The following is a 142,789-nucleotide window of genomic DNA, read 5'->3' as shown; positions in this document are numbered from 1 at the left end:
AGAACTAAGCGTTCTCAAGCCTGGAATAAAATAGTCTAATGAGAGCCTTCACACTTAAGAAAAAAAAAAAAAAAAGATTTATTTGAGTTATTTAAAAGGCCGAGTTGGAGGAGGGAAGGCGAAGGGAAATAAGAGGTTTTTCATGCATTGGTTCAATCCCCAGGTGACTGCAGCTGCTGGGCTTGCTGGGGTTAAGCCAGGCCCAAGCCAGGAGCTGTAACCTTCATCCAGGTCACCCCCTTGGGTGCAGGGGCCCAAGCACCTGGGCCATCATCTAGTGCTTTGCTAGACATATTAGAGGAAGCTGTATCAGAAATGAAACATGGGATGATGGTATTGGGGGTAGTGGCTCTACCTGCAAGTCTTGTCCCACCCCCATTTTTTCTATCATAAAGGGTGAAGAGGAAAAAATCTAAGGTACCTGCCCCCCCCCCCAGAGTTCATTCTTCTTCTCTTCAAATTAATTTATTTTTTTGGACAGAGAAATATACAGAGAAGAGGAGAGACAGAGAAGACCTTCCTTCGTCTGATGATTCACTCCCCAAGTGGCCACAATGGCTGGTGCTGAGCTGACTGAAGCCAGAAACCCAGAGCCTCCTCCAGGTCTCTCATGCAGGTGCAGGGTCCCAAGGCCTTGGGCCATTCTTGACTGCTTTCCCAGGCCACAATAAGGGAGCTGGATGGGAAGTGGGGCGCTGGGACACTAACTGGCTCCCTTATGAGATCCTGGGGGGTGTAAGGTGAGGACTTTAGCTACTAGGCTACTGCCCCAGGCCCTAGAGCTCATTCTTGATGCCTTGGGTGTTTTGGCCTTTATGTCTGAGCTCTGCTCTGGGACATCAGAGGTGGTGCTGTGAGCAAGGGGCCTGCCCAGTGAGTACACTTCTGTGAGCTCTTTGGTGGCCTTCTGGCACACACGGCTGCAATGTATTTGGAATACCGTATTGATGCTGTCCGCTGTCCTAGAACATTCAGCACTTTTTACTTGAAAAGCTGCTCCAGGTAATGTGTGGCTGAAAGGAAGATCCCACTAGGCTCTGGCGGTCATGTGTGCATGCGTCGTTTATTCAGTTTTTGCTGCCGTGTCCCCGCCCCTTTCCTGACCCTGACCTTTCGGCTGAGCTTTGAATTCCTCCCACTGTCCAATCTTGATTTTCTCATGAGGCCGTAACTCTGAAAAGTATTATTTTAATTCTTAAATTGTTATTTTAAAAAATCTTTATTTACTTGAAATTCAGAGTTGTACAGAAAGGAGGAGGAAAAGAGAGAGCTCTTTTATCCAGCGATCCACTTCCTCGATGACTTCAGTGACTGGGACCAGAGCAGGTGGAAGCCAGGAGCTTCTCCCAGGTCTCTCACATAGGTGGAAGGGGCTCAAATACTCGCTTTTCCAGGTCATTAGCTGGGAGTTGGATTGGAAGTAGAGCAGCCTGGACACAGCACAGTGGCCAAGTGAAATGTCAGCTTTGCAAGAAGTAGCTCTACCTGCTATGCCACAGGTCGGCCCCATGTTTTATTCCTTATGTCTTTCCTCAAAATAAGAGACACACCCAGAAAAGTTCTCTATCTGCCTATTTTATACAAAACATTTGTTTGGGCCTGGCGCGGTGGCACAGTGGTTAAGGTCCTCGCCTTGCACGCCCGGGATCCCATATGGGCACCGGTTCTATCCCGGCAGCCCCGCTTCCCCTCCAGCTCCCTGCCTGTGGCCTGGGAAAGCAGTCCAGGACGGCCCAAGGCTTTGGGACCCTGCACCCACTTGGGAGACCCGGAAGAGGCTCCTGGCTTCGGATCGGCATAGCATCGGCCGTTGCACTCACTTGGGGAGTGAATCACTGGATGGAAGATCTTCCTCTCTGTCTTTCCTCTCTGTATATCTGCCTTTCCAATGACAAAATAATAAAAATAAATCTTTAAAAAAAATTGTTTTTTGTTTGCTTGTTTGTTCTTTTTCTTTTTTTGGAAAGCTTATCTTCTGAGTTTAGAATAGAAAGGAAATTTGGCCTTCATCTTCCCCCATTCACTGATTGTAAGTTTCCCTATTTGCAAGGCAACAGGCGTGAAAGCTTGGGTGCATGTGAAAATGTGCAGCGTCCGGGGAGATCTACCGGCTGCTGAAACACGGAATCCAAGGAATGTTCCTGAGTTTGAGCTGCGCCAGGACTTGGGGAAAGCTCTGCTTGGAGGAGGGGAGCACCTGGGGATGTACTCCTGTAAGCATTATTCATGAAAATACGCAGCCGGCCAGGGTTTTCTGTTGTTAATGACATTCACAGCCCTGAATGAGGATTGTCAGTTACTTCCTGCCTGCCTTTAGATGTCTTTTTCCTCTATCTGACACGTTTCTGGGAAGACTAAGGGGAATATTTATTTATGTAAATCCAGCCCAGGCAGCTGTTTACAACATTTGCAGCTTTTTGTGTGAGCAAATTACATTGAAGGGATTAAAGGTGGAGTTAACAGGAGATGCAGTATTCTATTTCCATGTGCATGCCCCAAAGAATCAAATTAGGGACTGAGGTAGACACCCAGCTTCACAGCAGCTCGCTTCCTATGGGAACTAAATATCTGCCAATAGCAGAGTGGGCAACCATGACGTGGCGTGTCTGTACCATGGGATGGTATTCAGTCTGACAAATGAATGAAATTCCGAGACCTGTGATAAGACAGGTGAGCCTCGGTATTATGCTGTGGGAAATAAGCCAGACACTAAAGAGAATTACAGAATTACATGTCAAACTTAAGGGACAGAAATTCTGAAGGTCTTTAGGGCTGCTGGAGCTACAGGGAAGGGGATGGTGTGGAGCTGTTGAATGGTTGTAGGGTTTATATTTGGGATAATAAAAAAATTGTGGGTAAATAAAAAATAGTTGATGACTGTGCACCATAGCAAAGTACCTGATGCTGCGAAGTGTTGAAAATGGTATATTTTATGTAATACACACTTTAAAAAAAAGATGTACTTGGAAAGGCAGATTTAGAGAGAAAGATCTACCGGCTGATTCAATCCCCAAGTGGCTGCAACGGCCTGTGCTGAGCCAATCTGAACCCAGCAGTCAGGAAGTTCCTCCAGGTCTCCCACATGGGTGCAGGGTCCGAAGGTTTTGGGCTGTCCTCTACTGCTTTCCCAGGCCACAAGCAGGGAGCTGGATGGGAAGCAGGACTGCCAGGATTAGAACTGGTGCTCATATGAAATCCTGGTGTGTGTAAGGCGAAATTTATCCACTAAGCCATGTACCGGGCCCTATAATGCACACATTTTTTAAAGAAACAGCATAGCCAAGACAAAGCTACTAGAAGCTGTGTGATGTGCTCTGACCCTACTATGTTCCAAACAGTGGAAGCTTTATGACTTCCCTTATCATTTCCCACCCTCCAGGACACCCTTCTCCAGCCACTCCGGGGAGTCTTCTCCATGGGGCTGCAAAAATTGTGAGGTCATGGTGACGGTGCTTAGGAGAGACGAATTTTGCATTCCTATAATTGTGTGTCATCTGTGCCGTGTATTTCAGGGACTCGAGTTTACTGGTCAAGTATTAATGTGTGGAAATGAGATGGAAAAATGATATAGTTTGGGAGTATTTGGTCTGAAGTCACTGGTAATGGGAAAGACCACATGTCATCAAGTCTAGATTACTCATGATAGAATGATAGACCAAGCTGATGCTATGTCTGGGATAACAGGTGGATTTTTCTGAAAGCACCTGGCAGATGTTTTCTCCTACAACTGCATACTAGCAGGAGATGGGGTGGCATGTAGTCAGAGTCCAGGGAGAATGCTTGAAACGTGATAAACACAAGGCCCGGCGGCATGGCCTAGCAGCTAAAGTCCTCGCCTTGAATGGGCCAGGATCTCACATTGGCACCAGTTCTAATCCCGGCAGTCCCACTTGCCATCCAGCTCCCTGCTTGTGGTCTGGGAAAGCAGTCAAGGACGGCCCAAAGCCTTGGGACCCTGCACCCATGTGGGAGACCTGGAAGAGCTCCTGGCTCCTGGCTTTGGATTGGCTCAGCACCAACTGTTGCGCTCACTTGGGGAGTGAATCATCAGACAGAAGATCTTCCTCTGTCTCTCCTCCTCTCTGTATATCTGAATTTGTAATAAAAATAAATAAATTTAAAATAAATAAATAAGAAATGTGATAAACGCAGACATCATCCTTGACCCCAGAGACCAGACAGTGACACACAGAGCTTTGGGTGTCTGAAAGACTTCGCAGATGGCTCGTATCTCAGGGATGTGAAAGGTAGAGTGAAAGAGAAAGAATTAGAGAGATGTTCCAACCACTGTTCATTCCCCAAATGCCCACAGCCGGAAGGGCCCTAGATATTTGAGGCACCATCTGATGCCATGGTAAGTGAGCATTAGCAGGAAAATGGTAAGAGTGTGACAGGGAGTTGAACCTGGGCTCTTTGATATGAGTTGTTAGGATCCCAGTATTGTCTTAACTACCTTTTGTGAACCAAGTGACAGGTAAGGCTGAGCCAGTCTCACTGTTCAAATGAGGTCTCTTTTCCTGGAAGCACAAGTAATTGAGATGTTGATGTTTTGTACATTTATAAATCAATCAATTGAATTAATTGTATTTGGGAGAGAGAGGTGAAGTGAGGGGGAGAAGAGACTGACTAGCACAGTTTGCTGATTCACCGACCAAATGTGCTGAACTGCTGGGACTGGGTCAGGCCAAGGCCAGGGGCTCAGTCCAGGCTCACCCACAGCCATGTGGACCGCCACCCACCACCTCTCAGGATCTGCTGCGGCAGAAGTTGGAATAGCGAGCAGAGCTGGTATTCTCTGCACTGGATGCAGGTGTATAACCTCCGTCCTTACTGTGGGCTCAGATAGCTGTCCCCACACGCTTTACTTGGATTTGGTACACACTCTCACTGGCTTAGATGCCTCTGTTTACCAAGATTTTGATTTTCAGTAGTGTGATTGTGACAAGCATCCACTTAAGCTTTACTTTGAACTTGGACGTTTCTTAAAAAAAAAAAAAAAAAGAGACTATTTACTTGAAAGACAGAATTACAGAGAGGGGAATAGGAGGTATTTTATATCTGCTGGCTTACTCTCCAAATGGCTATAGTAGCCAGGGCTGGGCTGAGTTGAAGCTGGGAGCCAGGAGTTTCTTCTGGGTCGCTCATGTGGGTATAGGGGCCCAACTACTTGAGGCATCCTCCACCGCTTTCCAAGGCACAGTAGGAGGGAGCTGGATCAAAAGTGGAACAACTGGGACTTGAACCAGTATCTATGTAGGATGCTAGTGTTGCAAGTAGTGGCTTAATCCACTAGGTCACAACATTGGCTCCTTGAATTTGGATCTTCACCCACCCTAGCGATGTATGTCCTGATCCTTTTTTGGTGTGCTGGGCGGTATGTGGAACACAGCTCCTGACCAGCCCTGCCATGGAGAGCAGACAGCTGATACTCCACAGTGTGCTGGGTTAGTGAGCTGCTTTGAGCTCCAGGTTTGGTGGTGTCAATATGTGTTCCACCTGCCATGTTTTCAGCTTACCTTGGGTTATTTGGAACATGATCTGATCTAAGTCAAGGAACATCTGATAAATTAACTACCTTTCATTTCATTTTGAGAGACAGAGAAATAGAAAGGAATCTTCTATCCCCTGGTTTGTTCCCCATGTGCTGCCTACAACAGCCTGGGTCGGGACAGGCTGAAGCCAGAGTCTGGAAACTCAACCAGCATCTCCCATGGAGCTGGCAGGGACCCAAAGACTTGAGCCATCTCTGTTGCCTCCCACCCTAAGCCTTTGCTCAAGCTGCAGTCAGAAGTTACGGTGTGAACCAAGGCACACAGACATGGGATCTGGGCTTCCCTCAGTGCATCAGAACTGTGAGGGCAAATGTGTACTCTTCCTTCAGCTACTTCACTCCCCAAGTGGCTACAATGATCAGAGCTGAGCCCATCCAAAGCCAGGAGCCAGGAGCCTCTCCTCCGTAGGTGCCCAAAGATTTGGGCCATCCTTTGCTGCTTTTCCAGGCCATAAGCAGGAACTGGATGGGAAATGGAGCAGTCAAGACATGAACTGGTGTCCATATGAGATACTGGCACTTGAAGATAGAAGATGAGCCTGTTGAGCCACAGTGCCAGCCCTCAAGTATGATGAATGGTATGATTTTACAGACAGTAGTTTGAACGTTAAAATTTTTTTAAAAAAGATTTTATTATTTATTTTTATTGGAAAGTCAGATATACAGGGAAGAGGACAGATAGAAAAGAAGATCTTCCATGCACTGAATCACTTTCCTGGTGGCCACAATGGCCAGAGACTAGCCGATCTGAAGCCAGGAGCCAGGAGCTTCTCTGCAGGTCTCCTATGCAGGTCCAGGGTCCCAAGGCTTTGGGCGATCCTCTGTTGCTTTCCCAGGCCACAAGTAGGGATCTGGATGGAAAGTGGGGCTGCTGGGATTAGAACCGGCAGCCATATGGGATCCTGGCATGTGCAAGGCAAGGACTTTAGCCAGTAGGCCACCACGCTGAGCCTGAACGTTAATAGATGAAAGATTTTGAATGATCATTTGAATGATGTTTTAGAAGAAAACACATTCAAAAGTTTGAAATGTTAGTTGTTAAAAACAGAAAATTTCCCAGGCTGGTAAAGCTGCCACCTGTGACACCTGTGAAGTGGGCGCTGGTTTGTGTCCTGGCTACGTTATTTCCCAGCTGGCTCTCTGCAGTGGCCTGGCAGTGGAAGGTGGAGGGGCCAAGAACTTGGTCCCCTGGCACCTATGTGGGAGACCCAGCTGAAAATCCTGTCTCCTGGCTTTGGCCTGGCGCAGCCCTAGCTGTCTAGCCCTCTGGGGAGTGAACTAGTGAAGGGAAAATCTCTCCTAGTCCCTTTCTCTTTGCAACTTTGATTTTCAAATAAAGAAATCTTCAGAACGAAGTCCCTCTAGGGGAAGTTGACTTGGTGTGAGGGAGCCCATCACTGTGTTTTTCCCAGGACAGACCTCACGTCTTGTTTCCCAGGCATTACGAGTTGCTGCAGAGCTGTCTCAGTTGTGACAAATAGACGCTGTGAGTAAGCACTTGTTCTTTCCCCGAGCTGGCATTGAGATGTGTATGTAGAGTGGCATGGGGCACTCGGCCTGGGCTCCAGGCCTCAGCAAGAAGCCTGCTGGGTGTTTGAAACAGTGGTCTTCACCGCCTGAAGGGTTTCTTCATTCCCCATTCACAGACTTCATTCTTGGATGCACTTACTACTGGGTTTGATTCTGACTGTCTTAGAATTAAAGATGAGTGGTGGGCAGCACACAAGACTTATGGAGTCCAGGCTCTGAGATCCCAGCTCTGCTAATGACTGCTGTTGAATCTGATGCAAATGACTCAACTTCTCCGTGCCTCATTTTCCTCATCCCTAAAATGAGACAAGAGTTTAAGAGGATTACATATGAAGCATTCATTCGTAGTGCCTTGCGCGTGGCAGATCCCAGTAAACAGCAGCTGATGTCGGCTGGATTGTATTCGACCCCTCAACCAGGTTCCTCGCTTGGAGTCTTAACCCCTGGTACTCAGATTGTGATCTTACTTGGGAATAAGGTCACTGCAGGTGTAGTTAGTGGCAATGAGGGGATCAGGGTGGGCCCCTCTCCAGCAGGACTGATGTCCTTCTAAACAGGGAAATGAGGACAAGCACAGAACAAAGGCAGTGCGCTGAAAACAGGAAGAAGCAGACACCTGCCAGGCCAGGAGAGTGTCCTGGCACAGAGCCTTCCTTACGGTGGCAGAACGACCCACGCTGCCAGCACCACCGTGCCAGGCCTGTAGCCCTCAGCCCAGGGTACACGGCAGACCAGGCCTGGCCAGAGGTGGGTACATCTCTTGGCTGGCATTCTTGTCCTATGCTTTCTTTGTCATGAAGTGGCATTCGGGAAAGTTCCTGGCAAGAACAGGAGCCCCACAAAATGTCCTTACCCTCGTTGTGTCCCTGTTATTCCTCCTGAAAAGCCACAGTCGCCAAGATGTCCTTCTTGGAGCTGGTGTGGCCCCCTTGTAAGGTCCTTCATGAGAGATTGCTCACTCGTGTCCCACAGTCTGGATGACAAAAGGGGGTTATTCTGGGTGGATTCTTTGAGTAAAGGGCAGTGCAGGCAAGTGAAGCCACAGGAAGGATGTGCTCAGGGCCAGAGCTGCATCTTCGCTGCTGCTTTCTGTCTCAGCTGGCTTGGGGTTTGGTGGGTTGGTCAGTCTGTGTTTTGATGCAGGTTGATCCTGGCCTGCATCTCTTCCGCTCTGGAGGCCACTGTGCTCTGGGGGGGCTGTACTCTGGGGGGGCTGTGCTCTGGGGGGCTGTACTCTGGGGGGCTGTACTCTGGGGGGCTGTGTTCTGGGGGGCTGTGCTCTGGGGGGCTGTGCTCTGGGGGGCTGTACTCTGGGGGGCTGTGCTCTGGGGGGGCTGTACTCTGGGGGGGCTGTACTCTGGGGGACTGTACTCTGGGGGGCTGTGCTCTGGGGGGGCTGTGTTCTGGGAGGCTGTGCTCTGGGGGGCTGTACTCTGGGGGGGCTGTACTCTGGGGGACTGTACTCTGGGGGGCTGTACTATGGGGGGGCTGTGCTCTGGGGGGGCTGTGTTCTGGGGGGCTGTGCTCTGAGGGGGCTGTGTTCTGGGGGGCTGTGCTCTGGGAGGGCTGTACTCAGGGGGGCTGTGTTCTGGGGGGGCTGTGCTCTGGGGGGCTGTGCTCTGGGGGGCTGTGCTCTGGGGGGGCTGTGCTCTGAGGGGGCTGTGTTCTGGGGGGCTGTGCTCTGGGGGGCTGTGCTCTGGGAGGGCTGTGCTCTGGGGGGCTGTGTTCTGGGAGGCTGTGCTCTGGGGGGCTGTGTTCTGGGGGGGTTGTGTTCTGGGGGGCTGTGCTCTGAGGGGGCTGTGTTCTGGGGGGCTGTGCTCTGGGGGGCTGTGCTCTGGGAGGGCTGTGCTCTGGGGGGCTGTGTTCTGGGAGGCTGTGCTCTGGGGGGGCTGTACTCTGGGGGGCTGTGTTCTGGGGGGGCTGTGCCCTGGGGGGGCTGTACTCTGGGGGGCTGTACTCTGGGGGGCTGTGTTCTGGGGGCTGTGCTCTGGGGGGGCTGTACTCTGGGGGGCTGTGTTCTGGGGGGGCTGTGCCCTGGGGGGCTGTACTCTGGGGGGGCTGTGTTCTGGGGGCTGTGCTCTGAGGGGGCTGTACTCTGGGGGGCTGTTTTCTGGGGGGCTGTACTCTGGGGGGGCTGTACTCTGGGGGGCTGTGTTCTGGGGGCTGTGCTCTGGGGGGGCTGTACTCTGGGGGGCTGTGCCTTGGGGGGGCTGTGCCTTGGGGGGGCTGTGCCCTGGGGGGGCTGTGCCCTGGGGGGCTGTACTCTGGGGGGGCTGTGTTCTGGGGGCTGTGCTCTGAGGGGGCTGTACTCTGGGGGGCTGTGTTCTGGGGGGGTTGTGCCCTGGGGGGGCTGTGCTCTGGGGGGCTGTACTCTGGGGGGGCTGTACTCTGGGGGGGCTGTGCTCTGGGGGCTGTGTTCTGGGGGGCTGTGCTCTGGGGGGGCTGTACTCTGGGGGGCTGTGTTCTGGGGGGGCTGTGCTCTGGGGGGCTGTGTTCTGGGGGCTGTGCTCTGGGGGGGCTGTACTCTGGGGGGCTGTGTTCTGGGGGGGCTGTGCTCTGGGGGGCTGTGTTCTGGGGGGCTGTGCTCTGGGGGGGGCTGTACTCTGGGGGGCTGTGTTCTGGGGGGGCTGTGCCCTGGGGGGCTGTACTCTGGGGGGCTATGCCCTGGGGGGCTGTACTCTAGGGGGGCTGTGTTCTGGGGGCTGTGCTCTGGGGGGCTGTGCTCTGGGAAGGCTGTGCTCTGGGGGGCTGTACTCTGGGGGGCTGTGTTCTGGGGGGGCTTGCTCTGGGGGGGCTGTGCTCTGGGGGGGCTGTGCTCTGGGGTGGCTGTGCTCTGGGGGGCTGTGTTCTGGGGGGCTGTGCTCTGGGGGGGCTGTACTCTGGGGGGCTGTGTTCTGGGGGGGCTGTGCCCTGGGGGGGCTGTACTCTGGAGGGCTGTACTCTGGGGGGCTGTGTTCTGGGGGCTGTGCTCTGGGGGGGCTGTACTCTGGGGGGGCTGTGTTCTGGGGGGGCTGTGCCCTGGGGGGGCTGTGCCCTGGGGGGCTGTACTCTGGGGGGGCTGTGTTCTGGGGGCTGTGCTCTGAGGGGGCTGTACTCTGGGGGGCTGTGTTCTGGGGGGGCTGTGCCCTGGGTGGGCTGTGCTCTGGGGGGCTGTACTCTGGGGGGGCTGTACTCTGGGGGGGCTGTGCTCTGGGCGGCTGTGTTCTGGGGGGCTGTGTTCTGGGGGCGCTGTGCTCTGGGGGGCTGTGTTCTGGGGGGCTGTGCTCTGGGGGGGCTGTGCTCTGGGGGGCTGTGTTCTGGGGGGGCTGTGCCCTGGGGGGCTGTGCTCTGGGGGGCAGCACTCTGGGGGGGCTGTGCCCTGGGGGGGCTGTGCTCTGGGTGGGCTGTACTCTTGGGGGGGCTGTGTTCTCGGGGGGCTGTGCTCTGGAGGGGGCTGTGCTCTGGGGGGGCTGTGCTCTGGGGGGCTGTACTCTTGGGGGGGCTGTGTTCTCGGGGGGCTGTGCTCTGGAGGGGGCTGTGCTCTGGGGGGCAGCACTCTGGGGGGGCAGCGCAGGACATTTGTTCTGGCTGAGGCCGTCTGCTCTGTTTCTCCGCCCCAGTGGAGCTAGGAATAATAAAGCTGTTATTATTTATGCTGCACGGCGTCTGCCAGTGGCCTTTGTCATTGAGAACCCAGAAGACAGTGGAGGACACGAGGGACGTGGGAGTGTCCGGGTTGGAGAGTTGGGGGCCTAAGGGGCATTTTTCCAGGAGTGTCGCTTTCCCAAACTCTGCGGCACTCCCTGGTCTTTTTGTTTTGCTGTGTCCTACCCTGTCTTTCCGAGTGACTTCTGTGACGTCCGAACTCCCCACTTGCAGCCTCGTTTCCCTCCTACCCCAGCCTCTGTAGCTCCTAGTCCCATTTCCTGGACTCCAGGAAATGTATGAAACCCGTGTTCCCACTGTGAAAACAGGGAGACCAGTGACAGAGAAAGCTCCCGTTTGCTGATTGGTTCTCCAAATGCCCCTCCTGCTGATGGCTGGGCTGGGGCGGGGTCAAGAGCTGCGAATACAGTGTAGGGCTGCCACCAGCGTGGGGAAAGCACAACCATTTATTTATTTATTTAAGATTTATTTTATCTTGGGTCCGGCACCGTGGCCTAGCAGCTGAAGTTCTAGCCTTGAATGCGCCGGGATCCCATATGGGCGCCAGTTCTAATCCTGGCAGCTCTGCTTCCCAACTGAGATTTATTATTCCCAAAAATCTTTATTATTTATTTTTATTACAAATTCAGATATACAGAGAGGAAGAGAGACAGAAAGGAAGATCTTCCGTCCAATGCTTCACTCCCCAAGTGAGCGCAACGGCTGGTGCTGAGCCAATCCAAAGCCAGGAGCCAGGAGCTCTTCTAGGTCTCCCATGTGGGTGCAGGGTCCCAAAGCTTTGGGCCGTCCTTGACTGCTTTCCCAGACCACAAGCAAGGAGCTGGATGGCAAGTGGGACTGCTGGGATTAGAACTGGTGCCCATACAGGATCTTGGTGCATGCAAGGCGAGGACTTTAGCCACTAGGCCATGCCACCGGCCCTGCCGTCTTTTGTCTTAACGAAAAGGTGTCCTCGGGCTCCTGTGTCACACATCCTGTGCTGGTTTTTGAATCTTTGTGAAAGTCTTCCTTCCCCACAGCCTACAAAGACATCCTGCCCACCCTCCATCTTACAAAGTAGTATGCAAGCCTCCCTTCGTATACCCAACCTCAAGCCACTGACAGGCTGCCTGGGAGCCCGGGGGTCTGCATGCACTTGTCTCGTTCCTGTGCAGTGCTAGCCCTTCAGGAGCGTACACACCCCTCCCACCCGAACCTGCTCCCCAGGGTCTCACGACCTCGCAGTGGCCACATCGCCAGCTCCCACGTGTATGCTTCACACTGGTCAATGCCAGCTCTCGGTGTGGGGTCAGCCTTTCCTTTTCCAAAACTGTCCTCTCTCCCCTTCCCTTGGCGGGTGCCCATCTCCCAGACCGTTGTCCTCTTGTCAGGACGCCACTCCTTGGTTCCCCAAGAGAGTTTCATCCTTGACTGTGCCCCGACATCCCGGCACTCCCCAGGGCAGTGTTGGTCTCCTTCTAGGTTGCCCTTGACCATGACATCCTTTTCATCTATGATGGTTTCAGAATCTTATTTAGAGCTGGCTGTGTGCATGGTCACTCAGGTTTCGGGAACACTACACTGACTTTGTTAACTCTCTTGTGAAAAATCCTCCTCTTCTGAGTCTAAATACAAGTTTCGGAGTTATAAGGTCGTGCAGTCTGTCAGGCCTCTACAAGTCCGAGTATGGAGCCCAAGGCAACCACGTGAACTCTGCCGGCTGCTTCATCTGCACCAGCTGTCATGCTTCTAATAATGGGATGTTGTGGTTCATCCTTGTTTTAATTTCTGGCATTATCCATGTGTCTCAGTTGGTTTGGGCTGTTAGAACAAAATACCATAAACCAGGAAGCCTTTAAGCAATAAAAACTCATTTCCCAGTTTTAAAAAAAAGGTAATTTTGGGGGAAATATTGTGGCATAGCAGGTAAAGCCGCCACCCGTGATGGCAGTATCCCGTCTGGGCTTTGGTTCATGTCCTGGCTGTTCTAGTTCCCATCCAGCTTCCTGCTGGCAGCCTGGGAAATAAGTGAAAGATGGCCTGGTTACTTGGGTCCCTGCCATCTGGGAGACCTGAATAAACCTGACTCCTGCTTTCAGCCTGGTCTGATACTGAATCTTTTTTTAAAAAATGAGGACAGTTTTTTTTTTTAAAGATTTATTTATTTTTATTCGAAAGGCGGATATACAGAGAGGAAGATCTTCTGTCCGATGGTTCACTCCCCAAGCGGGCACAACAGCTGGAGCTGAGCCAATCGAAAGCCAGGAGCCAGGAGCTCTTCTGGGTCTCCCACACGGGGCAGGGTCCCAAGGCCTTGGGCCATCCTCGACTGCTTCCCCAGGCCACAAGCAGGGAGCTGGATGGGAAGCAGGGCCATTGGGATTGGAACCGGCGCCCCATCCTGCCGTGTTCAAGCGAGGACTTTAACCGCTGTGGTATCATGCCTGGCCCCAGATACACATTTTTGATGATTTTTTTCATCTGCTTAAAAGAAAAGATGGCTAGGCCAGGCCCAAGCCAGGAGCCCAGATCCCTAAATGTGTCTCCCATGTGGGTGGCCAGGGCACAAGGCCTCGGGCCATCTTCTGTTGCTTCTCTGAAAGCCTTGGTAGTGCCTGGGTCGGAAGTGGAGCTGCCAGGACCTGAAGGCGCGCTCTGACAGTGGATTTGGAGCAAGCTGCAGCCGGCTCCCACCTCTGTCAGTGTTGAGGCTTGGGAAGTCTGAGGTCACGGTGAGGGCAGATTCCATGACTCCCGAGGGTGCATTTCCTGCTTCATGAAGGAATAAATCGCGGTGTCCCCATAGGTGGGAGAAGATCGAGTTCTCCGTTGTGCTGTACCCTGGTGTTGCACTTCAGTGTCTGTGTTACATCGTGTTGGTTCCCAGGTGAGCCACATGGTCGGCCACGATTCGGTTTCCTTGTCCAGCTTCTTCTCTCATGGGACTGTTTGTTCCCTCGCATTTGTAACTGACTCTTGAGCTAAAATGAATTAGTTTTTCTCCCTCCAGATTCTGATGAAGTTTTCAGGATTAAACTTAATTTATTGTTTGTTGTTGAGGCTCTGAAAACAGTGCTCCGATGTATGGCTCTTGGCCTGTAAGACTGAGCTGAGGGAGTGAGGGTGGCCTCGGCTGCTGGGCCTCTCCCTGAGCTCATCTGCTGGCCCTGTATCCCAGCCCTCTGTCTCCCGTCAGGTGGCTGTATGAAGCAGAATCCCAGGTCCCCAGGGCAGTGATGGAAACTAGGACCTCTTGTGCTGAAGCGAGCTGTCAGGCCCAGAAGGACTGCTGTGTCTTCTTCCTGGAGTGCTCTCACTCCTGCTGGGCCCTGCCCCGGGTCTGGGAGGAAGGAACTCTGCAGAGACAGCGGACATGCCGGGCCCACAGGCCTTGCTCCATGTTTCCCCTTGGTTGGTTACCATGACTTCATTTGCTTCCATCCAATCATATTTCTGCACAGCTCTTCTTTTCAGACCCAAATGTGAAAACGGACAGCTTCTCCTGGGGCTCCCGGTCTTCCTGTCTGAGACGTCCCCTGTCACAGAAATCCTCATTTAACTGTGTTGGATAGGTGACTGGGAGCGTCCTGCCTGGAGCTTGCCAGCCTGGCTGCGTGCCTGCCCCTGAGACTTCCACTGTGCCATGCTGGAGTTTCCCCCTTTGGGGCTCTGAGTTCTCAGTTGCTGACTCCATATTGTCCCTCTTGGCTTATCCTCTGGAGGCATGTCCCATTTCTCCAGGATTTCTGCGAGCCAGGTCTACACGTGGCTGGTGTTTGGAGCATTGTGTCCACAGGTGGGAGTTATGGCCTTAATAATGCTGGTGGCACCGCCCCTGCGTTTGTGTTTCTAACGCGTGTGCTCACTGCTGCACGTCACTGTGACGTCAGAGGAGGCCTGCTGACTTCGCTGGGCATCACCATATCAGAGGGGGCGTGTTGACTTTGCTGGGAGTCACCATGACGTTGTCAGAGGGGTCTTCCGGCTCTGCCAGGCATCACCGTGGCGCTGTTTTCTGGGGTCCTTCCATGTCTCAGAGAAGACTCCCCAGTCCTCCCTCTTCCGGGGCCAGCCCTAGCTGCTAGTGCTCTGGACACCAGGGTGGGAGGCACCTGGACTCGAACCGGCACTCATATGGGAGCTGATGTTGCAGGCAGCAGCTGAACACTCCGTGTTATGACCTAATGTTTTTTAAGTTATTTGAAAGGCAGAGGAAGAGATGGGTTTTCCTACTGCTAGTTAGTTCCTTAAGTACCTGCAACAGGTGGAGCTGGGCTGGTTTAAAGCCAGGAGCTAGAGCTCAGTCTGAGTTTTCCTTAGGAGTGGCAGGAACCCAAGTGCGTGAACCATCACCTGCTGCTTCCTAGTGTGCAAAGTAGCGGGAAGCTGGAATTGAAAGCAGAGGATTCTGGTTAGGGATGTCCCCAGAGGCGCTGTAAGCACCGTACCAGATGCTCAGTGTTTGCACATGTGCTATGACGCGTGCAGATATTGCGGTGCAGTGGGTAAGGTTGCCGCTTGGGAAACCTACATTCCATATTAGAGTGCTAGCTGGAGTCCCATCCCTTCTGCTTCTGATCTGGCCTCCTGTGAATGTACCCTGGGAAGCAGCAACTGATGGCTAACGTGCTGGGCCTACCACCCACTTGGGAGGCCCTGTCGGAGCCCCTGGCTCCTGATTTCAGCCTGGCCCAATTCTGGCCATTGCAACCATTTGGGAAGCAAACCACTGGACAGAAGTGCGATCTCTAACATGCACCCCCTCTTTCTCTGCTGCTGCCTTTGAAATCAGTCAATTTTTAAAAAAGTATCACCATTATGGCAATTTAAAAATTTGTTTATGTTTATTGGAAAGGCAGATTTACAGAGAGAAACAGAGACACAGAGAAAAAAACTTCCATCCACTGATTCACTCCCGAAATGGCCTCAGCCATAGCTGAGCTGATCTGATCCAAAGCCAGGAGCTAGGAACTTCTTCTGGTCTTCCACATGTGTGCAAGGTCCGAAGGCTTTAGCAGCTGGGAGTGAGAGGAGGATCAGCCTGTTGAGCCAGCACACCAGGCTCCATAAATCAGCCTTTAAAGGGGCAACAGTGGGCTTCTGCCAGTGGGCTCCTACCTCTGGTTTCCTGGTCGAGCGCCCCCAGTGGTGGTTGTGGCCCCTTTGCTGGTGTGTTTCCCATTCCTCTTCTTCCAGCTCAGCTAAAGTGAACTTTTCTCCAAACCTAATTTTTTGTTTGAATCCAGTATGTCTCTGGATTTTTGAACAGGAGGGAGTCTGGATAGCTTGGCCTCCCGTCCCCGCACCCTTCATCTACCTCCCTCATGGTCGTCTGGCCCAGGAAAACGCTCAGTAGGTGTCAGATGCAGCTTAAGCGAGTGGAGGGCAGGTGAAGGAAGGACTGTGGTTCTCACTTCCTGAAGCAGGGACAAATTACCCGATGCCAGGGGCCCCACTCCCCTCCCCAACATCTGCAGGGGCCCAGGAGGCTGCAGTCGTATCCTCCTCCAGGACTTCTTAACTTGACCGAGTTCCTAACGCAACGGTGGGCAACAGTGGAGAGCAGAGGGATTTGTTTTTCCTTTAAGTGCTGGAATCACGGGAAGGTTTAACCCTTGCTGGGCAGAGTTTTCTTACAGCTGCGGTTGCGGGGGGGGAGGGTTCCGCACAGCATCAGGACCTGTGGAGACATTAAAAGATGGCTGGGAACAGAACCCTGGGCCTGCCGACTTCCCCCTCTCCCCCCTGTTGAAAGAAAAGCCTGCCTTTGATGAGACAGACCCGCAGGCTGTGGTTTTCCATTTTCTGTCAACTCCCTTGTCAGGGGCTGCTTATTGATGCCGGGTCCTGTTTTAATTCACACTTCTGTGCTAATCAATTACAGCGTTTATCCATTAATCAGGTGTTCTGACAGGGTCAATAACTGCTTTTTGGGCTGTGTGTTATCAAGCAAAGACTAGGCTCAGGAGCTTATTTTAAAATGTGGTGTGACTTTCCCAGGCTGTGGGCTTCCTGAGCCATAAACATCTAGAGGGGGGATTTTATATGGGTGGAGATATATATATATATGTATATATATATATGGTCAGTGGCATTTTCTCGCTGAACACTTCATTAGCAGGGCTCAACATTAGTGAAGTGTGGACAGGTGCACCTCTGTTAAAAAAAAAAAAGCCAGCAGACATCAAAAGGCCGTTATTCCCTTCGCTTACCATGGCTGCATTCACCCCAAAGCGGTGTTAAATAGGAGCTTCCTTCATTTGTCTTAAATGTTTGCCAACAGCCTCCTTGGCAGTAGGGCTTGTGAGCAAAGTAAAGGCAAAGCCAAAGTACTTGTGGACCAAGGGGAGGATGCCGTAGTAGCCAGAGCCGAGTTTTCCCTTTGTAAAGTTCCTGAGGAAACCTGGCTTTTCCGCAGAGAGAGAGAGAGAGAGAGAGAGAGAGAGAGAGAGAGAGTGTGTGTGTGTGTGTGTGTGTGTGGTGTGTGTGTGTGGTGTGTGTGTGTGTGTGGTGGGTGTGTGTGTGTGTTCCCATCTGTGCAGACCACGTCTGGGCAGCCCCTTCGAGCCTCTGCAGCTGCTTGCAGCCTTCTCTGAGGTTGCAGTTGGTCCCAGACATGAAATCCTCTTAGCCAAGCAAGCCTAAGGGAGAAGCGAAGGCAGCCACGCTTAGCACTTGAGTTGGAGTTTGGGTACTCCAGTCCCCGTACACTACCGCAGCCGTACATGTTCCGGGGCTTTTTTTTTTAATGACAGATGTACCCACATTTAATTGTTTTTCACTAAGTGTGGAGAAGAAAGACACTTGTGTAGATTTTTCCATTCTGCCGCGTGTCACTTAGCTGCCCTCGCCATTGTGCCGGCTGCTTTCTCTGCGCCTCCTTTCCGTGGCGCGTTGTGTCATTGCCTCACGGTCAGCACTTTTGTTGTCTTTGTTTTTTGCAGCACCTCTGAAGCCCATCCTGGCTTTCATCTCCTTCCCATTCATGCGTGAGGGGACAGTTGTGCCCTGTTTGTGGGGATGTTCCGCTGGCTTTGGAACAGTAGGGCTTCTTTCTCTTCTCCTCTCGGCCGTACAATGGGGCTGAATGTCTGTCGCCCAAGGCACGCACTCATGTGCCAGGTTATTCGGTTTCTAAGAAGTCAATAAAAATACTCTGTTGAAGCCCTGGCCTCGGCTTGCTTGTTCCCTGCCTGCCTGCCTCTCCAGTCTGCGGAGATAAACCGGGCATGTGATCCTCCATGTTAGAACCACGTGTGGCATCAGGAGATACTCAGAGGAACTCGCTCCTGGGTGGCGAGTGGAGCAGGGTCACATGAAGTGGGCGGGCTGCTGCAGCTACTACCCTGCCTTTGGGGCCAGGAAGCGGCCGCCCCAGCTCGCTGCTGGCAGCCACTATGCAGGAAGATGGGAGAAGGAGCGGAGGTCCCGAGTTGGCCTTGGTCAGATTTCCAGGTGTCAGAAGGCAGCACGTGTGTGCATGTCTAGGGTTCCACACAGCAGTTGGATTTGTTGTTGTTGTTGTTGTTGGGGGGTGGGGAAGCAAGATGTGAGGGTGAGCAGAGAAATCTCCAGTGCCAACTACATGCTCCAAGGCCATCTGAGCAGCCAAAGGCCAGAGCCAGAAAAAGCAAGAGATGCCCAAGACATTTTATTCTCATGTTCAGGGACAATCTTCAAAATCCTTCCTAATGAGGTCACAAAGAGAAAAAGTGGAACAAATGCTCCCTGTGTCCCTCACAAGGGCGTGCTGTTTGCCACGAGGGACATTGTTACGGTAGCTGCTGCAGAAGGCAGAGGGTGCTGTTAGCTCTGCACTGTTTGACTCTAGTTGGCTCAGCATGGATTGGGGCACCGAGTCCCACTCCTCCTCGGGGACCTGCTCCCCACATAGGTGTTTCGCACGCTGGGTTGGGAATGGTGTGTGACGCTTACACACTGCAGATGTGAAATCCTGTTGAAAAGTCTGGTTTGGGTTTTAATGGACTGGAATAGCTCCCAGAGAGGTGTTGGGGGATGGGCTGCACCTGCTAATTTCCTGCAAACACTGTGTCAGTCCTTAGGGCAGTTGACTTCCGTCCTGTTAGTACTGCCATTGCACACACGCATAAAGGCAACAGGTGAACACCCTGGACAGAGTCCCTTTTGTAGTGCAAGTGTATATTTTTCATTTGAAATTAGTGGAGTTGGATTTCATTTCATGAATGTATATATCAGACATGATTGCATGAATGAAGTTTCAGAATTAAGTTTAGAGTATGTTTCATAGTAACCACTACTGTCTTGCTGGCAGTTTAATAGTCAATATAATTTCTTAAATTTTTACTTAAAATTAGGAAGATGCTAGATTTCCTTTTTTGGAGGGCGAGGGATAATGTCTCCAGATTAAGAGTTCATTTCTTCATCAAATGTGACTTATTAAACTTCTGCATGCCAGGCTTACAGTATTGCAACACCATTGTTACAAGTATTAATGCTATTGGTTTTCAATTTCTATTTACAATAATTGAACTGAGTAAACCCTTAAGTTTACTGGTTTTCACTAGGGCATTTTAGCTCACCATGGGGATGAATATGGTCTTTCCTTCCTTTTTTGGTTTTTTAAAAGATTTATTCATTTTTATTGGAAAGGCAAATTGAAGGATGAAGAAGACTGGTTCACTCCTACAATGGCCAAAGCTGGACTGATCAGAAGCCAGGAGCCAGGAGCTTCTTTTGGATATCCCATGTGGGTTCAAGGGTTCAAGGACTTGGGCCATCCTCCGAGGCTTTCCCAGGGAGCTGGATGGGAAGTAGAGTAGCCAGGACATGAATCAATGCCCATATGGGGTGCTGGCACTTGCAGGTAGAGGATTAACCAATTGAACCATCATACCTTCTGTTCCCCTCCCCCCAATGTGTTTTCTTTCCTTCTTTTCTTGCTCCTTCCTTCCTTCCTTCTCTACCTCCCTCCTACCCTCCCTCTTTCCTTCCTTTTTAAGGAGATTTATTTATTTTTATTGGAAAGGCAGATTTACAGAGAGGAAGAGAGACAGGTCTTCCACCTGCTGGTTCACTTCCCAAGTGCCTGTAATGGTCAGGGTTGAGGTGATGCAAAGCCAGGAGCCAGGAGCTTCTTCCATGGGCAAAGGGTCCTAAGGCTTAGGGTCATCCTTTACTGCTTTCCTAGATCACAAGCAGAGAACTGGATGGAAAGGGGAAGCACCTGGGATATGAACTGGCACTCATATGGGATCCCAGCGGATGTAAGGCAAAGATTCAGCCACTAGGCTGTTGTCCTGGACCCCACCATTGTGTTCTTTCTAATACAGCATTCTGAACAAGACACAGCTGGCCATGCCCTTGCTTGTGGACTAGCTGAAGTCATGTGATTGCTTGGTTGTTCAAGGTTTAAAACTTGTGTGATCCATGAAGGAAACTGGTGTCATAGTTGAAGGCCCAACTGTCACTTACTCTTTCTTTCCTGGAAAGAGAAGACTCTGCAGAGCTCACTGTGAGAATGAAATAACCATCTGGGGCATGCCCAGCCCTGGCCTGCTCCTTCCGACAGCAGCCAGCATCCCTCCCCGGGCCCCTTTTCCAGAGACGCTGGTCTCCCTAGGGCACCAGGCGTTCTGTGCCAAGTTCTGTCATGCTCTGTTGTGGGTGGGCATTCAGAACCTTGTTCCTGGGGAACACCCCTCCAGGATGCGTGGAGCCTGGGGAGTACCCCTGCCTCTCATGTGTGAGTTGGCAGTTTGCCTGCCTGTATTTTAATATTCACTACCATGGGTTTCCTTGCTCTGCTGGGTGCTGCTTTCCGCCAGCATTAGCCTGGTGGTTGTGGAGCACCAAGAATTGCCAAAACAATCCGTGTGCCTCTGTGGGTCTTCTGTTGGGGCAGGCACGCTCTCCAGTTGTGAACTCGGGGCTGGTGAGGGAAGGTCTTCTCGTGAAATTGGAGGGTCACAGTCCTCTATGCTCCTCCTCCTCTTCTCACCCAAGTACAAAAAGAGGGAGCAGAGCAGACGTGGATCTCCCTGACCTTAGTCAGGTCAGAGGTCACATCCAAGAAGTAGCGAAAGATGGGCAACCTAGCCAAGTGAAGGCCAGAGGAGGGCTGAGCTTTCTAGAGAGCCACGGTCCCTCTTCCGTGCTCAGCAGTCATCATGGCTCCAGGCAGCTGTGCTTTGGTCTCAGGAGGGATCTCATGGGGAGCGTGCGTCTTGGTCCCCTCTGGATGATAGCATTAATATTCCTGACCTTTCCCTCTGGCTTTCATGGGTTTCCTGATGGGTTCTCTCCAAAGCACGTTTTGCGTGTGACGGCTCTCTGGGGCATTTAGGGCGGTGGTTCAAGTACCTCTTGGGAAGCTCACAACCCATGCTGCAGTGTTTGGGTGGGTCCTGGCATTGCTTCTGGTTCTAGCTTCCTGCTGATGTGTACTCTAGGAGGCACTGGGCGATGGCTGTAGTAGTTGGGACCCCTCCACTCATGTGGGAGATCTGGACTGATTTCCAGTGGCTGGCAGAAGCCTTGTCCATGCCAGCTGCTGAAGGCATTGGGGGAGTGAACCAACAAATAGAAAAACAATCTTTTTTTCTCTCTCTCACTTTCAAGTAAATAAAACAAATTAGTTAAAAATTTAAAAATCATCAATTCGGTCATCTCAGTACAAAAACAGGGTTTTTTGAATGCAGGTTCCTTCAGCTTTGGAAGGACTATGACTTCTCTGTGTGTGGCTGTGGTGTGGCGTTGCTCGTGGAGCTGGAGCACACCACACGGTGTATGCTGTCGTGTTGCCTGTTTCCAGTGTGAAGGCTGGTGTGAGGGAAGCAGCACCAAAGACAGTGGTGTGCATATTGGGCAGCGTGAACCCTGAATGGGGCACGGGATGGCCGAGTATGCTGTGTGTGTTTGATACCTTGTTAGGAACCAGTAAATGGACTCAGCCATTTGTATGGAGGTGAAGTGTGTGTCACCTTAGCCAGAGGCCCCCTGCTCCTGGATCCGCTCCTGGGCTGCCCTGCAGCACCCTTTGCGCAGGCTCCTTTCCCAGCCACCTGCATGAGGACCAGTGATGCTGGAGGTGAAGGCATCCCACTAGGGGCGGTGCTTGCAAAGTCTGCAGGACACTCAATCGGCTTGGGGATGAATTTCTTCAAAGCTTGGTGCACTTTAGGGATGTATGCAAGTAGGAGAAGATGAGAAAGGCCAGAGGATGCATCATCCCTTCACCCCTTCCCCCACTGGCACAGGGATAGTGCCCACAGCCTTGGGCCGATTAGAGAGGGACTCAGTGCCATGGAGACCGGTGTGATTATCTTCTGTTGATACAGTTTAGGAAGAAGGGAGAAAGAGGAGCACTGTGTCCTAAGCCACGTTTTTATTGGAAATTCAGATACACAGAGAGGAAGATCTTCCATCCGCCAGTTCATTCCCCAAGCGGCCACAATGGCTGGAGCTCAGCCATTCTGAAGCCAGGAGCCGGGAGCATCTTCTGGGTCTCCCATGTGGATGCAGGATCCCAAGTCTTTGGGCTGTCCTCCACTGCCTTTCTAGGCCTCAAGCAGGTAGCTCAATGGGAAGAGGGGCCACTGGGATTAGAACTAATGCCCATATGGGATCTCAGCGTATTCAAGGCTCAGACTATAGCCACTAGGCTACCACGCTGGGCCCATCACGATCTACTTTCTTTTCTTTTTTTTAATATATTTTTAAAATTTTTATTGCAAAGTCAGATATATTCAGAGAGGAGGAGAGACAGAGAGGAAGATCTTCTGTCCGATGATTCCTCCCCAAGTGACCACAACAGTCAGAGCTGAGCCAATCTGAAACCAGGAGCCAGGAACTTCCTCCAGGTCTCCCACATGGGTGCAGGGTCCCAAGGCTCTGGGCCGTCCTCAACTGCTTTCCCAGGCCACAAGCAGGGAGCTGGATGGGAAGCAGAGCTTCCAGGATTAGAACCAGCGCCTATATGGGATCCCGGCACATTCAAGGCGAGGACTTTAGCTGCTAGGTCACCCCTGCAATGTCTGCTCGCCTACAAGGTGGTGAAGGATGCCTGCAGCCTCCACCCCCTCTCTGCTCTGGGTGGGCTTCCTGCTCAGCCTGCCCGTGGTTGTCACTGCCTGGAGCGCAGCCCTGAATCGGCTACCAGATGTCGTCTCGGCGTAGTGAAGGGAAGAAGGAAATTACAACAGAAGCTTTGAATGGGCTCAACTTTAATTTTGTTCAGTCTTAACTGGAGTGGGGCTCTGGGGTTAAGATATTTCCTCGTTCCATCTGAGTGAGCCGGGAAATCTGCCATCCTTAATCTCCTGGGAGAAAAACTTCTCTCTGTGGTTTCTGGTTCATGTCTTCCACCGCACTCTGCCTGCTTGTAGATAAACACTGTGTGGGCTGCTCTGAGCCCCGCCCCATCTCCCCCGCCATCCCCTGAGATCCCACAAGGCATAGGGAGCCCCCGGAGGACTGAATTTCTGGGTTTGGGGTTGTAAAAGGCAGAAAAAACTGGTCTGTTAGAATTTTATCAAAAACAAACATTGACTTTGGAGACGGGAGAGCAGTGAGAGAAACAGAGATTTCATGAGCAAGTTTGTGGAAAGCGATGCACACGTTCTTACGCTCCTGTGGCCTGACAGCTTTCTGAAGTTCCCGCGTGCAGCATGGGCGCTTGCGGCTCAGACCTTTGGTACTGCACAGAGTCAGCAGGTGCAGCTGTGGCTCCAGGCTTCCCAAGTTACATGGTGGGAACCAGGGACCCTGAGAGTGCTTCTTTTCTTTCTTTCTTTGTTTTTTTAATACTTATTTATTTGAAAGGTAGAGTTATGGGGTGGCTGGTTCTGGCAGGAGACAGAGAGATCTTCCAGCTGCTGATTAATTCCCCAAATGTCCACAGTAGCCAGTGCCAGGAGGCCAAAGCCAGGAGCCAGGATCTCCCTCTAGTTCTTCCACGTGGGTGCAAGGGCCCAAGCATTCGGGCCTTCCCCAGGTGCTTCTTAGAAGTTGGAGCTGGATTGAAATTAGAACAGATGGGACTCTGAAGTGGCACCTGCTTGGGATGCTGGCACAGCAGGCAGAGCCTTTACGCGCTCCATCACAATGCTGGCCTCGCCCTTGCCTTTCGGCTCATCACCATAGTTAGGGTCAGGGCACTTCTCGGGCTGAGTCAGGGGTGGGGTGGGGTCTTCAGGGTGTACCCACAGTTACCTAAGGCTAAGTCCTAAGAGGTATTCTTGACGGGATCGGCAGGCCCAACCCTGCCCTGTTTTCCATCAGCCCGCAGCCTAAGAGTGGCTTGACCAGCTGGGTGATGACACGGTGGGGCGTTTTGACTTTTACCCCTGGGTGTGCACAATGCTGTCCCCACTCCCAGGAACCCGGGAAAGGAACCCCACTCGTCTCATGCCTGGAAAACGTTCCTGAAAGATTGTTCTCAGCTTGGTTTTGAATGTCCTGGTGCCTTTTTCACCCTCCCTCAGTGGAATAATGCTTTCATGGCCCGTGGCAATCTCTCCCTGGACCGGAGTGGAGTGACTGCCAGCCTGGCCCTCTCACACACACATTTGCTGAGCCCTGTTCTAAAGCCACAGGCAGAAATGATTTCAAAGGAGAAAAAGTCATCTCTGTTTTTTTTTTCTGCCTGAATTCTCAACTTCTTTTTTAAGGAATGAAATTGTTCTGGACTGTATGGTTATCAGTTAATATGCTTTGTCTTCTGCTAAACCCCAGAGAACTGATGTCATTTGTGAGGTGTGTCATAATACAAGGGTGCTTCCAGAAAGTGCATAAAAAATGGAACCAGAAACTACGCTTATTTGGTGTAAAAAAAAAAAAATAAATTTATGCATAGTTTCTTGTCCTGATATGCATTTTCTATGGTCTTCTTGAAGGTTCGTGTGTTGTCAGTAGCTTTCTGCTTGAAAATTTGTGATTACGAAGCCATAAACCCATGTTTTCATGTATGAAACTGTCGTTTTCATTTGGGCTGTTTCATGGATGGAGATAATGCAAATAAAGGACTCACTGAAATTTAAAAAGAGACATGAAGAGGAATCTGTGTTTGAAAATTTAGGTTTGTTCTTCTACATTATGAGTGCTGGCACCTTTCATCTTTAGCACTGTTTGTGGCTTGAGAGGCTCAGTTTGGGTTGTAGGTACGTAAACAGTGCTTTTATAAATGTCAGTGAACACAGACATGTAAGCTGCTTGTACTCTGCTCAACACAGTTCTGAATTTAAAGGAAAGATCATCTTAGAGAATCTTTTTAAAGGGAAGTTTTATTTGATGTGGATTATTGCTTCAATCTTGTATATATTTTTTAAAGATTCCTTTATTTTTATTTGAAGAGCAGATATACAGAGAGAGAAGGAGAGACAGCTCTTTCATCTGCTGGTTCACTCTCCAAATGGCTGGGCCAGTCCCATGCCACGAGTCAGGAGCTGCTCTGGCTTGCCCACAGAAGTGCAGGGGCTGAAACTCCCTGGACCATTTTCTGTTACTTTTCCAGGTGCATTAACAAGGAGCTAGATTGGAAGCAGATCAACAGAGTCTCAACTTGGTACCCATATGGGATGCTGGCGATGCAGGCAGCAGCTTAACCCGCTATGCCATAATGCTGGCCCTTCTGTATTTTCCATAGTGTCACCTTCTTAGTCTGGCCGTGGGCTTCCCAGTTCCATTGACACCTGTGTTACTGTCTCTGTCCTGGCCGACAGAACACTGTTCCAGACCTGGAGTCCAACTCATGGGTGCCCAGGGAAGGGGGACCACTTCTCAGTAGAGCCACTGTTATTGATCAGACTTCCTGTGTGGGAGACACCGTCAAGAGCGTTTCCTGTATCCTGTCATTGACTTTCCACAACAGTCCTGTCACCCTGTCAGACTCATAAATCTGAGGCTGAGGGAGTTTTAAATGTGACATTTAAGATGTCCCCAAGCTCAAGTCTGCTGCAGCTCAGAGCTGGTGCCATGGATGGCTAGACTGTCCTTAACCTTCACCTCTCTTTAGGGAGCAGGTACTCCGCTGTCAGGATGCGGAACCGCAGTGGTCCCAGCTAGCCTTGCGGTGGAGCTGGAGGGAGTTCCAGACTCCTGGCTCAATCGTCCCGCCCTGGCAGTTGGGGCCATTTAAGGACTGAACCAGCGGCTGGAAGATCTCTCCGAATAACTGTCTTAAATAAGTCAACCTAGGGGCTCATCCCTCTGTTTCTTCTGGAAGCACAGACTAGAGAGGTCACGTGGGAACGACATCACGGTCATTGTGCCTCTGTCCTCTCTGAGCCCGAGTCCACTCCCACCCTCCAGCAGGACTCGCTCCTGGGTCACCACCACCCGTGTTCCACTGGAACCCTCAGCAGTGGCACCAAGCACAGGCATGAGGGACTGTGTGCACTGAAGGCGACTGGGAGCCAGCCTGCCACCAGCGCACCCCGGCTTCTAGGGCTGCTGGCTCCTGCGGGCTCCAGGGCAACCTGATGCTTCCTGGAGGCTTCTGAGGAATGACATGCGCGTGAAATCCGCTCAGTGCCTGGCGCTGCAAGTTTCAGGCGATGAGAAATGAGCTTCTTGGTAATTGAGAATGAAGTTGGGGGAAGAAAATTTTATTGTTAATCAAGAGCTTAATTGCCTTTGGGACGTTTTAAATAAATGCCGTGTAGTACTTAAGGAGCGATGTTCTGTAAGTGAGATGCAAAAACTCTTTAATTAAACTGTCAAGGGTATTCCCTGATTGAAATATCTGCCTTTATCTTCACAGTGAAACCTTCTTAATTCCTGTAACAACTCTATCAGGGATGGAGTAAATGCAGGGCTGCACGAAGGAAGCTGTCCATTGCATGCAGTTGATGGAGATCATTTCTGGGAGGGTCTTCCTCGTGCTGCTGTTGTATGTGGGCCAGAAGATATTTGGGGAGCTCTCGTCCAAAAGAAGCCGTGTCTCAGCCTGCAGCCCCCACATTTTGTGGCAGTTCCGCAGTAACGTGCACACAGCTGTTAGGAGAGTTCCTCTGAGAGCTGGAATGCCGTTTTCTGAGTTTTTTGGTCATTGAGCAGAGACGTTTTCCCAGCTGATGGTGTGGGCAGGGAGGAAGGGGCTAGGTCAGTCAGCATACCTGAGTGTGGTCACCTGTAGACCCCTGCGTTGGTTGCTGCCAAGCTTGGGCCAGTGTTGAGGAAGTGAAATTGATCCAGAAAATCAGCAGCTTTTGTCCTTCTTTCCCTGGGAATGCAAAAGAACGCAAAGCGTAGGTGTGCTGAAGGTTGGATTCAACGGACCGCACGGTCTGTGAGCAGCACAGCCGCTGGCACCCAGCTAGGTAAATTTGGGTGAACGGAAGGAAAGAACAGAGGAGTGGGCGCAGGCACCAGGGGCTGGGTGGGGTGGGGGGATGACTCGCCAACGCACCTGTCACTGCACTGCGTGCCTTTCTCTGGCTTGTTGGACACTCAGCTGCAAGTCTCACTGTGCCATTAGCTCACGCTGTCAGAGAATTCAGCAAGCACAGAGGCACAGACATCAGTGGCGTTCTAATAGTACCTGTGTAGTTTGCGTTGCTGTTTCCTGTAATTCAGAGGAAGAGAAGACTTGCTGTCGGATTTCAGCACAGAGGGTTAAGTCTGCTTTTTGAACGTGCATTTCGGCTGAATAATAGGTGAACAGCTGAACAGTCACCCAAGTTTTCACTCTCTCCAGCATTCAGTGATGTAAATGATGCAGTGCTCTAGAGGGTCTGGCGTTTTCAAGTGAGCACCCTGAATAAAACATGTGGTATTAAATCACTCTGTGATAGTCAATGCATGTGGGCAAAATCAGGCCAGCGCTATCCCTCCCTGCCCCAAAAGGACAGGGTGTACTGTCTCGGGACCACACTGGCTAGCCTGGCCCCAGGAAGCTCTCCTCCTCAGGTTTCCTACTGGGAGTACCCAGGGATCTTACGAAACCTCAGGTGCAAAATTACGCTCAGTTCTCCAGCCGAGCTGCAGGCCTCAGCAGCCCTGTCAAACCCTGCTGCAGACAGACCCGCAGGACGCACGTGGAGCGCTGGCGCAGCGTCGTCAGTGTTAATTCCCTGCCTTGGGAAGACCTGTGCCCGTGCCTCTGTGGACAGGGATGGGGATATCTGTGTACAGTCCCTGTCAGCATCAGCGTGTCTCTCTGCTTACCCGGAAGAGGTGGCTACACGCCCAAGGGAGCCTCTCTCCTTGCCAGCAGCATCCGCTTGTAATGGTTCTTTGAAGGCCTGCTGTGAGTGTACCTTTGAGAGCCAATGGCGAATATGCAGGGTACAGTTAAGGGGGGTCATGGTTCTTGGGACTAAGTCTCTCCTGCCATTGGCAGAGCAACAGTAACTGCAAGCAGCCCTTAAGCCTCACTGGATGCAAAGGAGAGAGCGCTCCCCACTGATGTCCCGGGGCCAGGCACTAGAATGGAACGTTTCTGTCATTTCTTCTGTGTGCGGGCCTTGCCTCTCGGTTCACTCACCGCAATCAGGAGGTATCCATTGTGTGACGCGATGTCCATGTTCCTGCTGAAGGAGCTGCAAAGTTGGTGCCTGTAGATTCTGCTTCTCTCTAGCTGGGATTTTTTTTTTTTTTTTTTTTTTTGGATTTGTAGACAGGCGCCCCGTAGCTGCTATCCCAGGGACTTTGCCTGCCAGATTGTAATCACGGTAATTAGCACTGAATGTTCAAGTCCTGCTCTCCCTCTTGAGCAGTGCACACAGAGGAGGTGAATTAATGGCAGGAACTTAGGGTCCGGTCTCGGGGTGGCTTTCACCAGTCTATGATGGACACTGTGCCCGGGGAATTCCCAGACATCAGGGGCAGGGAAGTGGTGCAAAACCTGGGGTGGCAGAGGAAAGGAAGACGATATTGATGCAACACCTGCCAAGGGCACGTGTTCAGGAGTGTGCCGGAGATAGATCACTGTGCATGCGTGTGCCCCAAGTTCATGATCATTGAATTTGCTTTTCTCCTTGCTTAGGCCAGTCTTGGGTTTTCCTAAATTGTCTCTTGTGAGAAGTGTTCCCTTTCTCTTCCAAAGAGAAAGTGCCTAGAGGTGACAGCTGGCGAGAAGACTCTGGGTGAGATAGGTGTTTGATGACACAGCTGGGGCAGCAACGTGCTGATGCCCGTTTATGTAATAAATGATGTGGGAAGTTGGGGGATGTTGGAGACACAGGGGTACCCCAGATAAGCCCGGGGGACTTCTCTGTCAGGTACTTGCTCCCCAGTCCCTGGAGCGGGTTCCTCAGCAGACCAGTGAAGGCAGGGCAAGGCTTCAACTTGTCCTATAGCAGGATACATGGCTAAGTGCTTTCCGAGGCATCTAATTGCCAACATAAAACCACTTGAGCAATACAATATCTCTAATGATATAATTAATCGGCTCAAAGAAGAGAGGTAGGTAAATTAAACAAAAAATGTATGTGGAGTTTTTAAAGTTTGATTTTCCTAGAGCTAGAAGCCAAGTGGGACCAGTGGCCCAGCTGACGCCAGTCACCCGAGCCCAGCCGTTGGCCAGGGACTTGCCTGGTGCTTCAGCTTGTGGTATTTGCATTGATTGACTAAACTCATAGAATATGTGTATGGAAAATGAGAATTGTGCCACGTGTGCTTTGCATGTGTGCTGGCACAGTGAGTTCGCTGCGTGTGTTCAGTGAATGCTGGGAACCTCATCTGACACCTGCGTTATGGTCTGCATATTCACATGGAGGTGGGCTTTGTCCACACAGACTTCCCACTGCCACTCATCCGTCCCCGGGGATGCGCTGTCCAGGCTCCAGGGACAAGGGCAGGGCTCCCCGTGGCGCCCGTTTCCAGAAAATACAGCCGCTGCTCCAGGCCCTTTGGGCTGTTTCTGGAAAAGCCGCTTGTTTCCTAACCTTGTTCAGCATACTCTTGGTATTTTTTTTTTCCTGGAAATTCTTTTGTAGACCAACAAAGAATCTTCATTCTCAATTTTATGTTTTTAAAATTTATTTTATTTTTACAGGAAAGTCAGATATACAGAGATGTGGAGAGACAGAGAGGAAGATCTTCCATCTGCTGGTTCACTCCCCAAGTGGCCACAGTAGTTGGTGCTGAGCTGATCCAAAGCCAGGAGCTTCTTCCAGGTCTCCCTTGCAGATGCAGGCTCCCAATGCTTTGGACCATTCTCTACTGCCTTCCGAGGCCACAAGCAGGGAGCTAAATGGGAAGCAGGGCCTCCAGGATTAGAACTGGTGCCCACATGGGATCCTGGTGTGTTCAAGGCAGGGAATTAGCCACTAGGCTACTGTGCTGGGCCCTCAAGTTTATTTTTTAAAAATATGCTAAAATTGACACTTTTTAAAAAGAAGAATTCATGCCTAGGCTTGGCACCCCATCCAGGTTGCCCATTTGGGAGGCAGGGGATCAAGTACTTCAACCATCTGGCACTGCCTTCCCAGGTGTATTAGCAAGGAGCTAGATCAGAAGTAAAGCAGCTAGACCTCAACCCAGTGCTCTGACATGGGATGTTAGCATTGCAGGCAGTGGCTTAACTTCCTGTACCACAATGCTAGCCCCTACTTATGTCATTATTTTGGAAAGATGAAGAGATACAGAAGGAGGGAGAGATCTTCCATCTACTAATTTCTTTCCCCAGATGCTTGCAGCAGCTTGGGCTAGGCAAGGCCAAACCAGGAACTAAAGATTCCATCCGGGTCTCCCACAGAGCCGGCAGGGAGCTGGCAGGGAGCCTGGCACTTGGGCCATTAACTGTCCAGGGTGTGCATTAACAGGCAGCTGGATCCCAAGCACAGTGACCAGGACATCAACCATGCACTCCAGGATGGGTGTGGCCCAGCCTGCTATGCCACCATGCTGGCCCCTGCTTCTTGCTGTTTTGACATTTAGTCTTATATATGTTGAGATTCTCTGCTTCAACTTTATATCATTAAAATATCATTAAAATTTGCTTTAGCCAAACATCAAAATCACAGAATTACACCTGCCCCAACCTCTCGTCAACAATGGCTCTTCGTTATTTTAGGAACTTGGCAGAGGGCTGGCTCCATGGCTCAACAGGCTAATCCTCAGTCTGTAAGCACCAGTATCCAATATGGACACCAGTTCATGTCCTGGCTGCTCCACTTCCCATCCAGCTCCCTGCCTGTGGCCTGGAAAAGCAGTAGAGGATAGCCCAAAGCCTTGGGACCCTGCACCTGCTTGGGAGACCCGAAAGAGGCTCCGGAAACCTGGCCTTGGATCACCTCAGTTCCAACCATCACAACCATTTGAAAAGTGAACCAGTGGATAGAAGATTTTTCTGTTTCTCTCCTCCCTGTGAATCTACCTTTCAAATAAAAATAGATAAATCTTTAAAGAGACAGAAAAGAAAAACACAGCAGAAAAATACTACTAAAATCCAGTTGGCTTCAAGGCCAAATAAGGGACCTGGCATGGTAGCCTAGTGGCTGAAGTCCTTGCTTTGCACGCACCAGGATCTCATATGGGCACCAGTTCTAATCCTGGAGGATCTACTTTCCATCCAGCTCCCTGCTTGTGGCCTGGGAAAGCAGTCAAGGATGGCCCAAAGCCTTGGGACCCTGCGCCTGCATGGGAGACCTGGAAGAGGCTCCTGGCTCCTGGCTTTAGATTGGCTCAGTTCTGGCTGTGATTCCTCAGACGGAAGATCTTCCTCTCTGTCTCTCCTCTGTGTATGTAACTTTCAATTAAAAAAAAAGTAAAAAAAAATTTTTTTAAAGCCAAGAAACCTAACAGCTGCAGCACTTTTCATTTCTTAAAAAAAAAAAAAAAAAGTAATAATAATTTCAGAAGTCACTTTAAAATTGATGCCAAATTTTGTGCAAGTGCTTCTCAGGTCTTGCTTTTGTAAATAAAGCTGTGAATTAGGCACACCAGAAATGACTTCTGTATTTGCTTAAGAAGTTCCGGTTTCTAGAAAGCCTCTGTTTTTATGTCAGTGATCCCAGAGGACTGTTGGAGGTTGGAGAGACCCAGCCCCGGGTGGAGTGTCTTACTTGGTTTCCGGGATCTGCTCTGTCAGGGAGTGGGTGATCTGTTTGCTTATTTCTTTGGTTGCTGGGAGCTGTGGGTGCTTGTCTCTGTGCCCTCTCTTGCTTTCCAATTTGCCCTGGGCTTTTTTTCCCCTTTCTTTTGCCTTGCATTTCTCCCTTTCCAAAGAGAAATTGTTACTGATCAAATTTAAAACTGTTCGGGGTGGAGGAGCCCTGCAGGGCCTTTTTAACTCTTCAGCACCGTAAAGGGCCTCCAGCAATAAGTACCTGAATTGCTTTTAATTACACAGTACAGCTGCATCATTTCACTCCAGATGTTTTTTGATTGATGCTGCCAGGCGATCTCAACCGCAGAGGATGGGATCAAGTGCTGCTTGAAGTGGAAGCAAAAGGAAAGAGAACACTCAGTCCCTTTTTGCTTGAGCTGCCCTTTTTTTCTTTGCTTGCACATAAAGCAATACAATTAACAAACATTATCCCCAGAGGTGAGTTGAAATGTGCATGCAAACAGGAACCTGCTCTTGACTGCAATTAGACATATATGATCCAAGGCATTCTGGCCATTCATTAGTGCTAATTGTTTGAGAAACAAGTCCAAAACAAATGATTAAAATATAGGTGCTGTAACCTGGATTATTGTCTTGTGTGCTAAAATGCAGCTGCCCCACGCGCTGCTTTGGAAGGCAGCTCTGGCTCCGGGAACGGCCTCTTGCTTCAGCTCGGTGGTGAGCGTGTGGTGTTTGTGCAAGACCTGGTGGTGTTTATATCAACAGTTTCTATCTTTCCTTCTTAATGAATGGGAATTACTACGGGAAGGCTGGCGTTCTGTAATTTAATACCTGATGCTTTCCTGTGCCTTTGGGTGGTTCCTGCAGTCAGTCCGGCTTTGGTTAGTGGCCGTCAGGAGACCCTGAAGGCTTCTGTTCACCTCCTAGGCTTCTTACTGGAGAACATCCCTTGCAATTATCCTGCTGTGATTGGTTTTTCTTTTCTTTCTTTTTTTTTTTTTGTGAGAGTTGGTCATCAGATGCATGGGTGGAGAGGGAGAGGAGCATCCTATTGACCCTGCAGTGCTGGAGGCTTGGATCAGACACAGGAACCTGGCAAGGGTGACCTCGTCACACATGAACTTTGGGAAAGCTGGTTACCCCTGTGAACCGGCAGCATTGCCAGGGTGCTCATGGCCGAAGCATCCAGCAGACAGGACCTACACGTGTGGAGCTCACCTAGCCCAAATTTACCAGAGAGCAAGGCAGATGGCGCTCGTGTGCCCAGGAGTACATATGGAGCAACGGGCCAGGCGGGTGGCAGCTGAAGGTCCTTGAAGTGTGTCCCACAGTGGATGTTCAGGCCTCCTGGCTTGTTGCTCTGGGCTCGGCTCCTCTGCCTGTTTCTGCAGTCAGAGTCACAGCAGGGACCGTTTGGAGATCCTCCATTTGGTACCCTATAAACCTGTCACAACTTCTCAGCCTCGATGGGTCTGTCATTGTCACCCACATCATTGCATATCATTAGTAGGCTCTAATGGAGGACAGAAGAGGGACAAGGTTGATCTGGAGGGATGGTGAGATTAAATTCACCTTCAAAATTCCTGAAGCTGTGCTGGCTGTCCAGGCCACTGGGTGAATCAAACCATCTTGCCTGTCACTGTCATGGAAGACTGCAAATTCAGTCATGAGCAGTAACCTGGATTTTTATGAACATGAAACACAATTTGTGGCTTTAATCCCTTTATGTTTATAATAATACTATTTTTAGAATCTGAGCATTCAATGTAGTAAGACTTTAATTGCATATTTTGATAAGAGTGGGATTTTGTTTTAAAGATTTATTTTATTTTATTGATAAGTCAGATATACAGAGAGGAGGAAAGACAGAGAGGAAGATCTTCCATCTGTTAGTTCACTCCCCAAGTGGCCGCAATGGCCGGTACTGAGCCAATCCGAAGCCAGGATGCTTTGGGCTGTCCTCAACTGCTTTCCCAGGCACAAGCAGGGAGCTGGATGGGAAGCAGAGCCTCTAGGATTAGAACCTTTGCCCATATGGGATCCTGGTGCGTGCAAGGACAGGACTTTAGCTAGGCTACCATGCCAGGCCCAAGAGTGGGTTTTGAGAAGAACTGTCGATATAGAGCAAAGAAACTGCACTTTGAGTTGGTTCACTGCTAAGCAATATGTTGAATAAAAAAAAAAAATCCAGTTCTACAATATAAGAAAGTTCTGAGATGTAATGCCTTTTAACAGTGTTTAAAGAGGGCCCCGTGCCAGGATCCCATATGAGCACCAGTTCTAATCCTGGCAGCTCCACTTCCCATCCAGCTCCCTGCTTGTGGCCTGGGAAAGCACTTGAGGACAGTCCAAAGCCTTGGGACCCTGGGAGACCTGGGGAGGTTCCTCCCATGTACCCGCATGGGAGACCTGGAGGAGGTTCCTGGCTCCTGGCTTTGGATCAGCACAGCACTGGCCGTTGCGGTCTCTTGGGGAGTGAGTCATCGGACGGAAGATCTTCCTCTCTGTCTCTCATCCTATCTGTATGTATCTGCCTTTCCAATGAAAATAAATAAATATTTTTTAAAAAAGCAATATTTAAGGAAACTGGTGCTTATAGCACATTAAATATATTTTAGAAAAAATTGTGTCAGAGAAAGCCTTCCTGATCACATCCATATGTTTAGTTTTAATTTTCATCACACTTAGCTCTGAATAATTAAGAAGGAAAAAACAATCTTGGTCGTATCACAAGTTACACCCAATCAAAGCCACACACACGTGGTCTGTGATCACAGCTTGCACTCACAGCTTTCTTGTGTGTGGTATGGGCCTGCCAGTTAGACTTGTGTTTTTCCTAGAAATTATTCAGTGCTAGAGAGAGAGCAATTTTAAACCCTCTCAAGATCCACAAAGCAGGATAATCAGGGGGCAGAGTGTGGTTCCCGAAATGTCAGAATTCTGAGCTCTGTAACATCTCACAACCTCTCATTGGGATTGACAGTTGAAAGGAAATTTTGAGAGAAGCAAAGAAGAAAACAGATCCCACGAACACAGATCATTTTCATGACAGTTACCAAAAAAAAAAGATGTGGGTAGAACTGTTTTCTCAAAATTGCAGAACCATCTTCTGGAGGAAGAAATAGCTGTCCTGTGATTGCTTTCCTATCAGAGAGCGCAGACTGGGAGAGGTGGATTCATCTGAGCTTTTGAAACTCTGCAGAGAAGCCACAGTTACATCTGTTGTTAGGGTCCGGTTTTGTCCGCCCCGCCCCCCCAAACAACAAAGAGTCTTGCTGGTAATGCAAAAACAAGCAGAGTTTATTGTGCCAGCATGCTGGGGTCAGACCGTTCTTGGGGCACGCAGGCCAGCCAAGGAGGGGTCGTACCCCAAACCAGAGAAAGGCCAGTGATTCTATAGGCCTCTCTTGGGCATTACATACATCATAGCCCACTCAAATCCAAACACAGCAAATCAATTTAAAGAGTAACACATTATCCAATCAAAGAACACATCATGGCCGTGGGTTCTGGGTATCAATAGCTCATCCTGCTTCCTGGAACTGGACAAATGCCCTGCCACCCGGGTGGATTGTATAGATCGGGCTCGTGGCACTGGTCACTGTAGATTGGACTTGTGACACTGGTCAGTGGCCCTGACTCATCCTGACGAGGGTGGCATCCCCCAATGGCCCTGGCTTATCCTAACTAAGCAAAGCAGCAGCTTCTTGTCACCAGGGGGCCTGGCAGCCTGGCCTAGCATTCTGCTAGTCTAACACTCTAACATTACACGGACACTCTAACAAAGGTAGTGGTTCTGGTGTGTCCTGCGGGCTGGCCTCAGCAGGCTGCCACCTGCTCTCTGGACGGGCATCTACTTAGCAGGCTGAGTCCCCAGATTTGGGACGCCTCTGCTGGCCTCACTCTTGGAAATCCATCTTTGCTGTCTCCGTAGGGCGGGGGGCCTGAGCAGTTCAGCTGAGCCACACCACCAGTTAACCATTAACCACAGACAGCCTATGACCCCTTTGTGTCTCCCAGAGCGGGCTGGCAACTGCCCGCGAGAGAGATGCTGATCGCTTTGTGCTCTTCAGGGTACTCAGTGAAGGGGTTTCCCTCTTGACCTCTGTGTCACCCAGGAAAAAAGTCCCTCCCGTTGTCTCTTCAGAGAAAATTTGTGCTCCTCCTTCCCTTGTCCAAAATGGAGCAAGGGATTATGGCAAGTGCCCACTCACAGGCCCATGTCCATTGTGGTTCTTGAATACAAAGCCAGGGGCTTGGCTGCAAAGCATAAAGCCTCTCTCTTCCGCCTAACCCTAACCCCCTTCTCTCTGCCTGCCCCTCCCCAACCCCTGGTCCTCTGCTCCACCTCGCCTTCCTTCTCAACACCGTACTGACCCTACGCATCCTTTCTCTTGCATTCGCGTCAGCTGGCCGCAAAAGGCAGCCCTGGAGAGTGGCAGTGGAGCACGGTTGAACAGATGGCTTCTTGTCCACAGTGCTCGCCCAGCAAGGGCCTGTGGTATTCAGTACTTGTCTGAATGAGCGATCAGTGTTGAATCTGATCAATACATTGCTTATGAAATCATGGCATGAGAGTGATGAGGCATACACATTTCGTGATTCTGTGTGTTTTTTTTTTGTTGTTGTTGTTTTTTGTTTGTTTTTTAGCATGCTAAAATATATGCAAGGCTTGTCATTGGAGCTGTTTTTATGTCCTGTGGCACTGAAGGTATCTTCATTAATTTTTTAAAGGATTTATTTATTCTTATTGCAAAGTCAAATATACAGAGAGAAGAAAAGGGAGAGGAAGATCTTCCGTCTGATGATTCACTCCCCAAGTAACCACAGCAATAATTGGAGTTGAGTCAATTTGAAGCCAGGAGCCAGGAGCTTCTTCTGGGTCTCCCACGCGGGTGCAGGGTCCCAAGGCTTTGGGCTGTCCTTGACTGCTTTCCCAGGCCACAAGCAGAGAGCTGGGTGGGAAGCAGGGCTGCCAGGATTAGAACCTGCACCCATATGGGATCCCTGCGTGTGCAAAGCGAGGCCTTTAGCTGCTAGGCTACCGCGCTGGGTCTGATATCCTCATTATTATGCAGCCTCTACCCCCTCCACAAGGCTGTCATCTCGCCCAAACCAGCACCCTGTTCCCATGAAAGGCCTGAACTCACAGCACAGGCCTTGCTGCTTTGTCACCACAAACCTAGCACTGTGTGTAAATGCGACCTGCACGCTGCCTTTCTCCCCACACTGGCTTATTGTGCTGAGCAGATTAGGAAGTTCTAACTTGGAACGTATGCATTTGTCTGCTTTGGGGTTGATGCCACTCGGTTCCCTTGTCAGGACTCACTCTGTCCCTTGATGTGGATGGTTTCTAGAGGCCCTGAACCTGTCTTGCAGATGCTTCCCACAGAGTGACAGGGAGAGGGTGAAAAATGAGGGGCAGTGACACAAGAACAAGGCCTGTGCTTGTCCTCTACCCCGTGGCCAGTGTCCTGTGTGTGGCTGCTTTGGGTTCAAGACCACTTTTTCATTTCGGCGCCAGGTGGAGCGCTTAGTAACTGCCTCCTGAGAAAGTTTGCCTTGACAAGGTCTTCGAGGCTTTCCTGATATCAGCATGCACCTGTCAGTATCTGCAGCACTCGCCAATTTCACAGACAGCCTGTGCCACCGGTGGGAGGGCCAGAGCTGGTCTTTTGCACGCATGTCCTTGGAAAGCTCCCTGAGTCTCTGTGCACTGTTGCCATGGTAACCGCAGCATAGTTCTTCATAGGGAAGGAATCTCGAGGGGAAGTTGGGAACTTAGCAAAGTGAGAACACAAGTAGGCTGCAATTATTACGGATGCTGGTGTAAGTGCCTGGCTATTAATAGTCATCAGCGTGGTTGAAACTGGCAGGTGAATTTTGAAAGGCAGGAAGAATGGGCTCTGCTTGTCAGTTGGTGCTGCAGCTTTTTCTGTATCCATCAGAATTGCCAGACAAGGTTGGAACCGTGGGCCATACAACACAGCACTCAGGTTTTCCTGCTGTAGCTAGTCAAGGAAGAAGCCCTTCTAGCACTGCGATGCTTCCTCAGGAACAACCACACAGCATTAAAGGGCACACCATTGGCAGACTTCTCTGCAAAAAGTTTCTGTTTTCAACCTGTATCAGTTCTTACAGTCAAAATCTCTTAAAGGAGCTTACAGGACCATAGACTTTCTGTGAGCTATCCATTGTGGAAATGTACTAATCTTTTTTTTTTATTAAGATTTCTATATTTTTATTGGAAAAGCAGATTTACATACACTCAGAGAGAAAGAAGGATCTTCTATTCACTGGTTCACTCCCCAAATGGCCACAGTGGCCACTGTTGGGCTGATTTGAAACCGGGAGCCAGGAGCTTCTTCTGGATCTCCCATGCAGGTGCAGGGTCCCAAGGCTGTAGACCATCCTCCACCGCTTTCCCAGGCCACAAGCAGGGAGCTGGATGGGAAGTGGAGCAGCCGGGATGTGAACCAGCACCTATGTGGGAGGTTGACATTTGCAGATAGAAGACTAACCACTTGGACCAACACTCTGGTCCCCTGGTCTGAAATCCTTAAGTTATGTCTCATTTTTGACAACATGGGGACAGATAGAGATCATCCATTCATTTGTTCACTCCTCAAATGGCCACGATAGCGGCTCTGAGTCAGTCCAAAGCTGGAAGCCAAGAGCTCCATCTGGGTCTCCCCTAGGAGTGGCAACTGCTCAAGCCTGTGAGCAACTTCTGCTGTTTTCTCAGGCACATTAGCGGGGAGCTGGCTTGGAAGTAGAGGTGTCAGGACTGAAAGCAGTGCCCAGTCCTCTTCTCCATAATGTCAACCCCTATTTTCTTATGGTTGAAAACAGATGTACTGCAAGTGTTGGCAGCAGGACAAAGACAAGGTGACTCTTGGGTTACTGTGGCTCATACCCCTGGCCAGGGAGCAGCTTGGTCCCCTGGGAGCGTTTGCAATGGCCTCTCCACATCCCAAGCTTCTCATTTGTCATCTCTGCATGGCCATGTTCTCTGCTGCCTTGAGGAGGCCAGCCGCTCCTGCTGGCACCTGACACTGAGCAGTCAGGTCTGAGTCTTGAGGGCGGTCCCTCTTCTCTGTGTATTGCTCTTGGTGCCTGAGCCTGGTGCTGGTGTGAGACCTGAGGCTGGATGCTCTATCAAATGCCACTTGCTGCCAAGTGTATACTAGGCAATTCTCCCTTTCCCAAGTCACCAACATATTTTAAAATCAGATTTTTCAAAAGTAAAATCGCTGTTTTTTTTTTTTTTTAAATACACCTGCTAGGGCCCAGTGCATTTTAGCTTAGTGGCTAAATCCTTACTTTACATCCACTGGGATTCCATACAGGTGTCGGTCAGATTCCTGGCTGCTCCACTTTCCATCCAGCTTCCTGCTTGTGACCTGGGAAAGCAGTAAGGATGACCCAAAACATTGGGGTCTTCCCCCCATGTGGGAGACCCAGAGAAAGCTCCTGGCTCCTGGCTTCAGATCGACTCAGGTGTGACCATTGCAGCCACTTTGGGGGATGAATCAGTGGATGGAAGATCTTTCTGCATATTCTCTCTGTAAACTTGCCTTTCCAATAAAAAAGATAAATCTTTAAAAAAAATAAATACACCTGCTATAGTATAAACATTTCAGCCAAATAAGAGCATGTTGGGTACTAGACCAGTAATGAGTGGGCCCAGCTTTGTTGCTGGAGTCTGTGAGATCTCCAGGGTAGGAGGTGGGAGGGGGTGTTCTCGTGGAGTGTAGTGGCTGGGCTGCTGCTTGCTAACTTGGGGTTCTGTGTGAACTGCCTTCAATTTTGTCCTCGCAAAGACTGAAGAGCTTCCTAATCAGACCCACTTTGTTGACTGCTTTTCTTAAAGGTTTTTTCTTTTTTAAATATTCTTACTTGAAAGGCAGATTTACAAAGAGAAATGGAGAGAGAGAGCCTCTGTCCACTAGTTCATTCCCCAACTGGCCACCATGGCCGGCGTTGGGCTGATCCAAAGCCAAAAGCCTGGAGCTTCCTCCAGGTCTCATGTGGATGTGGCCTCCGGGGACGTAGGCCATCTTTTGCTGCTTTCCCAGGCTCATTAGCAGGGAGCTGGATCAGAAGTAGAGCAGCTAGGGCTTGAACCATTGCCCATAGGATGCCAGCATTGTAGATGGAATCCTAACCTGGTGACTGAATGAGAGGCCAGTGCTGCAGGCACAGCTTTGCCTACTATGCCATGGTGCGGGCCTCTGTTGAGAGCTTTAACCGCAAACATTTTGTCAAATATGTTTTCTGTATCTACTAAGGTGATTCACGTTGGGTTTTGTGAGAGGTATAAATCTGAGGCAAATTGGCTCAGCTAAAAAATATGTGACTATAGAAAATACACGATAAGAACAAGTGGTGGTCCCCAGATGGAGACGGTCTTTTTTGTTTGTTTGTTTGTTTGTTTATTTTGAAAGATTCATTCATTTGAGAGGCAGAGTTACAGAGAGTAGGAAAGAGAGAAGTTTTTCATCTGCTGACTCACTCCCCAAATGACCACAACAACCGGAGCTGGACCAGTCCAAAGCCAAGAGCATATTCCAGGTCTCCCACGAGAGGTGCGAGAGCCCAAGCACTTGGGCCTTCCTGATTCTTTCCCAGGTGTATTGGTAGGGAGCTGGATTGGAAGTGGAGCACCTAACCAGTGATTTTGGTTTCTCATGGATTGAAAGTGTCTCTTTGAGGTGAATTCTTTTGAGTTCCCTCTTGCTGGGTGGCTGTGGCCTAGGAAGAAAGCTGTGTGGTGATGTCTTGGCAGCCGTCCGTCTCTCCGAGACAGCTGCAGGAAAGAGCCACTCCTGCCCCTCGCCCTGGGCTAATTGATTTGGGGTCTGCCCTTTAGGTACAGAAGATGAATGGAGTTTGCCTACAGGGAGAGTGGTCACAGCCATGCGAGCTGGGTGGGGGCTCCACCTGGCTCACCGTGCGACTGGTTGGGCCTGAGACCCACTGATGTCCATCCTCTGACCGCCTCTGATGGGTGCTCTTAGCCATGTACTGTAACCACTCCTTTGCAGAAGGCTCCGTCAGAAACTTCTGAATTTTTCCAAACCTTGTAAAACCAAGAGCATCCTGCTATTGTCCCTTCTGTTCTCTGTAACCACCCTCCTCCACGGCCCCGTGTTGGTGTCGTGCTGCCATGACCTGCTGTTCCAGGGCCAGAAGTGGGAAGTTGGACAACCTTTTCCCATTCTTAGCTCTTCTTGGAAGTTACGTTGCCCACGGTGCACTTCCTGCATGAGGCAAGGACCACACATTGGACTCCCTGGGGCATGGGTCCTGTGCCTTGACTGTGTGTGGAGAGCCAGATGCTCAGACAGAGCTCCCATCCTCAAGGTCACTCCTGTAGTGCTTGCAGCATCTTGGGCTGGAGCCAGGTGCTGGAAACTTGACCTGGATGTCCTGTGGGTGACATGGTCATCACTGTTGCCTTCCACGAATTGCTGCGGTGGGAAGCTGCCGTCTGGAGGTAGAGCCAGGACTCCAAGTCAGATGCTTTGGTGTGTGCTGAAAGTGTCTTAGTCGCTAGGCTAACTATCTGTTCTCTTGCAGAACTTTGACAAGTCCCAGTGCCTCAGTGTAGCTGGACCGATTACCAAAATTGTGTGGGCTTGGCATAGCAAATATGAAACTCTCTCAGGGATTCCAGTGTGCAGCCAAACTGGAGAATTGACAACCCAGGACAGTGCTTCTTGAACTTTTGTGGCTCTTGTTAGCTTGCGAGAGTTGCATGTTGTTTCTCCCTTTTTTATGTTTGTTCGTATGTTTATTTTTTTAAAGATTGTTTTATTTGAAAGGCAGAGTGACAGGGGAAAGAGATTTTCCATCTATTGATTTACTCTTCAAATGGCCACAATGACTGGGGCTAGATAAGGGTAAAGCCAGGAACCATGAGCTCCCTCCAGGTTACTCATGAAGCTGACAGATGCCCATAGACTTGGGTCACCTTCTGCGTTTCCCAGGTGCCATTAGCAGAGAGCTGGATCAGAAGCAGAGCAGTCTGGATTCAAATTGGCTCTCCAGTAGGAGTTGCTGGCAATTGCAGTTGGTGGCTTAGCCTGTTGCGCCCCAACACCAGCCCCCTGATGTTGCATTTCTTGCAAGCTCCCCATCAGAACAGACCCTCCTGGGTGAGATGGGCAGCAACCAGTTGCTTTGTTACAGTGGCCTAGCGATGTTTGGTAGATGCTGGAGCTGGGCCCTGCTCCTAGTGTGGTTCATTTAATTGCACATGGTAGGGCCCAGCCCAGAGTTGACGAGTTTTTTAAAGCTCCCCAGGTGATTGTTTTCTCAAATCCCAGGTTGAGAATCCCTGTCATTAGGGACTAGTTACAACTCGAGTTACAAAAATGGTTAATTAGTAGCATCAGGAGGAGGAAAAGAACAAGACAGAAAGGAGACCAGGAAGCCCTTCCGCCCCCGCCACTTTGGGATTTGGTGTTTAAAAAAAGGTCCCTCTGTAGACAGAACTCACCATAAGGCTACCAGATTTCTTTGTACATCTTAAGCCCATGCTTTGCATATTGTTTGAATACATTTACATGTTGACTATCACAAGGCCCTAACTCCAAATATGTAAGATGAAGTACAATACGTTAGATCCTATCTCCTACTGCAGTTGTATTCATACACAGCAGTCAGCGCTGGACAATGTTGAAGTACGGAACAGATTTGGGAGCAGCTGGGGCTGAGGAGAGGAGAGGGCTCACCAGCGGGCAGGGAGGAGGGCATCTCCAGGCAGCCAGCCCTCCTCCTGAGCAGCCGCGGCTTCTGCACCTGCCTGGGGAGCCCCTCGACAGCCCAGAGTCTGCAGTAGCACTGGAAGGCCCTGTCACCTGCACCTTTCTTCTTTTCATTCTTTGGGTTGCTTTCCACCTCCAGCCTTGTGTGTGTCAGCTCTGCACTGCCTGACCCCATTTCACAGGCTGCTCTCCCTGCTGCTCATGCTGCCTCCCCGCCAAGCGTATCCCAGGACAGCTTGGAGCTGGCCACTGCATACAGTTGTACAAGATCTGCTCTGGGTAGGGGGACTTGTGTCCTATAGTCTGGTCCCAAACCCCCAGGTCATGCCGCAGGGGAAGTTGGGCTACTCTTCATCCACTGCTCTTCCTTGTCCTTTGGTAATCTGCACATTTATGTCAGGTGTGCTAGTGGAGACTGGGCAGGTCTCCCATTGGGTGTTTCCTAAGTGTTCGTGGAATGAATGAATGAATGAACAAATGAGACTTCCGAGTTGTGTAAGGGAAAGCATAATGAAGCCCTAAGCTGGGATGTAACATGTTATGGGAAGGGAGGGATGGACAAAGAAGGGGTGAAAGGTTGGGATTGGGTGAAAGATTCCTGGGTGGGGAGGGGGAAAGAGGGACATGAAGGTGACTTCCTACTGTGGTCGCTGTTGATGACAGTGTCTAATTAAGGGGACCAGGCACAGCATCCCCGGTGCTCGGATATGTTGATTAGCACACACGGTGACATTTTACAAAAATGTGTTTGTATTTATTGACAGAGGCAGAGCTCTTCCACCTTGGATCACTTGCCCAAATACTTAGACAACAGTCAGGGCTGAGCCGGGCTGACACCCAAACCCAGACACCCAATCCAGGTTTCCCGAGGGGGTGGGAGAGATTCAATGTTTGAGCCATCACCTGTTGCCTCCAGGGTGTACATTAGCAGGCAACTGGATGAGAAGCAGAGCTAGGACAAAAACCCAGGCATTGCCAGCAATGTGTCACTACATCCAATGTCTGTACCCAGTAGCTTTCTTACTTTTTTAAATTTTTATTTTGTTTTTACTGGAAAGGCAGATATACAGAGAAGAGGAGAGACAGAGAAGAAGACCTTATGTCTGATTATTCACTTTCCAAGAGCCACAATGGCTGGTGCTGAGCTGACTGAAGCCAGAAAACCAGATGCTCTTCCTGGTCTCTCAGGCAGGTGCAGGATCCCAAGGCCTTGGGCCATCCTTGATTGCTTTCCCAGGCCACAATAAGGGAGCTGGATGGGAAACGAGGCTGCTGGGATTAGAATCAGCGCCCATATGGGATCCTGGTGTGTGCAAAGCAAGGACTTAGCCACTAGGCTACTGCGCTGGGTCCAGCTTTCTTACTGTTTCTGGTGAACTTTGACATGTGTGAGACACGGGCTGTTTGCCTCCTCTCCCTGACTGCCAGTCAAAACAGAGTTCCACCATCTACAATTACCATATTGTAGGTCAAGCCCCAGCAATTTCAGTTCAGGCTAATACTTTTTGCTCTATTATGCTGCCACTTGAGACCTTTTAAGTGCTTTTATTGGTTTGTTTTCAGCAACTTTGAAGGAAATAAAGACTAATGTTCTTTCCAACAAAGAGAAAAATAGGAAAAAAAAAACTCCTTGAGAGCAGAAATGGCTTAATCCCAAATTTTGGAGTACAGAGGCATTCCCAACTACATTGTAATATTTTCCTCTAACAGATTTTCTTTGTGGTTTTTGGATAAGTGGAGATAATGTTGCGCATAATATTGTATATAGCACAGCAAGGGGGAGCCACCAAGTGACATGGCAGCATCCCATGTTGTCTGCTGTTTGCCCCACTGCACACCACTTCCCATCCAGCTCCTTGCTGTTGTGACTGGGAAGGCAGTGGGAGTTGGCCCACCTACCTGAGCTCCTGCCACCTGCCCAGGAAACTCAGAAGGAGTTCCAGACTCGAGATCTTGCATCTTCTGGTTCGTACTTCCCAAGGGGCCGTGATGGCCATGGCTGGGCCAGGCTGAAGCCAGGAGCCTGCAGCTTCCTCCAGGTCTCCCCCATGGGTACTTGAGTCATCCTCTGGTGCTTTCCCAAGCATATGAACAGGGAGCTGTATTGGAACTGGAGCAACTAGAGCTTGAACTGGCATCCGTGTGGGGTGCTGGCATCTTATGTTGGCCCCTAGCATTATATTTACCTTATTGAATTAATTTCTCAACAATTTATTTTTTTATCCTTTTGCATACGGAATTAATTTTATAGTTTCCTGTTTAGATTGTCTTTCTTAGTATATAGAAATGCAACTGATTTATGTTGATTTTGTATCTGCCTCTTTGCTGACATCATTTCTTAGGTGTGATAGGTGTGGGTTTTTGTTGTTTGTTTTGTTCTGGTAGAGTCTTGGGGGTTCCAGCTTATAGGGTAGGTCATCTGTGAATAGAGACAGTTTCACTTCTCCTGTTATAGTTCGAAGGCCTTCTACTTATTTTTTTTTTCTTGCCCAATTGCTGTGGCCAGATCTTCCAGTACTATATTAAATGGAAACAGTGAAAGTAAGTGACTTGGGCCTGGCTTGTCCAGTGGCTAAAGTCCTCACCTTGCACGCACCGAGATCCCATATGGGCAGGAGGCCCTGCTTTCCATCCATCTCCCTGCTTGTGGCCTGGCATAGCGGGAGAGGACAGCTGAAAGCCTTGGAACGATGCATTGTGTGGGAGACCTGGAAGAAGCTCCCGGCTCCTGGCTTTGGATTAGCTCAGCTCTGGCTATTGTGGGCACTTGGGGAATAAACCCGTGGGTGAAGGATCTTTGTCTCTCCTCCTCTCTGTAAATCTACCTTTCCAATAAGAATAGAATAAATCTTTTTTTTTTTTTAAATGGTCTCGAATCCTTGATTTTTCCTACTGTAAAAGCTGTATTTGTAGGGTCAGTACAGTGGTATAGCAAGCCAGTCTTGTGTCTGTGGTTCTGTTATCACATGCCAGCTGGCTCCATGTCCGAGCCAGATCCCTACTTATGACCTACTTATGAGCAGAGGATGACTCAAGTCTTCGGGCTTCTGCACCCACGTGGGAGACCCAGAAAGATGCTCCTGGCTTCAGATCAGCTCCAGCCATTGTGGCCATCTGGGGAGTGAACCAGGAAGTGTAGGATCTCTCTCTATATCTCCTTCTATATAAACTTTACCTTTCAGATAAAAATAAATAAATCTTTAAAATATTTTTTATTTATGGAAAGCTGTGTTGGTAGGAAGGCTCTATACTCATCTTGATATGTTTTGATTGTTTTCCCTTTAATTAACATTCAGTTGTGGATACTACCATTGTTCGGTACTGTTTGGGTATCCACTTTTTGCCCTTTTCCTCTAAGATGCTGTCTGGATAGTGTGCCACACGTGTTTTTTTTTTTTTTTAAGATTTATTTATTTTTTTGTTACAGAGTCAGATATACAGAGAGGAAGAGAGACAGAGAGGAAGATCTTCTGTCCGATGATTCACTCCCCAAGTGAGAGCAACAGCCAGTGCTGTGTAGATCCAGAGCCAGGATCCAGGAACCTCTTCCAGGTCTCCCACATGGGTGCAGGGTCCCAAGGCTTTGGGAAGTCCTCAACTGCTTTCCCAGGCCACAGGCAGGGAGCTGGATGGGAAGCGGAGCTGCTGGGATTAGAACCGGCGCCCATATGGGATCCCAGCGAGTTCAAGGCGAGGACTTTAGCCACTAGGCCACGGCTCTGGGCCCAACAGTGCTATTTTTAAAGAAAAGATTCATTTTATTTATTTGAAAACCATGGTTACAGAGAGATCTTCATTCATTGGCTGAATCCCCAAATGGTTGCATCGGCCGTGGCTAGACCAGACTGAAACCAGAAGCCAGAAGCTTCATCCACATCTCCTGTGTGCGTACATAGGACCTGGGCCATTTTCCTCTGCTTTCCCAGGCACATTAACAAGGAGCTGGATCAGAAGTGGAACAGGCAGGACTTGAATCAGTGCCCCTGTGGGATTTTAGAGCTACAAGCAGCAGTTTAATCCAGGATACTAACAATGCCAGCCTAGTGCTCTCCATTTTTAAAAATCTCAGTCAAAATGATATTTCAGGCCTGGCGTGGTGGCCTAGCCACTGGAGTCCCTCGCCTTGCACACACCGGGATCCCATATGGGGGCCGGTTCTAATTCCAGCACTCCCTGCTTCCCATCCAGCTCCCTGCTTGTGGCCTGGGAAGGCAATTGAGGACAGCCCAAAGTCTTGGGACCCTGCACCTGTGTGGCTGTGTGGAGGACCCAGAAGGGGCTCCTGGTTTCGCATTGGCTCAGCTCCAACCATAGCAGCTGCTTGGGGAGTGAATCATCAGATGGACGGACCTTGCTCTCTGTCTCTTCTCCTCTCTGTATATGACTTTCCAATAAAAATTTTAAAAAATGATATGTTGTTCTTTGGCTGGTTATTTCTGTTAGTGTTTGCCTAGTTTTCCACATGTGAGTGTGCCCTAGCATAACTGAAAAAAGTACCCATGTGTTCTGTTGGGCTTGAAATAAGCTTCTACATAAGTTTGTAGCTAAAAAGATTCTCTTTAGGACCAACCCCAGCTTGTCCTCTTGCAGGAAACCGTCCCCGGCAGTGGGCGTCTCCAGGCTCGGCTACAGCTCCCTGGCCCGTCACAAGTACATTCCACGGAGGGCGGTGCTCTATGTCCCCGGAAACGATGAGAAGAAAATCAAGAAGATTCCATCCCTGAAGGTGGACTGTGCGGTACTCGACTGTGAGGATGGTGTGGCTGCCAACAAGAAGGTGCTGGGTGTGGTTTCCTGGTGGGGGTGGGAGGAAATGGTTTGAAATGTGGTCACTTGTCTTGGTCATTCTTTGGAAAGACTTTGCCATCCTCATCGCTGGCTGATAAGAAACTTTGATGATGTCTTTATTGTTGGTTCTGAATGTGTATATTTGAGAGGCAGCAAGGGTCCTACCATATGATAACTTGAGGTAGAGGTGACCATGTAACTTAGAAAGAGGCAGTTTGGGCCGTGACATTTGCTAGCTTTGGTAAAGGAGTCTGCCATCCTAGTATGTATTGTTGAGATCAATAAAGTGCAATTAGGAATAGGTTTCTTCTTCTGACCTCCTTGCATGGAGTGGGACAAGTGCCAAGAAGAGAAGAGACAGTCTCCTGGGAGTGAATACCATATTCCTTCCTTAATTCAAAGGAAGCTCCGCATGGAACCAAGGGTTATTGGAACTCTGGCAGATCCCATGATCTGAGCAGATGAGTGAGTCTTAGAAAACACCCAACCTATAAAAAGCCTTCTGCTGGGCACTTGCGTAGTGGAGACTTTTTGTTTCATTCTATTTAACTTTGATTTCTAAATATTATTATTTTTTAAAATAATGAACATGCACTTGTTCAACAGTCAGGTGAGATGTATAAACCTTTGCAGTGACGATTTATGTTGATGTAAAACTTCTTTCAGCAAAACACGTTTCCCTTGTCCTAAGCTTCCCAGTCCCTCTGACAGGCAAGGTTGCACTGGGAATGGACAATGAGACTTGGGGACAGGGAGGGACCTTCTCTGGACTTGTCCCTGTCGGGGTGGTCTCTTCCTCGGGTGACCTGAAACACCATGACCGTACAGCATTCTGAGCTAATTGGTTTACTTGGAGCTTCGAGCAGACAAATACTGGCCTTCATTTTAGAGAAAGTTAATTTATTCTAGCATGAAACCAAGGCTTTCTGAAGTGTTTGGAAAAGGATTAGAATAAGGGTGTGTAATCTACCATGTGTCAAGGAAAATACAATTAATCTTCTTTCTCTCAGAGATTAAGGCAAGTAAGGCTTTTTATAAAAAAAAAAAAAAAAACGACATAACGTGATTCCAGTTTGCTCCCCTCCCAACACTCATGTCGAGTACACGCTGAAATTAGATGCTAAATTGTCACTGCAGTTCTGTGTGACCCAAGGCAATTCACTGTACTTCTGTGCCACAATTTCTTATCTGTTCTGTAGGGATGACAATATCTTCTTTTGTCAGGGGCAAGGATTACTATGAGAAGAAAGTTGACAAAGTGCCTGCGAGTAGCTTGATTTCCTTTAGGAAGTAGATTCGATAAGTCCTGTAGTAATCCTGATTAAAGTGGAGTTTATTTAAGAATTGTAGCATGGGGAGGCATCAGGTACCCTGATAAACTTCTAATCACATTTCTTGACAAATCTTAGGGCTGTCCTTCCGCACCGCCCTGAGGACGTTTCTAGCCTCCCAGGGGTGTTGGAAATATGGCCCGTGCCTGTGTAACATTTCCTTGTTTATCTGTTGGAGAAGCCACTGGGTTTAGGTGTGAGGCTTATGTGGGAGAAGGGGCGGGCAGAACCAATGGTGAGTGAGCTGGGCCTGCCGTCTTGTACTGCTTGTGGGCTGTTTTTTCTCTTAAAATATCTGACACCTAATTTCATCTTGTAAATTTCATTTCATAACCCTCTAGCCCGTTGAGATCTTTTTGGGTTTTGATTTCATCATCCGACATTTAGATCCTCTGAGAATTTGACAGGCTCACCGCAGGGAAATTTAACAGATTTTTGATGGGGGAGATAGGAGAGCTTGGAGCCAAGTGTCATACAAACATGTGCCACTAAAAACTCGTGTTTGAGTTTATTCAGCAAACATTCACATAGTGCTGGCGGAGCGGCGGCCACTGAACTTTGGCAACCCAAGGCGGTGTTCTGATACTTGTTCCTTCTCCAAATCATTTGGAGATACGACCATCTGGGGCCTCAAGATACAGAAAGGTCAAGGTTAAGGTTGTAAAAAATGCTGTGTGCATGGTCATTGGGTTGACTGGTTCTTCTCAAATCCAGTCCCTTCATGAGGAGCTAATGACTCTTTTTCAGGATACCTCCAGTGTACCTATCTGGGAATGACTTCTCAGGGCTGGTATTGTGGCATAGCAGGTAAAGCCACCTGGGACTTGGGCATCTGCCTTGGGTGCTGCTTCATGTCCCTACTGCTCGGCCTCCCACCAAGCTCACTGCTAATGGTCAGAGATGGCCTGTCCGTGTGGGTCCCTGCCACCTGCCTGGGCTGTGGTGGAGCGCCTGGCGCTGATTGGGCGCAACCCTGGCTTTTGTGTCCACTCGGAGAGTGACCCCATCCATGGCTTTCCCTCTCTCTGTAACACTGACTTCCAAACAGGCAGATAAATCTTAAAAAAAATAAAAATGAAAAAGAAGGAAATAACTTTTGAGAACTAAAGTAACTTATTGCTAAGAAAAAAAATGCATATTAAAATGTCCATTTCAAATGATGTAGCTGTAGTTTTTTCAGCTCTAAACTGTTACTGCCTAATTCTGCTTTCTTGGAATTATTAAATGTAATGCTTCATATCATTCTAAAATTAAAAAAACCACATTTCATTTACTTGTTCCTATAGAGTGGATTTATAATGAAAACATTTTTCTCCAAGCAGTTTGTAAGTGCATAGCACCTTCCAGGAAGGCTCTAATCCTATCCTGTTAATCCAATTGCTGTTGAAGTGGCTCCTTCAGTGTCAGGGCGTCACAGCCAGCTCATTTCCCCTGGCATGGAAGATGGAAGCCCTCCCGGCCTGTCTTCACCTGCCCTTGGTCATATGCACGGGGAGGTGTGAGCCGTCCAGCCGCAGCGTGATAGAGCACAGTGGGGCGGGGTGAGCCGAGAAGGTAGGGAGAAGTGGCGGAGATGGAGGCAGAATGCCGGCTACCTCACTGCAGTAAACAGTGTTCTTGATGTGTAAGTTTTAAATATGTAAGATTTTAAAAATATTTAGAGTTAAATAAATCCTGAGGGCTTTTTCACCTCAGCACCATGGCAGGCTGGAGAGATACAAAGACGGTTACTGGTCCCCAGTCCAGAATAGTCGTGCACTGGCAGCGAGACAGGCCGGAGGGTGAACGGTGAGATCCAGCAGGAGTGGATCTTTATGTTGTCCTTTGGCTCTAGATATTTCTTAAATGTGATTTTAATTGGTGCTTTGCGTGAACCATGAAAAAAACGAATGCTTCACAAACTATTGTAACGGATCAATTTGATTATTTTTATGTTTGCTTTGCTCCAGTTTTCTTCCTTTCTTTGTTTAAAAAGCTCCACTATATTTTTTTTTAAGATTTATTTATTTTTATTGCAAAGTCAGATATACAGAGAGGAGGAAAGACAGAAAGGTAGATCTTTTGTCTATTGATTCACTCCCAAAGTGGCTGCAATGGCTGGAGCTAAGCCAATCTGAAGCCAGGAGCCTGGCGCCTCTTCGGGGTCTCCCACGCAGGTGCAGGGTCCCAAGGCTTTGGGCCATCCTCCACTGCTGGAGTCCAGCTCCAGCTGAGTTCAGAGCTTGGGAAGGGTGTGGAATCAGCGATAAAGAAAGACACGGACACTGTCACTTGGTGTGCTCTCGCAACAGCTCAAGAAGAAGCTGTCCTTTTTATTTACTCAGACACATTACAAACCTCTACACAAACAACTAATTGTTCTATTTTTACTTCAAGACTAAGAGGGCAGGTACAGACATTTGGTCACTCCGTCTGCACTTCAGGGCTAAGCAGGTGCCCCTAAAGATAATTCTGCAAAATACCGTATTCATATTCTTCAAAGCAAGCCATTATTCATTCTTCAGTAGTAGCCATGGAGCGACAGCCAGGACTGCAAGGCCAAGGCACATGCGATCACCTGCTAATCAGTATTATATTCCTACCACATTTCTATTTCTACAATTCACCCATTATTTGATGGGAAAATAGGTTATAAGGGAAAACACGTAAAATGCAAGACAAAAGTTTCAAATATTAAATTCCCCTACAACTATAGGCTCTACAACCTAATAAACAATAAAACAATCATTAAAAGCATATTTCCTTAATAAAAGCATCCTTAATTCCTCTAGCTAAAAATTATAAAAGCAGCTAAAATAGTTACATTTTCCATGCTCCAAAAAAAAATTGCAAAGATAGGCTAGCCTTTGAGATAACAATAACTATATTGCCATGGCAGTTTCAGCTCTCCCATCACTTGCATTAATATTTAGGATATTTATCATGTCCTCTTCCAGAGGGTGTGCTGTATGTCTGGGCCAGATTCTGAGGCAATGGTTAGCACACAATAAGGTGTCCAGAAATGGCATGGGCTTGATTGTGCTCCTGTGTGTAAATTGTCAAAGGCCCTCTCACCAAGACATTATCAGTGCCATTAACTCTCAAGCTCACATTGGTTGCAAAAGCCATCTCACGGGGCAAACAACACTGCCTCAATAGGTTACAGAATTCCTGGTGGGCTGCTTGAGTGTCCGTGCAAACAGGGGGTTAAACAGCGTCAACGTGGTCAGAGAGAAATCCGCCGGGTCCTGCCAGTCAGGGGAGCTGTTCTCTTCACACTTTTGTGCCATCCACACCTGCTGCACGGACCCCAGCACTCCGCTGCTTTCCCAGTCCACAAGCAGGAAGCTGGATGGGAAGTGGAGATGCCAGGGTTAGAACCGGCGCCCTTCTGGGATCCTAGTGTGTGTAATAGGAGGACTTTAGCCACTAGGCTACAATGCCGGGCCCCAGGGCACTACTTTTTAAGATACAAAAAAAATTAAATTGTTAGAAAAAAATTAAATGATGCTGGGTTGTCAGAACAGTCTCAAATGCTGTAGAAGTCTCTAGACTTAACTCTCCACGGTGCACTCTCTTACATGGCATGGTCAGGTTTTATGGACGAAGAGTGGGCCACAGACCACACTTGGAGTAGCAAAGACTTTGAGCTTCAATTTTGGCATTTTAAAAAAATCCTTTATTTTTTGGCGTGTAGTGCAATAGTGACTAGAAAATGTAGTGTGAATCTCATTCTTTGGAACGCGCTGTACCACTTCATGGGCTTGTGTCTGAGACAGTTGTAAAAATGTTCCATGGACTTAAAGTATGCTTTCTATTTCCTAGCTGCAGCGTTCTGAATACTTTTCCATTTGACTAAGATTGTTAATTATGCTGCTCATGTGTGCAAATTTTTATGAATGTTCATCTGCTTGATGTATCAGCAATTAGGAGGCTAACTGAAATCTACACCTCAGGGGATAATATGCCAGTTTTTTTTCCTCTCTCTTTTTCAAAGATTTATTTATCTATTGGAAAGGCAGAGTTACAGAGAGGAGGAGTGGAGAGAGCAAGAGATATATCTTCCATCTGTTGGTTCACTTCCCAAATGGATGCAGTGGCCAGGCCTGGGTCAGGAGCCAAGAACTTCTTTCAGGTTTCCAGTTTGGGTGCAGGGGCCCAAGCACTTGGTCCATCTCTCTCTCTCTCTCTCATTTTTTTTTTAAGATTTATTTATTTTTATTGGAAAGGTGGATATACAGAGAAGAGGAGAGACGGAGAGGAAGATCTTCCTTCCAATGGTTCACTCCTCAAGTGACTGCAACGGCTTGTACTGTGCTGATCTGAAACCAGGAGCCAGGAGGTCTTCCGGGTCTCCCACACAACTGCAGGGTCCCAAAGCTTTGGGCCATCCTCAACTGCTTTCCCAGGCCGCATGCAGGGAGCTGGATGGGAAGCAGGGCTGCTGGGATTAGAACCGGCGCCCATATGGGATCCCAGCACGTGCAAGGTGAGGATCTTAACCACTACGCTATCACGCTGGACCCTTGGTCCTTCTCTTTATTGACAAGGAGCTGGACCAGAAGTGGGACAGTCAGGACATAGACCCATGAGGGATGCTGGTAGATGGTGACATTGCTTGCCATGTCACAGCAGGTACACTGCTGGTAGTTTGAGCTTGTGTTAATAGATTTAAAATGATTATGTCTTGCTGGTATTATGGAATCAGATCTCTGTTCTCCCAATAAAACTTTTTGCTATGAAGTTTATGTGATTCAGTTTTCATCCATTTGCTTTCAGTTTTTCATATGTTTATGGTTTATATATGCCTCTTACTGTTTTTAATTTAATTTTTAAAATTGTGTTTGAAAGAGTTACAGAGATGTGGAGAGCCACAGAGAGAGCTGGTCTGTTGGTTCACTCCTTAGATGGCTGCAGTGGCCAGGGCTGGACCTTCGACCAGGGTCCAGGAGCTTCTTCTGAGTCTCCTATGTGGGTGGCAGGAGCTTAAGCACTTGCTTTTGTTGGCTTTACCTGTTATGCCAAAGCAGTAGCCCCACTGTTAACATTTTTTAAAATCTTATTTCCATTTATCTGAAGGTCAGGACAACAGAGAGGGAAGAAGAGAGGGGAGAGGGTGGCAGTGAAGGTGAGAGAGAGAGAGAGAGAGAGAGAGCGCTCTTGAGAGAGATTCCATTTGGTTTGATCTTCAAATGCTTGCAAGAGCCACAGCTGTGCTAGGCTGAAGTACAAGCCTGGGTCTCCATGCAGGTGTCCACATGGCTGGCAGAGACCAAGCATGGAGCCATCATGTAGTGCCTCGTGGGGTGCTCCTAGCAGGATGCTAGATCAGAAGCAGAGCAGTTGGGACCCCAGGGTGGGCTGCAGATATCTCAAGTGGTGGCTTATCTCAATGCACCACAATGCCTACGCCTCATTTAAAGTTCTACCTCTGTGAATAATCTTTGTCTTCGAACTGGAACATTCTTTTTATTTATATATTTAAAAAAATTTTTTTTTTATTGGAAAGGCGGATATACAGAGAGGAAGATCTTCCATCCGATGATTCTCTCCCCAAATGAGCGCAACGGCCGATACTATGCCGATCCAAAGCCAGGAGCCAGGAACTTCTTCCAGGTCTCCCACGCGGGTGCAGGGTCCCAAAGCCTTGGGCCGTCCTCGACTGCTTTTCCAGGCCACAGGCAGGGAGCTGGAAGGGAAGCGGGGCCACCAGGATAGAACTGGTGCCGGCCCATGGAACGTTGTTTTTAATGTGATCACTAACAAGTTTAGATTTAATTGTATTATTATGTTTTGTCATTTTTTCCCTTTGTGTGTTTTTTTTTTTTTCATTTTTCTAGCCTCTTAAAATGGGCTTTTTTGGTTTATTTTCTTAGCCCTTGTTTTCCTCTTGGTTTAAAAGTTATGATTGGGCCCGGCGCGGTGGCACAAGTGGTTAAGGTCCTCGCCTTGCACGCCCAGGATCCCATATGGGCACCAGTTCTATCCCTGCAGCCTCGCTTCCCTTCCAGCTCCTTGGCTGTGACCTGGGAGAGCAGTCGAGGACGGCCCAAAGCTTTGGGACCCTGTACTCGCGTGGGAGACCTGGGAGAGGCTCCTGGCTTCGGATCGGCATAGCATCAGCCGTTGCGCTCACTTGGGGAGTGAATCATCGGACGGAAGATCTTCCTCTCTGTCTCTCCTCTCTGTATATCCGCCTTTCCAATAAAAAAAATAATAATAAAAATAAATCTTTAAAAAAATAAATAAAAGTTATGATTATATTTTTCATTTTAAAATAATGCTTGGAAATATTTCTGCAAAGAGACGAGTGCTGTTTTTCTTTCTTCTCTTTTTATTTTTAAAAGTTTATTTGTTTATTTTAAAGGCAGAGTTAGGGAGAGACAAACATCTTTCATCTGCTGAATCACTCCTTAAGTGGCCACAGTGGCTGGAGCTGGGCAGGTGCAAGGCCGAGAGCCAGGAGCTTCTCCCGGGTCTCCATGTGCATGCAGGGGCCAAATTACTTGGGCTGTCCTTTGCTGCTCTCCCAGGCACACTAGCAGGAAGCTGGTCAGAAGTGGAGCATCTGGGATTCAAACCAGGACCCGTATGAGATGCTGATATTACAGACAGTGACTTTTACTGGCTATGTCATAGTACCAGCCCCTATATTTCTAATTTGTATTAGTTATCCCTGAAATATTACGAAGCACACTTAGCAGCCTAAAATTAGTCTGTGTCTTTGTGGACTGCACAAGCGAACTGGAAAAGTTTAAGTCCAAGCATTTCTCATGAGAAGTGAATGGTTTCTGCCTTCTATTTTAGTTATCTGTTTAACACCATCTATTTCACGTTGCTGTGATTAGTTTTCACATGTGCAATACTTATTTTGATTAGCCTACAGGTTTTGCCACTTTCTTTGCCGCCTCTCAGAGTTTTTATCTGGGGTCAGCTTTCTGCTGAGGAGCATGCTGCAGAATTCCCCTGGGGTAACACTGGCTGCTGGTAGACACTCAGTTTTGTTCATTTGAAGATGTCTCCATGGGCCCAGCCTTATGGTGGTACAGGTAAAGGTGCTGCCTGTGACACCAGAGGACCATACGTGTGCTGATTCCTGTCCCAGCTGCTCCACTTCCCATCTGGCTTCTTGCTAATGTGTCTGGGGAAGGTACCCGAGGACAGCCCGCATGTTTGGGCCCCTGCCACACATTTGGAACACCTGATGATGCTCCTGGCTCCTGGCTTTGTTGTGGCCCAGACATGGCCATGGCAGCCACCCAGGGAGTAAGTAGCAAATAGAAGATTCTCTCTTTCTTGCACTCTTTAACTCTGACTTTCAAATAAATAAGCAAATCTTTGAAAATATCTTTATTGTTTGGCTCAGTGCAGAAATATAGATTAACAATTATTTCAAAACTTCAAAGATATTCCTTTGTTTTCTGGTTATTGTTATTGCTATTACAAGCTCCAGTGTCAGTCCAAAAAGTAGGCTTTTTATGTTCTTCGGTTGATTTTAGGATGTTTTTAATCTTTGGTATATTTAATTTTACTAAAATATGACTCGTTACAGAGTTTTTGCTTGGTGTAAGCTCTGTTGGTTGCACTTCTCTGTCTTGTGGAGATTCTGCTCTCTGTCAATCTTTGCTGTTCTCAGCGATCCCTGTTAGCGCCTGTTGGAGAGTATCTCATTCTATCCTCTGTATGTCTTAAACATCTTCTGATTGTTCGCGTCTCCTTGTCTCTCTGTCACATCCTGGGTTAGTTCTTCATCCTTCATTTCTAATTTCCCAGTCTCTCTTCAGTTGCATCTAATCAGTTTTTAATTTCCATGTTTGGAAGCCCTGTTTCTTGTGCCAAATCTTGCTGGTATACTCTAAATCAGATAATCCCAGTATTGGAGATCCAAATAACTTTGTATTGTTACTGCTGATGTTTAAGGATGGCTTCCTGTACTGACTAGAACTCATGCAGGGGGATCCTCGGGGAATAGACGGATTTCCTGGTGTCTGCTCCTGCTGGGTGCCAGGGATATTACTGGTCTGGGAGTTTCTGCTTCTCCTCTCTAACCTTGTAAAGAATCTGAAGGCTAAATATTCTGGTACTAGGTCTGGTTCAAGGCATTTGAGTCTCAGTTTTCTCCTTTTTTTTTCTCATCCCTCACAAATCAGAATTTGACTAGCTATTTTTGCCTTATGTTGGTTTCTGGAAACGTTCCTGACAGTTTTACGAGCCGAGGGATGCATTAAAAAGTACCTCTGTTGAACTGTGTCCACTGTTTGGGGAAATGTGGTCTACCATATTGCCAGGAGCAAAGTACCCATCTTGGAAAAAAAAAACCAACCCAAAAACATTTTGAAAACAAAATTTTAAATAGCCCCAAATTCTTTTTTTTACAAAAGATCAAATCATTATACAATGAAGCAAGCCCCTAGCCATAACTCCCCTCCCCCTCTGTTGCTTCTGGTGTCCTATTGCCTTGGAACACTGCATTTTCTGCAATTTCGGCATCATAGATTGATGCCCTGTAGGGGCAGTGCCTCCCCCCACTCTCCCAGCACGTGTGAGCCTTGCTCCTCCCCTAATTGTTGGCTTGCGTTTGTGTTGTAAGTTTGGTGAGATTAGTAGCTGTGGTGTAAAAGGTGAGGGTGTGGTAATAAACGGATGACTCCCTGTTCTGCCCTTCCCATCGTCTTCTGTGCAGGTGGGAGTCATTAACCAAGTCTTTTCTGGTTAACCACAACTTTACCAACGCCCCTTCTGACCGCACCAGGAGCCCATCGGTTTGTCAGCTCTCTCCCACCGCCCTGGAAACCTTCCCCTGAGGGACGCTCTGCTTTCTGCCTCGGCCGACTTTTCGGTTCTGGGTGTCTGCGTGTTTGGACGCTGCGCCTGTCCAGTTCTGCAGAGGTTTGCAGGACAGGCCCCGCCTGCCAGTTGTGAAGCTGCGAAGCAATTTGTGACCCTAATCCTGTTTCCCTTATCTGGTTTGTAACAAGCAGGGGCGTGTCGGGAGTTTATGGTCTGAGGGCCCCACACAGACCCCTCAGGAAGCCAAGAGCTGGCGCTGAGTTGGCATTCCAGGAAGGCCCCTGGGCTAATGAGGCCTGAGATGTCACCTGTGGGCAATTTAATTGGACACCAGTAACCAGCTCAGTGGAGAGGCTGGGAGGCTTGGCAACAGAAAATGCCATTTAAATTTCCCCCATTTTGACACTATCTAGCCAGGAAACTTAAATCCCATAACCTCGGGAGCCTGTTTCCTTAATCTGTCCCATGAGGTTGGTGATAATGAAACACACACCACCCCCCACAGAGCCAGTTGGGGGGCAAAGCAGAGGTGCACTTTGCAAGCCCTGGAGTGCTGGATAAACAGTGGCACTTTGTTTTTCTGTGTTTTTTCCCTTTCCTTTTTTTTTTTTTTTTTTTAAGCAGCAGTGTCATTTTTAAAGAGATAAGGCTTAGAAAATTCAGGGCAGAAGGGAGAGTTGGCATGTTCCCTAAAGTGTGTTTTAGTGTGAAAGCTCCACCAGAAGGCCAGGCCGACTTGGGAGCCAGGTTCTGACTCACGTCTTGGCCTCGCAGTGTGAACTTCAGCACATTGTTCTCTGCCTCTTTGCCTCAGTTTCCTCAGTTGCCAAATGGGAGTATGAAGGTGCAAACAGTACTGCACCTCCCAGGTTAGGACTGACTGGGTTGCTATGTACAAAGTGCTTGGAATGGGCCTACTCTGAACGCATGCTCAGTGAGTGGTAAACAGGGACACGGCCCCGGTCTTAGCCGTCCTCCAGGCCAAGGCTCCGGCAGCCTTAGCGCAAGTCTCTAGTAACTGCTTCGCGGCCCAAGGTTTACTGGTGGTGATTAATTAATGCCCCATGCCTGACTCCCACATGGTAATGTATTGGGCAGGTCAGTTTTTCCTCTAATACCGTAGCTAGTATGCCAGTTTTGCTACTTTTTAAAAAAGATTGATTTGTTTGACTTAAAAAAGTGACAGACAGACAGAGATCTTCCATTCACTGGTTCATTCCCCAGATGGTCAAAACAACTAGAACTGGGCTGACCTGAAGCTGAGAGCCAGGAGCTTCTTCTGGGTCTCCCACTTGGGTGCAGGGTCCCAAGACCTTGGGCCATCCTCTGCTACTTTTCCAGGCCACAAGCAGGGAGCTGGATGGGAAGGAGTGCGGCTGAAACTGGAACTGGTGCCCATGTGGGATGCTGGTGCTGCAGTCAGAAGACTGACTTGTTATGACACCATGCTAGCTCCCTAGTTTGCCATTTGTAAGAGATCTGTCTCTGTTACATAAAATCTCTGTCTCTTTTGAAATATAAAGCACCTCATGGATTTGCATGTCATCCACGAGCAGGGAACAGGACAATCTTCCCTGAGTTGTCCAGTTTTAGTGTTACCAAACTGAGATAGAGAGAGGGACAGTTTGAGACCTCCCATGTACTGATTCACTGCGCACGTGGTCACCACGGGCAGGGATGGGCCAGGCAAAAGCTAGGACTATGGAACTTCATCCAGTCCTTTCACCCATGAGCCCCAAGCACAGATTCTAGATATAGAGAAGTACTACTTTTCCATTCACTTGCCCTTGCAGATTTTTTTTTGAATAGTTCAAGGATAGAAACAGCTCCTTTAGAAATCAGCCCCCTACCCCCACTGCCACTGGAAACCAGAGAAAATTCTTTTTTTTTTTTTTAAGATTTATTTATTTATTTTGGAAAGTCACATATACAGAGAGGAAGATCTTTCATCCCCAAGCAGCCACAATGGCTGGAGCTGAGCTGATTTGAAGCCAGGAGCGAGGAGCTTCTTCTAGGTTTCCCACAAAGGGTGCAGAGTCCCAAAGCGTTGGGTCATCCTCGGCTACTTTTCCAGGCCACAAGCAGGGAGCTGGATGGGAAGTAGAGCTGCTGGGACATGAACCAGAGCCCATATGGGATCCCAGCACATGCAAGGCAAGGCCTTTAGCCACTAGGCTACCCTGCCAGGCCTGAGAAAATTCTTTATTGAGCTGTTAAGCAATAGAAATTTGCTTTGCATTTCTTTATAGTAAACTTTCTAAAAACTGGAACCAGCATTGTGGCATAGCAAAGTAAGCCTCTGCCTGTGACCCTGGCATCCTGTGTGAGTGTTGCTTCCAGTCTTGGCTGCTCCACTTCCAGTCAGCTCCCTGATAACGTTCCTGGAGAAGCAATCCAAGATGGCCCAAGTAGTTGGGTTCCTGCCACCCAGCTCGGGGACCCAGATGCTCTGGCTCATGGTTAGCTGTTCTTGCCATTTGGAGAGTGGATTGATGAGTGGAAGATGATCTCTTTTTTTGGTCTCTGTCTCCCTGACTTTATCTCTCTTTCTCCCTCTCTGTAATTCTGACTTTCAAATAAATACATCTTTTTGTACCAAAAAACTTCGTTCATTGATTTTTTGTATTTGTCTGTTTGAGAGAAGGGGAGGCAGACATGCACCTCCCTACTGCTTGTTCACTCTTTAGATCAGCCAGAAGCCCAGAAATCGGTTGGAGTCTCCCGTGTGGGTAGCAGCGACCCAAATACTTGAGCCAGCACCTGCTGCCTCCCAGGGTGTGTACACTAGCAGGAAGCTGCACCGAGGCGCCCAGAAGTGGGATGGAGGTGTCCCAAATGCACCCCCTAGCACCGGGCCAAGTGCAGCCCTCCTGTCCCTTCCCTTGAGATTGCACTTCTGGGCCAGGTGCTTGAGCAGCTTTCAGAAGAAAGGGTGTGAACAAAAGGCAACAAAGGCAACAGGGAGGGGCGGGGAGCTCCAGGGCAGCCCAGGACTGGTCTGTGCCCTGAATGAGAAGTGTCCCTCTTGGGGGACACCTGTGGGTGGGAGGAGTTGGGGTGCCAGGAGAGAACAGCAGCCACCCTCCCCGGAGTTGTCCTGGTGAGTGCCCCTCTCAGCCACCTGCCCCCTGTGTCAGAGGGCCCAAGGCTCGCAGGAGAGCTTCAGTGCCAGTTGCCCTCGACCAGGAAAAGCAAGAGGAAGCTGTTTGCCTTCTGAGAACAGTGCAGACATAAGCGGTGCCCTGCCTTTCTCCTGTCTCCCTCCATCCCAGGGATCTGGACCTGGGGAGGCATGAAGAAGGATTGGCAACAGTAGAGGAGACAGAAGTGGAGGGAGGACTGTGCCACTCTATGTCTATGGACGACCCATTCCTGGGTGCCTCCTTCCCTGGCGACAGCCCCTCTCTTGGCTCCTCTGTTCCATCACCTGTGTGAGCTGCTTGTGAAGCAGCAGCAAACCTCCAGTGTGCTTGTTGGCTTGATCCTGCTCTCAGTTAATGGCCATATGAGTTCCTGCCTTTGATAGCCAGGCAGAGGGATGATCTGTTCCCATCCTGAGCAAATATGCTCCCATATGCATTTCCTCCTTGCATCCATGTAAACACACACACACACACACACACACACACACACACACACACACACACACACACACTCACCAGTGCCACCCCAACTTGTAAATTCCTTGACTGAAGGGGTGCCCACAGGGTCAGAGGCCCATGGTGGCTGTACACGGGCAGGCATGTGGTGCCAATTCCTCTTCTGGGGGCGTGGAATTAGGATGGAAAGGCTCCTTGCCCAGCTGCTTGCTTTTATTCAAAGACTCAAGAGCTTGGGCGATTTCTTCAGTAGGTGCTGGGTATCTGTGAGTCTTTTGGGGTGATATCACGGGCTGAACTGTGCTCAGGAACTCCATAAGGTCGTTTTGATTGTTCAAGGTTCTGATCTCAAACCAGGTTTTCACAAAAGTAGGCAGGTGTTTTCAGTCTTTCATTAATCCCTTTCTGCCCTTAAATAACCTGTCCCTCTTTTGAGTAATTGTTAGAAAATAAGAAAACCAAACAATCTTTTTTTTCTCTTGCATTTTTTCCCTTTCAAACCAGACATGTTCTTAATGCAAAGATTCAAGTATTTCTATTAGGGTCATAATAGTCAGCAATTTCCAGTTAATGAGCTCAACAAAGTCTTTCTACAAAGAGACGTGGGCTTTAAATGGCCAGTTATTTCCTTTCCTGCAATTTCTAGGAATCCAATTAAGTAAAAACCGAGTATGATGTATAATATGATATATCTGACTATGTTTAAAAGCTCAAGCCTGGGCAATAAAATGTATCTTTGAGCTAGCTTAAAATTAACACTTAAAGAACAGAGAGCTAAGAATCTGGCTTAAGGAATCCGAAGTGTCATTAACATGGACGCTGGAGCCATTTCCTCCCACGTGAAATAAAAGAATGTGGAGACCACAGTCAGCATCATTAAGCTTAATGCACTTACTTCTGCCTTAGCTACTAATTGAAAGTCCTCCCCTTCTTTATTTTAATATTGGCACCAAGTCGGAGGGTAATGCTCACAAAATAAACCCAAAAGGTTTGATGTTGCTGAAGAACTAAGTGTAAGGGTTCTTTAGGAAGCTTGTGGAGGACTTCCTGGAGGTGGACATCTTGGGAAAATTCCTTTTTAAGAACACCCTAGAAACTGCTCAGGCCATCAAAGGTGTGCAAATCCAGAAATCCACCATTTGTCTGGAATGTGTCACTTTAAAAAAGTGTGCCATTTCATTGTCATAGTGGTGGAGTTGGTAGGTGTGCCCGAGCCTAAAGGTGGGCTAGACAGAGGGTCAGCGGCCCAGAGGAAGTGCTAAACTTCTGTTGCACCTGCTAAATGATACAGAGAGTGACTCTGAACTTCAGGATTTGGGTATCAATTCTCTAATCCTTGAGCACCTCCAGGTGAACAAAGCATTCACCGAGTCCCAAAATGCAGACTGAAAAGGAGCAAACTGTTCCTAAACCGGAGGAATAGATGACCCTAAAGAGAAAGACCTCCCAGAAGAAACCAGAGGTGTAGCTTGAAGGGAAATTCAGCATGAAATAAATGTGCATTAAACCAAGAAAGTTCATGGGAATTCCGTATCATGAAAACAAAAACAAAAACAAAAACTATTCACTGATTCCAAAATACCTTTTCTCTTGGTTCCAGTTTCTGTGGCTTTGTGGTGTACTTGCACAAAGGGAAGATGACTTGAGGTCTTGCAGAACAACATAAAATAACATGGGTGAGGTCAAAAAAGAGCGTTTTTCTTATTTCAGTAGTCACATTTGTCGGAAGGTATTAAATACCAAAATGTCTTCAGTGGGTATATTTTAAGGTTCCATTTAGTGTTCGATTTAGATAGGAAATACTCTCACACTTAGGAATTCTGAATGTATCAGAGTATCACAGGGTGGTGATGCTGATGGTTTATTTCGTATTCTAAGCTGCTGTGTGGGCTTGGAAACATGATGTTTTATTGGTGAAAGGAAGGGAAAGTGACTTGTTAAGGGCTATCCCAAAACGTAGCCTGTATTCCCCTGGAAGAGAACATTGTTTCAGAGAAGATGTTGCCATTCTCTCTAGTGATCCAACTGGTTAGCAGTTGAGTGCTGAATTCACAGCCACTCGCTAGGCTAAGGAGCAGCATGTTCTAGAGCAAGTTGTTGATCAGCTCTAGCAGGCCAAGAAGCTACCCCTCACACAGCTGTGAGAAAAACTTGAAAGCCTAGAGGGAAAGTTGAGACAGCTAGCTTGAGATAAAGTGTGGGAGGGACTTCCTGAAGGCTCCACAGGTTTGCTCTTGGTGGTGAACTTGTGAAGTCTTCCGGAGAAAAACAAAGCTGTTGTCAAGCACCCACCTACACTCTGCTAAGCCTTTCATGCACAGCCCCTGAGTCCTCTGCTGTAGCAGCCAGCAGGCTGGTGATCAGGCCCAACTGGTTAGCTCTTCACTGAAGTGTCAAGGACTTTTCTTTTCCATAGTTGTGGGGAGCAGTGGTCATGGTGCTGTGGGTAAGCTGCATCCCGTGTTGGAGTGCCAGCTCACATCCTGGCACCTTTGCTTCTAAGTTTGTTTCCTGAATGGGCATCCAGCACCCTTTTGAATACCTACTACCCCTAGGTCTCATCTTCCACCTGGCAGTTCATATCTGCATGCAAACTTCATGCCCTTTAGGTTCCAGTTTGGTTGTCCACCAATCTGCTGTGACCCTGTAACCCTGTTCCCACCAATCTGTTGTAACCTCATAGCACCGTACCTGACAGATCTATTGACCAATCCCTCATAGCCCACCCATGGCCTTATCTGCCAATCCCTCACGGTCCCATGATACCCGCCCCCACCATAAAGGTATACTCCCGTGTGTGTGCCACCCCGTTCTCTCTCTCTCTTTGGAGCCCCTGTGTCACTATGACAGGAGACCTCTCTCTTTCTGCCTCTCTGTGCCTCCATTCCTGTCCTGGTGGCCATCTTCCATGCATGACTCACTGCGTCTGGGTGTTTCAGGTTTGTGGCAACAAACTGAAAAGAGCTTATACGGTAAAGAGATAACACTAGTGGAGACTTGGGTCCATGCTACCCACATGGGAGATCTGGATGGAGTTTTCAGGCTCCTGGCCATCGCACACATTTGAGAAGTGAACCTGCTGTTCAAGATTGTCTCTCTTGCTCTGTCATACCGCCTCTCCCTCTGTCCTTCAAATAAATATATCTTAAAAAAAAAATAGTCTGTCAGAGCCAAGGGTGCCCAAGGTGGGTATGAAGAGCTGAGATTGGAGTGAGGACAGGAGAGGGTCCTGAAGAGCAAGGAAGGCTCACTGGTGAGACCGCCATGGCTTCCTGGGCTGGTAGCCCTGCCTGGGCTTTTCCTCTTTTTTGCTGGAGCTGTACCACAAGCATCAGCTTTTAGCTTTAAGGGACTAAGTGGGGGCTGGGTATTATCACCCCTCCCTCATATGTTCAAGGCAGGAGAGTGACCTGCTTGAATCTGGGTCTACTTCTGAAAGCAACATCCTACATTTGCTGTTTCTTACTTCTGCCCTTCCTGGGCAGGCCAGGTGTTGGAGCTGACCATGGTACTGAAGGTAGCTTGACTAGTGATGTTAAGAGAACATTTACCTGTGTGCTTTTGCCATTGGCGAGTGCTCTGTGTGGAGCAGCTTCTCTCATGTACATAGAAACTCTGTAAAAGGTGTGCCGTTACTATTTCCATTGACAGGAGAAGCAGAATACAGAGGGGCTAGCAGTGTTGCCCAAGGACACAGCTAATACAAGGAGAAACTAGGCAGCCTGCACCCTGATCATTACATGTGCTAGGAAGAGGCTATTGAAAGAGCCATCCAGAACCTGTCAAATGCACATGTGGTCAGGGTCATGCTGGCAGGGGAGAGCCAGGCCTCCCCATCTCAGGCTGCCCAGCAGGTTGGTGTAGGTTGTCGTCCTGGAAGGCACCTGCGAAGGTAGGCACCCACCTACTGCATCGTGACAGCCACCACACCTTAGTGTAAAGACGTTTTCCATCCCTGTTTCCATGTCTTTCTTGGTAACTTTGTGGAGAGAGTTGATTGTATCTCCCTAGCACAGCAGAGCACCTGAGACAAGCACATCTCAGCAAATATTTGACGAATGCATACATGACAAGTAGGCACGTATGTAACTGTTAATAGCTTACGTGCTATTTCAGCATTGGTAGAAGCAGCATGTTGTGGAAATTAGAGCCCCTTTGTATATTTTTCTATATTTATCTTACTCCACTTTGAGAGTCCTGTAGACTTCAGAGTGCATGCTGATTTCTCATGACGCCATCTACAAAGATAAAACAGGAGAAACAACTCAGGTCTTCGTTTGAACTGTTTTGCCTAAACATACATGAGTGCTTTTCTGATCACGTGTTCAAGTCGAGGCATTGGGCTGTATTTTAGGTTTGGGGTCTGGTCTTGGGGAGGTAGTTCTGTAACCGTGATAATGACTGAGTTATCCCTGATAGAGTGCCTGTGAGCTAGAGTGCATGCCAATCAAGTTGACCACTTCAGACCCGAGTTCAATGCCGTTCACTTCTGTCAGGCTACGTTTTGGTTATATTATGTGAACATGTGAAACATTTGCATTTCTGTCATGTTAGCTGTTCTGCAGTGTGTGTGTGTGTGTGTGTGTGTGTGTTTTAAACAACACCCCACAGCTGAGCTCCTGGAGGACCAAGCCTATTTTGACAGCTCCCCTTAGTCCGTGTCTCACCAAACTCAGTCTTTGCCAATATGTTTCACATGATTTCATGGACATGTGTAGTGCGCCTGTGTAACTTGCAAACACACATACATTATGACAATAATAATTGGGTTTTGATGTAACTGGAACTCAGTACTACCAAGCTGCCAGCATTGCCTTTTGGCTACCAGTACCAGGCAGGGAAATTATAGTCTGACTGTCTTCCTGTTTATTGATAAACAAAGTGGCCAGCCCAGCAATGGAGCCTGATTAGCAGTTTGCACCCTTTGTGAAAGGATAAACAGAACCCTACTGTTTTCTGTGTTTGACTGCAATTTGCATCTTTAAAGAGATTGGACTGCCCTGAGATGCACGTTCAACTTCCTAGTGCCTGCATGTGCTTTGATATGCTCCATGTCAGCCTCCTTGTTCTGCTCTCCTTCATCTTGAAACAATATTTGCTAGTGTTTCTCTGGGTCCCATCTGGCTTGCCATAAGCTTCCCCATAGTCACCTGTCTGAAGAAGGCGGGGAGGGCGCATGGGAGAAGTGTGCTTCTCTTTCCCTGTGCTCCAATTCTGCCTTCTTCCAAAGTCTTTTTTTTTTTTAATACCTCTTTTTCAAAGGAAGAGAGACAGGAACAGGGATCTGAGGACAAAAGGGGGTCCACCCACACTCTCACTGGGCCATGGGATTATCTGGGGCTCCTTCCCTTTCTCTCATCTTAGCTTGCCTCCTGAAAAACTGCTTTTTCCTTCTGTAAAGAGAAATATCCTATTAACCTTCCACCTTGAGTTTGAGGCAATGTTCTGTTCTGAAATGTATTCCAACCTCATTAAGTTCTTCAACTAAAAGGTAACAGACCCACTGGTTGCCTCCCCTATAATTATTTTCAAATGAAAAATGCGAAGATTATTTTAACTTGAATTTGCATGATATAAAAGGGAACATAAATACATGTAAATATGCATTAACCTATAAACAAACTTTCTCCATAATCCTCACCAGATGTAAACACCGTTTGTTCTGAGATGCCACGGGATTGTACCCACGAGGCCCCAGTTAGCCCACTGAACCATTTCCTTTTATAACTTGAAAAGAAATGTGTGTGTACTGGGAGTTGTGGAGTATTAAGTGTAGTAAGACATACATTGTACCTCTGCTATTTTGTTAATGCCATTAGGGATTAAATTAGATTTTATAGCTGTTGTAGAAATCTATTTGGTAGTTAACAAGTGGGATCTTTAAATCCTGGAAAACATAATCCTATTATAAAACAGGTGGCTGAATTAACATTACGCAGGAAGGGACCCTTCATGGATTAGCAGTTTTTGACAATAACAAAGAAAATCATCAAATTCTCTGGGGGATATTCCATGCTTTTCTCAAACGGAAGAACAGAATTAGGGAAGGGAGCAGACATGCTCTGCGCAGCCATTTCTCCTTGTCAGAGGCAGAGCAGGCAAGGCTGAGAAGCAAAGCCGGGCACTGCAGGTCCACATCCATGCCCGGCACTGCTGCTGGAGGCGGCGTCTTGGCAGCCCACCTTCAGCCTGGCATAGTCAGTTCTCTGTGCCAGTAGTTCCTTTTCCTGATTTGCTTCTGTGACCAGCAAAGTGCAGAAAGTCACTGCAGATCAGTATCTGTGACAGAAGCACACATGCATGGGGAATAAATGTCAACCATGTCCAGTGAAACCAGGAGCACTTTCTCATTGATTAGTAAACCTTGGTGTCGAGCAGTGACAGCTAGAAAGGCCTTTGCAGATTTATTGAATTAAAGTCCTATTTCACATTTTGTTTCAAATACTGTGGACAGATGGATCTCCTGTCCCTTTTTGTGCTCTCTCATGAGCTCACATATGTGCGCATGTGTCTGTGTATATACACTTCACATGCAGATACGTCGATATACACACATCTTTAAATGTATGGGTGGCCCTTTCATTTTGAAATAAGAGCCCCGAGTCTTAGAGACTGGTTTCTCCTGTTGGCGAGGGTTATTATTAGCACTTGAAGGACTTGCCAATTTTCGTTTGCACGGGTATCATCTTAGCAGATAATGACATGGGGTTCAGTCACTGGCACAGCATCGTGCTGGATAATTGCAAGGGCATCAATCATGTGTGTATCTGGAGCAGGCCATTCTGTGGCAGCCATTTCATCTGTGTGGAGGAAGAGAGTTGGCGCTGGAAGCAAGGAAGGGTGTGTCCTCGGGACAGATAATCACATGGGCATCAGTCAAGTAGGTGTCAAGGTAGATAATCCGCGTGTGCAGTCGTCCTCTGGGCCAAGGGGGCTGGTACCAGTGCAGCACCGGGCCTGTGGTGCTGGCTCGCCTGTGAAGCTCCTGAGGGAGAAGAGGCCAGGTGTCCACATGAGCGCTCTGAGTCAGTGCCCGCAGGTGGCTGGCTGGGCACTGTGTGAGGGAGCCCCAGCAGGGGTCCACCGAGGTGCTGTTGGGTTAAGGGTTAGGCTCCTGAACACGCCAGTGCATAAGCAGGGTTCCCCCCTCCTGTCCCCTTGATTAGCTGTAACTTTCAAGGATTTGTGTTCTCCTGTCAGGTGTTTCTGTGAATGGTCCATTTTTTCTTCTTCACACCCCAGGCTCTGATTTCTTGCTCAGCCCATGTGCCCTGGGTGTGGCTTCTGCCCAGGGGAGTCTGGGAGCATGAGTCATCAGTGAGCTGTGTTCTGCTGACATGGTGACGGGGCCAGGCCAGTCCCAGCGATCACAGCACGTCTGAACAGTGAAATCAGACTAAAGTGGGGAAATGGCACTGGGAACCCTTCCTTTCTGGCGCTGCTGGGGCAGCTGTGTGTGTGCAGGGCTCACCAGAGAGGGCAGAATCGAGCTAGGCACCTGCCTTGGAGCGCTCACCTGAAGCAAGGCAGCCCCTGGGGCTTGTTCTCTCTGCGCCTGGAGCCGTGTTCCCTCTGCCAGGGCCTCCCACTCCGCCTGGGCCCCGCCGGGCTGCTGGAGGCCCCAGGCTCCCTGCTCTCTAAGCTCCTGGGCTCAAGCTGTGAGGAACGTTTATTAAAGACCTTTAAATGCAAGCTTAATGTTTCCCCTTGCCCACTCTTATTACTTTGATATTTGTCAAGTACTCACAATGTACATGTGAATGTTGAACTGCAGTTTTTAACTACTGAAATAAACATTAAAAAATCATTCATCCTCCTGGCCAGAACCATACTATGCCAAGACATCCTTTTACTGCCTTTTCAGAAAACTGGAGTGCCATTTCAGAAAACTGAAATCCTGGATGCTTGATCTGATGATTACTGATTGATTGGGATACAGTCAAAAAGTCTGGAAAAGAAAGTAGTGGAAAACTTCTCCACTCGCTGAAATTCACAGCTGGTGTGATGTCCGTTGATTATGTTAGTGCTGCTGTAGCGCTCTGCATAGGCAGAGGTTCGAAACCCCACGCTGATTGAATGACATGTATTCTCTTATGAGGTGTTTGTACGAATTGTACAAAGCTGCTCATCTTCTCTGTTTCAGTCTGTTTGGGCTGCTGTAACGAAATATCAAAGAGTGAGAGAGTACTTGGTGAACTTGTTTCCCAGTTGTAGTGGCCGGGACATCCGCTTCCTGCTGAGGGCGCTCTGCCTGCTTCAGAGGCAGTGGACTTCCTGTTTACTCTTGGCTATCTGTGTCCCAGTGCAGACACTCACTGACCACCCCCTTCCTGAACTTTCCACTCTCCTGGCCTGCTGCCCTCCTCCAGGTCCCACGCCCCAACTCCACGACATGGGGGATTGGCATCTCCATGGGAGGATTTGAGGCAGGGGAGAGGGATACAGTCAATAGCAATCATTTTTTAAAAAAGATTTATTTATTTTTATTGCAAAGTCAGATATACAGAGAGGAGGAGAGACAGAGAGGAAAATCTTCAGTCCGATGATTCACTCCCCAAGTGATCGCAATGGCTAATGCTGTGCCGAATCCAAAGCCAGGAGCCCAGAACTTCTTCCAGGTCTCCCACGCGGGTGCAGGGTTCCAAGGGTTTGGGCTGTCCTCAACTGCTTTCCCAGGCCACAAGCAGGGATCTGGATGGGAAGTAGAGCTGCCAGGATTAGAACCGGAGCCCATATGGGATCCTGGCACATTCTAGGTGAGGACTTTAGCTGCTAGGCCTACATGCTGGGCCCAAAAATTCATTTTAATCTAGTGATCTCAAACTTTTTTTTTTCAAATTTCTATTGTTAGACATAATTCACTCTTTACGGAGAGCAGAAGGTAGCACATCTGGCTTGAAATTCCCGTCTTTTAGAACTCCAGACCCCAGTGGGAGTTTACCTAGGGAGCAGCATAGCTAAAATGTGTGAGGCTGGACTCATTCCTGCACTCCTCATCTCTTCAGGAAGCCCCTCTCACTGATGGATACACGTGTTCCTGCTACAGGTCGCTGTTTGTGAACTATATGAATGAATGACGGTGAATGGTCCTGAGGGCTTGGGCGCCATGTTGTTGGTGCTCTCTCCACTTCGGGCATCACGCATGCTCTTCCACCTGCAGGATGTCCCCGGGTGCACCCTTGTCAGGGGCCTCCCGGCACCTAGCAGTCCCAGCTGTCTCCTCGGCTTCATGTTCCGCATGTGCTCCGTGGACCGTCCCTTTGTAATGTGTACCACACCGCTGGGCCTTGTGCCATGCCTGTCCGCAGGGTTTGGCTCTCTGTTGTCACGTGAGGCAGGAGTGGGTGGCTGTGGGGGGCTCTCCACATCTGTCCCACTCCTCTGCACCAGGTGCTGCCATCCCAACACTAGGCCACCACGGAGTAGTTCAGTCCTTCTTGATGGCAGCTGCTCTCCAACACCTGTGAGATCTGTGGAATGGCTTGCTGAAGGCTTCTAAGGCGGTTTTCCTTCCTCTCAGAAGAAAAGCATAGCCAATCGGTCTCTTTCCCCTGCTAACAGTGACACAGGGGCAAGTTGCCACTGTCAGTATTAAGGACTGTCTGCTTGGAACAAAGGCAGCCTTGTGGGTGGCAAGCTGGAGACCGAACAAGCATCCTCGATGGTGTTGTTGATCTGCTGGCTTCACTCCCCTACTGCTGGACACTGCACATAAAACGTCCTTCATGTGTGATGAAGGCAGTCTGTGTGAGATTTGCTCATCCTAGCAGTCTGGGAGTGCTGTGCAAGGCTTATGGGCCTTGGCGGCAGACACGCTGCCTTGCATGCTTTCTTCAGTGTTAACTTAGCCCTGACTTTCCCAGTGTGTGGACTGCACAAAGTGATAGTCAAGTGGGCTTGATGTGTGAATTAAATGAAAGTCTGTATATAAAACACCTGCCGGAGTGCCCAAAACACAGTAAGTACTCCACAAATGCTATTTTTTTCTCTTATGAGATTGTCCACACACTGCTTTTGAGAGCTCCACTGGGTTGAAATGCGCACACTCTCAGGGCCTTTGCACACACAGGGCCAGGTGGTTTAGTCTAGTAGGGGACTCAGCCTGACCTTCACTGTCACGGTCACAGTGGACTTCACGGCAGCCCCAGCTGGAGAAGAGCATGCCCCGAAGGCAGCGGAGAGAACCAAGGCCACACCGAGGGCAAAGGCAGAGAAGACTTGCTAGGAAAGGGGGTGGATGGTTCGCTCTGCTTCCGAGGGTACAGTGGAGACAGAATCGTCACCGAAGGACTCAGCAGGACCAAGAACTGTGTAAGAAGCAGCACTGTGTGAATGGCCTCCAGCAACAAGAGGCCCTGACTCTCGGTAGCGACACATCAGAAAATGAGCCAAGAGCCTGAGCCAGATGACCCCAAGGACTCTTGCAAAGAACTGAGTCTGACATTGTACTCCTCTTCAATAGCCTCTTGTACTTTGGATTTTTAAAAATGTATTTTAATTTTTATTTGAAAGGCACAATTACGGAAAGGAGGAGAGGCAGAGAGGTCTTCCACTTTCTGGTTCGTTCCCTAGATAGCCACAACAGGCCGAACTGGGCTACTTCAAAGGTAGGAGCCAGAAGCCTGTTCTGGATCTCTCCCATGGGTGCAGGGCCAAGGACGTAGGCCACCTTCTGCTTTCCTGGCCATAGGCAGGGAGCTTGGTAAGAAGCAGCTAGGACATGAACAGGTTCCCACAAGGGATGCTGTCATCACAGGTGGATGCTTAGGCTGCTGTGCCATGGCACTGACCCCTCATTTTTTAAAGAATTATTTTTATTGGGGCCCGGCGCGGTGGCGCAAGTGGCTAAGGTCCTCGCCTTGCACACCCGGGATCCCATATGGGCGCCAGTTCTATCCTGGTGGCCCCGCTTCCCTTCCAGCTCCCTGCCTGTGGCCCGGGAAAGCAGTCAAGGATGGCCCAAAGCTTTGGGACCCTGCACCCGCGTGGGAGACCCGGAAGAGGCTCCTGGCTTCGGATCGGCATAGCATCCACCATTGCGCTCACTTGGGGAGTGAACCATCGGACGGAAGATCTTCCTCTCTGTCTCTCCTCTCTGTATATCCGCCTTTCCAATAAAAAAAAATAAAAATAAATCTTTTTTAAAAAAAAGAATTATTTTTAATGGAAAAGCAGATAAGATTTATGGAAAGAAGGAGAAATAGAAGCATCTTCTGTATGCTGGTTCACTCTCCAAATTGCCACAATGGCTGGAGCTGGGCCCATCTGAAGCCAGGAGTCAGGATTTCATCCAGGTCTCCCACACTGGTGCAGGGTCCCAGGGTATTAGACCATCCTTTACTACTCCCATAAATAGGGGGCTACATATGCAGTGGAACAGCCAGGACACGAATCAGTGCCCATTTGGGATGCCACACTTGGAGGTGGAGATTAGACATTTGAACTAATACTCTGGCCAGGAATTTTTTTTCTTTTTTTATTATATTTTTGACAATCTTTACATAGTTAATTAGGGTAAAAAGGTACAAGGGCTATAGGAAGGTGCATAAGACTATTATTTCCGTATTGTTTCCTTCATATATCTAAGGTAAAAGGGATATTGAGGGAGAAGCCCCACCTGGTTTCCCACCCACCCCAGGTCCCGGATGTGGGGCATGCTCTGAGATACTTGCGCAAGTGGTTTTGATAGTTTACCAGTTATGAATTGCTGCCAGTCTTGCCACTCCAAGCACGATGAGGTCGTTGAAGAATCCACTGAGGAATTTTTTTTTAAACATTAATCTCTGACTTTTCTCTCTCTCTTTTTTTGAGATTTATTTGTTTTTATTGGAAAGGCAGATATACAGAGAGGAGAGATAGAGAGGAAGATCTTCCAAGCAGCCACAATAGCTGGAGCTGTGCCAAATCCGAAGCCAGGAGCAAGGAGCTCCTGGTCTCCCATGCGGGTGCAGGGTTCCAAAGCTTTGGGCCATTTTCAACTGCTTTCCCAGGCCACAGGCAGGGAGCTGGATGGGAAGTGAGGCCCCTGGGATTAGAACCGGTGTCCATATGGGATCCTGGTGCATTCAAGGTGAGGACTTTAGCCACTAGGCTACCGTGATGGGTCCCAGCACCCCAGGAATTGTTTTGTTTCTTTTTAATCATTTAGTTGTTTATTTGAAAGGCAGAACTAAAAGAGAGAGAGAGAGAAAGAAAGAAAAAGAAAAAAGAAAGAAAAGAAAGGAAGAAAAGAAAGAAAAAGAGAAAGATTTTCCACCTGCTAGTTCACTCCTCAAAAACCCCTAACAGCTAGAGATGGAACAACCCAAATAAATCCAGGAACTTCTTCTAGGTCTCCCATGTGGATGGCAGGGGCCCAAGGACTTGGACCATCTTCCACTGATTTCCCAGGTGCTGGCTTGACTTTAGCCGCTATGCTACCATGCTGGGCCTTGCCATATGCTTTTAAAAGTTATATTTGAGGTTGCTCCCAAAAACTCATGGAACATTTTTATGTCTTTTAAATAATACTTATTTATTTGAAAGATACATTGACAGAAGGTAATATCTAGTATCTATTGGGTCACTTCCTAATTAGATGCAGTAGCCAGGATCAGGAGATAGGATTTCCATTCCTGTCTCACAGTGGTGAGAGTTAAGTACTTGGACAACCACCCACTGTCTTCCAGGCGTGTTAGTGAGAAGCTGGATTGGAAGTAGAGCAGCGCTGTGCCTCTGTATCACACGGTGCTGGTATGATACCAGCATCACGCAGTGGTAGCTCAGGCTGCTGTACAACTTGATCCCTGCAGTTTCTTTAAAATTTCACTTTTCCACAGACTTTTTTTTTATCCTTCGTAGTATTAATGAAAAAAGATAAAGTAAATTTTTTTTGTTTTATTATAAAGACAGGGAAAGGAAACACGGAGAGATTTCTATCTGCCGATTCATTCCCTAACAGTCAGAGCTGGGCTAGGTCAAAAACAGATGCCTAGAACTCAATCCAGCTCTCCCACACAGGTGGGCAGGGACCCAGGGACACATGCCATGCCCTGCTGCCTCTTGGGGTGCACGTTAGCAGGGAGCTGGATAGGAAGGGAAGACACCAGTGCTCAAACTCAAGCCCTCGAAGGAGTGTGGGTGTTCCAAAGCATCCTGTCATGTCAAACACCCACCCCAAGAAGTTCATTTTGATGGGGAGTCAGAAAGTGAGTTCGTAGCCCACTGAGCTGTGGCCTCGGTGGAGCAGCCAGCTGTGATGAGAAGCTTCTGCTGAGGTGCACATGGGACACTTGGACCTCTGCCGCCAGGCCCAGTGTGGATCCTGCAACCTCAGGATGTGGAAGGGCGAGGGAGGAGGGGCAGACACTGTTGAGTGCCTGCTGGGATTACTTCTAGGTGCTTCTGCATCCATTAACTTATTTAACCATCAAAACAACCCAGCAGGTGCCCTTATTTTTATGGACAATCTTGTCAGGTACTTAAAAGTTTTAATTTTTATTGCTTTTAATGATAAGGACTATCTTTAAAAGGGAAAAAAACAAATCTTTCTGAATCCACTAATCTCCGGGAATTTACTGCTGTATTTTCCTGTTCTTTCCAAGTCTGTATTCCATCGTAGCCATAATTTTTATGTGATTGCATTGTTGTAACTTTAATTCTACTCTCTAAATTGCTTCAGAAACCTTTGTCTTTATTATTTTAACAGATATATAATGTCTATCAAATAACTTTAATCCAGTTATCCATTGCCCTGCTACTTACTTTTTATTTATAATCTCTAGATTTTCACTATAATTTATATTTTAATTAAGGTATAGCTTAAAGGTTTTAATTTTAGCAATAAAAGCATCACATCAGACCATATCTGTAGGACTAGGGTTACCAGATCAGTAGATAGAAACATTTTTGTGACTTTTATTTTATATTGCCATAACATTTAAGATATATTAAAGGAATTATCATTCAACACTGATAATAATATTTTCAGCAGCAGCGTTGAACATGCCAGTATCTCCACATTAAGAGCTACTTTAACTATACTATTTAGCATATAAAAAATTACTGCTTTAATTTTTTAAAATAAGAACTGTGCTGTGTTCTGCGCCGAGCAAATGTGCTTCCCCAGGCATTTTGTCTCTTGGCATGCTTTAGTCCATCTTTACTGGGAGACGAGCCAAAGCAAAAGGTGGGGCTCACTTCCTACCTTGTTACTCCTTTGACCTAGGACAAAGTACATTTCATTTTCTACTAATGTATGTAGTTATTTGTTCTTCATGGTACAGTTCCATAGGCTCAGGCATTTCCCCTTTCGCCCTCCCCTATTTCACCCCCCTCCGACCCCCCGTCGTCCTGGGAGGCTTCCACGGCATTCAGTCTCACCCCTGGGTTGTTGCTGCACTAAGGGGTCAGGGCACTGGAGCTTATTGGCACATGGGTGTGATGAGGCTGGATTGAGCCTCGGCATTCCACCTGTGTCTGGGATGCGGCAGGACTTGGCCCCTCAAACGCTCAAGTCTTGTGCCAAAGGTTGATGGATTGAGGGGAGAGGTTCGATCTAATTATGAGAGCTGGCCTGTGGGAGGTCTTGAGGTCACTGGGGGCATGCCCTCAGAAGGGAATTCTCATGAGAGGATTGATAAATTAAGTGAATTCAGCTTAGCTTCTCCCTCTGTGTCCTGGCTCGCCATGTGACTGCTTCCAGCTGCCACCAGAGGCCAGGCTCATGGGGCCACCCAATGTGGAGCTGAATAGAAGTTTCTCTTTCCAAGAATCATCTTGCAGGCATTTGAGTTAGAGTACTGAGAAGCTGGCCTACGCAACACCTAGCTGTCTCCATCCTCACTGGACGGTCAGTGGCAGCCACGGCAAACCAATCTCCGTTTTCGCCATCCCAGAGCTGGTGTTCATACGGGATTACTGCATTTCCATCCATATTCAAGGAAGGTTACTCCATGATGGCAACCAGTCCCGGCCTCACTGTGAATTCCTGTGACTAACTGGCTGCGGTTGCTGACCCCAACACTGACTTTACAGAATGACCATCAACACAGCTATAATCAGTACAGTTGAGCCAAGACGTGGTGGTGACCGTTAGTCACATCAGCCTTCGTGTGGTAATTCCCTTTGGAGCTCCTGCCAAGTAGATGCCCCTGCCACATCTACCTGCAGTCCTCCTGAAAGCCAGGGTTACTTTGGAGAATCTCCCTTCCTCAAATGGCCAGCATCCACTTGGAAGACCATCTACCACCACACTGAGTTCAAGGTTCCAGCTTTGAAGCCCACTAAGTGGAAGCATTCCGATTTCAAGTTTGGTTACAAGTGAAAGAGAAGGTTCCCAAAGTCTCTGGTGAAAGTTGGGGGAGAGAAATGTCCTCTCTGGGAGACAGGCACCGTGTCTCCAGGCCTGGTATCCTCCTTTGGCACCTCCCCCCTCCCAGGGGCGCAGATCCTGGATGAAGAAAGGAATGGCTGGGGGGCCCTTGGCTCTCACGCTGTTCGTGATTAGCTGTTTTCAGTAATTACGCCCCTCCATCCAGGGTGTGAGGCTGGCACCTCTGGTAATGAGCTGATTCCCGGGGCTCGTGAGCGGAAGCCTGTGCCGCCTTTGCCTTGGCCCTCGCTGCTCTCCTTGGCAGGCACGGAACTTGCTGACATTATTACCAGGGTGACAGGTTCCTTTTGGCCAACACGAGAACGCAGGCAGCCTGGCTAGGCTGCCATCAAGAAGGGCTCCGAGCAAGCTATGGGAACTAAGGAAGCCACCAGGCCGGCTTGTCTCCTGGGAGCCAGCCAGCGCATCAGCTCCTTCGCAAGGGTAACTCCTGCCCAAGTTTTGCCATGGTGTAGCACAGTAATTCATCGACTGGTGAGGCAGGAGTCATTTCCTCTCCCACCCCAGGCCATCCCAGGTAGAAGTGTCACCACAAGCGTGCTGTCACAGAACTTAGGCCACGTGAGTTGCACAGGAGTCCAGCATCCACTGAAATAAACGTAAGGTGGGAATTGTTTCATGTGAGGAGGAGACAAAGTGAGGGAGGCTCAGAGTGTATAAAACAGGACTTTAGGCTGTTTAGGACTTTAGGACTTTAGGAAATGACATTTGATCTTAGATCTGACGGATGGGCAGTAATGACACCAAGTGTGGAGCAGAGAGGAAGTCTCTGGACCTAGGCAAGCTTGTGCAAAGGCCTGGGGGCAGAAAGGAGCTTGGGACTTCCAGGGAATCATGAGGAAGGCTGTTTGGCTGGAGTACCCAGAGCCTGAAGCTGTGTATGCCGAAGGGCAGGAGTGAGATGATGCTTGTCCCGGCACCACACTGAGGATTTTAGATGTTCCCTGCAGGTTGAGGGATCCACAGAGACAAGCAGTTACAGCCCTTTATTCTGCATGCTGGAGGACAGAACCAAGCTGTGTGAGCGAGGCTGGGGAGACCATGTACAGGCTGCTGAGAGGGCGAGTGTGCAGAGAGGAGGGCAACAAGGAAGGCAGTGACCGCCGAGAAGGGACTCCCTTCCCTTCCTTCTTCCGCACGTGCCCAGTCTGCTCCTGAGGACAGCCTGGCTCACCTTACTGAGACTCACTTTCCAGTCTTGGGAGTCAAAGCCCATGCTCCTGCCTGATGGAGGAAGTCCAAAAGACAGGTGCTTGCAGTGCCGGGCCAGAGCCTTGGAGGCAGGCTGCTTGGCAGGACAGGAAGAGCTCAGGGCCTCCTCCACCATGCGGCAGCCCTTCCTGTGTCACTCGAAGAGCCCCATACCAAGGCCCCTGGGATCCCCGAAGGTCATCTCATTTTGGTCAGTTAAGGCCAGGTCCAAGGAGCATCCTCCTTGAGACAGTGCAAGAAACAATCAAAACAGACGCAAGCCCCGCCTTGGGGCAGAAGACCACTTTGGAAACCAGGGGGTCAAGTGCCCATTATCCAGGTAAGCAGGCTCTCCCTGGGAGGCCAGCAAATGCATGTCCATGTGCCAAGTGCACAGGGGCTGAAACCATGGGGGCCACCTGGGAAAGGAGGCCTCATCCAGGCAGTACTAATCAAACTGGACAATGCCACAGTGCTGGCGTGGCTCCGCCAGGAGTGAGGCAAGAACGGCCACGGGAGGCAGGGCCTCCCTTCCTCCAAAATCAATGTCCCTGTTAACTTGGGCAGAAGAAAACCTGACAGCTCTGGAAACCTGCCCGTCTGATGAGAAACAGGAAGCTGCGACGCAGTTGGAGCCGGAGGGAGCCCAGAAAGGCAGCTGCCCGTTGGGGGCAAGTGCTTTCAAGCTCTGTGCTTCTTTACACCCGGGAGCACAGGTGCCGTTGCTGATCCCACGTGACCCCTCACACCCCCTCCACCAGCTGCCCCTAAAACAGTTGGCCCCTCTGGTGTGCCTGGTGGGATCTCCTTTATAAAGCATCCACCAAACAAGACGGGGCACTCAGCTTCTGCACCCCCATTCCCTGGGGGGCATGCCGTATTGTTTTCTGGGGTGTGAGGGGCAGCTGGCACATCTGAAATGTACAGGGAAACAAATAAGAGTCTGGAGCATCCTAGTGGAAAGTAAACTTCATTGAGAAAGGGATGCTGTCCGCCCGCCCCAGGCCTACTGGATGAAGATGGAGGTGTGGGTCTTCCGTCCTTTCATCCAGAGAGCTCTGAAAACCAGAGTGTGTCATGAGCTTATGGCTGACTTCCTAACTTGACCCACACTGATGAGATCATTTAGCCACTCCATCCCCTGTGTATGGCTGCTATCACATTTTCCTCCCAAGTTTTGGGGAGGAAGAGTGTAAAATAGACCATGTAAGCAAAAACCAAATGCTTCATGGTCCTTAGGCACATTTGTCCCTAAGGTTTCCCAATTAAGAAGTTAGAATCGTATGTCGCTGCAAGTTGGAGGACTTGTGATCCAGCAGAAAAACAAGAAATCCAGAGGAGACTGTGCTAAAGATATTTGATGGAGGTACTTGGGGTAAGAAAGTTGCAGAAATTCCCTTTTATGTAGTCTGAGTAGAGTTCAGGGAAAATGGTGTGGAGTGAAACACATGCAGTTGGGATGCAGCAAGGACCCTGGCGTTGGTGCTGGCCCATGCGGCCCTCAGTAAGACGATTTTTTCCTCTGGTTCTCATCCGTCCGCTGAAAGAGTCAGATACAATGATTGCCACACAAGGCTCCCAGCATTCAGGTTCTAGGTCCTAGGAACTGCTTTGGAGAGGGCCAAGGGACCGAGTAGAGAGCGCTCGGAAAAGGTCCATTTTCCCTATACAGTGGGAAGAGGAAGAACAGAGTAACACGCTTCGGATCCTTGCCGGGTCTGGAAATGACAGCCCCTCCCCTGCGCTCCAATGACTCATGGCAATACCAGGCACCTGCACACAGGACCCGGGGTGGCCAGGCCATCAGCACAGGCTGCAAGGTAGCAGCCCTGGTCACTGGTGGGGCTGGAGAGGGGCCCTGTGGTGCTAAGGCTGTGACACCACGTTCTGCTGAAATCGATTTGGCTCTGTTTCATGCATACCTAGCAGATTTACCAGATTGTGAAAATGAATGTTTTCTCTGCGCGTGGCTGATTTTTGCATGCATCTGTTCACTCATCTAAACCTTAGTTACATCCTGCTAAGACAGTGAAAGGCTATAATTTCTTTCTGAATCCAAAGTGGTCGAGGCACCGAGATTTCTGCTTTGAATATTCTGCATCCAACCGATGCACCACTTTTCTCATTGTCTCTGGGGGAGACGATGGAGTGTACTGGTACGGCCATGATGTTTCTACATTTGCCAGTGATTCTGACCTCCCTGGGGGTCCCATGACTGAGAACATGAATCCCAATATATCCTGTGGAATGCAAACCACGAGTATTTAACCTTGCCATTTGCTTCTGACCTTAATAAGCTGTTGCTGGCTTGTCACGCCCCCATCGTAGATGCAGAGCCGTGTCTCCCAAGTGTCGGGGGTCAAGTGCAAGGACAGCAATACTAGTATTTATTTAGTGCTGTGTATCTCTGGGGAGCTTTCATTGCCCTTAATTAGTAAACCAGAAATAATTTCTGCTCAGTAGCCGGGTATGACAGTCGACAGCGTTAATGGGGACAGTATGCTCTGGTGACTGCACGATGAGCTGCGGAATCGCTCTGACTCCGATTTGGGCTCTGCCTCTGTCTGGCTTGCAGCAGGACATCTGTAAAATGAAGCCAGTGACAGGCAGGTCACCCAGAGTGGGCCTGTGGCTTAATTTTGAATAGGCATGTCAAATGCACAGCACAGAGCCTGGTCTAGCTAAGTGATCAGTGTATCGAACCTGGAGACTAGACATCACCCCCTGACTGTCCCCATGTTCTTCAACCTTTGGGAGCTTGAAATGGATAAGACTGTAGACCATTGCCGTGGACCAGTATCCCAGCATCCGCCGCCTTCTCAAACTGCCAGCACCTCTCTATTCTTCCTACCTTATTTGGCAGAAACGTCTGAGATTCTTGGTCTCATTCCTCATCTGTTCCACTCTTACCCGGGTGCTTTCCATTGGGGAAAGACAAACAGGCTTCATTTGTTTTCACTGGTTAAGATAGTTCTTTCCACCTTGAACTTTTTCATACTCATCATATTGAGGGTGATTAGTAAATATTTTCAGAAAAAGCTGTTCTCTCCCTGAAGAGTTCCTTTTTTGAAGATTTATTTTGTTATTTGACAGTCATAGTTACAAAGAGGAAGGGAGAGAGAGTGAAAGAGAGAGACAGAATCTCCTGTCCTTTGGTTCACTCTCCAATGGCTGCCGGCAACCAAGGCTGAGCCAAGCTGAATCCAGAAACTTCATCCAGGTCTCCCAGGTGGGCCTACAGGCCCAAGTGCGTGGGCCAGCTCCTGCTGCTTCCCCAGGCTCATTAGCAAGGGAGTTTGATTGGAAGTGGAGCAATTAGGACATGAACTGGCGCCCAATACGGGCTGTGAGTATTGTAGGTAGTGGCTTTGTGCAGCACTCCACACCACTGACCCCACCCTGAAGGTTTCTGACACCAGTCTCTGTATCGCCATTCTATGCTACGCACACGCCACTGCCCCTCATTTAGCTGCTCTGGGTGACTACAGGTGTGGGTTCCAGAACTGAAACCAGAGGTGCCGGAGTCCAGCTCCAGCTGGGTTCGGAACTCATGAAGGGTGCGTGGATGAGGCGCAAAGAGGAAAGAAAGACGGACCACTACGATTTCATGATCATAACGGACAATGCATGAAAGCTGTCTGCTTTATTTATACAAAATCAGTCAAACTCTGGCTCAGACTTTTTACGTCATGGTCAAGTGGGTGTTTCTAAGGATAATTCTGCCATTTGTTTTACCTAAAATAGAAGTTCCTGCTACAATTCTTTTTTTTTTTTTAAGATTTATTTATTTTTATTACAAAGTCAGATGTACAGAGAGGAAGATCTTCCGTCTGATGATTCACTCCCCAAGTGAGCACAACGGCCAATGCTATGCCGATCCAAAGCCAGGAGCCAGGAACTTCTTCCAGGTCTCCCACGTGGGTGCAGGGTCCCAAGGCTCTGGGCTGTTCTTGACTGCTTTCCCAGTCCTCAAGCATGGAGCTGGATGAGAAGTGAAGCTGTTGGGATTAGAACCAGCGCCCATATGGGATCCCGGGGCATTCAAGGCAAGGACTTTAGCCACACCAGGCCATGCCACTGGGCCCCCTGCTACAATTCTTATCCTACAACTCAATCTTGTATCACAAGGAAAAGGGGAACCTAAAGAATGAGGAAAGAATGAAACCCTAAATATAGGTCCTTTGATTAGCATAAGGTCAATGGGGACAGCCAAGACAGTAGGAATAATAGCCCTTTTGCAAGACATTGTTATTGACATGAACCTCCAAGCTCACATTGAGTAAAAGGCCAACCTCACAGTAGCAAGCTATGCCTGGATGGATTAGAATTCTTCCGCAGGATGGTCCCGTGTCCATGCAAAAGAAGGTGGAGCTGCCAACAGCGCCAAACAGCGGGAAGTTCAATGGAACAATACCCTTCCCACCTTCGTGTCCCCCACATGCACTGCATGGACCCCAACACAGAGGCACATGGTTCCATTGGAAAAGCAGAGAGCTTACCTAAGGTCACATAGTTGGAACCGGAGACTGAATTCAGAGCTTAGGAGCCAAACCTGGAAGTTTCTTTATCTCCCAGGCAACACTTCTGCCTTTGAACTTCAAAATAACAGGAAGGAAAAGAGTGGATCTCCGAAAGCATGATGCCTTGACTGGCCTCTGGGAAGCAGACCCACCAGTCGCTGGACACTTGGAGCCATCCCATGGAACATTCTGGGTAGTTGCGTTCCCAAGAAGGGCAGGTTAGAATCACATAGCCCAGGAAATGAGGTAGGCTTTCTGTAGTTGTGCCTGTGCCTGGGGTACCAGGTGTGTGTGTGCTGTGTGGTGTGGGCCCAAAGAGCATTCAGAGATCTGTCAGCAAGTCAGCCTGGCTGCATAGGAACAGTTATATGTGCCCGCCCTAGTCAGTCCTGAACTCTTCCCAATGTCCGTGTCCTAAGGGTTATCCTCACAAGGATTAATTCAGTGTCTGCCAACTGTCTAGACATTGAAGAGACAGCACATTGCATCATCTTGCCTGGTGATGAGAAACATAAAATAGCAATTTTCCTTTTTTTTTTTAAAGATTTATTTTTATTGGAAATTCAGATATATACAAAGAAGGAGAGACAGAAAGGAAGATCTTCCATCTACTGATTCACTCCCCAAGTGGCCACAATGGCTGGAGCTGTGCCAGTCCAAAGCCAGGAACTTCTTCTGAGTCTGTCATGTGGGTGCAGGGTTCCAAGGCCCTGGGCCATCCTTGACTACTTTCCCAGGCCACGAGCAGAGAGCTGGATGGGAAGCAGGGCCTGCCAGGATTAGAACTGAGATCTACATGGGATCCCGGTGCATGCAAGGCTAGGACTTCAGCCACTAAGCCACTGTACTGGACCCCAATTTTCCTTTTCTTATGGTCCAACGTAAACTCCGGCTCTAACTTAGATATTTGGCATAAACAACACTCAGCCAGTGACCAACATGATTTGGTAATGTGTTCTGATTTGAACAGAGTTAGTCACCAAATGCAAATGCCTGATCCCAGAATGCCAAACTTAGCACAGCTGCCTGTTTTCCAGGCCACGGAAGGCCCTCCCGGGTGCTCTGTGGATTTGCGGTGGGAAGGTCAGCTCCCGGATTAATGGCCTCAAATCTGACTGGCTGCAACTGCAGCAGAATCGTTCTGAAAATAGACAAGAGTCGTAGGACTCTAAAAATTGGGCAGGCGCCCTGTGAAACAGGCCCCACTGTTTTCTGAGTTCTTTGTCTCCCACCAACAAACGGAGGTATTGGGGTCTACTTCCCACTGTGATTATTGGGGGTTACAAGGTCTTGTGAATAGGATCCCGGCCCTTGTCAACAACAGAAACAAAAACAAGAACCTCTGGACCAGCATTGATACAGTGGGCTAAGCTGCCCTGCTCAGGCTGCTGGGAAAGCAGTGCGTGGTGGCCCCTGTACCCGGGTCTCTGCCACCTGACTGGGAAACCTGGATGGAGCTCTCGGCTTTCAACCCAACTGTTGCAGATATTTGGGAGTGAGTCAGCATTCCACGTATCCATACGAATCTCTGAAAGGGAGAAAAGAGAGACAGAGAGATGGGGAGGATGGAAGGAGGGAAGGAAAGGTGGGTAGAATGAAAGGAGGAAGAAAATAGTCTGTTTAAAAGCAAAAGACTTGGGCCTAGAGTGTAGTGGCTAAAGTCCTCATCTTGAACGCTCCGTTTGGGCATTGATTCTCATCCTGGCAGCCCCGCTTCCCATCCAGCTCCCTGCTTGTGGCGAGGGAAAGCAGTCAAGGAACGCCCAAAGCCTTGGGACCCTGCACCCGCGTGGGAGACCTGGAGGAAGTTCCTGGCTCCTGGCTTCGGATTCGGTGCAGCTCTAGTCATTGCAGTCGCTTGGGGAGTGAACCATCAGACGGAAGATCTTCCTCTCTGTCTCTCCTCCTCTCTGTATATCTGCCTTTCTAATAAATCATAAAAAAAAAAAAAGCAGAAGACTCCAGCGAGCTTTGTTATCCCTCTGATCTGTGCAGTCTCAACCAAAGGTCTCCTTGTGACCCGGGAAGTGTGTCCTTACCGACACCACACTTGTTAGCACGTGGGTCTGGACTTTCTCAGCCTCTAAAACTAAAATAATTTCTGCTGTTCAGAAGCCATTCAATTTATGGTATTTTAAAAAAGATTTATTTTTACTTGGAAGGCAGATTTTACAGAGAAGGAGGAGAGAGAATTTTCCATCTGCTGGTTCACTCCCAAAATGGCTGCAGTGGTCGGAGCTGAGCTGATCCAAAGCCAGGAGCTCCTTCCGGGTCTCCCACTTGGGTGCAGTATCCCAAGGAATTGGGCCATCTCCCACTGCTTTCCTAGGCAGAGAGCTGGATCAGAAGTGGAGCAGCCAGTACATGAACTAGTAACCATGTGTGCTGCTGGTGCTTGAATGTGGAGGATTAGCCAATTGTGCCAGCCCTGTATGGCACTTTTGTTTTTTTAAATCACAGCCCAAATGGCCTAAAACTGTCCACGGGGACAGTAACATGCTGCATTCTCACTTGTGCTTTCTGGCTGGGGTTTCCTGGGAGTGTTAGGGGATAGCAGTGTATGCAACAAGTAGAACTCTTCCCCGTGAGTAAGAGGAAATCACCCAGGTGTGGGTATGAATGACTCTGCAAGTATAAGGAAAGACCATCTAAGTATGCAGGCTTTGGCTCATCCCTTCCCAGCCGAGTTCGCTCCTAGACAAAGTCTGCTGATCCAGAACTTGGACTTATCCCTCCGGTTTCCTTCCCAGGAAGGACAGTGTGACCCTAGCGTCTCCCAGGAAGGATGGCAGATTGCTTGTTGGCCCTTGAGACTGGCCTGCTCTCCGCTGTTTAGCGTTCACAGCACATTCGTGTCTTCATATGAATGTCTGAGAAGACAGGAGTATGCTAGCATTAAGCCAAAGCTGAAAGTATGGGTGCCAGTGCTTACCCTACTTCTCATCAGGTGTGAAAATTAAAGTGGCAAAGATCAGCTCGCTGGTCACCCATGTCTCTGGCTCCCAGTCTCTTTAACAGTTGTATATTGGCCCAGGTTAGGCTGTGACCAGGAGAATGGAGAAAGAAGGCACATCTATGTCTTGTAGACCTTGCCAGTAAAACCTTTCCACTTTCTGTGTCCTTTCTGCATCCCTGGGCTGCTTGTGAATAGAGACTTTGGGAGTTCTGGACAAACAATGCTAGAGGCACTGGCTGTCCAAGTCCCTGAAGACTGGGCAGAGCCAGTGGGGGGAGGGAGAGAGAAAGAGACACACACACACGCACCACGCACACACCTGCCGGGGATTAGATGCGCCATGAGCAGGAAAGGCGCGTTCTGTTAAGCCTTTGCAGTTGTGGGATTTCTCTGTTACAGCCGCTCCCACCACTGGAGCTGAAATGCGTCGTGAGGTTGTTCTACCCTCTCGAGTTCCATGGCCGTAAGATAGGATTTGCTTTTTACAAAGCTCCCAGGAATCCACTTGAGATTGCAATGTGATGTGTGTAAAGCTGCTCGCCTCGTCCCCTGCTCTTTTCCAGTGCACTTTCCCCGTGGCGTGAGCAGGTTAGCGATAGTCTTATCTTAACTCCTTTGCACTTAACTCGCCACAAGATTTTTCTCCATCACCACGATCCTTACAATTATAACTATTAATGGCTACTTAGTATTTCATCAAGCTGATGCATCACAATTGTCCAAAACAATGTGAGATGCACACTGCTTTGGGAAAATCCAACTTTCCAAAACAAAGAAAAACATTCTCTACAAGAGGTTTTTTGAATACTAACTTATGCTCGTATTTCTGAGCTATAATTGAAGGTTTTAAAAAGTGATAGAACCTCAGTTACCTGCTGACCAAAGTAAAATACCTGAGGTCCTGCGCTGCGTGTGTGTGTGTGTGTGTGTGTGTGTGTGTGTATGTATGTGTGTAAAGGCAGTTGAACAGAAGGGAATGCGAGGGGAGAGACAGACAGGATTTGCCCTTCTTGTTCTCATCTTTTGGTTCCATTTAGCCCTTGGATGGTGCCTGCCCACATTGCTGAGAAGAGATTGTCTTTCTTTCTTTTTTCTTTTTTTTTTCCACTTGGCTCCCTGATTCAATTGCAGATCTCCTTTAAAAATATCCCTACAGGGCCTGGCACAGTAGCCTAGTAGCTAAAGTCCTTGCCTTGCAAAGCTGGGATTCCATATAGGCACCAGTTCTAATCCCGGTGGTCCTACTTTCCATCCAGCTCCCTGGACAATCAGATATACAGAGAGAAGGAGAGACAGAAAGAAAAATCTTCCATCTGTTGTTTCACTCCCCAAGCGGTCACAGTGGCTGGAGCTGAGCCAATCTAAAGCCAGGAGCCAGAACCTTCCTCTGGATCTTCCACATGGGTGCAGGGTCCCAAGGCTTTGGGCTGTCCTCTACTGCCTTCCTAGGCCACAAGCTGGAAGGGAAGTGGAACAGCCAGGACATGAACCAGTGCCCATACGGGATCCCAGGAGTGGCAAGGTGAGGACTTTAGCCACTGGGCTACTACGCCAGGCCTGGGATCAAACTTTTTGGGACCTGAATCCCAAAACTGAAATCCCGGAAAAATCACTGAGTCCCAGAAAACTCACTGAATTGCCATTAGCGTGACCTGAACAATGCTCCTCAAATGCTCCTAAACGGCCAGGATGCTGTCTGTTTATTTTATTTATTGACTTACATTGGAAAGGCAGATTTGCAGAGAGAAGAGACAGAAAGTTCTTCTGTCTTCTGGTTCACTCCCTAAGTGGCCACAACAGCTGGAGCTGTGTCAATCCAAAGCCAAGAGCTTCTTCTGGGTCTCCCATGCAGGTGCACAGTCCCGATTCTTGGGTCATACTCCACTGCTTTCCCACACCACAGGCAGGGAGCTGGATGGGAAGTTGAGCAGGCAGGATACAAACTGGCATCCATATGGGATCCTGGTGCATATAAAGGGAGAATTAGCCAGCTGAGCCATCGCCTCGGGCCCATAGGGCACTGATCTCTCAGTTCAGTGGTCTGGATTTCCTTTTTGGCTGACTTGAAGCCTTCTGCCTCCTAGCTCCCCAGCTAGATCTTGTTGGTGAATCGATTTCAGCTGGGCCTCACTGTGCTGGCTGAGCACTGAAGACGTTTGTCTCTAATAAGCGATACATGTCTCTGGCCTGGGAATGCTTACATTCCTGGATTTCGTCTCTCTTTCCCCACTTTTGGATTGAAACAAGCACAGGATAATTAGAGCAGAGACCATTTCTGGCAAATAAAAACAGTTAGTAGTTGGAAAGGTATGTTTTAGTGAAGATTGTTTATAAACACACCTCTCGTTGCCAAGATCCTAAAGTCTAATTAATTAGTTATCACCCAGCCCCGCCTTCCTGCTTCCATCTTCATTTATACACACGCACACACATCCCTCATTTTCTTCTTTATTTTATTGCTTGTGTATCTCAGCCTGCACGCGTCTATGCAGTTGCCTTATCTTCTTGCTGTCTTGTCCCCTCTGCACACTAGTGAGTGCATCTCTGATTTCATCGGACTGTGTCTGACCGAGGGTGGCAGAAGCGCTGGGCAGAAGTGTCTGGTCCAGAGCTCGCTGCCCCGGTGATGGTCAGCTGCAGAAACAGCCTTGAATGTTTGCCTAATTATGTGTTAGGACGCATGTTTCCACTTCTCAGAATAGATTTACATCCTGCCTCCTACCCTGCCGCTAATTGTACAGAAGCCATGCTCTGGCTTCACGTGGAGTTGCCTGACCCCAAGGAAAACACAAGAAGTACTAAAGGTACCTGGTCATGCATGAGGACACTGCCTTCCACAGAGAACTTGCATGAGGGGAGTCGCATTGTGGTTGAGTGGATGGGTGGGGAACTCCACACACTGTGTCTCAGAGGAGGAGCTGGTCTCTAAGCATGAGCACCCACAAAGCAGTGGGGACAGCCCAGGAAGAGGTGAGACAGACGACCTCACAGGCACAGCCTGTGGTCTGTTGGCTAAAGGGTTAGAGGGTGTTTGGTGTCTGTTGCCCACCCTGAGCCCAAGTGCCACCATCTAGAATGGGCAGAATACCATCAGCCTTGCAAGGTGCCTGTCAGGACAGGACAGTGCATTTGAGGTCTCGAGTCTTGAGGCTGTCACACACACACCCTGAGTCATGTTCAGGCACACTTGGGGACTGTTTGGGCACAGCAGGGATGGAGCGTGTGCCAGTATGGGGCAGGTGGGCAGTACAGGTGAGCATCTGCCCGTTTGCTGTGGCTGGAGTGAGTGCCGCAGTGGCAGCAGCCAGTTGCAAGTCCTGTCCCCTGGGGGGGATGCTGCTCACTGCCTGCCCAGGGCTCAGGACCACAGCCCTGTGCGTGTGCATAACTGTGAGTAAGCAGCAGAACGCCAGACGTCACCACTTGTTGGAGCAGCCTCCAAAAGGAGAGAGCCGGGCTGTTTAGGGGTCAGACATGTACTTTTTATTTTTTAAGATTTACTTATTTGCTTGTATTGGAAAGTCAGATATACAAAGAGGAGGAAAGACAGAGAGGAAGATCTTCTGTCTGCTGAATCACTCCCCAAGTGGCTGCAATGACTGGAGCTGAACCAATCCGAAGCCAGGAGCCAGGAACCTCCTCTGTGTGTCTCATGTGGGTGCAGGGTCCCACAGCTTTGGGCTGCTCTCTAGTGCTTTCCCAGGCAACAAGCAGGGAGCTGGATGGGAAGTAGGGAAGTTGGGACACGAACCAGCACCCATGTGGGATCCCAGTGTGTGCAAGGTGAGGATTTTAGCCAGTAGGCTACGTTGCTAGGCCCTATTTTTTTTTCTTCATAGTTTAGAAAAAAGCCACCGCCATGATGCTGATATGTCCATGTGGTGAGGCTATATAGGCTGTTATTTAATCCAGCACTAATCAGGGTAGGTAGGGCTAGGAGCACGTGGTTAGCACATCTTGTGGGTGGACTTCATGTGTAGGTTACCATTCCCCGTGTGGTGGGGCTTCCTCCCAGCTTGGATGCCTTCCAAGCCAAACTGGACTTTCCCGGGAGAAGCAGTTCTACTTGGAATACTGTCGGCTCCTACCTGAGCAGAGAACATCACCTCCCTGCAGATGACAAGCCCGCGGTGGCCTGAGTCAGTTCTTCTGTGTCTGTGTCTCTCCTGCAGGTTGAGCTCAGAGGGTCTGACTGGTGCAGCTGCTCGCTCCCCGAGGTTGCTTCTGCCCATGTAACTCCATCTTAAGTCTCAGCAGCCCAGGCCACAGCATACCGTCTCTGCCAGGAAAATCAGCTGCATTGCTGGAGTAGCAAACCATGGAAACCAATCCCAGTTCATCCAGCCCTGATTAAGCTTTGCTAAATCTGAAGAATACATTTTACCTTTCTTTCATTCTTCATTCATTTTTACCGCTTTAAAAGTCAGCTGTTCAGTATGACTGTATCATAACCCTCTGTCTGCCTCTGTTCTTGGTAACTGCCTGGTAGTAGCCCATTGTCCCCGTGTGAACACTGCTGCCAACCTGGGGTTCCCATGAAGCATCGCACTGCGCTTGTCCTGCGATACTGAGGCTGGAGTTGTAAGCCACCTGCTTCCACACGGCTGTCTTTTCTTTTAACACTGAACTTGTTCAAGTGGTCATCTCCTAATGCTAGAGTCCATCATCCCTGGGAGATGCGATCGCTTCCTTGTTACAAGTAGTAGTTCTGTCTTCCCATCCCGACCTGCGAGCCTTTGTGTGTGCTGTAGTAACCCACGGATGCCACATGCCTCGGCTGTGGCCGTTCCCAGGCAGGCTGGTCGGGGTCTGGACCTACGCGTCATTTAACAGACTTCAGGTCGAGGAGGCTCCCTGTGGGGTGACGTGTGAACCTCTTCAATTGTCCGTGACTGTGCTCGGTACACACATATCGATCCTGCTGTCTAATCCTCTGTGCTGGTGCCCCGCCCAACTGTCTGGCTTGGGTGGAGCCCCTGAGGAGAGGCGAGAGAACATGGCGCCACTGGTGCCATCAGATGCCTCTTAATGGTCATCCTCTGGCGAGCTAGGGGCCCCCGAAGAGACCGTGAATGAGGTCTTGCTGCTGGGGGATGTGGTCACGGTCACATGAAAGAGCCCCAAGTCTGTGCCTCAGGACACCATGCGTGACCCATCATCCCAGTTGCAGAGAGAAACCGGACAGGCCCTCCCCTTAGGAGCCTGTCAGCCCTGTCCTGATCAGCCCAGAGCTGCTCAGATGGGCTGCAGGCACGCACTTGCACACCCCCTGCCAACTGCAGTGCTTGTTCTCAGACTCTGCCACCTGGGGACCCCCACACCAGGACAAGACCATCGGGCTTGGCTTCCTCTGCCCATGCAGGGCTTGCCGTTGGCCAAGCTCCTGAAATATTCATATTCATATTCATATACACGCTGGGCTCAGACCTACACTTCCTGCCGGCAGAAGCAGTGGTATGTGAGGTCAGGGTGTGGTCAGGGAGGGTCTGTCTGTTTCAAGCTGGCAAACCGACCATTGATGGCTCACCCAAGTTTTCCTGCTGCAGCAGCCAGAAATTGGCCATTGGTCAGGAAATCATGTACTGGAGGAAAATGGGCATCAGAAAGTTGCATCATTTCCCCTCCTTGTGGCCAGAGTGTGTTTCATGGAAGCTCAGGGAAAAACAATAGCATCCCTTCTGCCAGATGCCCCTCTGGAGACGTGGGACCCGCAGGTGCAATGGGGTGGACACAGGTTATTTTCAAAGACAGCTTGAGAGAGCACTGTGGGGCCTCCATCGCTGTCTGTCCTCTGTGAAGGAACACTTTGAGAACGAGGCTACGAGCATATCTTATCTATTAAATGGAGGGGGCCAGATCTGCGTTTTCAGCCAAGATGGGTGGTACCCATCAGACTCAATTCACAGTTGTTTCTGAATCTTTCCAAAAACACCTGAGCCAACAGCTCAGGCGCAAAGGTTGGCTGAGCCTCCCCGTGGCTCCCACGTGAGCTCAGGGTGTCTCAGGACTGAACGTTTTACAAGCAGGGTGCTCTCATCAGACGGGGTTATGCATTTGTGGGAATTATTTTTAAATGCTCTAAAATGGTATCATTTCCTAGTTGCAAATTATTTAGGTGTATTTGGAAGCTCATTAAAAGGGAAATGTCCTATTTTGTAAAGAGCAGCATTTCTACAATTTGAAAATCAGATGTTCTCAGTGGGGAGCAGGGTTTTAGCTTTGTCAGGGTTGGCTTTTGCTAAGTGCATCCCAGATTGAAAACCTAAATGCAATAACTACAGGGAAAAGCATGGGGGAAGTTTATGTTGGAGAAGCAGGAGGGAGACACACGCATATATAATACATAGACAATTTATCTGTGAATTTAGAAAGCCTTTTCATGTTGTATTTTTTTTTCTCCCATCTTGCTAGTTACTCATTATTTCGCTGTGAGCATGGCAAATACGGAAGGCTGCAGCAGCGCCAGGCTCCACCATGGTGTCCAAAAATTGGCTTCGTGCATATGCTAAATTAGAGATTGGCTGGCAGAAGCAGTTAACAGATCCTAGATTGGCAGGGATCCCTCATGAAAGAAAAGCAGGGCCACGAGCCCAGGGGACTCACTTCAGCCAGCAGCACCGCGACGGGCTCCACCCCACATGCCAGAACCTGCTGCAAAAGGAATCCTGAGCCCTTGGCAGGCACCTGCTCCCACCCGAGTCTCACAGCCCACCAATGTTACGTGGGCACTCCCTGCTCATGGAGAAAGGGCTCTATTAAACCTTTCCTGTGGTAAAACTTTCTGATTTCCGCCGCTCCCCCCGCCCCCCCCCCCCAGTGTACTCAGTCACCTCTTCCAGGGAAGGGGCCACCCCCAGCGTGGAAGGAGGAAGGAGGGGCTGGTTACTGCCACACACCTCTGTGTTTCTGTTTCCCTTGGAGATAAAGCAGACTGGCGTGCTGGTTGTGGTATAGGAAGAATCAGTGCAGCCAGCACAGGGATGGCGTGCCAGGAGGACCCACCATCTGTGCCACCCAGAGGACACCTCCTCCACCGATGAGTAGCTGGTTGATGGCTTCCCCTTTTAAAAATAGGCTTTATTTCCTGGGTACTGAAGAGTTGCAGTGAAAGCTGGTTTGTTATTGTTGATGTTGATGACCTGGAACCCCTGCTGAAATCTTAAAGAGTTGAGCACCAGAAGGAAGTGAGGAGACTTCTTTTCTAGAGCAGTTGCTTTGAACTGAAAGGGTGCTGCTGTGTACTCCTAATGCTTTCCAGTGAGGGTCAGCTCCTTTATGGTTCCTCCAAGGCACCGTGGAGAACCAAGGGCTGAGCTGGGTGATACAGTCCCATTCATCTTCTACAAGTGACAGCCCATCAAAGTCACACAGGTTGCCTGTGTGGTGTGTGTGCACGTGCGCGCACACACACACACACACACACACACACACACACACACACACACGCATACACGCACACACACAGTCAATATTGTTAACACATTCCCTGGGGAATGAACTCATTGCAGGGCATCAGGGCACTGGAGTTGGAGTTCACTGTGACTTCTCTCAGAGCAGGCAGTAAGCTACACTCTGCGTCACTCTGTGATATAGTGGGCACATGCTTGGGTGGGCATCAGGAGGCTTGCCTTCATCTCCTGGCCCTGCCTTAGTCATGCATGGCTCCTCTGGGACTTTTGTCTTTTTTCTAAAGCGACCAGACAATTGTCGAGCATCTCAGAAGCCCTGCAGGTGTCTGCTGTTACGGTTATGGCTCTCACCCAGCCATCTATGTGTGCATTTTTTCTATGGCTGATAACATTGTTAGGCCTCAATGGGTGAGGTAGGCAGCTTTCTTGGTGAAAAGTTTCTGCATGCAGAAGTCTTCAGGCTTGGGGTCACATGGATCTTCCTTCCTTTCCTTGTGGGGAGCTCTGCCCGCAGAGACAAGTAGCAGACAGGCAAGAACAGGCACTGAGGCATGGAAAACAGTGAAGCCGGTTGTGGCTGTGGACAGCACAGTGAAATGTAGAGTAGTATTGAATGTTGGCCAAGCATGGAAAGATGGACACCAAGGCATTCAGCAGTTGTGGGTGCCACCAGGGCTGGGAATGCCTCAGAGGAGTGGCTCCAAGTCATGTCTAAAGTCCTTGCAACACAGCTACCCTCTGGCTCTGTCCTGCCTCCTGGAACACAACCTCAGTCCTGGAGGTGTTACCAAAGACCTACAAGTACCCCAGGCACTGAGTATCTACATAGCAGTGTTTGCTGGAAGCTCTTTCAAGGAACTGTTCATCCCGCCATTTATGAACAATGCTTTTCATGGTGGAATGAATCCTGGTCCCTGGTGTATGTGTCTGCCCCCATCCGGGGAGCCTGTGACTGTGGCTGCATGGGGAGAGTGTCTCTGCAGGTGTCTTTTAAGGTCTTGAGGAGAGCCTCAGGGATTATCCAGGTGGGCTGTGTATCTGATGACAGGTGTCTATAAGGCACAGCACATGGAGGGGAAGGCCCCGTGAAACTGGAGGCAGAGAGATGCAGCCACCAGGGCCAGCAGGAAGCAGCTGCAGATTCTCAGGGGCACAGGAGGAAGCGGGGGGCAAGGAGAGACCACAGCCCTGCCAACGCCTTCACTGCCAGTGTCTAATCTCCAGAACTGTGTGATTGCCTGTTGTCGGAAGTTGGTGGTAGTTGTTCGGGCAGCCCTAGGATTCCATTCTGCTTTAACAAGTGCATTGCAAAGAGTGAATGTCATCTATCAAGAACACCAGCATCACAGTTCCTAGTTAAGTCATCATTGCTATTACAATGAAAACTCTAAAATTATTAACTTTCGGTTAACTGATGAGCTATGGTGCAGTATAACTTAACTAGTTCTGCTTGCAATACTGGCCTTCCATATTAGAGTGTTGATTTGAACCCTCATTGCTCAACTTCCTTCCCAGCTTCTTGCTGATATACCCATGAAGGCAGTAGTAGATGGGCCTTTTCACTCCAACGGGAAATCTAGATGGAGTTCCAGATATCCCTAGCTACTGCAGCTGTTTGGGCCAAGAACCAGTTTATAGAAGACCTCTCTATCTCTTTGTATATGTGTGTGTGTGTTTGTATCACTCTACCTTGTCAAATAAATCTTCTACAGCAATAGTAATGTGATTAAACATGAGCACTAGACTTCTTTGGAGTAAGCAATACTGTGCTTTCAGAACACCTGAAGGTGTCATCTTGTGAATGAAGCACCATCTTCACAAAGTGTTTTTCACAGAAGGAAGCAGCCCGCTTTCAGAGCAGAGTGCTGTATTTGGAGAGTCCTCCACCCCAGGCTCAGTTTTGTTCCTGTATCACATCCACCCTCCTCATCTGGGGATTGTGCATCACAGAGCACTGGCATCAATAAAACTCTGCTGTTTTTCTGTGCCTGCATCAAGCAGCTGACTCCATGGTCCTGGGCCAGATTTCCTTGGCTTGATCACAGAACTCTCTCTCAACACATCTTTGGAGAACTGTCATCTAACGCAGACTTCATTTCAATTCGAGAGTATGATGTCAATCCATTTGGTAGCTCACCATTGTGGATGAGCAGTTTACAGTGTTTGTGGCAATATTGAATTCACTCTTTTCCAAGCGGGTGCTCATTAAAGAACAGCACATTGTGCCCTTGTTTTGCACACTCCAATTGCAGTATCTGAGCAACCTGGCTTTGATGGTCAGCTTCATGGGGAGACCTAGGAGAGCAGTTACCTGGCCCTGATCGCCATTCTTCCGGCACTTCCACATCTCTGGCCGTACCTCTCACTGGTTTCTTTTTTCTTTCTCTTTATTATTTGAGCACATTGACACGTGTTTGCCACCAGGACAGAGCTGTGGATGGCCCATGTTTGCAGCTGGCAGGAGGACTCCACAGGGAATGCGGCTTGCTGTTAGAGTGAGAGAATTCAGCATCCTTATCTTGTCTGTTCCTCTCAAGATAGCAACTCTTTCCCAAGATCCTTGGGAAGATACAGGAGCAAGATTCTTGTACTTCAGGATGTTGTTGCCCATTGCAAAATTCACCTGTGTGTCACCTGGAGCATTCCTGGGGGCCACACGGGGTTCGGAGGCAGTCAAGCTTTTTGACCAGTTTCATAGCTTCAGTCTCAGCCTCAGCCAGGCAGAGCTGCCATGGCCAGAGGACAGAGCTATCATGGGCAGGCCCTTCCCCAGGAGTATATGTGCAGCCCATGTAGTGCCAGATGGGAAGCAAAAACAAAGCACTTGCTTCTTTCTTCACATCTTCAATTTATCTCTTCAAAGAGCCCACTCTCGATCCCACTGTCATTTCTTCTAGTTCCTTATTAAAATTGATTCAACAGGAATGAACATTGTGGTATGGCAAGTAGAGCTACTGCCTGCAGTGCTGGCATCCTGTATGGTTGCCAGTTTAAATTCTGACTGCTCCACTTCTGATCCAGCTCCCTGCCAGTGTGCCTAAGAAAGCAACAGAGGAAGGCCCAAGTACTTTGACTGCTGCACCTACTTGGGAGATCTGGATGAAGCTCCTGGCTTAAACCTGGTCCAGCCATTGTAGTCATTTAGGGAGTGAACCAATGGATAGAAGATCTGTCTCTCTCCCTCTTTGTCTATAACTGTGCCATTCAAATAAATAAAATAAATCCTCAAATTTAAACAAATGTTTATTAAGTTCCTGTAGCCTATTAGCCAAGCAGAAATCAACATGGAAAGAATCTTTTTAAAGTCCGTAAAAACCACATATTTTGTTTTTTTTTAAATGATGTGGATTTTAAAGATTTCAGAATTATAATAAACCTGAGAAATGCCTTGAGCAGGAGTCGTGTTAGTTGTTAGACCACTGGAAGTCCTGGAATCAGCTCCCTGACACACTGCCAGAGATTCCATGCATGAGGTGGCTTGCTGTGGGGACACTGGGTTGCTTCTAGCCTTGCCTGGGAAGGACCATAGTCAAGGCAGACAGTATGAGGACCCACCAGGTACCTGTGCAGGTCTGCATTTTGTGACTATGATGAAATACCAGAGGCAGGTGCTTTATGAAGGATAGTGTATTTCATTCAAGGTTTTGGAGGTTACAGGGTTAAACAGCACAACCCAGATTCCATTACATCATGGCAGAAGGCATGCACATTTGTCTGTGAATGTGAGGTCCTTTTCCCTCGCCTTAGTAAAGCCTCTTGGATTCAGTCATAGAGGCTCCATACTAATGACCTCCCCCAATGTGAGTACTCCCCAAGGGTCCCACATCAAAACTTTGGTCAGAGAAGTTTCTAGACCATAGTATCCAGCCTTCCGTAAGGGAAGGTTGTGCTAGTAATTCTCCTGGTGAGCCCACTGCCCAGAGGTGGTAAGAGCAGGTCGTATCCCAGAAGACACAGCTCAGTTCTGACACCTGTTGGGGGCTCGTGAGATGGAGTTAGAACGTTCTCCCAGAGACCCTGCAGGTCAAGGTCATCACAGTCCCCACTACAAGGACTCTGTCCACTAGGTCAGCATGCTTGACATCTGCTGTCCCGTGTCTATCACCTCTGAGTTAGCGAGGCCTGTTGTCTAGTCCTCCCATATCCTGTCTCCTTCTCTTAGGAAGCACACACCGTACCTTGCTCCCAAGGCTGTTTTGGGGGGACAGGTAGCAGCTGCGTTGTCAGCCCTGCCAGGTTAGTTTGGTGCCACTGCTCAATATCTCAAGGCAGTTTAACTCTGGCCTGAGGTCAACTTCAATCAGATAAAGGAACTCCAAGGGCACTTCAAAGCATTCATGAAAACAACTAAAATATTAGTTTCTTAAATTTTTATTTCACTTGTTTTTATTGGAAAGGCAGATTTACAGAAAGAGAGACAGAGAATCTTTTATCTGCTGGTTCACTCCCCAGATTGCCACAGCTGCTGGAGCTGAGCTGATCCAAAGGAGCCTCTTTTGGGTCTCCCACGCAGGTACAGGGTTCCAAGCCTTTGGGCCATCCTCTACTACTTTCCTAGGCCACAAGCAGGGAGCTGGGTGGGCAGTGGAGCAGCTGGGACACAAATTAGTGCCCATATGGGATATCAGCACTTGCAGACGGGGGATCAACTAGTTGAGCCATCACAGCAGCCTACTCTGTTTTGATGAAAAAAATGTTTCAAATCCATGCACAGTTTTTTTTTTTCAATGAAGCTTTTGAAGAACCCATTTCTTTCCTATGGACTGTTTTGTTATTCACTTGGCTTAGAATTTGGGTTGTCCCGAGGGCTTATTTATCCTTCTGAGGCCCTCAGTAGACACATCTATGTCTGAACCAACCACATATCCACCACCCAAAATTTCATCTGTTGTTCTTCCCTGTGTTGTTAGAACACAGCAGCTGAGAGAGGAGTTCCCCAGGATCTGCCGGTCGCTGAACAATTCTCCAGCTTGGGGGCCTCTGTTTCCCTGTTCTCCCCCACCCTAGTCTCCATGTGTACCCCAAAAATTCCTCGTTCAGAGGCCAGCTTTCTCTAGCTTGGGGGCTCTGACGTCCTGATCCATGGGGCTGAGTGTGTCCCAGCCTTTGAGATGGAAGGGGAGAGGTGGAAGCAGTTAAGAGTTTAAACATGCTCCTCCACACCGTAGCTGTGTCATTCATTTGCGAGCTGCTGGGGGAGACAGGATAGCCAGGCTTTTGGAGGTAGACCGTTTTTGCATTTCTGTGCATTGCAGGAAAGGTGCATTTTTTAAAAAAGATTTATTTTTATTTTTATTGGAAAGTCAGATATACAGAGAGGAGAAGAGACAGAGAGGAAGATCTTTTGTCTGATGATTTACTCCCCAAGTGAGCGCAACGGCCGGTGCTGCGCTGATCCGAAGCCAGGAGCCAAGAACCTCCTCCAGGTCTCCCACACAGGTGCAGGGTCCCAAGGCTTTGGGCCGTCCTCAACTGCTTTCCCAGGCCACAAGCAGGGAGCTGGATGGCAAGTGGGACTGCCGGGATTAGAACCGGCGCCCATATGGGATCTTCTAGCCGCTAGGCCATTGTGCCAGGCCCAGGAACGGTACATTCTTACACTCGCAGGACCAAGCACAATGCGTAGCACAACTGAGGAGTTAGGCAGTGGGTGAATGATGAATGCATTCCCCACCCCCACCCCCAACCCAAACTAAACTCCAGGCAAGAGTAAAAGAGAATTAAAGGGCAAGGAGATTTGAAGGGGCTTGTGGAGGTGTTTGTTGGAATAGTTAACCATGCTGTTCAGGGGTAGTGGCAGGCTGGTGAGAAAGCCTGCCACTGGCCATGCGTGGGGCCAGGAGTTGGGGGACATTTGAAGGCCAGCAATGACAAGGACAAAGGGGCAGTGAAGAAGCTGGCTCAGGAGAGGATGGCTTCATCACTGGGGAATACCCAGGAGGTGTGAGATGGGAGTGCCTTCAGAGCACATGAAGAAGCTTCCATGGAGGGGCGCGGTGTGGAATTAAAAGGGTGGCCTGGACTCGGGGGGCAGGGAAGTGACCCAGATGAGAAGGATGCCTTTCTTCGCTCCTGCATACAAGGGGTGTGACACAGAGTCAGCAGGCCCTGACCCACATCTGCTCCCGCCAACAGTAGGTGGTGTGCTGAGTGGTTGCTGATTTGCAACATTTCCAGAAGTACAGTGTGAAAACAGAGGAGGTCAGAGCAAAAAAATCAGACTTGAGCTGAATAGAGGTGCACAAGGAATGGACGGGCCCGGCGCTGAGCGTCTACTGATGAAGAGAATGGAAGAAGCAGGTGGTTGGGGTAGGGCCTCAGGACTGGTGACCAGGCGGTGCGGTGTTGCCCAGCCCCAACAATCCAGATGGTGCTCTCATGGTGTCACAGTGTGGTGGTTGCAATTGTCTGTAAAAATACATATATGCATTTTCTAATATTTACAGATTTCACGTAATAAAAGGTGATTAGCATGAGGTGCTTCCATGCCATGTTGGAGTACTTGGGTTGTGTTTCCCAGCTCAAGCTCCAGACCAGTTCTCCAGAAGAGAACTTCTGATCACTTCTGAGCCAGGCAGGCAGCAGCGATGACTCAGACAGTTGGGTTCTTGTCACCCATGCGGGACACATAGTTTGAGCTCCTGGCTTGAAGCTCCAGCCTTGGCCCAGCCCTGGCTATTCTAGGCATGGGAGGGGGAAGTGGTTGAGAATTCTGCTTGTCTAATAATATGTTTTTTTTAAGATTTATTTTTATTTTAATTTTATTGGAAAGTCAGATTTACAGAAAGGAGGAGACACAGAAAGAAAGATCTTCCATCTTATGATTTACTCCTTAAGTGGTCACAACAGCCAGAGCTGAGCTGATCCAAAGCCAGGAGCCAGGAGCTTCTTCTGGATCTTCCATGTGGGTGCATGATCCCAAGGCTTTGGGCCATCCTCATCTGCTTTCTCAGGCCACAAGCAGGGAGCTGGGTGGGAAGTAGGGCAACTGGGATACTAACCAGTGCCCATATAGGATCCCAGCACATCCCACCACTAGGCTACCATACTGGGTCCATCTAATAATATTTTTAAAAAGCATACAAAAGTAATTCCAAAAAGTGAAGTGGAATTTCACAATTGCATTGTAAAAACATGGAACTGAAAAGATAGTGGACTGGTGTTATGGCATAGTGTGTTGGGGTGTCACCTGCTGTGCTGGCATTTTGTATAGGCACTGGTTTATGTGCCAGCTGCTCTGCTTCCAGTCCATCTCACTGCTAATGACCTGGGGAAGCAACATACAATGGCCCAAATCATCCACATGGGAGTGCCTCAAGAAGCCCTTGGCTTCAACCTGGCTCAGCCTTGGCTGGTAGTAGCCATTTGGGGAATAGACCAGAGGACGGAAGAGAGAAAGAGCGAGAGTGTGTGTGTAATGTAAGGTGCAGGGGTTTCTTCAACTTGGCTAAGCCATGTGTGTGTGTGTGTGTGTGTGTGTGTGTGTGTGTGTGTGTGTAATGTAAGGTGCAGGGGTTTCCTTCAACTTGGCTAAGCCATGTGTGTGTGTGTGTGTGTGTGTGTGTTGTAAGGTACAGGGGTTTCTTCAACTTGGCTAAGCCATGTGTGTGTGTGTGTGTGTGTGTGTAGTGTGTGGTGTGTGTGTTGTAAGGTGCAGGAGTTTCATTCAACTTGGCTAAGCCTTGTGTGTGTGTGTGTGTATGTGTAGTGTGTGGTGTGTGTGTTGTAAGGTGCAGGGGTTTCATTCAACTTGGTGAGGCCTTGTGTGTGTGTGTGTGTGTGTGTGGTGTGTGTGTAGTGTGTGGTGTGTGTGCTGTAAGGTGCAGGAGTTTCATTCAACTTGGTGAAGCCTTGTGTGTGTGTGTGTGTGTGTGTGGTGTGTGGTGTGTGTGTTGTAAGGTGCAGGGGTTTCATTCAACTTGGCTAAGCCGTGTGTGTGTGTGTGTGTGTGTTGTAAGGTGCAGGGGTTTCCTTCACCCTGGCTCAGCCTTGGCTGGCAGCAGCCATTTGGGGAATGGAGCAGAGGGTGGGAGAGAGAGTTGCAAGGTGCAGGGATTCTGTTCCCTGTATGCGCAGAGGCCTCTCCTGGCACAACCTCTAACCCTCCCGTGTGAAAGATACAGTCTCATTCTGATGTGTGCACGTATTGCAGGAGTTATGAGCGTCTGCCCAGTCTGTTCTGCCAAATCACACCTGGCGTGTGTACGGAGACAGTGCTGGCACAAGGCCTGGCCTCTGTCTGGGACCAAGGCCTCTGACTTGGAAGCCAAAACCTGGCAGGGGTTCCGGGAGCCTGGCTCACCGGGCTGGCAGATTAGCCTGCTTGTTCTCTCGTGCAATGCTTTATGGAAATCTACCGGGCACCAAAAGAGGCAAGAAAGCCCAAGTGGCAGTGCCCTGCACCTGCCTGGCACCACTGAGGGAGTGAAGCTGCTGCAGAAGTCGACATGAAGAGCTGGCGAGGGGCTACGGTGGAAAATGCATTGAGAAAAGCCAAGAGCGGTGCCAGCTCTCGGCATTGTGAGCCCTTTCTCGAGGAGGACTTTGAATCACGGGGGAACCAGTGCTCCCAGTGCATGAGCCCAGCTCTGCCACACCCTGCACCCAGCTTCACATGTGTGCCATGATGCAAAGACAGCACAGTAAAGGCTGCCTGTGGGAACAGGTGTTTAACCCAGTGGTTAAGTTACCCGCGTGCCATGTCAGAGGGACAGCTCTAGCTAGCCCGCATGCTGGGGGACAGCAGTGATGGCTCACATAATTGGGTTCCTGCCCCCAAGTAAGAAACCTGGATTGAGGGCCCGGCGCGGTGGCGCAAGTGGTTAAAGGTCCTCGCCTTGCACACCCGGGATCCCATATGGGCGCCGGTTCTAATCCCGGCAGCCCCGCTTCCCTTCCAGCTCCCTGCCTGTGGCCTGGGAAAGCAGTGGAGGACGGCCCAAAGCTTTGGGAACCTGCACCCGCGTGGGAGACCCGGAAGAGGCTCCTGGCTTCGGATCGGCATAGTATCGGCCCGTTGCGCTCACTTGGGGAGTGAATCATCGGACGGAAGATCTTCCTCTCTGTCTCTCCTCTCTGTATATCTGCCTTTCCAATGAAAAATAATAAAAAAATAAATCTTTAAAAAAAAAAAAGAAACCTGGATTGAGTTCTAAATATGAGTAAGGAAGGTCTCCCCAAGAGGCCACTGAACTTATCTGGACAATAAGACGCTGGACTTTATGCTTGGTATGTGTTTGCAAGGAAGGAATCTCAACTGAACTTGAACTGTGGTTATGCAACAAGGTGGAGGAATCCACCATGGGGGGAGGGGTATCGAAGGGGTGGGGGGAATCCCCAGTGCCTATAAAACTGTATCACATAATACAATGTTAACAACAAAAAAAAAAAAAAGAAAAAGAAAACAGAAAAAAAAATAAATATGAGCAAGTCGGGCCCAGCGCGGTAGCCTAGTGGCTGAAGTCCTCATCTTGCATGCACTGAGATCCCATACGGGTGCTGGTTTGTGTCCCAGCTGCCCTACTTCCCATCCAGCTCTTTGCTTGTGGCCTGGGAAATCAGTAGAGGATGGCCCAAAGCCTTGAAACCCTGTATCCGTGTGGGAGATCCAGAAGAGGCTCCTGGCTCCTGGCTTTAGATCAGCTCAGCTCTGGCTGTTGTGACCACTTGGGGAGTGAACTTCCAGTGGACAAGAGTTTCTCTCTGTCTCTCCTTCTTTCTGTAAATCTGACTTCTCACTATCAGTCAATCAATCTGGCCTAGCTCTGACTGATGTGGCTAGTCAGTGAGTGAACCCAGTGAGACCTCCTTCTATTTATTTTGTAAATAAATAAATAACTCATAGTGTAGATATTTTGCCAAGGTATGCTGATTTTAAAAAAAATGATTAGGGACTGGCATAGTGGCATTGCCAGTTAAGCTTCTGCCTGTAATGCTGGCTTGTTGCATTAGCTCAGGTTGCGGCTTTTCCTCTTCCAATCCCATACCATGTTAATAAACCTAAGAAAATCAGCGGAGCTTGACCCAAGCTCCTGGGCTCCTGCCACCTATGAGGGAGACCTAGATGGGCTTTGAGGCTCCTGGCTTTGACCTGGCCAGTTACCGTGGCCATTTTGAGAAGGAACCAGCAGGTAGAAGATCTATTTTGCTTTCTCACTACCTTTGAAATGAATAAACCAAATCTTAAAAAAAATACAAGTGATCAACTGCTACAAGAATTAGGGTGTATTTAAGCAACAGAAATCAAAACTACAAAGCTGGAGCCATCTGTTAATGTGCTCAGGGAGGGGATTGTTTGTTTTGCTTTTTAAATTCTGTCATCTAGTGCCATGCACCTGCGAGGGGCATTTTTGGTGTCCTATTGCTGCCATCACACAGCACCTTGCATTGCCTAATTTCTCCATTCCTGGCCACCAGGACAGGAACTCGACGACTCCTGTCGACAAGGCTGTTGCGCGTGATCGGGCAGGCCAGGGCGCGCCGAAGCCAGCCCTGGCTCTAGCTGCTCAGTGGAACCCGAGTGCTTGGACCTGTGTCTGCAAGCTCGCATCATCTGCTCCTCCCGGAGAGAAGTGTGTGGGGGCCACCAGCACATGGTCTGGCATCCCTGCAGCCATGTGGGCACAGCTCAGTCCTCTCCAGAGATTCAAGGTCCAGGTCACCTGCAAAATACGGGGGAGTCACAGAGGAATGGATGTCTTCTAAGAGCCTTGGCTTTGCAAAAGCCTGGTCCTTAATATCTGCACAAAAGGGGCCGATTTGGATCCGTTTCTAAGCAGTGGGAAACCATCGGCTGAAGCATGCTAGGCCTCGTGGCTCAGGCTGCGCACAGGTGACACGCCTGTTGGGTGATGCGCACATCTGGAATGCTGGCAGGGCTGCCTCATTAAATGAGGAGACGATCCCTCCTGATTTACCGTGGAGAAGAATGAAAGCGCGGACCCCTGGCTGCACAGGTGATCTGCTGGCACCTGCTGTCAGTGTGGAAGCCGAGAGGGAGGGGTGGGTCCTTTGATGACGCTTCCCTTTGGCTTGTTTACTTTTTTCTCACATAGCCCGCGACCCAGCAGGAGGCCTTTAAAGCCAAAACAATTAATTACCTCCTCTAACCCAAAAAAAGTGATGAGACACAAATATGATTAGGAAAGGCCAGCTTGGCTCCCGCCGTAGTAGCAGCCGGGGAGGTAGCCACTTTTTCAGGCCTTGGGGCTAGAGGGAGACCAATTAGAAGATGTTCTGGAGGGTCTGGGCCAGGCTGCTCTGCTGTGTCCTTCACGTTTCTGTGTCAGAGCACTGGACTGTTAGCCCCAAAATCGGGTCATCTCTTCCCGAGAGGAAATGGAGGAACCTGGAGGCCAGCGGCCCTCCCGTGGCCAAGGGAAGCTGCTCTAGGGCAGCTGGGACAGTCTCTGCTTGTGGAAGGAATAGAGGACATGCCATAGGGGCACAGGGTAATGTTTCAGTCCTGTCCTTACGCCACCTTCACCCTTCCCTCCCTTGACACTGGAGGCCTGGCCTGGCCAGCACATTGCTAAGTGCTAGGGTGTTCATGCCCCTTAGGAATCTGCATCTTTCTGTCCATCTCAACTACACCCATCTCCTCACCTGGCCTGGCCTCCTGCATCCCCCGCCCTTCTCTCGCGTCTGGCTCTGGCTGCTGTCCACCCTCCTCGGCATGCCTTGAGATCCTCCCTTGAGAAGCCAGCCCCAGCCCAACCTGGCCGCTCCTGTTCCTATTCAGCCTTCCCGGCAGTCCCAGGCCTCCACTCTATGTTCCTTGCTGCGACTGGATGGTCAATTTCCCCAAGTCAGTGAGGAGGGATTCCGTGTCTTCCCTGTCCACCCCTCACCTGTCTGCAGCACCAGGAATACTGGATTGAGTGGTTAATCGCTCTCATATGTACACCAACCCCAGGGCATCAGGCCAAATTCAGACATGGTATGTAGCAAGTTTTCTGCATGGGCACTCAAGGAAAGGGCAAAAAAAAAAAATTCCTCTCTATTCCCTAAATATCTTCAGATGGCTACAAGTTTGAGCTCAGGTTTGTGAAACAGCAGGGGGAGTGGTTGCAGTGTTCAGTTTTCTTCTGGCACCTTCCCTTGAATGGTGGATGTGAGCACAGGAGGGAGGGGACTAGCTAAAACACTTGTACCACACAGGAGGTGTCCCGCCTCAAGCACCTACCCAGATCCCTAGGCCCCTGCTGTCTGCTGGGGACCAGAAATGACAGCGCCGTCCCCAAAGGAGACAACTGTCCACACAGAGCTGAGCAGGGTGCTCGTGGCTGGTCTTGAGGAACACAGTGCAGCATCCTAGGCCTTGTTAAAAAAAAAAAAAGTTGAAAGCAATGTGCATACAGGGGCACTCCAGTGGAGCACGAAGTTGCTGCAAGATGCAGAAAGCAGGGGCTGGCATTGACCTTATCATCAGCTCCTTGCGGTTGAGGGGCCTAGTGTCCCACAGGAATGGATGACAAGGTCCCTAAAGAAAGCCTAGTGCACGCAGTTGGAAACTCATTAGGAAGGGGGTGGGGAAAGACAAGGTGAGGAAAGGAAGAGGATAAGGAAGGGAGGTGATGGACCTCCCCTCTGGGGCAACAGGAAAGCCGAAGGGCAGGCAGTGGCCCTTGGGGCCCTGGCAGAGCGGCTGGAGGAGTGTCCCTTCTTCCCACCTGGGGTTTCTGTTCCCAGGGCATTTTTATGATATTTTGTTGAAGAATATAAGCTGAAAAAACAAAGTAAAAATAAGGTCCCCTACCTCACACCGTACAGAAAAAGCAAATAGTCAGTGTAAATCAAGGCCCCGACTCTGAGATGCAAACGGAGGCGTAAATCTTTGTGACGCTGCATCAAGCAGTGGTCTCCAAATGCCAACAAAAGCACAGGCGAGCAAAGGAAAAAAGTAGATACATCGGACATTAGGAAAAATTATAAGTCTGCTATCCTGTGGGATACTGTAAAGAAAAAAACAGCTACAAAGGGGAAGAGATATTGTAAACCATGTATCTGATAAAGGCTTAGTATCAAATATATATAAAGAACTCTTACAACTCAGCAGTGAAGAGAAAAGCTACCCAGTATGAAAGTGGAAAAAAAACTTCAGTGAGCTGCCTTCTGCACCTGTGCTTAGCAAGCCCATGAAAGATGCTGGTCACCATGGCTCATGAAGGAAAGGCAAGTCAAAGGCACAAGACTGCAACCGTGGCTGGGCCAGTAGCAGTGGTGGGTGGGATGTGGTCACCTGTGAATCCTGGGATGTTGTTGCTTTGCCCATGAATGGTACGGCACTGCTGAGAGTCAGGTCCTCAACTAGCACAGTGTGGTACTGATCTATGACCCAGCACTTGTGCCAGGTGCACACCCAGAACAGATATGAGGGACGTAGACACGGACGCTGAAGGAATTCACAGTACCCAAGACGTGGGGACCGCTAAGCATCCATGAACAGATGAATGATGAGCAAAATGTGGTGTATACATAACTGGAATATTATTTAACCATAAAAAGGAATGAGGTTCAAATATGTGCTACAATAGAAATAAGCCTTTAATAATTATTATCACGCTACGTGACATAAACCATAAGCAAAGACTGAACATCTTATGCTTTCACTCATATAAAATATCAACAACAGAAAATTTATAAATACAAAAAACAGGCTGCCAATTCCCCTGAAGGAAGATGGAGAGTTATTCCTGAGAGGCTAAATACTCACTGTGATAAAGTTTTGAAAATATTTAAAATGGAAGTTTTCATGTTATGTGCATTTTGCTAAAAATTTTCAAAAATGAGCAGAGAATTTGATAGAAGAGACATTTCTACAAAAAATATATGTAAGTGGGCCATAAGGGTGATGCCAATCAACGCCACAATGAGGGACTTTGCATCGATTGGGACAGTGGCAATGAAAACGTCAGGCAACTGGAAGGGCAACGGCTGGCTACAGTTTGGGAAACGGGTGACAGTCCCCCAGCAGCTTGCACGTGTGAGTACCACGTGCCCAGGGGTGTACTTCTCCTCAGGTGGTCTAGCCAAGAGAGAGGACAGCATGTATCCACACAGGAACACGTTCTGAGCAGCCGTTCTCTCAAGAGCCAAAAGGAGGAAGGGAGCCAGGTGTCCATGACTCATAATAAACAAAACGTGGTCCGTGCACTCAGTGCAATGTATGGTAAAATATAGATGACCTGTGGAACATGTGAAGTGAGAAACATGTCACATGGGATCACATGTTTCATGGTTCCATTTATGAACCCAGAAACTCACCAGTCAACTCTGAAAAATCTATCAGCATCCTGGAAGTCTTTTTGAAACAAATGCTAGAATACATTTTATTACCCAAATTTCCTCAGACTTCAGAAGAACTGAGACAGCCCCAGCTCCTCGCTCATGTGTATGGCCTGCTTGTCAGTTGCCATCTCTGCCCTTGGTTCCATCTGTCAGTTCACTTCCCCGTTTTCCTTCGCTTGGCAGTGGGCTGCACTGCCGTGCACGTGCCGTGTGGTCCAGCGGGCTGTGCTGACGTTCCCTTGGTGCTTCTGAGGTGAGGTTCACGCACAACGAAGCACGCACATTTCTAGTGTGCAGTCTGTGAACTCGGACAAATACACGGGCGTGGATAACTCTAGTGAAACCATTGTTCTAGCGTTAAAATTTTATTTTAATTTCAAAGAAACCTTCAGATTCAGTTCTTGTCATAGATCTATTGTATTTTGATGAGGCTTTGTGTGTGGGGGAGGGAGGAGATGGAAGGGGGGTCCTCTTTCAGTTAAATCTCTGGAGGGAACAATGCCAATTTCATCCTGCTGTCTGCGCTGACTGAGTCCTTCCGGCGAAAGCTGATTTACTGTTTTACCTTGCAACTACATGTTAATGCATCTTATATCACTAACGCATCAAAACTATGGCTGTACCAAGGTTTGTGTTTACAGAGTGATCAGGCTGTAGGCTGAATCGGTTCATGTCATCATAGATCTGTTAATCCTGGCACGTCCAGCATCGTAGCCTTTCTTAAGTCAGAAACAGGCAAACCAAGATTTATTTGTCAAGTGGAAAAAAAATGATGGGAGAGAAAACAGCCCTGTCACCTTGCCTGATGGAGCAAACGACTGTGGTTGTCAGTGAGATATCAGTCTTTGTGATTGTCATTGTGACAAATTTTTACAGCTCATACATTTGTAAGAAAAATCTCCCGTGCTTCTCTAGTGTTAACTACCTGTTTTCCTGTAGCGAGCACGTCTGTCTAATACGGACATAGCAAGAGAAGTCACGTAAGAAGGAGAGCCTTCAGTGGAGAGTTCATTTGAATCCAGAATGGGTCTTAACATCTGGAAGAACATCTTCCCAGAGGTGATGATTTCGGAGTCTTGTGCTCCGAGTCGGGAGCGCTGCCTGCCTGTGACATTCCCTGTCCAAATGAGACTAACGGGAGGAGAGGCTTAAACCAAGCAAAGCGAGGACGTACCAGTGATGATCAAAATGGGCAGGACAAAAATCTTAATAACTGTATTGGTTTTTTTTCTTCCCCCAAGTTTTCTATCTCCCGGGAGTTCAGAGCCCTAACTACTTCTTAATTACAAGTCACAGTCAGGCTGCCTGCTTCTTGTCACTCCTGTTGTATCCGTGTCTTTCTGCATATCCTGTGCATGGGACTCTGTGTTCAAATTCAAGGTTGGGGTGGCAAGGCAAAGGGAGAGGTGTTAATTCAGACGTTAGGACTGTGATAATGCTGTTATTTAAGGCACACATTTGGGTATATTGATGCTCTGTAGTTTTATAAGCAGGCCAAAGGGGGTCCCCTCCTGGCTGTCACAGTCTTCCTCGAATCCCGTGTCCTGTATGTCTCATCCTATCCGAGAGTAAAATTGATGCTGCTCTAATCCCTGGAAGTTTGGAACTAATGAACTGACTGCTGAGCCGCCGCCACGGAGCTTGGTCCCAAACTATCCTGTACTTCACACTCGATTTATTCTCCAGATGGCGAGGCTGCGCCGCCCGCCGCGCGGGACCACCTCTTCCACTGGAGTGTCAAAGTGGACGGATGTTGTTTTCTTTGCGGATTTGATCATTCTGGGCTAGAAATTCACAAGGATGAGTCATTGTTACTCTGTAATGGGCATCAGTTGAACTGACTGCACGCCTGTTTTCTGCTTTGATTTTGGAGTTTGCAGGCCAGGCCCTGGCATTGGGAGATTTACCCACTTCCTACATCTGGGAAGTGGGTCTCTCCCCCAGGTGATCGGAAGGCAGCTCTGAAATCATAGCACGCCTTGGTTCCCGGCTCAGACAGTCTCCGAGTAGAGTGGCTTATGGAGAAGGACAAGTTTATTAGCCCCTGGTCCAGTGCACTGAGCAGCCCATGGCACGAAATAGCAATTGGAACCACACCTCTCAAACAGGAAACTGCAGGACAGCCTCATCTGGGTCAGCTTTGTGCAAGTCTAGAACCCACTGTGGAGCTGGTCTCCTTGCGGGTCGAGTGCAGCTACTGAGGGAAGAAGACCTATCAAATACCGCTGTTTGTCAACCGTTAGGGGGACAAGTCCATTCCATGGTTAGAAGGATTTACCTTTGAACACGTTTGACTGCAACCCCTTTTAAGCTTCCTTTTAAACAACGTATGCTCCCTGTACACGGGAAGCCTCCCCGCAGCAAAAGGGTTTTGGCCGGCCTCTCCTTTTTTTCCTTTCCTTCTCCTACAAGTACATAACCGCACCCCCGCCCCAATGAGTTCACTTCCCCCAAGAGTCCTTCTAAAGTGATGGGGTTTGCCAGAGACCACGGAGGGTGGAGAGATGGTCCTGGTCCGTCAAGGTCGAGGGAGATGAGAATGACAGAAGGGAAGGACCAAGCGGATGAGATGGTGGAGGTGAGAGCGCTTCAAGTAAGGTATGTGCTGGTGGAAACGGCTGCATGTCTGACTCGCTAACCGAACCCCAGCACCACATTCAATTGTTCTTGGAAGCTGCATTCCCCTCAGTCCCACAGATGGCACGGGTGTGTTTGCTGGCACAGGGACATATTTCACCATCGAAACACCAAAAAGAAAAAAAAACAATCAGCATGCTTGCTGGTTGGTGCAAATTTGGTGAGGTTGTCGGGTATTTGGGTGTACATCCAAGATGCATGCTGTTTGTAAGCTGGACCAAGCGGCAGCATGTTGCTGGTGAGGCCACTGTGTGGCCACACACTTCTGAAGCCATCGTCCGCCGCCCTGCACTTCCCCCCCACTCTTTTGTTAAAAAGCTGCAGAGTGCCACAGTAGAGAGGTCTGTTTTAATTCTCAGCCAACAACAACAACAAGAAAAAGGTTTAATAAAATGTACTCACTCCTCATGATTATAACATTGTAAAATACTAATCAGATTATACCTGAACTAGGTGCTTCCCTTGCAGTCAATTTCAAGCTAAGTAAACTGGAATGTGCCGAAACCATGGCAATCTGAGTTTAGATTAAAAAAAGAAGAAAAACACAAACAGATCCAGAACTTGAGTTCTGAACAAACAGTTTCCTTCTGACTTGGTTGAAACAACCCGAACAGTGGAAGGTCAGGCTTTGTTTGATGCTAACATGAACGACGTAGGGAAGCGATGAGGCCAGAATCCCGGCATCGCAGAGCGCGCGTGCAGATCCACCTGGAGGGCAGAGCTGATGATCTGGATCATTCGGCTTTAAGATGCATCCCAGCCTGCAGGATCTCGGAGTTGGGTTTTATGCCCGCTGCCCCAGCAGAGCCCGTGAGGCTGACTCGGCTGTTGAAAGATCACCTGGAAGCCGAAACATTTGCGCACCAGGGAGATCCTGATTGGTAGCTGTGAAGGATACTCAGAGCATAACACACTTTAGGTTCTCCAAAATCAAGGAGATTTTTTTAAGATACATTTATTTTTATTGGAAAGGCAGATTTATAGAGAGGCGAGACAGAAAGATCTTCCATGCTCTGGTTCACTCCCCAAGCAGCCACACCTGCCAGAGCTGAGTCAATCCCAAGCCAGGAGTCAATAGCCAAGAGGTTCCTCCAGGTTTCTCACATGGGTGCAGGGTCCCAAGGCTTTGGGCTGTCCTCTGCTGCCTTCCCAGGCTACTAGCAGGGAGCTGGATGGCAAGTGGGACACAAACAAGCACCCATATGGGATCCCAAGTATGCAAGGTGAGAATTTAGCCACTAGGCTATTGTACCAGGCCCACCAAGTTTTATACACATGTGTTGCCCAGGAGCTGGATGCCTTTGTCTCAAGTGCCCCAGGCAGCTGTAGAACCATGACACTGAGCTAACTTCTACCCTTCACCTGCGGTATTTTCCTATTTACTGGTTCTAACAGGACTGCATGGTAGACTAAGCAGATAAGTTCATAGTTGTCGGACAAAGGCATGATGCAGAGTCGAACTAACTATTCTTGGCTGTGCCTCCTCTGACTTGGGCTAGCAGAAGCTCCCCTGCTTTTTGTGTAAGGCTGGACTGATTCCTAGCAGAGTTCTGAGTCAGAACTGCACGGGCCCAGCCTAGACGGATCTCCAACAATTTTTTTTTTAAAGATTTACTTATTTTTATTAGAAAGTCAGATTCAAAGAGAGGAGGAGAGACAGAGAGGAAGATCTTCCGTCTGCTGATTCACTCCCCAAGTGGCCGCAATGACTGGAGGTGAGCTGATCCAAAGCCAGGAACCAGGAGCCATCCTTGACTGCTTTCCCAGGCCATAAGCAAGGAGCTGGAAGGGAAGCGGGGCCTGCCAGGATTAGAACCGGCTCTCTTATGGGATCCTAGTGAGTGCAAGGTGAAGACTTTTATCACTAGGCTATCGCTCAGGGCCCAGCCCCAACAACTCTTAAGTGACCACTGCTTTGCCCCGTTCAACCCAGATCCCACTAGGAAGCCTGCCCTGCCTCCATGTGGTCAACCACTCTGGGATCCTCTCATTGATTGGACATACACTCGGTATTGGCTTGAAGACTTCTTTCCTTGGGTCTCTACTTTGACTTGCTGCTTTCCTAGATAAGCATTACTGTTCACGTGGCTGGATATAGTTGCCTTGAAAAAGCACCCAGCAGCAGTGAGAGGTTTTAACGTTTTATTAGTATCATAAAAACCCTTCCCAAATGAAGCACAACTTTTGATATGTGTTCATTCTGACAATGAGAATGTGTTGAGGGCTGCTGGCAAGTTGGAGGAATTTGGTTTTGAAACTAAAATTGGCAGGAAGTGCTTGCTCGTTCCTAGGGCCAGCCCTCGGCCCTCACGAGGCTCCTTTCTCTCCCCCTCACCCCACCTTCCTTACCTCCTACCCCAAAGCTAATAAATCATGGTATCTTTGGATACCAAAGCCGACTTTCAGCCGTTCAGCTCCTCTAAGCTGCGGAGCCAAGACTGACAAATCAAAGGGGGAAAAATGTATGTGTCAGCCACTTGGGGAGGGGATTTCTTGGTGATGTTACTGCCTTCCCCTGAATAAGTTGGAGCTTTCTTTGTAGAACAGAGTGTCAGATTGTTGTGAGCTGCTTCCTAATTGAATGTCAAGATGCAACTCCATTGCAGAAAAATGAAGTGAATGAATAGAAAAGCAGGATGCATGCAGGAAAAAGAAAAGCAAATGCTTACTTCCCTCTCAGTGTGAGCAGGCTGACAGATGAGGCAGCCATGAGCCAGATGCTCACCAGTTTCTCAGTTATTGAATGAGAAGATGCAAGTCGGGAACTTAGAACCATGCTTGGCACCTAGTGAGTGCTCAGTCCTGAGTAATGAGCTATTGGTGATCCTCCCTGTCCAACTGGGAGGTAATGCTGTAGGCGAGGACAGTACCACATGTTGGGGACGGCCACAGGGTCACAGCCATCTTGAACGAAGTCTAGACACCAGTGGCTCGCGTGTCAGATTGGAAGACTTATCCCAAGTAACGCTTCTCTGACGTACAGGAAATGTGTAGCTACAACGAGCAGATTCCACCTAATCCACGTAGCCATCAACGAGCCCATCCTGTTGGGTTCCTTCAGTAATGGAAACAAATTTAGGAGATGTGTCTTATCAACATATACAGAATGAAGCCCGACTCAGAATAGTCCAAACTCTTGAAGACTTTGACCTGGGCCCGACTGAGAAGTGCGTGAGAGTCAACGCCGTGTCCAGTGGCCTGGCCGAAGAAGATCTGGAGGCCCTTCTGCAGTCGCGGGTCCTTCCTTCCAGCCTCATGCTCCCCAAGGTGGAGGGACCCCAAGAAATCCAGTGGGTGAGTCACTTTCCCATTTGGCTGGCCTTGGGTGCCGTAGCTGTCAAGACTGTGCACAGCAGACAGCAAGGGGATTGGGAATTAGAAGCCAGTTCTTTCCTACCCTGAGAGCCTGGCTTTTCCCCCAGGTTCTCTCTCCTGGGCCAATTTGTGATGTGCACGGCACAGCCATGACCCCCTTGCCCCACCCCCCAGCAGACCCAGCAATGTCCTAGCATGATGTGCGTTTTGTCTCCTCTCCCACCCCACCAGCGCCACCCCCTGGAAGAGCCAGCACCCAGGGGGGCTTCCCCAGATGCACTTGGGCAACAAGAGCAGGCTAGTGGCAGATGAGAATTGCACCCAGAGGACGGGAGGACAAAGGTCACTCCATGGGGGCAACTGGAGGAATAAACAGGAAGCTTTTAACTAGTGGTTTTAATTAGCACAGATATTATTTCCTGAACAGTTCTCCAGTGCATCCCTTTTAAATTGCTGACAGGTGTGTTTGCATTTCACGACAGACTTTGCAGCCAATAAAAATCTGAAATGCAAAGCAGTCAGGCCCATCAAATTACTTATGAAAACTTTTGAAAGGGGCCTAATTATACCATGATTGTTTTGGTCATGAAATGGTGCAGGGGTGGGCGGGCTGGGCTGTACTGGGAGTTTTTTAGTATTCTGGTTCTTAGTATCATTCTTTGCTGAATAAAATAGCAATTCACAGTGCCCCTGGGGCCAGGGCCTATGGGATGTGAGTGCAGGCTGTGTCTTGGACAGATGAGTGGGCAGGAAGAGTCTTCTGACACTCATCGAGTGTTATCTCAGAGGCTGTGGCTGCAGTCACAAGGCTGAGCTTGGGCCAGTTCAAAGGCAGGTGTCTTGACTACTGGGCTAAGCATCTGTCCCTGCTGGTCCTTTTAGATATGGGGCTGTCCAGTGTGAGGCCTCTTAGCCACCTGAGGCTGCTAAGCCCATAAGATGTGCCCAGTGCCAACTGAGATGAGCTATAAGTGTGTGAAATACACACCTGGCTTTGAAGACTTAGGGTGAACAACCAATAGCAGGGTGGGGCGGGAATGTTAAAGAACATCTCCATAACGTTTATACACATTGCATATGAAAATGATCATATTTTGATCAAGTGGGTTGCATATCAGATATGATTAAACTTGCCCAGATCCTGTTACTGCCTCAGTGTCACTATTCAAAAACAGTGCCACTCACAGTTGCCATTGAAGAAAGGGACTTTAAAAATTTCATGGAAAATGTATAATATGAAAAAAAGAATGGGTTTCCAATTTTGGGTTCTTTTTTTTTGTTTTATTTTGAACCAAGTAAGCTCATCTTTCAGTCCATTTCCTGAAGCCTTTTGAAAGCTGTTGAGCAGTCATGGGTTGGACTGTTCTCAAAGTCCCTTACTCAAGGACCAGTGTGAGACATGGCCGACCCAGGGTTCTTGCCACAGCGCCCCTCTGAAAGCTGGGAGGTGTGCTCGGAGCACCGGGGCTCCTGCCTGTTCGCAGTTAGCTGAAGTTGATTGCGCTCCGTTGCCTTTTGATTGTTTATCACTGAGATTCCCCTGGAGTTGGGGGTGAGGGGCTAGGCGGCCCCAGCAGCTTCCCTAAATGCCTAGGCTTGGAGAAACACACTGGAATTTAAGCGGGATTTCGAGTTAACAGCAGCCTAGGGGCTGTTTATTTTATTTTTTTCCCCTCTCTGCCTGTATTTCTGCGAAGCATAAAACCCACAGCCTGGTCCACCGCTGAAAGATGGGCTTGCTTGTTCCCTTTTGTGTGAGAATCTCTTGCTCGCCTTTTGTCGCTAGCGTGGGTGCTTGTTTGACTGGCATGGCTTATTGGACTATAACAAGCGTAACTCGGTCTCCTTTGTGGTGGGACAATTCTCCCACAAATCCCGAACAGTGCGCATTCTTCCAACACACTATTGGGTGTGCACTGGAACTGAAAGAAGTGCTAGGCCCTGCTACCTCCTCTCCTCCTCCAGCCCTTTGTAAAGACCCCCTCCCTCCCCTCCTCTTCCTCCCTCCTCCCCCCCACTTCCCTCCACCTCACTGAAATGAACACTTTACCCGGCCGGAAACATTTAATCGTCTGCTTTTGAAAAAAATTAATTGAAACTTCTCCAGTAGTTACCTTTTGTGTTGGTCCTTAATGCAATTTTTTTAAAAAGCGGGGGGTGGGGGGTGGAGGGAAGGAGGCGAGAAGGAGGTAGAGGAGGGATTGGAATATTTAATTTTTTAAATGCCCTATTGGCTTAAAAACAAAAGGGTTCAGAGGGTTTCTAAGAGCAGGGACCGTGTTGTAATGCATTTGTCTAGCTGTAAACTTTATGATTTTTGTGGCTGTAACTTTTATCATAAAGAGCGGGACAAGCAGCATTGCAAGGTGTTTTTTAATAAAAAAAATGTTTTTTAAAGTCTCCTACATAATTAACACCCAAACCACAAATACTGCGCCACCCCACTTTCTCCCTTAGATGTGATATAAATTGTTTTCTGTTGCCTGGCGTCAAACCCTGCACGCGCTGTCCCCTCACATTGTGCCCTTCTCCTGGTTCCTGCCATGTGCCCTCGCCTGGAAAAGTTCCCTGCGAGGTGACGGCGACGCCCTCCGAGGGAGGGAGGGGCCGGGGAGCCAGTGGGAATGATTCTTCATTACTGGAAGCTGTGATTTATGTGAGCCTAATTGTAAAGTTACTGCAAATTGCTCCAAAGCTTTTTAAAGATCCCCGTGATTAGATTTTTGAGGTGGGGGCTGGAGGGGGGGGCACAGGGTGACGGGGGGGGGGGTGTGCACCGACTCGGAGGGGGCAGCTAAAAGGGGAAATAACACCTCTAATCCTGCTTCTGGTAACCGGGCTGCTAGCTTTTAAAATGAGTTTCCTTTCTATTAGTCAGAATATTATGCTAAGCCTTAAGCATTAGTTTTTTATGTTGCCATAGCAGCCTTATTCCTGCAGGGTGGTGACCTATGATGATTACAGTACAAAGCTTATGGGGTCTTGAAGCCCCCTTTGAAGATGAAAAGTCTTTGATGGTTTATATTTATGCAAATCTCTTAGATATGATTTACCCAACTGAGACTGAATGGAGAGATGATTAAAATTCTCCTTTCCTTTGATATCCATTAATGGCCAAATATTCCTTAAATTTAAAATGGATATATATGTTTTCATCTTTATTTACAAAAAAATATCTTTATCATACCTGAGTTTCTTTTTTTTTTTTTATCTGCCCACATCTTATTAGAGCGAGAGAGACATAATAGATTTACAACTTAGAGTGTGTTTTCACCCTTCCGCGTGGGGGGCGGGGGCTCTGTGCGGGGGCTTTTGTATGTTTCCAGATGATAGATTTTGGAATTTGGGCTACCCCACTGGCGGCGCAGAGCTAGCTGTGAACTGGTCTCATGGAAAAAATTGGCGAGCTTTGGTCTTCAAAGAATTAAACTTCCTTTTTAAGGTCTTCCTAGGTAAGCTAAAAATCAGGAAGAGAAAAAAAAAAAAACCTTGTGAACAAAGGGTACCAGGGTCATAATGAATTAATATGGATTTCACATAGAAGGCCGAGGAACAGGCTGCCGATGGCAGTGCTGGCACGAAATGACAACACATCGCAGGTAGAGGCAGCCCGTATTGTCTTAGCGCCCGCGTTTGCATTGAGGAGCAAGGCTTTTCAGGGTAGCTCTCCAACTTCACCCCCTCTCCTTCCAGCTCTGAGCTTCTTCCAGGCCTCAAATGGCTGCTTTAGGGGGAGGAAAAAAAAAACTGTAATGCTTTATTTGCTGCGGTGGGAACTTCATTACCTTTTTTCTTTGGTCTTTCCTCTTCTTTAAAAAAAGAAAAATTCTTTTGTGTGGACGAAAGGGGCTGGGGTGTCGCTCCCTCAGGTCAGAGGCTCAGGGCCTGCTTCCCCGCCTGCAGTTCAGTGAGTGTACATTTTGTTTATGATACTTTTGATTTTCAGTTTTCAGACCGATTTTTATTCCACTTAAAAGGCCGAAAACTTGAACAACCAATGAATTTAATCCCTTTTGTGGAAACTGCCATGGGTTTGCTCAATTTTAAGGTAAGAAGACCATCCTATGATTACTAAGTTGGCATTTAAGATTTTGTTGATCCCCTAAAGGAAACTTTTGTTTTCTGTTTTAACACCTGAAAATATTTTTCGAGAGAGATTTATAGGCAAGATAAACTCTGAGAGCCATTCGTTACCCATCGTAGCCCAAAAAGTCAGGCGGCATCTTAGAAAACAAAGACATCGGTTCAACAGAAGGAATGAGCTTTCCAGTCCAGGATAACTACACGAATATTTACAGTTTCCTTGTACTAATTGTCATTCAGTAATTGCTGTGTGAATTTATGCTTTGCACAATTACATTTGTCGATTTAAAATGTACATGAAAACCGAATTTGGGGATTATCTCCACATTGTTCTCACCGTCCTGTGTCTTTTCCCTGAGATTTCCTGGCTTCTGTAGCAACAGTGTCCATACCCTCTTTAGCAGATGAGGTTACTGTTTGTAAGTTTATGCACACAAAACAATTTGTAGCCCAAGTTTGCCCCCATTAGCACATAAAAAGGTTTCTAGGATACGCTGGGCTGGATGATCAAAGCCCCGTGTGGCCGTGCATCGGGTGGCTGCGTACAACTACCTGCCTCCCCAAATTCACAGCTAGCTTGGGGCTTCCCCTTCCTTTCCCAAAACATGCCTCTCCATTCCCCCCGACCTGGGAACGTCCAGTCAGCATCCCCTTCTAGGGTTATTCTTTTTTTTAACCCCCTTCCAAAGGGCAGGAGAAACCACTAGAAACAAAGGCACAAGGCGGGTGGTATGTGGCATAGGGAGAGTGAGGGAGACCCCCCTGGGACAGCACAGGAAGGGCCACATACTTGGGGGGGGGCACTGTGAGTAGGGCTGCTTCCAGCCTCATCCTGTGGCCAGCGCCCCACACCACCCAGGTCTTGCAGCCTGCCCTGGGTCCCTCGGAACAGATTCAAAAGCACAGCCTTACACACCCCCAGAGTCACGCAGAGACTTAATTTTGAGCACTGTTTCGCCATTTTAATGTACTTAGCAGCAATTGCAGTGTGCCCATCAGTGTCTCATTTCTTTTTCACCCACATACATTAGCAAGTTCTGCCTCCACCTTTTAAGATCCAGGGTTGCATCTATAATGCATGTTATTTGTCCATACGTCCATGCATAAACATCAGGGTTGGTTTTATTATCACATCCTGAATGACTTGTTGCATTTTTATTTTCCCCTCTGGAGTTGTACGGTTTTTGTATTGTTTGTCTTTAATTCCTGAAACCACCGACTTGATCCTAATGTAAATAATCCAATTAGTTTGATTTAAAAAATTCCTTCCTTCTCTCCTGTGGTATTCCGTATCTATTATCTGAGAGTCTCCAAAAGCAAAAATAAATTGTAGAATATAAAGTGCATCAAAATGATTTCTCTGGAAAGTCCATCAACTGTGATTTGAACATTGCAGCCACAAGAACGGGCTGTAACAGATGTACTTGTGCAATTCATGGAGCAAAGCCAACATAGCCAGTCTAGTCATCTTGAACTGTAGCGGGTATGTTTCGGAATAGGGGTGAATGAAGGCTGCAGCCGGAGGGCTGCGAGTCAGGCTGTGTCGCCCCTCTCAGGCACACGCTCCTGTGGGGCCCGGCTCTGCTCTGGTCTCTTGCAGGCGGTGTGTGAGGAGATGCTCAGGATCGGGCCTACGGTCGGTCTCTTCCTCGATGGAGTCGTTTTTGGAGGCGAGGATTTCCGAGCCAGCATAGGTGTGTGTGTCTATATTTTTCTTTGCCCGCGGTCATTTACAAAGCAAGCAAGCAGCCAACACCTCCTTAGAATGGGCGGCTATCCGAGGCTGTCCTGCCTCTAGAACACTGCTCTCCTACTGCTGATGATTGATAAAAATAGGAAAGAAAAAGCCTGTTGCAGCCTCAGGTATGGTCAGGGAAATACGGCCTCTGCTTTGCTGCTAATCAATGTGTCACGTGAACAACCTCACTTCCTTATTTTGACAGCACCTCCCCTAAACACACACACTTGCGAGGCAGTCTTGTTGCCTTCGCGAACCATTTGTTGCAGGAGCCACAGAAATGGAAATCATCTTGAAAACCGAGCCTTCCCAGCCGTTCCAGAACCCTCATTGTTATCTCTCTACAGAGATGCTCTCTGCTCGCTCCCATAGATTTTTTTTTCCCGCCATCCCTCGAGCCCCGTGCCTTCCATCCTTGGCTGTCTGCAGAATCCATAGCTCAAGAGGGCATCTGTGAAGAGGGCCAAGTGACCTGCAGCCCGGCACTTGCCTGGAGCAGTGAGCAAAGCGGTCCAGTTATAAACAGAGATACCCCTTGCTCCCCACTGGCTGCAAACAAAGGACCATATTACCAAGGCCGCCTTTCCGGGAGAGCTCTGTGCATCCAGGCGCCCGTGGACCACAGCAGTGTCCTCTGCTTTCCGGGTTCTCCCGGCAGACCCTGCAGCTCCTGGGGCGCTGGGCTCCCCATCTCAGGACAGTAGCCCTAGCACAAGCCCTTCAGAGCCCAGGGTGACAAGTTCACCGCTCTTCCCCTGCGTGGCTGCCAGACACTGCGTGTGTGTGTGTGTGTGTGTGTGTGTACTACCAATGACAAAAAGGAAGATGATCCCAGCGGGGGTCCCTTGAGAACCCCTGAATGGCGGAGGGGCGCTTCCAGAGACAGGTAGCAGGGGTGGTTGGGCAGACCATGTGTTTATCTCCACCTCCACGGTCCACTCTGCCTTGGCCAGGGAGAAGGATGCATTTACAAAGCCAGGTCTTTCTCACTCACATCCAGGTATTGATAAACACAATGCAAACTTCCTTCTTCCATGCCCATCCGCAGGTGCGACAAGTAGTAAAGACACACAGGATATCCTGTACGCGCGGCAGAAGATTGTCACGGTGGCGAAGGCCTTCTCTCTTCAGGCCATAGACCTGGTGTACATCGACTACCGAGACGAGGCCGGGCTGCTCAGGCAGGCGAGGGAAGGGGCCGCCATGGGCTTCACGGGTATGTTCCCGCAGCACGTCTCACAAAGCAGGGCCCAAGGCAGGAGCATTCCAGAGCAGCAGCAACGGAACCCAAATCAGTGGCGCCGGGCACCAGCGGAAGTGTGGTGGACTCGTTCCACCGTGTGCGGCTTGTTAAAAAGCCGTGTCTTTGGCCCTGTTGCTCAAAACACAAAGCCCTCGTTTTATTTCCTCTTTGAATCCGTTACCATGTTTTTTCTGCCTGCTAATGTGCTGGACTGCACTTTTGGCTGACTTCAAGGCAAGGGGAGCGCCCGTTGCCGAAGGGACTTGCCCTGAGTTTGGGCTGATGGTTAGACAAAAAAATCTGTCCCAAATATTCAAAAATCAATTCTAAAAAATTAATTTAGCGGTATCTCCTTTTCCTCCCTTTAACTAGCTTTTGTCCTGTGACTCCCAGTGCCCCTCTTCACCCCACTCAGGAAGCATGTGTCCACACACCTGTGACATCCATGTGTGTGCGCTGGCACTAAGATCACACCACAAAAATGGGGTTTTACAACAGAAATCAAATTTCAGAAAAATCTCTGTTGGGTGTATATACACACGTGTGGTTATTACACACACACACACACACAGGCCACCATGGGGAAATTACAAAAATCATAAGCTCTTTTACCCTAATTTGTTCTTATGCTGAAATGGCTAAGAATTCTAATTTCAGAAATATTAAGAGACACACATTCTGATAGTCTTATAAAAACGCACCTACTTAGGGGTCAGTCACTGAAAGCCTATGCACAAGGTGCCTTGCTGTAAACTGAACCCAACAAAAAACGGAAAGGCTTAAGAAATTATCATTTTATTAAGGGATTTGAAAAGAGAAGTGTCTGGAAAGTGGGACTCAAAGACAAGTTCATTTTGGTGCAAAGCATTGTCCTGAAGTCTGTACCCTGTTTTCATGGTTCTGTGACCTTTCAAAAAGCTCTCCAAGCTCGATGGCTGCGTTTTGAACCTAAAGCACTAAATAAACATGACCGCATTCTTCCATTAGGCAGTGTGATCCATGACAGAGAGCTCTCGGTCAGTCACCTGAGTTAGCAGTGACAGACTCCTCCCTGCATTTTTGGGGTGATTGAGAACGTTGGAGGTCCCTCTTGCAGGTCTAGGGGAGCTGACTGCCCACAAGATGGCCCAACAAGGAAAGTTGGAAAAAGACTCCATGAAATCTACCTAATAGACCCTGATGTTGTTGTTGGCCTAAAACATGCGGCACTGGCTGCCAGGCAGCCAGATGTTCCTGCGAAATGGGAACTAATTCAATTAAAAAAAAAATCCCTGGCCCCTGTCAGCATCACTCACTAGTACCTGGGTCTCCTCCGCGGTCTCTGGGATCTGGGTATGCTGCTGAATTTCCCCGGCAGCCTGAGAGCTCCTACAGGAGACAGGGTGGCATTTAATCGAACCCTAATTCAATCACGGAAAGCATGCTCTTTCAAATCAGGTTTAAATTTCGAGACTGTGCCCAGCTCAGCGTGAGAAGCTTATGGGCCTGGCACTATTGTCTCTCCCCAATGGGGAGGGGTAAATCAAAGGAAGAATGGGATCCGGAGAACGGGTAGGATAGAGGGCATGGTGCCACGGTACAGCCGAGTGAGCGAGGCAGGCACCCCTGAGCCACGCTCTGGAGCCATCTCACAATCTCTACCAAGAATGTCTGCTGTCCCAACTCGATTTCTCCACATATCTCTAGCAGTTTTCAAAAAATAATGGCTTCCACTCAGGATCTGTGTGTCCTGTGGGCCACACTCTGGAGTGTGCACGGGAGGAGCAAAGAGGGAGAGGCAGGGAGAAAGGAAAGAGGAAACAGCCGAGGCAGGTGGGTGAAGGTTTAAAGCAGCCCAAGCGCTGTGCCCTCTGTTACGCTGAGACCCGAGCGTGCGTCTGCAGGGTTTGCTGTACCTGTGAGCACTGCCCTTTTCCAGAGGACTTGTGATTCTGTGTTAGCCTCGCACCGGACAGAGGGCTGCAGTATCTGTTCCACAATCATTGCCTCACAGCCCTATTAGCCCCAGAGGTTGATTTTAAGTCAGTGCAACTGGCGCGCTAACTTTAGGAATTTTTTAATAAAAAAGAAACCAAAACTCAATCTTGGGATGAAGCTTTAGCAGCCGAGTTGGTCCTTGCAGGTCCTCCGGCAGTGCACGCCGAGAAGAAAGGTTAGAAACAGGAGGCGCTCCGGGTTTCCTTCTGTTACTGCGGTCTTTGGGAGAAGACAAAAATGACCCCATCATACAGTCACCTAAAAGGCTTGACAGATATTGATTTAAAGCAAGATATATCAAGTGGTACTGTAAAAAGGATTTCATGCTCATCAATTTTAATGTCTTCCAATTTTGCACCCTCACAGTAACTTGTCAATAACACTCTTCTGTATAAAATATCTGCTTCTCCCTGCCCCCCCACGGCATTCATGTCTGTGAAGCAGTTGTTACATTTGAGAAGGTAGCACAGAAGAGCACTTCATGTGCAGGTGTTTCTAAGCTTCTAAAGCGTAATAGACATCTTTCCTGTTTACCCAACAGCTTGAGGCTCACCAGACATTTCACAGAATTTTATGTGGTTTATGTTGATTTCTCAAATTATAGTGCCTGTACCCCAAAGCTCCCACAAAACGTGACTTTTTATAAGGTCATGTAAATTATGTACATAAATAATGAAATTCAGGGCCAATAATGATAGCAAGTGACCACCAGAATCAACACCCTATTTTAATAATATTGTAAAAAACTCTTAGGGCATTTAAATATAATCTAAAAAACCTTCTCATTTGTCATTACTTAAGCTAGTTTTTCCAGAAATTATTTCTCAAATCATTTAAAGCATCTATTACTTATATAGGTTTCTAGTGTTTTATCAATGAAATAGTAACGTGAGGATGTTTTAATTATGCCATTATGAAGATATTGTTGTGTTTTTCCACCAAAACTCTTTTTTCATGAAACACTAAATTTTTTTTACCAATGCTGTTCCTTTTGCTATTAAACAAAATAATTTAAAAAATTAACATTTTATTCAACATCAGGGATGCATAGCAATTTGTGCTGTTTAAATGATAAACTATTTCACAAATAGAACAAATGGACATAGCAACGAATACATTTAGCAGAGTAAATGGTCAAGTGCACATTCATTTGTAATAGTTAGATTATGTCCGTAAGGCCATCACACTGTAAAGTATAATGTCATCATTCTAACATTAAATCAAGTTGCATTTTATTAATGACCTGATTAGATTCCATACTTCCTTGCTTATTACACTGTGCTCTCATGATGGCATGATTTCACAGAATCTTTTGACCTTGATGTTTCTATTATGTTCTTATTTTTAAATCCTTAAACTTAAAAAAAACTGAGATCTCTTTTTGAAGATATTTCTTCAGAGATAAGATTTCTTTGGAGGTGGGTTAGGCATTAGAAGTGGGAAATACCCAGCCCTCAGTGTGTAGGCAAAAAGGGAAAAGCTACTCATTCTGGACTAAGAAACTTCCCATATTTATCTTTAAAAAAAAATGTAATGAAATAATCCAAAGGTACAGTGTTGACATCTGCTATTTCACTGTACTGAATAAAATATGTCTACTGCAATCTAATTTTCTATTAGAGGTTAGAAACGACACATTTTCCCCTAAAAGAGTAAATATAGGCTATTGGGCAATATTTTAGTGTCGCTGTGTTTGCTTGCATCCACGTTATGAGAACAGCCATAATGCTTTGATGAGAAATCAAGGACATCAGCAGAAGCCTACAAAATCAGCACAAGACAACTTTTAACCTTTGAGAGGATTCCCTTTAGTTCCTGCCCAGCCCTGACTTGCAGACCTCATCCTTCCAAGTCCCAACTAGAGCAGGTGCCTTGTTAGTGCACCTGTAGCCACAAGCAGCAGACACGATCTGCCGGGCAGTGGCATTGCCATAGCATCGGAACACAAATGCTCCCATTGTGCGATTTGTTCTTATGTGGTATTCACAGATGCCTCTCTGCCTGCCTGCCTGTGGTTTGGGTGATTTTCTTTAACAACTTTGTTCTGGATTAGTTCCTGTACAGTGTCAGGGCGTGCAGAAGCCCGGCACGGTGGACACGCCTAGTTCGCACTGTCTCACGGCTCCTGGGTTACCCATCTCTTTGCAGGTAAGCAAGTGATCCACCCGAACCAGATCGCCGTGGTCCAGCAGCAGTTTTCTCCTTCCCCTGAAAAAATCCAGTGGGCCGAGGAGCTCATCGCTGCCTTCCAACAACACCAGCAGTTAGGAAAGGTAAATGTTGGCTCTGGCTGTGTCTGGAGGAAAACTGATGTTTTAGAATACCGTGAGGGAGGAACCGGGGGTTGGGGGTCACATTTTTGGTTGAGGGAATGAGGGGACAGCATGACATTCGTCAGGGGGAAAATTGCTTGAGGTGGAATTTTTCCTTCCCAAGTGCCTAACTTCCACTCAAACTGACTCACACGTCTCGTTTTATTCCTTTCATAAAATGCGCTGGCAGCCTTAGAAAAAATGCAAGTCTGCCTGGTTTTCCTCTGTAGACTTCGATGCGGCATTCATAGGAAAATAATTTCAGATCAAAGCAAGAGCAAGTGGTAGTGAAATAAAGCCAGTTTGACCAAATGGTTCTTGTAGAGAAAAGAAATCAATCTCGAGTTATATTAATTTCGGGGGGCGGGGTAGGGAAAAGCACAAAAGTCTCCTCCGGTTGAATCATTTACGAGTGGGAGGTGGGAGATGTGTTTGCACCAATTTCTGGACCTGAGATTTGGATAGAATGGAAAGCAAATTAACACTGGAATACGGTTGTTCCTAATTTAGTGCATCATTGAGCCTCGCCTTTCCTGCTCCGTGGGTTTCTGCTATGTAAATATTGCAGTGGTGATGTACAATCTGTCTCCACTTTGTGCCAGTAACACTTAAATTAGGTGTCGCCTGAAGGAAGATTTTATGCTAGTTGCAGCATTGTCAGTTAATTATCTTAAAGGTTATTTGCAATAATACCGTTTGCCTCTTTTTAAGTGCATGCTGCATTTATAAATGTGTCCTAGAGGTAATCTCCAAATTCAACCTCGTGAGGGCCTGAAGGAGGGAAGTTTTGATGCCTGTGGTGCAAGATTACTTAGGAGACAAAGAATACTGAAAAATTATTAAAGTTCCAGGTGGAGAAAGGCACCCATAGTTAGTTGAAAAAAAAAAAAACTGGTGTCTCCTGCACTTTTCCTTGGCAGCAAGAATACCTGAGAAATCTCAGAATGCGAAGTGGGGACCTCATGAAAACGGGGCACACCCTAGCCAGGACTGTCACCTGGTCGCGCATACATGCTAGTCTTTGCACAAACTCACACTTGGTCCCCAAAGGCTGATTGCTTCATGATGGAAAAGCTCAGTTTGTGGACTTACACCTGTGTCACAATCACTAGGGTCCTTTGGTTTCACACCCGCAGTGCCCATTGGGAAAAAAAAAAAATCCTACAACACATTTTCAGATGGCGTTGTGTTTTATGTCAAGGTCCCCAGTGACTAAACAGAGATGTCAGTCTCCAGGCTGGCATCATTCATTTAGACGCGCAGATGACGCCATCCGCCACCTCACGCGCACTCCCCTGTCCCTTGGCTGGGCGCCTCAGTGCCCGCTGAGGACAGGCACAGGAGAAACACATCCCATGAACTGAGCACCAAGGCAGCCTATGTGCGTTGGAAGGACCCAGGAAGCAGAGTCCAGCATGGACAATGCCCACACGAACCGTCCCAAGTGGCTTGCACTGTGGGCAGCATTGCACGTGCCAGGTGACCATGTGGCATTGGAAACAGGGGCAAGGAGGTGGGTACCTTCCACTTGAGTACTCACCCTTCCTCCTCCTCCCACACCCCTCAGTAGTTCAAGTTTCTGAATGAGTGAAAACAACCCTTGTCTTATCTACTCTGACCTAGGCTTGTGACTCCCATGGAAGGCAGCAGCAGGCTCATCCAGGCCTTTTTGGGGATGGCAAGTCATATTCACTTCTGAGCTGCTGCTGCTGCTGCTATAAAATAGAGTGCCCTCTTTCTGGGGCCCAGGTTTTTACTGCCTCATGGCCAGCTTTTTCTGGCAACAGAACCAAAGAAATTGGAGCACAAGGGAAATGAGTATCAGGTCATTTCTTCCTTGCCCCATTGGCTGGGTTGTGTTGCTCACAGAAAATTCTTCTGGTGCTTTGTCCAGCAAACTCTAAGCAATTCAAGTAATGGGGCTTCCAGTAGAGATGTGGTTATTTCATCCAGTTAGCAGGTTTCTTTCTCTACCTATAAACTGTCTGGCCACGAAAATGGAGTGTGCAGGTAGGTGACCCCAGGTCTGGTGAACGTTCTCGTAGTAGATAGAGTGGATTGTGTTTGGAAAGATTTTGTGGAAATGGGCTGCTCTGGCGCAGGAAGCGCCTCTTCCAGCAGGCGTTGGTTTTATTCCTATTCTGCGTCCTGATGAGAATGTGAGTGTTGGGACCCTGGGTGACAGAGATGGGACACTGACAGCACATGCCCCCGAGGAACACAGATTTCTCAAAGATGTTTTCTCTCTTTTGATGAAAATGTCATTCAAGGACTACCTTTCAGCAGAAATGACTCAAGAAGGCAAAAGTGTGTATCTTTGCTTTGCATCACTGCTTCCTGTTCTCATCTTAATAGTCTGCCCAAAGACCTGATTTAGCTGATGTTCACAAGTTCGCAGCAAGTCATTTGTGTTTTCTGTAGCAGTAGTAGTAGCAATAATAATAAAGTCCAACTTTTTCTTTCTCTCCAAATAAAATTTCAAATGTGCTTAGATCATGCATGGATAAAATTTGAGGTTCAGTCTGATATTACAGGATTTTTTGTTTTGTTTTGTATTTATTAGAAACCCAAAGAAAAGCAAGTTTGATGCCCTTATTTATAGCAGTTACAAAATATTTAGGAAAAACAGTTGTCAGCACACATAATTTGTTAACAGTCTTGCCGGCGGTGACGCAAGTGTCTGTTGTTTCAAGAAACAAGGAAATCTGTAGGGTAAAGATTGCTGCTGGCGGGACAGTTCCCACCAGGAGGAATTGGGGCCCCAGACTGACATCAAGGGCACGAGGCTCGCTGCCCTTCCTCAGATCTGTTGAAGTAACTGCTGCATGTGGCCCTAGGTTCCCACGTTAACTCCCGCACGCTGACGCATCGCCCTTTAGTGGACAGCAGTCGAGGCCTCGGCCCACAGCATTAATCCAACACATCCTTCGTCCCTTTGACGGTATAGCCTGCCTGTCATTCAGTATTTGACCCTCAGATAATTTGGTCAGATATTTTCCAGGATAAACCATTTCCGTGGGATTTGTTTTAGATTTACAAATGATACTCTTAGAAACCTACTTCTCTTTTTAATATAGTTTTTCATACCAATGGCAACTACAGTAATAATATTTGGAAATTCTCCATTCAGAGCTAAATGTAGTAGTGCTTACAAATGAAATCAACCAAGAATGTTTGAAAATTGGATCACGAAAATGACATCAAGCCTAAAGCAAAGGTTTACTAATACCAACAGAAGTGACATAAATACACGAACATGGACGCTGTCTAAATGCATCCAAAGGTGAAGGACATTGTGTATGTTTTGTGTCTGTGTCATTCTTTCTCTTTGTGTATTCCTTGTCAGTCCAAAATGTCAGCTAAAGGAAGCCGTCAATGGCATTTTAAAAATGATCAGTGCATGTAGGCGTCCCCTTCTCCGTGTGAAAGGAGACCCACCCGGCCGAGCGAGCAGCAGCAGCCGGTGTGGTCGGAGCGGCAGGTGTGTACGGGCCCCGAGCTGGGACACCTGCAGCCGCACAGCCGCTGTCTGCTGAAGCAGCCTGCCTTCCTCTGTGCTTCTCCGAGCACCCTGGCTCGTTCATAGCAGCATTCTACAAGCTGTGTTCACTTTGGGAAGACGTGCCTTTCACCTTTTTCAGTATTTTTTCGTTCATTACAGGTTCACAAGCTAGTCAAAAAAAGAAGACAAAATCCTCCAGGGAAGGCAGGGAGGTTCATCCTTTCTCAACCTCTTGGCTAAGATCAAGTGTAAACTCTACATTCAGTTCACGATTCCTGAGGGTCACTACAAGACAGAATCACTACAACCATCACACATAACCAAAACGCTCGTTTGACTCATGAGAGGACACTGGTGTAAATTATTATCCACACTAAGAAGCACATCGCACACTGGTTACAAATTAGGAGCCTATCTTTAATAAGACCAACAGAAAGTCTGTCCATCTCAAAGACTGCAGCCAGCAGCCAGCCACTCCCAAACATGGAGAAGTGATTGTCACAGGTGTCTGACTGTGGCTGCCACACCTGTCATTGCTGTGGCTGTCACAGGTATCACAGCAGCACACACACCTCTCATTTGTGTCTCCAGGGTCAGGCTTTACAAAAGAGATACTGTCGGGGCCAGATGGCCTTCTCAAAGGCTGCCTGGAAGCACTCAGACATCCCTCCAGCCAAAAATACTGTTTCTGCTTATTCCCGAGCCAGAAACCCCACGGCCACTCTTTCCCGCAAGCTAAAAGCCCCATCTCAGGAGGTGGGGGTGGCTCTATCTAGTGCGGGGCTGGGCCCCTCCTGTGCCCAGCAGCTTGTCCTCCCATGATGCTTGGTGTCCGCCCCCCTTTATCTGTGAACAGAACACTCAAGTCAGAGCCTGTCGTAGCCAGTAAAAATGAAAGATCAGGAGACAAACCCCGAGCAACCCGGTCATTGCATCTGGCTCTTCATTTCCGTATGCCATCATTTTGACTTTAAAAAGTCCAGTTCTAAGAAAAGCTGTGGGATGATTATGATGGAGATTAACACCAAATTTTAAATGTTTAATGTTAGTGCTGCCAGTACCTGATCTTGTATTTTTCAGCGGCAAATGGCTTACTGGAAGAGTAGTTTCTTAATGTAAGTTAAATCCAGTATCATTTTAAACTGCTTTCTCCTTATAACACATTCTTCACATGTTTCATTTTGTTTTGAAGATTTATTTTTATTTTTTAATTGCAAAGTCAGATATACAGAGAGGAAGATCTTCTGTCCGATGATTTACTCCCCAAGTGACCACAACGATTGGTGCTGAGCCTATCCAAAGCCAGGAGCCAGGAACTTCCTCCAGGTCTCCCATGCAGATGCAGGGTCCCAAGGAGTTGAGCCATTCTTGACTGCTTTCCCAGGCCATGAGCAGGGACACCATGCTTTTCTATAATTTTTTTAGATTTATTTTTATCGCTAAGTCAGATTTATAAAGAGAAGAAGAAACAGAGAGATCTTCTGTGCACTGGTTCATTCCCCAAGTGGCTGCAATGGCTGGAGCTGAGCTGCTCCAGAGCCAGGAGCTTCTACCAGATCTCATCTTGCAAAGGTTTCATGTTTATTTTCATCTACTTGAAAGGCAAGGCCACCCAAGGGGAGCTCCACTGTCTGCTGGTTCACTCTCCTAAAGCCTCCAGCAGCTGGGGCTGGGGTGGGCCAAGGGTAGGAACCGGAAGTCCATCCAGCTCCCACTTGGGTGATGAATCCCACGGACTTTGGCCATTCCCTGCCACCCTCTAGGCCCCTTTAGCATGAAGCTGGTTCAGATGCAGAGCAGCCAGGCCTGCATGCAGCGTTTCCATGAGGGATACAGACATCTGGAGCAGCAGCCTAACCCACCACACCACGATGCCTGCCCACTTCAACAAAATTTAAGTGAAATAGTTTTTAGTTTTCAGGAATGTTTAAATGCTAAGGTTTAATTTTTTTTCAAGCAAATCACAGGCTTAGCTGAGTGGAAGCTCGGACATCCTGTGCCAGTCCCTGCAGCGTGTGTGATGGAATGCACTGAGACCTGGTCAAGGTGGCTGGAGACCCTCCCAGCCACCATGGTGATGGATCCTAGCTGGTCATCAAAGACATGAACAAAGTAGCTGGCTCATGGCGTAGTAGGCTACACCTCTGCCTGCAGCAGGCCAGCCCATCTGAGCACCAGTTCAAATCCTGGCTGTTCCACTTCCAGATCCCTGCTTAGGTCCTGGGAAATCATCAGAGAATGGCCCAAGTGCTTGGGCCCTGGCACCTATGCAGAAGACCTGTAGGAAGTTCCTGCATCTCAGGTTCAGACCAGCCTAGCTTTGGCCATTGAAGCCATTTGGAATCAGTGGATAGAGGATTGATTCTCTCCTTGTCTTTCTGTTAACTCTGCCTTTACAAATAAAACCATCTCAAAAACAGAAAAATATATGAACAGAGTCAGCATCACTATATTACTGGGGTCACAGATACCCACGAGGGCCTGGAAAACAACTCCCTTTACTGTAACAGGAGCAGGACCTGACTCAAAGAGCTGCCTGATTCCCTGTGTGCCCTCTCGCGCCCCTCGCATGAGTGTTTACACAGAGGACCCCGGGAGGGGCCACGGAGGGGCTGGTCCACCCCTTGGACTCGCTGCTAGTGACGTTTTCCTGTCCTGTCCCTGTCTTAGGACAGATGGCTCTGTGCTTATTTCTCCCATCCAAGTACTAACCAGGCCCGACCCTGCTTAGTTTCCGAGGCGAGACGAGATCGGGTGCGTTCAGGGTGGTATGGCCGTAGACTCTGTGCTTATTTCTAAGGGTGACTGCCCTGCTCCCCCTTTGCTTTCCTGGCCCAGAATTCCCTGTGTGGTCCTTTCTTGACATCTTTCTCATTCTTACCCCAGCACCTTCACACCCTCATACCCCCACACCCCACCACCGTCGCTTGCCTTCTCTCCTTCACCTGTTTGGGGTGGAGAAGAAATTCAGAACATTCTTTAACGGCATTTCTTCATGAGGTTTGTCATCTTAAAAGCAAGTAGGTAGGATTTTCCTTGCAGATATAAACCAAGCATTTCTCTCTCTCTCTCTCTCTCTCTCTCAGGATAAAGGAGTATCTTCTCTATATTCCTCCCTGCAAACTCCAAAAATGGGACACAGAATGCCTTAGTAGCTATGGTGTAGCTAGCCACTTCCCACATCTGACGGTGCCAAGAGCAATTACCTAGCAGCTGCGCTTTTAACCACATAGGGCACTTCATGCAAGATGAGCACCATGCAAACATTCGAAATAGATTTCAGTGTTGTCTTACACTAAACTCAACTTGTCTTTTAATTACATTTCCCATGATCTCTTTTTTAAAAAGATTTATTTCTTTTTATTAGAAAGGCAAATTTACAGAGAGAAGGAGACAGAAAGATCTTCCATTTGCTGGTTTACTCCTCCTCCAGAGCTGAGCTGATCTGAAGGCAGAAGCCAGGAGCTTCTTCAGGGTCTCCCATGTGAGTGCAGGGTCCCAAGGCTTTGGGCCATCCTCCACTGCTTTCCCAGGTCATAAGCAGGAAGCTGGATGGGAAGTGGAACAGCTGTAACATGAACTGGTGCCCATATGGGATCCTGGCAGTTGCAAGGCCAGGATTTAGCCACTGAGCCCTCCAATAATCTCTTTGAAGTATTCTCATATGTGTATATGATATTGACCTGTTGCTGCCTTCTAGAACAATTGAAATGTTTTTCATCAATTGTTTATCAGCTATTTTTCACCAGCAGTGCTTTGAAACATGTTTCACTGTATCCTCTGGTCCCTGTTAGCTCATTTAGATCTGCTTTCCAAAGAAAGAATAAGCCTACAATGCGTGAAATAGAGGACACAACATTATGGTCTTCAGTGCAAACTGCTGTGGAAGGCGTACCTCGTCTGCTTGTGCCATAAGCAATAGCAGCCCAAATTTGACCCAGTTTAAACTCAATGGGTTATTAAACATGTGAATTCCTACACATTTATGTTTACCTTAGAAAAAAATTTTAAACAAAATTTTAGGGCAGGCACAGTGGCTCAACAGGTTAATCCTCTGCCTGCAGCAACATCATCCCATATGGGCACCAGTTCTAGTCCTGGGTGCTCCATTTCTGATCCAGCTCTCTGCTAACCACCTGGGAAGGCAGCAGAGTATGGTTCAGATGTTTGGTCCCCTGAACCCATGTGGGAGTCCCAGAGGAAGCTCCCATATGGCCATTTGGGGAGTGAACCAGCATGTGAAAGATCTCTCTATATATATCCTTCTCTCTGTAAATCTGCCTTTCAAAAAAAAAAATCTCTAAAAATAAATTAACAAAATTTCTACGTTCCAAAAGAAATCTGAGATGGAGGTGGTAGGATTATCCAGCAGTGCTAAAAAGCAGTAAATCCTAAGCACAAGCAGCAGGTGTATTAGGAAATGCTGATCACAGCTCAACAAGTCGTTAAAAAACCCAGAACTAAGCACAAGCTCTCGTTTGCTGGCAAAGGCGGAAATTCTTAGATTTCAGTATCCTTATCGGGAAAATATTTAAAGACTTGCTGGTCCAGGCTGACCATTCTGCCTGAATATATTATTAAAAAAAAAAAGTTTTGAAAGACAGAATCAGAGAGCGAGCGAGAGCTTCTATCTTCTACCTGGTTCAGTCCCCAAATGGCTGCAACAGCCAAAGCTGAGCTGCTCGGAAACCAGGGGCTTTACCCAGTTATCCCAGTGGGTGCAGGGACCCAAGCTTCTGGGCCATCTTCTGCTTTCCCAGGTATATTAACAGAGAGCAAGACCGGAAGTGGAACAACTGGGAACTAACTGGTGGCCATATGGCTATACTGGCACTGTAAGCAGAAGCTTAGCATACTACACCATGGTGCTGGTCTCATGAGTAGCTTGATAAATCTGGTGGCAGTACCATAGCACAATGGATAAAGCCACTGCCTGGGATGCCAGCATCCCAGAAGGGAGCCCGTTTCATGTCCTAGCTGCTCCACTTCCTATCCAGCTCCCTGTTAATGGCCTGGGAAAGGCAGCAGAAGTTAGCCCAAGTACCTAGGCCCTTGCCGCCCACAGAGGACACTCAGATGAAACTGGCTGCTGGCTTTAGCTTGGCCCTTGTGGTCATCTAGGAAGAATGAATCAAGAAATGGAAGATTCTTTCCCTCTGCTCCCCTCTGTCTCTGTAACCCTGACTTTCATATAAATTCTTTAAAAAGAGAATACCAGCTGCTTACATGTGATAGGCTCCAAGAGGGGTTTTCAAAGCAGAAGGCACTTTGGGTCCCCCACATGTATGTCTGAGCACATTGGTGGCTCGGCAGGCTCACGGTCAAACCCCACGTCAATCAGATCCCACGTTCCCCACCACTCGGCCTCCTCAACCTGTGCTGCTTTGCTGCTGCCCATCCGTCATCCAGACATTGTGCTGCCCACTCCTCCTTGCCTCCCCCAAACCCGTCATGAAGTCCACATTAGCTTACCAAGCACAAACACAGACATTTTTCTGTTTGCTTCTATGAGGGCTCAAGTGAAACAATTCCAATGGGCAAAGTGTCCATCTCACATCGTCTCCATGTCCACATCCACGGAGCCCCGTCCCTCCCCAGGGCCCGCAGACACTCCCCTCGGCCATTCCGGCCATACCTCTTCCCTTGGGCAAAGTGTCCATCTCACATCGTCTCCATGTCCACATCCACGGAGCCCCGTCCCTCCCCAGGGCCCGCAGACGCTCCCCTCGGCCATTCCGGCCATACCTCTTCCCTTCTCCCATTTCCCACATGTTGAACAACTCGGTCTCGTCCCTCCTGCTTCTCCCATGCCGCTTCCCAGCCCAACACCTGCACCCTCTTCCAGTCTCCCACAGCAGTCTTTCCACATTTATTTTCCTACCGATGCCCTGCCAAAACAGCACACCTCTAGTCAAGCTTCGCAGAGATGCTGGCTCTCTGATGGCTGAGACTTGGTCGGGCCCTGGGAGCCACAGGGGCAAGTTTGTTTCCGTTCATTGTACTTTTCAGAGACACCAACATCTCTCAAACTCCAATATCACAAAAACCTGGTCACGATCCAGACGCTCTGCCTCTACCTGATGTTACTGTGGTAAATGGGAGTCAACAAGCTCTGGCAGCCATGATGATGGTCGTGGTGCTGGTGGCAGCTCAGAGGTCACAGCATGGTCAATGGCGTGGATGGCACAGCATGTCACGGCAGTGATCACACAATGGTAGCAGTGGTAGCAATGATATCAGCCAGTCAGGGGGCAGCAGGTGCAGCCAGTGACCTGATGGGGCCCTTGCACCCATCCTTGCCACAAGCCTACAGGGGAGGGATTCTCTCCATCTCACAGATGAAGGAACTAAGGCTCAGAACCGGGACCTTCACAGCTAGGTCAGGGCGCTCAAATTCAGGTGTGACTGAGCCCCAGGCCCATCGTCCTGACCTCTGTATCAAGCTTTCCAAGGGGAACAGAAAAGCAATCATTTCTCTCTAGGCATCCCTGTAAATGGCTCCTGAATAGCAGGGTTTTCTAGAAGGTTGTGGAGGGGCTGTGTGGAACAGTGGTCTGCAGAACCCTCCGAGGCCAGCCCTAAGCTGGCAGCAGGCCTGTACCATGGCTCAAGTGACGGCCTCTGTTCCATTGCCCATCCATTGTGCTAAATTCTTTTGTTTTTAAGTAGCAGACCTCTCAGGGCACAGTCAGGGCAAGATATGAATGGGAGACAGAGACTTTCTCCAAGTTTCTCATCTTACAGAACTTGGTAAGTCCACCGTGTCCTGTGGCACAGGATCTCCCACACCCACTGCCAGCCAGGGGCCCTTGGGTCCTTGCCAAGCTGCTCAGTGCATCTCTCCCCTCCCAGTTTTCACTGCCCCTTTAGGTCAGGCACAAACTCCAGCCCCTGCAGCTGCTACATTATTAGGGGATCATGAGAGAGGCCTCAGCCCTGCATCCCAGCAAGGATGGTAACAACACGAACCCCTGTGCCTGTCTGACTTCAATCGAACTTCTAGAAACTTCATGTAGAGACACATTTGCAGCTGTAAATTACCTGGTGATAGGAGTCAGTGGCTGCTGACTTGTAATTCAAAAACATTATCAAAAATATCCATCAAATTATCACCATAATGTGGCTTATTAAAGGGAAAATATTTTCTACATCTCCCAGGTCTTCAGTAATATTCTTTCCCTGTCATTGTGACAGTGTTTCAAGATAACTGTCCAGGAAATAGAGGTTACTGCTATTCACATCCAAAAAGATCTAATGCCACTTCCTTTGAAGCTTTCTAGAAAATTCTTTAAGACTTAAAATTGTGTTATTGAACTGTATTAGGCCATCATGAAAATGAACAGTGAAGAGTTCAGTGCAAACTCAGTTGAAACTATGTAATATGGAGGCCTGCAGATATTTATGGAAATGTATGTTATGAAACAATGACAGGAATTTTGAGTTTTTGACTAAGAGGAAAGTATTTGATAATTCTGTGAACTTTTTGAAGTAATTTTGGTCGCTGTTCCCCCCAACAAGCAATGATTGTGACTGTGTCTGCATACTGCCTGTGAGCCCACCCCACGTCCAGTACCTCTGAAGGAACAGTGTAAACATGCAGCTTTTTGCAAATTATGCAACAATAAGATTTAAGAATACACAGCACAAGGGCACTTCAAAGGTTCATGGAAAATGACAGGAAAGGAACAAGCTTACTTGAATGCAAAAAAAAAAAAATATATATATATATATATATATATTGTAATCATGTAGTTTTTCCAAGTGTATGTTTTTTTCCCTAGACTTTGTAAACAACCTGCATATATTCAGGATGAATGCATGTTTTTTCACATGACAAATTACTTATCCGATTCCATCCAATAATTGTTCACACAGATGTCTGTTCATTTACAAACCTCATTCCCTCATAAAAGTTCGGAATATTTCTGGAACCTTCTGTGGACCATGTTAACTCTTACCCATATTGCTCCAGTTTCAGCCTGTGTGTTACTGAAGCACTGACTTTAAAAAAAAAAAATTGAAATCATGTTTTTCCCTACAATTATCTCAGTCATCAATGCAATCAGGTATACTTTGGGGTGTACTGGTTGGTAGCAGGGATTTGAGATTTGGGTAAAAAAACCTGTCCTCCCAGTATTGTCCTTCCTTAAAAGAACTCCACTGGTCCCAACCCTGCAACCCTCAAGCTGAAACAGTCGTGCCTTCCTGCTGCAGATGGCAAATATGAGATGTGCTAGGAAAGCAGAAATTCATCAAGGGACCCTCCTCTGGGGTAACGGATCTGCCTAGTAATCCAGACCCCCCACCATGTCTCGGCTAGAACATTCTAGCGCTTACTGAGACCACAGTTGACCAAAGCATGGGCTACTGCCATCCAGGAAATCCTCCAAGATGGGAAGATGCCATGCTTTCTCTGCCTGCCTTATCCAGCCAGCCCCGCCCTGGCCCACACCACACACACCAGTATAGAGCAGGGCTGGGGAGTTCTTACACAGGTCAGGTCAGTTCATCCCTTTAGTATGCCACACTATGGTGATCATTTGAGTCAACCCTTGTTCAGAAGCAAGGGGCCCAGCCCACATCTTACACAAAGGGAACGTGTCCCTCTGCCCCGGGTGGTTCACCTTCTTCGCCCCAGGGTCCAGGAAGGAGGCAAGTCTCCAGCACTTTTCAACAAGAATAGGAGACTGCCATGGAGTTGCAGTCTAGCTCCGTGTGGTTGCGACCACACCTCCAGGTACCTCATCCTAGGGAAGGTCAAGGAGCTAGTGAGAAGTGGAAGCAGCACCTGCCACGGGCCCCCGTTTCCATTGCTCCTTTCTTTGGTTCCGCAGTCCTCGGGTGCCAAGGGCCCCATTTGCTTGCACTTCAAGTTGAGGGTGGGCAGTGACTTGATCCTACCTTGGGTTACAGGGTGGCCCAGCTGGCAGTGGATGTGGTTAGGAAGGGGTCCAAGAACACAATAGGACACCTGGCACTAGGGGCAAGAAGAATCAGGTAGGGACTGAGAAGCCCATGGGGACCTGAAGTGGGTCTGCCTGCTCAGATTGATCTGCCCTAGAACACCCAGCTCAGGCCTCAACACAGAAGCCAAGCTCCTGCCCTGCACCTGTACTTCATTTCCCAAAGACATGCACTTGGCCAGGACATGCCCCTTGCTGAGATGCACTAGGTGTGCATGCCACTTGTTGGAATAGACCCACTTCCACAGTGACTTGTTTCCTGTCTGCGCCCAAAGAGACTCAAATCTGCATGAGGTCAGACATCACATGTCGGCCCTAGGCCTCCGTACCTGATGCCCATCTGGAACACAGTCAGCTCTGAAGACATGCCGAGTGGCGCAGGAGCTAACGATCATGATGCAGCCAGCCTCTGTCACAGCTTGATCAAGCAAGAGGCAGAGCCGCAAGTTCCTGGGAACTTGTAAGCTTCTAGAAGCTTCTGGAAGGAATTTGACAACAGGAGAGGGACCTTAAAAGCAGGAACAAAGCATGCAGTGGAAGGGCAGAGTGGTGTGTGCATGCTGGGGAGTGTGGGGTCTCTGTGGACTGGTAGGATGAGAGGTGGTGAGGGGGCACAGCCCGTTCTCAGGAACCTTGGGGTTCCTACTATGGAGACTACATGTGACTGTCAGCCCAAAGAGAGCCAGGGAAGCCTTAAGCTGACCCTGTCACACCTGCTTCACAGCCCATGCCGGCCAGTGCCTCCCTCAGTAAACATCCCAACTCTCTACCAACAAGGACTTCATGTGGGACAGGGTAGAGAAAGAGGGGGAGATTGGGCATCATGGCCTCTGGTTCTGAGGCATGCCAAAAGCGGCTGGCTGGGGGTAGTGAGGGGAGCTGTGTCACGAAGGCCACCATGGGGACAAAGAGGCATTGGCATATGCAAGGCATAACCAAGGTGGGGGCATGCTCAGATGATGACCAGCACCGGCCAAGAGAACAGGGGTTCCCTGGTAAGCACTGGAAATGCCAAAGACGGGGAAAGGGTGGCAGTGCCCTGAGTCAGACAGAAACGGCTGTACCCCAATGGTATGGTGAACACTGAGGAAGGGACCCTCTCCTTGTAAAGTCACAGCCACACCATCACTGGGTTGCCAGGAAGAACACCCCAAACGTTCAGAGAAGCTAATAACACAGCAAGTGGGCAAGGACCCTGTCAGCTGGCAACTTCTATCAATTGCCTCTTCTCTTACAAGAACTTTCTAAGGATGAAATGCCAGTGAACGGAAAACATCCCAAGATGTTAACTCAGATCACCTGCAGAACTTGGCAGGTGATCTTTGCTGGTATGTCAGCATTTGTCACCAGGAAGAGACCGGAACACAGAAAACATTGTATCCTAGTGGGTTTTGTGTCTCGGTCCACAAGAGCTACAGTGATACAGCCCTTTTCTTGCAAAAGTTTCCAATCATGTGCCAGAGCCAGTGGCTTAGGACAACACACCAGGCACCATGGAGTCAGGCCACTGTGTTCAGGGTGCTGCAGGAGGCAGGCACACGCCACCCCACATCTGGCAAAGAAGAGGCCACCCAGGAAGAAGAGGCACCAGCCCGGCCACCATATCTGTTCTCACCTTGCCTAGGGACTTCCACAAAGAGTCTGTGCAGCCCCCTACCCTCGCTGGACAAAAGCATGGCCGACCTTGGAAAACTTGGTTATAAGGTGCCTTTGGGAGTATCTTATAAGAGGCATGGGATAGACACTGTGGCACAGAGAGCAAACCCCCTGTTAGGTGCCTGGGATAATGCCCACCTCTGTCCTGCTGCTGTGCACCTTAGTCTTCATGGAACTGTGCCTTTCAAATCAATCAAAATGATGAACTTAAAACAAGAATAAAGAAGAAAAGAGGAAAGGAGGGACGCTCGCCATGTCTGCTGAGGTGCTGGTGGCCCACGGGGCTGGTGGCAGTTCTGGTTACTCCACTTCTGCCCAGTTCCCTGCTTATGGCCTGGGAAAGCAGTGCAGGATGGCCCAAGTTCTACCTGTGGGAGACCTGGAAGAGATTCCTTGCTCCTGGCTTGAGACCAGCTCAGCTCCAGCCATTGTGACCATCTGGGGAGAGAACCACTGGATGGAAGAACTTTCTCACTGTCTCTCCAACTCTGCCTTTCAAATAAATGAGTAAATCAAGAAAAAGAGCAAGAGAAAGAAAGGAAAGGAAGGAAGGAAAAGAGGAGGAAAGAAGGTAGGCATCATTTGCAGAAAAACTGTAAGTTTGAATGTGCATCTGTCAAGGCCAGCCTACCCACTGCCACCAAAGGTTCTTAACTTGAATCTCTGTTGGATCCATCAGAGCATTGCCCAGAACTTCCAGCCTTTCTGGGCCCAGAAATGTACATTTTACAAAATTTTTTTCTTTATTTGAAAGGCATATTTGCAGAGAGGGAAGGAGAGACAGAGCTCTTCTATCTGCTGGTTCGCTCCCCAAATGGCTACATTGGCTCGAGCTGATCCAATCTGAAGTCAGGAAGCAGAAACTTCTTCCAGATCTGCCATGTGGGCGCAGGGACCACTTAGGCCATCTTCTGCTGCTTTTCTAGGCATGTGAACAGGGAGCTGAATCAAATGTAGATCAGTGGAACTCAAACCAGCACCTATATGGATGCCAACACCATTGGTGGAGGTTTAAATTTTCTGACAATTCACCAGAACCCTGATGATTCTAACACAGTTCCAGAGCAAGCCCAGGAAACTCTTCCTAGATGATAGTCCTTGGAAAGCACAGACTGGGGGGTCAGAGTGGATTTCGACTTTCACTAGCCACAAAGCCAACTCACACAAGTGTCTTAGGCTCTCTGAGCCTCAGTTTTCTCAGGCACAAAATGGGGCCTGATGCAAAGTCATGGGAGCAAAAAATAGATGGGTGGTGGCCAGGGGCTAGTGGAGGCAGAATCAGGGGCAGAGGGGGGTGCCTGACGGACTTGGACTTTCTGTCTTGGAAGATGAGAAAGTTCTAGAAAAGCAATGGAGGATGGCCCATGTCTTTGAGCCCCTGCCACTCATGTGGGAGACTCAGAAGAGGCTTCAGCCTGGCACAGCTCCAACCATTGTGGCCATTTAGAGAGTGATCCAGCAGATGGAAAATGTCTCTCTGTCATTCTGCCTCTGTCTTTCAAATACATAATTTGTTTAAAAAAAAAAGAGGAAAGTTCTGGAGATCTTTGGCATGCATTGCTAAATACAAACTTAGATATGGCCAGGATGGAACACTTTTGCATGTTTTTTTACCACAATTAAAAAGAACAAAAAGTGGGGAGGGAGGAATGCATTCTGTATCTCCTTCCAAATGTGGCTATTTGTATTTATTTTATTACATGAACTAAAGCATGTAAGTTCTCAAATACAGGCCCCTGTTAACTGCTTAAAAAATTATAGTCATTTTTATTGTAGTCACGATTGTTAAGGTATTCAGCTGTGAATAAGTTACCGTTTAAAGGCATTCTCCACAAAATTATAGTCTGAGTCTTCCAGCTGATGCAAGTTGCTGGTACTTTTTGGCATGCTTGCCAGTTTCTCAGGGAAGCATTGAGCTGTGACACCGAAATTTGTCGCTAGCCGTTCATTCAGAATTATTTCAAACCCACCCCACCAGTCCCAGTGGTGTTTTAGACAAAGTATGTTTTTCCAAATTCTGACCTGCAAAGCGCTGCCAGGTCTCAGTCAGGCCCATGTGACAGGTCAGCATGGGGAGGGAAGTGGGACTCTGGACCACGCAGTCTCTGTTCAACATGAACATCCTCCGTTTGCAGAGAAGGCAACAGAACAAAAATGCCAAGTTCTGCTTTATACCCTGATAAAGCAAATCAAGCTGGAAACAGTTGCCATTACACAAGAAACAAGGATCCCTCTTAGGCCTGTGAAACTACACAAGGAATTTTGCATCTTGGACGTACATGGGGAGCCCAAGCCAGACTCGGGAAGAGTGCTCGAGATCCAAAGCCACCATCTTGGTTCTCGCATGGCATTTTGATCACGCGTGCCTCTCTGCTGCTCTGCCTCTCCTGCCTGTTCTTTAAGGTTTTCGTGGGCCAGGTGTGCCATTAGCAGGCCCATCTGCACCAGCAGGCACAGAACCAAAGGGTCTTTGGTGCTGCTCATTTACCCCAAGGCAAAAGCTCAAAAAGCTTGTTAGAACGGCATATGACCCACACCCTCGTCCCCATGGAATGCTAACCCTCATCAAATTCCACGCTCTCAGGTGACCTGAACTTAAAATGGCAATGACAGGCTGGAATGTGGCATTAGGATCTTAAGCCACATGGGTGTTTATGATGAGTCACATTGGTCATTCTAAGCCTGACAGAGTCGGGCATCACAGGTGAAAAATCTAGGCCTCATCCATTCTTGAATTTCCCTCAATCCAAAGATAAATTTCAAAGTTATTACTAAGGGCTTCTTGTCAGGGTTTTCCAACCCCACCATACATACAGTGAGGACAGACAGCTGCGGCTCTTGGGACCTGCTCGACGTGGGCTGCCCTGTGTGTGAACTGGCCATTGCCTTCAAGGATCTGGCTTGCTCCAACTAGCCTCTAGGCTTCTTCCTGCAGGGGTGAGGAGGGCTCGAGTGAAGCATGCTGGTGGCAAGTGGCAGGCAGGGTAACAGCAAGATCATACGAGTAACTAGACCTTAACTTCTGGTTCTGGCAGCTGGAGCTTGCTGCCTTCTGGCTGGTTGATCTTGGTTTTTCTGGTGCACTCAAGAAATGCCCTGGTTTTTTGTCATTTGGAGATCTTTAGTGAAGGCTACAAAGCTCTGAGACCCCAAACACCCTCTAGCCCTAACTACTCAGCTTCTGTTTTCCAGTCTAGAACAAGGTCTCATTCATGTGACATATTCAACAAATAGTACATTTATGAAACAGAGCTATACCGGAAGACAGCCATGTCCGGAGGCCTCGGTGGCTAACACAGTCATGTCCTCTGTGATTCTAGACCTTTCTGTAGTGGGTACACTGACACAATCATGGCTCCAATGTGTGCATTTTCTCATCACCTTCCAGGTTACCCCACAGGGTCCCCAAGGAGAGGATGCATTGTATCCTGATCACGCAGTTATTCTTTAAAACAGCAAACGGGTGCTACAGCCTGTTCCATGCCACTTTGAACAACTCGTGCCATATTTCTAAAGCCATCTAAGAAAACAGTCAGGGCTTCCCACCACAGACGCTTTCTGCTTGATCTCAGAGAGTTCAATGAGCAGGTTCCCACATCTCACACTGGCTATGTTTTTCCTCTTCATTAACAGTGCTCAAGGATCCCCCTCTGCCCCCTGCCTTTCCCCTGCCACTGAGTTGGCTTTCTCAGACATTAGGTGTGATAGTCTGTGGCCTTCAGCAGACACACCATTGTCACGCCAGTGTGTACGTGTGCGCCCGGAGAGGAAGCCCTCACTCAGTAAGTCTGCCTTCTCCATTTTGCAGGGAGCCTTCACTTTCCAGGGCAGTATGATCGACATGCCGCTGCTGAAGCAGGCCCAGAACATTGTCACGCTTGCCACAGCCGTCAAGGAAAAATGATCTGGTAAATGAAGGCCACCCCGGGTGGGCGCAGCCGTACAGTGAGCTTCCTACAGACAAACCATAATACTCAAGGCAACTTGTTCGTGTGCCAGCTTGAGCCTTCCCTCCACTCCCCGGCTCATCACCACTGCCTGGCCGCTCGCTGTCCCTGCCAGTCTCTGCCCCGTAACACAAACTTTCTTCCTTCGGAAAGCCTGAGTTTGTGATTTTCTTGTTAGAGATGTATTGCAGAACTGGATTGATGATTTCACAGGAGGGACGAAGGCCATGAGGGTAGAGAGGGGTGGGCCATGAGTGACAAGTTACGTCTTTAAGGAAATAGATACTGCCCGAAAAATAGACAAAGGTACACCCTTCCAACCCCTTCTACCACTGGTTTGCAATTCCCACATTGCTCCCCTGGGTGGCCGACACCACAGTTCCTTTTCAGAACAGGCTGGTAGAGAATCAGTACAGAACGAAGGAGCTGTGTGTGTGCATCTCGCTGGCCATCTGCTCAGAGGTAGGGTAGGAAACGTCGCCACGTGTTACAGTGGTGATTGCTAACCCCCACCCCACAGATGCATGGTCCTGTGTCCTTGAGCCACCGGAGGGAGGGGAATGCTTAGGGGTCAGCAATTACTAGCAATTAAAAAATAAACGCACAGAAACCCAAGACCCTGGCTGGGTTCTCCCTCTTTATCTTCCCCTGTATGACTACTTGCCACTTGGGGCCACTGCCCCTCATAAGTGTGTGGCTGGGTGGGACAGGATCCCCAGGCC

At 48.6% G+C, this 142,789-nt stretch overlaps 1 protein-coding gene across 1 annotated transcript; it reads left to right on the top strand.

The window, feature by feature from the left end:
* The first annotated feature begins 41,140 nt into the window (after nt 1-41,140).
* CLYBL (citramalyl-CoA lyase) lies at nt 41,141-142,217 on the top strand. The gene is made up of 8 exons (XM_040991540.1): nt 41,141-41,196; nt 47,060-47,246; nt 112,437-112,625; nt 116,593-116,694; nt 118,330-118,423; nt 119,516-119,683; nt 123,836-123,960; nt 141,929-142,217. The coding sequence occupies exons 1-8, from the start codon at nt 41,141-41,143 to the stop codon at nt 142,022-142,024; spliced, it is 1,017 nt and encodes a 338-aa protein (XP_040847474.1). The 3' UTR covers nt 142,025-142,217.
* Nucleotides 142,218-142,789: the final 572 nt, after the last annotated feature.

Source organism: Ochotona curzoniae, unplaced genomic scaffold, assembly GCF_017591425.1.
Source record: "Ochotona curzoniae isolate NIBS_2020 unplaced genomic scaffold, NIBS_Ocur_1.0 contig_64, whole genome shotgun sequence".
Lineage (NCBI taxonomy): Eukaryota > Metazoa > Chordata > Mammalia > Lagomorpha > Ochotonidae > Ochotona > Ochotona curzoniae.
This window is presented reverse-complemented; position numbering and strand designations above follow the sequence as displayed.

Coding starts and splice junctions, on each gene's coding strand:
- CLYBL (XM_040991540.1), top strand. CDS start 41,141: ATGGTCATCACTGTTGCCTTCCACGAATTGCTGCGGTGGGAAGCTGCC. Junction 47,247..112,436: donor GTGTGGCTGCCAACAAGAAG/GTGCTGGGTGTG, acceptor CAACATATACAG/AATGAAGCCCGACTCAGAAT. Junction 119,684..123,835: donor GGCCGCCATGGGCTTCACGG/GTATGTTCCCGC, acceptor ATCTCTTTGCAG/GTAAGCAAGTGATCCACCCG.